This window comes from Leptosomus discolor, chromosome Z (genome assembly GCF_034619465.1).
Source record: "Leptosomus discolor isolate bLepDis1 chromosome Z, bLepDis1.hap2, whole genome shotgun sequence".
NCBI classification, from domain to species: Eukaryota; Metazoa; Chordata; class Aves; order Leptosomiformes; family Leptosomidae; genus Leptosomus; species Leptosomus discolor.
The window spans coordinates 15,376,702-15,520,880 of record NC_141419.1 but is presented as its reverse complement, the minus strand read 5'-3'; the positions used below and the strand labels follow the sequence as shown (position 1 = coordinate 15,520,880).

At 39.4% G+C, this 144,179-nt stretch overlaps 1 protein-coding gene across 1 annotated transcript; it reads left to right on the top strand.

Moving 5' to 3' along the window:
- The first annotated feature begins 57,988 nt into the window (after positions 1 to 57,988).
- On the top strand, positions 57,989 to 137,732 carry ATG10 (autophagy related 10). Its single transcript, XM_086479872.1, has 8 exons — positions 57,989 to 58,017; positions 59,951 to 60,076; positions 65,079 to 65,198; positions 109,526 to 109,649; positions 117,536 to 117,633; positions 136,822 to 136,919; positions 137,199 to 137,318; positions 137,708 to 137,732. The coding sequence occupies exons 2-8, from the start codon at positions 59,951 to 59,953 to the stop codon at positions 137,718 to 137,720; spliced, it is 699 nt and encodes a 232-aa protein (XP_086335998.1). The 5' UTR covers positions 57,989 to 58,017; the 3' UTR covers positions 137,721 to 137,732.
- The last annotated feature ends 6,447 nt before the right edge of the window (positions 137,733 to 144,179 follow it).

Sequence of the window (144,179 nt, the reverse complement as noted above, 5' to 3'; positions counted from 1 at the left end):
GCAAATGTTGACTCAGTCCTTCATCCTCCATTGGCAGGTAAATTGAATCATGGGATTTATAAGGAATAAATCTCGCCAGACAAACTTGATTGCATTGAATTACAAAATTAGCGGATGATGGGAAAGCAGTAGATGTAATATATTTGGATTTCAGGAAAGCATTTGATACTGCCTCATGAAATCTTACTTGAAAAATTAATTCAGATTGGCTGTGAGTAGAACACTGTCATGTGGGACAAGGAGCTCAAACCTCAAGAAAAAGGACAACGACAAGAGGCAGCAGAGACTTGCCTGTGCCCCTGACCTCAACGCTCTGAGGACATCACCTTTGGTCCTCCATGAGGAGATACAGCCGCAAGGCTCCCTGTGGGCTCCCAACGAGTCTGGCTGCGCTGCCACGGTCATACTTGATTAGGGTGGAGGACTGGAACTTAGACTGCTGATGTGATCAGGGAACGTGCGACCTGTCTGACATGTGGGCCAGGGGCTTTGTGTCACGGTGGGAGTCACATGCCACTTTCCTGGAAGCCAGTGATGCTGGCGCCTGTGAGAGAAGAGTGTATTTCTCCTGTTCGGAGTGCTGGGGGACAGGGGGTAATGAAAGCAAAACCCACCTTGTTGGAAAAAGGGTGAGAGCCCCTAAAAGGAATAATCTACCAGGTAAAGAAACCTTTAAAGAACACAAACTGTCCTCAGACTGATTTGTTCCTCTATGTCAAGGAAAAGAGACACTACACTGTTACATAGAATATTCTGCTGCGATTTCACATTTTGTTCTGAAGGCATCTTCCTGAGAAAAAATATTGACAAACAGAGGTAATTTTAAAGAAGGAGCAATGTAAAATGTTCAGATGCTGATGTGATAGAATTTATGTTTTTATACATATATACATTTATATATATATAAATATATATGTATGTAATATAAATAGCTTGGCTAAAAGGCAATCATGGTGGTTTGGCAAGGTACCAGCATTTAGAGGCCGTAAGAATACAAATACAAATGGCCTTTACCGGTCAGTTCAGGGATACTGCAGCTGATTCCAGTGGGAGCTTCCCGAGGAAAAGACGGATCCTTGGGGTTTATGCAGAATAGCTGACTGTGGAGAAAGTGGTGTAACTAGGCAAACTGGGTTGAAATCAATAAAAGAAATAAGTAGTTGAAATAAAGGGAAAACTCCTAACACTGAACATCCTACGATGTTCTCAAAGGAAATGGCAAATAGCTCATCCATCAGAACATTTACATATAATTTGGATAAAAACTGGTTTTTTCCATGTGGATTCCCCTGGCCCCTGCCAATTCCTTGAAAGCTCACAGGAGTCTCAGTGGGGTTTGGTTACACCTCAGAGCAGAAGACAAGCCCTTATCCACCCAGTAGAAAAATATTTCTGCTGGCTATCTGCCATGTAGAAACCGAATCTTAGTGTTCATTTCAGTCCTTTCTTTACATTTCTTGCAATGCCGTCTCTCCTTTCCCACTCGTTCTGCATGCCTTTGCCCTCATTGGTAAGGGCCAGGTCTGCAGCTGCAGAAGAGCTTGGTTCGTGCAATGCTCCACAGAACCCCTTCCCAGCAGCATCAATCCACATCAGTTTCACTTTGCAGGAAGCCCTACTGAAAGTGTTTCTGCATGGGGGCATCCTGCATGTTTTGACTGTGCAAAGGAGGTTAATTCTATCACCTAGTCAGGGCAGATTTGGTCAAGCAAGCTACCAATTTGTTTATCTCTGTGCAACGGTTAATCTTTTTTTAAATACTGGAAGCTTAGATCTAAAAATCCACTGCTTTCCTAAGACCTTTTAAGTCAACTTTCAAAGGCGGTGTTTTATTGCTGGGTTATAAACCCCTTTACAGAAGGAAAGCTTTAAGTCTGAATATTAAAGTAAAGTGTTTAAAGTTCCTTTTTGGATTGTGAACCTATTATTAAAGCAGGATGGAAACTAGTTTGCAGTCTGCCTTTTACACAGAGCATCCATACTGCCAGAGTCCAAAATGAAGTCACTTTTTTGGATTAGGCGCTGACCACAGAAGGCTTAGAAATGCCACTTGTAATTAAAAACATTGTGGATGGATCCTTCTGTCTTTATTGAGGTTAAATGGCCACTGAAAGCGACACAAGTTGAGACTGAAGAACAACAGCAAGCTCATGTCCTCTATTTTCTAATGTATTTAACTGTTTATGGATGCTAGGAAAGCTTTGTACATTTTGTGCGTTTCAACAGTAAAATGGATGCAATTTCCTCTCACTTTGATAGTGATTGTAATAACAGTTAGTGCTCCATGAGGCCAAGCAGAGCCACCTTTCCTTGTCCCCTTCTCCGTGCCATATGAGACTGGCTGTCAACCCTTCAGCATGGACAAATGCATGAGCTGTTGTTGCAGCTTTCTTTGTTTCTTCAGCTTTATCTGTTGTACTTCTACTAATGCTTTGTCTACTTTATGGATCAGAGACTTTTATCTAGCCGTCTGGAAGAGCTTAGCACAGTGCAGCCCTGATCCTGCCTGAGCTATCACAATATCAATACTAATTGCACAGCATTTGAATTCTTCAAAATGTTCTGTAAACTAGATGGGCTAAAGGACATATGCAGGTACCTGAAAAAGGGTGTGGTTGTAACTGAAGCGCTAAGCAGGATGCTGTGGTCTCGGATATCCCCTTCCAGCTGGCAGCTGTGGGCTCATAGGCATCATCCTTTTTGACTCAACCATTTGTCAGGCATCACACAGCCCAGTTTGACATCTCCTGCCTTAACTTCCACTGCACTGTGGAAACTACATGTCTTTCTGTTCAGGTTCCCCCCACCACCCCACCATCTCAGGATATATTGCATGGGATCAGACCCTCCCAATAACACATCTCTAACCATATTATTTCAACGTACCGTGGGGACAGAAGAGACTTGGCTAGCTGGAAGACACACCCACCTGCACGTCTCCCCGGAAACATATGTCAGATTCTAGGAGGGTTACATAGAAAAGGTGACTATGACCCTGCAGACTAGTGATCAGGGCATTTACCTTACTCCCAGAAGACTTTCTGCAGCTTGCCATCTTAGACCATCACCAGGCAAGAAGGAAGAACATTTTGGTGGGCACAGTTCAAAACTCAAGAGTTCCTTGGATTTGTTGACTGCAATCTCAAGGTATCTCCCCAGTCAGCAACTTGGCTGCCATCTGGGTGTTCCATGCTTCGCTCAACAGCCCCTGGGCTTACAACTGGTCCTAGGCTCCCCTCCCAGGGATGGAGTGTAAAAGCCACATAGCTTTTTTTTTCCCACTGGCACAAATAGTCTCAGTATCAGTGAATTCTTTGCAACAATATCTTTTTAGAGGGATCCCCATTTCACCATAAATCTTCTGTGCCCAAGTTTAGGTAAGGACTCCCAAATGTGCTGAATTTGGCATGAAGTTATTTTGTGCACTTAGCAGATCACAAAGCAGAGGACAAATGTCAACACTCATTAACCCTTGTATCCCACTCCTTTTAACCATATTCATTATATCGTTTACCAGTGCAGCAGAAGTATTGCAGCTCACTGTCAGGAAAGACTTGAGGGTCAAGTACAGCATCCAGGCATCCAGGCCCAGAGCTACTCAAGTGAATGGTAATAGGGGAATCACCCACTGGGATGCAGTGTTCTAGCATCACACTAATCCATAATGCTGCTCAGTTGAACAGCAACCTTTAATTTTTATATTATTTTCTCAAATGTGTCTGTAAATCTGGATGTCATACTCCTTATCAAGTTACCCAGATGCCATATTTCTAGGTAGTTTGCAAACTCCCAACCTACAAACAAGAGTAAAGTTATGGGTAAGAAACTACTAGTGATTCCCAATCCAGTGCTGGTCAGAGAGCTTCACAGGTGATCTTCAAGTTTCTGTCACCAATGGCATGTCGTTAGAAATATTACAGCCTGCAACAGGGGTGGAAAGGCTATGAACAGTACTAATATCGTACAATTTAATTCCGGTTTTGTCAATGAATCAGCAGTATTCAGAGAGCTGTAAATCCTTGTAATTCTTGCTCTCTGCCTGCTGACAATGCAGGATGGTGAGCTGAGCTGAGCTGAGCGTCCACGCTGCGCTCTGAAGGGGCGGTTCTGTGGACAGTGTTGAGCCAGTGCTTTGTTGAAAGACCTCTGGATTGCTGCCATCAGAGCCAGGGTCAAGAAATGCTCCTCCGTGAAGTAAAACCTACCGTAAAGTTATGCGGCGCAGTTAAGGACTCTGCATAGCGTGTGGAGGTGTGTGACACTAGGTAACAGCATAGCAAAACGAACGCCCGATTCCCCCGAAGGTACAGCAAGGCTGCCGCTTCTTATTTTTGTTTCGTTTGTGTGGGGATAGCGTGTGTGTCTCGGTCAAAAGTACAGGCTTTTTAGTCTATTTTAACTGAACATGAAAGGTTCTCTCTTCCGTTTTGGGTGCTGGAATGCAGGGATGGAGACAAGGAAAGCACTAAAAGCAGGAGGGTAACTGGGGCCCTGTTTTCTGCAGCTAGGTAGGGCAAAAATCACAAAGGAAATCTGTATGTTATTAGCTGGCTTCCTTAATAAAAACTGAATATATTTTATACATTTAATGGTTTAAATATCTCTTAAAATGGTTTACTGGCAAAATTTTAACGCCATACATGTTTCTGTACTGCACATGGAACTGTGAAGGAGTTGCCTCATGATGTTTTGTGCAGAGAAAATGTCAAGAAAGGCAAAAAGGGTCAGCTTTAGGTGCAGGAAACAGTGGAATAAATCCTGCATATGCCGATACTTCTTTATACGTACACTTAGATCTGCAAACACACACACGTACCCTTTGCGCAAAGCTGTTTTGTGCTGGAGGAGTAGAATAAGATGGAGCTAGGAGCGGAACAGGCTGTGAATGCAGCAGCTATAAGAGGACAATACTGAAAGTCAAGGACACTGTCGGGTATGAAGCTGAGATAGGAGATGATAGACAGTAAACGCACAAACGTGGAAGAAAGATGATCACATGCTTGGATGGGGGAGGTGGCAAGGCTGCTGAGCTCTAAGGCATGTGTCCAACTTTAGTATTAGGTCCCCCACGCTGTTCTTCCCAAGACAGCTACCAAAGGTGACACCAGCAGCCAGCCCATATGGTCAAGGGAAGAACTATCAGATTTCTCTTCCCACAGCTTTTAATGCGCAACCAAATACTTCCCGATGGGACAGAGGTAGTGTGTGTGGCATTGTCACGGGACTAAAGACTAAAGTCACATGGTTATAGATGTTTACCGTCGTCAAGCAGGAACTTCAATGAAACCATGCATCTCTGCACCACGTTACCAGAAAGGTGTTGAAGAACAGATTTAGATTCACTAATAAATTATGGCACATATCCTGCTACAAACACCACCATTTGAAATGCATGATAGAAAACTGTCCTAAATGATCACTGACCTTCAAACAGAAAGGGGAAGAAAGCTAGACCCAACTTGACAATCTCTTCTCTGAAGCAAAAAACCTATATTTAACTGAATTCTCATGAAAGATCATGTGTGCCACAAGAGGATAAATTTGGAGCATTCTCAGTTTCAGAGTGAATATTTTATATAAACACACTAAACAATATAGGAAAAATACAGTGCTCTCCACAACAGTAATGCTCAGTGAGCTAAAAAACCAGACTGGGCCAGATCTTAGTTATAATTCCCAATGCAGCCTATTCTTGAGTATAAAGTCTCCTGAGAGATACCTTACATAACAGGAAATGGTGGATAATCACAGAAAATACATCAAAGCCATTTCAGATAACATAACAGAAGTGTATACTAAATGTTAGGGGAGAAAAAGTGCCTATTAGCATTTAGGTTTTTATTTTGTTTGGGTTGGAATATTTCTTCCATGAGCAGGGTTTATAAATTTGCTAGGGCGTGGAGTTCTGACCAGTCTGCTGTGTGTTGTATTCAGACTGTATGATCTCAACAGGAGAGCACAGAAAGGGAACAGACATAGTGGATCAGAAGCAGTCAGGGAACATTAACTGCATACATGCATAATTATTACTACAGTGACCTGATGGAGATTTTGCAAGGATTTCAAAATACTACTGTGTACTAGAAACATGAGGAGCGAAACCTTTCTCAAGCCCTTTTGTATTTCCATACACATGCTAACAAATAGAGATGATAAATAATATTACAAACAGATATTAATTCATAACAGCCTTTCAAATTTCAGCAGGGATTTTCCGGAGGGAGTAACTGAGTACTTTGAAAATGGTAGAAGACTGCAGTGATACATAAACTCAAATTGGATGTTATATCAATGTAGTCCATACAGGAATGACTGTAAAAATAACAAAATGCAAGAGCAAGGGACTCATACTGCCACGGCCTTCACAGTCTGTGTTGTGGATGCATCAGTCTGTCTCTGTATGTGTGTCTGTTGATTTTCTATGTTATGGAAGTATTATGATAACCTAAAGGTGGAAAAAGAAAAATTAAAATTTATCACGCAGGGGTTTTTTCAGCACAGTACAATGGTGTGGAACAAGGCGCACTAATTTAAGAGTGCTAGGTCAGAGGTGGGGACTGTAGATTACAGAGTTTTAAAATATGCTGGAATTAAAGAAACACAATCCACTGATCCATGGTTTTATACCAGCCTGTCTCAGTCTAAGGTCAAACAAGAAAAGTTTTCTGACAAAAGCTATAGGTCTGACTCTCTTTTTGCTTTGCTGCTGACTTAGCTGGTTAGCTAAGTAAGTATAATATAACCAGTAAAATCCTCAAAAAGAAAAAAAAAATCTACAAATTTAGGTTAAAAACAAAAGTTATGGTAACATAAGTGTCTGTAAGTTTTGCAATAATCCTCCAGTACTTTTGCATCCCAAAAGGCTCCAGATGTGACCAGCCACTGCAAAATGGCAAGTTGTTTATCTGCATTCTACACGGCAAACTGGCACCTGTAATTTCACTCTCGCTTTGCATCAGCAGAATTAAGATATCCAGAAAAACCCTACTAAGACAGCTTTCTGCGTATTAATGCATAAGCATTTACAGTAGCATGCCCTGTCTGTCACCCTCAAGGTGAGGTATACAGCGTCCGATTCTTCCTCCTGCTCAGCTGCGAGTATGCAGCGTGATCCAAGTGTTTCTCTCTGCTGGGTGTTAAGGGTAGATGTATCAAGCAAAAGAGAGGAAATGAATATAAACCAGTTACTGACAGCACTGTTATTAAACACGTGGATTTTTTCCCCATCTTCCCGCAAACTGCCTTTTTAAGCAGTGAGGACCACAGGCAGCTGAGTGATGGGGCTTGCCACTGCCCACCCGTGGGCTTGCTGGGGCAACACTCATACTGTGTCTGCGCTGACCAGATCCTGCAACCTTTACTTGTGCGAATAATCTCTACTGATGCAGTGATCGCTTTGAAGAGATAATGGGGTCCCAAGCACTGGCAATCACTGACAGGATGGGGGGGGGGGGGGGGGGGGGGCGGGCGGGGGGAAGGTATGGGGAGCCTGAACAGTTGTGCAGAATTCAAAAATTGCCTAGTTTTGATTGTGTTCCCTTCCTGATGTGGTCTGTTCAGGTCTTCGTTTTGTTTTGGGGAGGAAAGCTTCCTCCTGATCACTTCTTTCTAAAAATGAGTGCCACCTTCTTCATTTTTACAGGTGATAACTTCTGTTGTTGATAAAACCTGCAAAATAAGCCATGCTATACTCAAGAGGCAGATATATTTTCAGAAAGTCACCTCCTTATTTGTGAGAAGCACCTGCCAATTAATATGCTTAAAAATATCACTAGAGTTATGTAAGTTCTTTAAAAATTCTTCTGCTTCTTGACTCTGCAGCACTTCACCTATTACTAAAAGTAATCAAGCTTCAATGTGCTTTAAAATAAACTCAAAACCAAACAGCCCTTATTTAATACAAGCAAGAAACTCTTAACTTCTTCCTCTTGTGCATAATTATTCAAACCTGTCCATATGACATGCAGCATGGTCTTGCACTAATGATCTTATTGCAATTATGAATCTGTGTCCCTGGTCAAGCACCCCCCGACCGTGGTACCGGTGTTACCAGCCACACCATAATTCTCCATTAGTGATATATAATACACGTGACACTGTTTACAATTCATTGGCATTCGGGTGGCAGTGGCTGAATGAACTCCGGGCTCAGCATATCAAATCAGCTGTCCTGGGTCATTCTGGTCTCCCATCATTCTGCTTTTCTGATTTTTTTTAAGAGAAGACTATTTGGAAACAACTATTCTGGATCAAGTTCTGGCAAGTATCTTCTTTGCCGACAGATGTAGTTTTGAGGGTGAGAGGAGACTGATTCCAGGTTATGTGGGTCTCTCTGTACTGGGAGTTGCACATACATTCACGTTACAAAGGGCATAAAATGGGGCAGAGTCAACGTGCTGCTTATGGCACTTCCCAGTTTGTCCTGTAAAATGCATTTAAACACAATGGGATTTGTGTAATACAAATATTAAGCCCTTCATAGCTCCTGTTTAATATATGGTGTGTTAGAAGCAATAAAGGCTTTCTGGCTTAAATTTATAGAAGATACAGAAAGTGACACATGGTATTTTCTTTTTCAGGAACTGATTCAGGCCACTGAAGTTAATGAGAATTTTTATTTAGTGAGCTTTGGATCAGGCTTTAAGGCTAAGATTTATAAATTAAAAAAAAAACAAACCCAACCAAAAAAACACACCACCACCACTCCTTTCTCACTCACCACACATTTAGAGATTTTTAGGACAGGACCTCTGGTGTGGAAGGACCTATTTTTGTACTACAGGTACTCCAGGGAAGTACCAAGAGTGGGTAAGCGTCTAGTCTTCCTGTAATCTTGCAGCTTCAGTAAAACCAAATATATTTAGACTGATGACTTGATTCTCTCATCAGAAAGATATGTAAGTAAGAATTGTTGTCTATCTTGTAAAAACAGCATTACACTTGTACATGCATGTGTAGAACTGTTAAAGATTTTACAAGATACATGGGAATGTGCGCCTGCTTATCTAAGGAAAGAAGTGAGCTCAACATTAAAAAAAAAATACACCCTCTAGCCGAGTCCTTGCCTGCCAAGTTATAGCTGTGTGTTCTCTGTTTGAGGCACATACTCCCACATCCTGCACTGAGAGGTGAATTCACTCTTTAATTTAGAGTGAAGATTTAGGAGCAAATTCTACTTTCATTTACATCATTAAATGTAATGAGGCTGTAAATCAGGGTAAGAATATGGTTGAGGTCGATAGGGATGGATGGATTTAAATGACTGTAGAATTTTCCATTTTGGGTGGAAATATAAACCAGACTAGCCAAAGTAGATCACTGAAATAAATATAAATACTGAAAGAAAAAGATTCCACATTCTTCTTAAGATCTGAACAGAGTAAGAACAGCCCTCAATTTTGGGTCTGAATGCTTTGCTTCTTCCTGAAAAGAGATAATAGTGAAAATGTTTACTGTCCTAAATCACAATGGCCAATACAAACAGATGAAACTGGCCAAAAAATAATGTACAAAGGTTTGAAATTCAGGTTTTTGCTGAAATATCCTTGATAGGGTAGCAATTAGAATTACATCTGTATACTTCAGTGTTTACAATTTTATTTAAACTATTAAAAATCTTAATATATTTCCCAAAATATACCAACACCGTTGTATTTTCCATGATTTCCTTCTTTTAATTAGGCTTCAATATTTCAAATATTGAAATAATGTAGCAATACCTAGGCGTTATATTCACTGAAAGCTTTGGTTATGCATGGACAGTGAATTTGTTCTGGAATTTGAAATTGAGTTATGTTTAATTATGCCAAAATGCAATATGAATTCACTTTTAATTCTGTATTATTCCTCGAGAAAAAAAAACAAACAACAAAACCACTGCCACCACCAACAAAACCAATCCCAGCAGCTGGTGGCATATTCTACATATGTAGTTATTGCTTAGTAGTTTTGTAGGTAATGCATGTCTAGGATGGTGTAGTGCCGCCAAGCAGCTGCCCTTTCATGAGCTGATGTTGATATGGCGTGTCCCAGATGGGGCTGACAGCATTCCACCTCTTTTTTTCAGTCTTCTTCTCTTTCCCTGGCTCATTTTTATTTTGTGATTAGAAGTTTTCCATTATATTTAAAGTCTTAATTAATGTTTTTCTATAGTGTTTCAGTACAAGAGAGCATAATTTAGAAGCCAAAAAAGGTAGCCCATCCTGTATACCCTGTCCAGACCACTGGTTTAAATGGAAGCCTCCACCAAGCACAGCCTGTGGAATCAGCCTCTCAGCTAGGCTGCAGCCAACTTGGGTTTGTATTCCTTAAAAAGACATCCAGTACTTGCCAGGAAATACAAGAAAATAAAATGAGTCACTAAAACAGTAGTTGTTTTCATTGGAAATTATGAAAACAAATAGTAATGTTTTCATATATAAACTTTAATATTTACATTCTAGAGCAAAATGTTTTCTGATAATGAGTAGAAACCTAATATCAAGGACTATTTTGTCTTATAAACAATATTAATATGAACTGATGCAAGTGGTAAGATGCCTAATATAATTTTGCTGACACAGGACATGTAATGAGAATCTATGGAATACGCCTATAAACGCATTGTCTTGCGAGTGAAACTCACGTCTTCAAACTGCACAGTAGCGAATCTATGATTTAATTGTGAAGCTCTTTCCTTACAGGCAGCATTAATTCCATATACCACCAATGTTAATTATGTTTATATTTGAGAGGCACATGATTATTGGGTTTTTTTAATATGTGAAGAGAGAGATTTAAAAAAAAAAAACAAGACAAAATTCTATATAGGATTTCAAACATGCAAGAGACTTTGTAGGTAAAGAATTACATTTAAAAGGACTTGAAAATTGAAATTATTAGAAATTTTATGTATGTCGTGATCCCAGTTCAAAATTCTCTATTTTCTTTGAAAACTGTGCAATACCTATTTTCTTGCATCCTTTGATCTACCTAACAAAATCACAACACACTCCAACATTTGAAATACAGACTTTAAGACTGGCTTATGCAAAGGGCAGCATCTGATGGAATGAAAAGGTCTGAGGAATTATACTACGTTGTTCAAAGTGCTTAATACCTAGAATTCTTGAGAGTCAAGTAGGTGATCTCTTTGTAGTTCCTATTTAACCCAGGAGTTAGTAGCTCGTAACTAAATGTAAACCCATGTGTGCATAGACATATTTTCTGATTTAATGATTACATAATATAACATATGTTAAAACCAGTAAAGCTTATAATTAGATTTCTAGTGAAAACATTTATGTTTGTCAGTCTAAAATGTATTATCCATTGAATTTTTGAAATATTTGCTCAAAATATGCTGTTTCTATAAACATTTCTAACAGTAAACCTAAACAGTAAAAAACCCCAGTAAACAAAAAACAGTAAAAATGCTAAAGCATTCACAAAAAGTAAACAAAAGGAGCACGAACACAGCCAAATCAAATTCAACTTTCTGTCTTAGTAAACATTGTGGAAGCATTTTTAAAAGCATGTTTCCCGCTCTATCTCAGAGTCTCTCTGTGGTAGGCATTGAATTTTTCACAACTTCTAAATACTGTTCTTTACAGAATGACAAAATATACAAATATACATTTGCTCCCGAAGAACAGCAGAAGGACTTTTATAAAAATAAAGTGATGTAAGGTGGCAAAGCACTCAACAGCCAGGAGGAGCTGGCGTGACTGTTGCCTGTGAAACCTTAGTTACTCCCCATATGCATGCTGACGCCATCTTGCAGGACATGTACTTAGGCTACATTTTTTGAAAGGCCACCTGCTAATTTAGCATAGATTTACAAGCTAATGAATATTTATTCAGCCTCATTTTCCAATATATAACCATAGCCTTATGTATAGTGTAGTACACTTTTTTGACCCCATTGTGAAAACAGAACTATTAACTATTAATCCTAGGTTTGCCTATGATATTCATTGTTTATAACACCTGGAGGCACAAAAGTATTAATCAATCCGTTTTCTGAACAACTGTGAAAATAATAAGGAAGCAAACCAAGGTAAACAGAAATTAAAAATTAAAACATTTTGGGGCCCACTTTGAGTATGTTCTTTTTTCTGACCCATTAGCATTCTTACCACTCTGTATGTTCATTTCCATTAAGAGCTTAAGCTCTACATAGCTGCCCCATTGGTACTAGAATCCAAAATATGCATTTTCAACCCCAACCCTTTTTGGCTGCTTTCTACCCCAGAGATGTCCACAGTAGAGAGAGAGACACACGAATTTCCCCTGTTCAGGTTACCTAAACTGGTCTGCTTCTGGGCGTACCTGGAAACACATATGTCTTGTTAACACAGGCAATTTGGCTGTTGCAGCCCTGTCAAGACCTGCAGTCCAAATATGCTTTCACTTAACCTCACTTATATATTTGATACATTAGAAATTGGAATGACTGGCTAAACCTATGCTCAGAGTCTCAGGATGGTATTCTTAATCACCAGTCTACCATTTTCTAAAAGTGTATGGAAGACACTAAGGAAACTGTAGTAATGCAGGCTGGGATTTGACACACAAAAAACTTCTCATGAACAGTGGCATTTGATGCTGAAATATCAAGATACTCAAAGACTTTGATGTCTGAGGGATGACACCTCTAATAGCAGATTGCCTCCTAGTGCCACGATAAGGTAATGACTCAGAATGCAAAATACCAAGTCACCAACACCAACACAGATATTTTCTTGCGAGTCCCGTCTTTAATTCATGAGTAAATTTCTTATTATGAAATTTAATGCCTGCTTTTATGAGTGGATCATAATTTTCAAATAAAGAGTAAAAATAAGACACTTTAACAAAAATCAAAAAGACCATTTCGTCCATCCCCAAAAAGGTTGTTTCTGGTTTCTTTCATGAGTTAGAGAAACACTTTGTTTTAAGAAGTTTGTACCAGGGACGTTGTACCAGGGACATTGTACATATTTTTTTATACTTCAAACTTTAATTTAGCTCAATCGACCATTTATTTTATCCTTGGTGTAATAAACCGTTACTGTCTCTACATAGCTCATTTACGTGATTAAAAAAAAAAAAAAAAAAAAAAAAAGGAAAATGAATATATTTGTCCTACGTCCTTTTTTTTTTTTCTCTTTCTTTTGAGGATGTCTTTTGGAACCACAACTCCTCCATCTTCTTTCCAGAAATGACATACACAATCTATACTTCTCTGTGCTTGCTTGGCAGAAGTAAAACAATTTTTTTATCTCCCACCCTTCAGATCTTTCAGTAAGAACAGTCAAGTGAATTTCACACCTCACACAATTGCAAAGGAATTACAGGCACATTGAGAACACTTGACTCAGTTTGCTTCCAGGATAATGTATTTTTGGTAAGAAGTAAAATTTACGGTATATAAAACATATCTTTGCAAATGAACTGTAGCAGCATAAGGGAACATTATATATATATATTCCACTCTAAACATACATTCGAGAAAACAGAAGAGAACACCCAATGTAGTATCTAGCAGCCTTAGACAAAGGAGACAGGATTGCTTCATACACGGCTGAATGTGTTGTGCAGGGATCAGAGGCGAATATATGCACAGATCAAAGGGGGCACAATGGGAGTCATGATCTACCCAACACTCACCTCAGTTTACACAAAGATCCCCATGATGTGGTGCAGATAAGTCTGCACCACTCCACTTGCCAGCTGTAGAGAGACAAGCACCATAAGTTACAAACATCAAAGTATGCTTTTGCAGTGCCCCAGATTACACAGCCTACTGTGGGAACTGCACAAGCCTCGAAATGGAGCCTGTTCTGCTCGTGGAGAAGAAGCATGCAGCTCTTGCCTGCAGGAGAGGAGGAAGGAGCCCAGAGGAAAAAAAAAAAAAAAGGCAGGAACATTATACATTGAAAAACTAACTGAACTAACTTGCAGAAATTACTCAGATAGCTTCTTTCATTCTAACTGCTACCTGTATCAAAATTCCTTTAAGATCTCTTAGAACTGGTACAATGCCATTCTTGCACAAAGAGCAGCAAAAATGTCTTAGGATGAACGCCATAAATAAAGTTGCACTTTTACCAGTAGTGAAATTTCACTCTGGTCAGATCCTTAATAAATTAAACGCCTTCATCTCAGAATCCTGATACAACCCAAGAAACAATGGGAATCCAGAGTATCCATGGGAATTAACGTTTATCTTTGGAAGGTCAAAACCTACCACAGTTTCAGTTTTCAACTTAACGTGGGGAAAGAGTTCTTAAGGTTCAGCTCTTTAAAAAGCTTGTTATAAAACTGTCTAGAAAAAACCGTTGACTTGCTCCCACAGGAATCATTATTTCCCAAATAAATGCAACATGGCATTTCAACATATTTATATTGTGACTTCACCAGTTTTTGCTATATATTTGAAATATAATAGTATTCAATAATAGTTCATGGCAGAGTTCTTTTTCAAATGTATAATAGTGACAGCATTCAGACATATTACATACTTCATTTGAATGAGAAAATGTTTATGATCAACTTGCATTACAGAAATTGTGTTTTGCTGTCATTATCAAAATTACATTATTTAAGTACTGCACAATTTTAATACCAAATCATCTTTTCACAGAAAAAATCCATGTGGTCAATTACAGTTTAGTAAAATCCTGAGCACCATTTTCATATTACATTACAAACATTTTTTGTGCATTGTTTCTTCACTGAAGCTTTACTGTTTCATCAGGTATAACCTCATGGTTGAGATTTACAAAACTGGTCTGAACTGGAGAGAATATACAGGAGGTATTGATATTGGGATCCATTATGCTAAATATATGAATAATCTGTGTTCTGTTATGCTTAACTTTCTATGGATTTTTGGCTAATTTTCCAGGTCCAGAATATTAACAGGGTTTTTAGTATGCATGGATTATGTTATTATATTGGGAACAGAATGGCTAAATGGGTGAAACCGAATAAATGCAGTAAAATGCTCTTGTCCATGGAGCTGTGAATGGCTTCCAGCAGACAACGTGTTGCTGCTTACTCTGCTAGGCTCAATGCAGCAAAAAGCACTGGGCCTAGAGAAGTGCATTGTTTTATTTGCTTGAATTCATGTGTGGCTCTTATTGCTTTAGGTCAGTTATTAATGAGGGAAAGAAAGTTAATGGAAATAGGAGATGCTGACAGTCCAACATTTATCTTTCTGTGAAACCCGTGTAATATCAGATAAAAGTAGTACTCGTATCATGCTGAATACAAAATCAGATGCTTTTTGAACATGTCTGAATTTAACCAGACTTTTTTTAGTATATGACACAAAAGAGTGTAGCCTCAATAGATGACAGACATACACACAATGCAGTAATGTGATGGTCTAATTTCACTAGTTATAATTAAACATTAGAAATGGCTCAACATCCAAGCTGATGCTATTTCTGAGCAAACTATATTGCCCTTCTCATACAGGATATCCAAGCTGGAGGGGTGAATTTCATCCCCATTCTCTCTCCTCGTTGTTCTGTAAACAATCTAAGAGAGTGCCTGCACCCTGGTGACAAGCATTCCTCCTCATCTGCTGATTTTTTGTCTCAATTGTTGAAAAAGCTGCACCATCAGTATGCGGTCAAAGAAAGATCAGGTTAAATACCGGGAGATGGGGTGGAAAAGACACAGTGGAAGAGGCACTGCAGGACTGGTCTCTTTGAAATAGGCAACTGAGGGTATGTATGTTCCCATTAGTGCAGTGCAATGAAGATCTACGGAGCAGCAGAGTAGGTGCTGTGGACCTGATATCCACAGTGTATTTTTGTGGGGTTTCGCTTAAAACTAACTCAAGTCTGGTCCTATAGACAGAATGCTGTACTGAAACAAATTGGATGGGCTGTTAGGGTGCATCTTTTGATTCAGTTTTATCTGAAAGGAAACTAATTTGCACACTTCATGATGCAGACAAAAGAATAGTAAGTTAGGGTAATTGGGAGATCCACTTGAAAAGCAAACTGGTTTGAACTAAAAGTGGTAATGGAAACAGGCTCTTCAGGTTATTCTTTAGCATACATTTCTGCGTCTTAGTTGTCTATGCTACCTCATATCTGAAAAGGAGACATGGGCTGGAATAAAGAAGTGAACTTCTTCAGTCGATAAGTAAATGTGTCTTGAATATGCTGAATTTCAGAGCAGCGTTCCTGAACAATTCCATAACTGCACAAACATTAGAGTGCTTTGATTTATCTGATTAAAGAAATAGGTCTGCACAGTCACCTGAGAGCTGGACCTCCATTTGCTGTAAAACAGCATAACATTAGCATGGGTAGGGCAAATAAGGACAATGGCAATGAACACTAAGCATACAATAATGTTTTACATTTTTAATCTTAATGTATATGATTGGCAGTTACTGAAAAATGAATATAACTAACAGCATGTAAATCTACAATGATTAATTACTAGGATATGATAAAAAAATGGGGAAATCTAGCACGTAGAGAAAAAGTGGTTTTCCACAGCTGTTTTGGTACAGCTGATATCCTTAACTGGAAAAATCATGTCCTCACTAGGGAGTCCCATGTATCTATGCTGGAGGAATTCATACCGTTTCTTCAGAACAGTGTAGGGAAGCACACGGTATCAGGGATGGGAACATATTTTGGAGTATTCATTATGTACTGTGTAATGTCCATACACTCTTCCTTTTAGCTGGTATTATTTTATTTACAATAAATAGTATCATTAGTGTTACTATACTAGCATAAGATCCCCATCATTCAGTGCCTGTTGCTGTGCAAACACAGATGAAAAGAGGACTCTTGTTCCAAGAACTTTAAAAACAAGCAAAGGTACAACTACCTGTGACACCTGACCAGGGGATTTCGGGCTCAGTGTTGCTCTAGGCTGATGTGCTGTAGTGTTGTAGCCCATCAGCTGCAGGTACCATCTTAACCATGTCACCTTGGTAGTGTCCACTGTCTTGGTACTCTTTTGACCAGTGATCAGATGGAGGGGAAAGGACTCAGCATACTCTTCTCTGGCAGATCACAGACTGAGAGGAGAAAATAATGAGATTCCACTACCAGAGTTTAACCTTTTAAGGAAACAGAATTGTAAGTGTGTAAAAAATTTATTTGCATGAAGACCATGGGAGAGATATGATGTCTTAATTCTAAATAAAATCCAAGCTTTTAACACAATTTTATAGGAAATTACCATTTTTAGTGCGTATAAGAGGTATTTAACTTCTGGTAATTTAGGATGTGTTCCAATCCAACTATCCAGAAAGGCCAAATTATACATAATAAATGATTGTTGAGAAATACGTATCACGTTATCTGTCTTGTCCACAGCAAATTATAAAACTATTCTAAACCACAAATGTTGAGTTCTTAATCAAAGAAACTATGTACTAATATTACTACAGATTTTTATATAGCTGTGAGAATGTTCGTCTGAGGGGAAGATGATAAAATGTTTTTATAAGATGAAATTTTATTTAAAAATTCATATTGCTGTATGTCTTCAAATTGTACTGGCAAATCTTTTCATTTTTCTCTCTTCTTCAGTGTTGCCATAGGCCCAAAACTGTGGTCTTTACAAGCAAAAATACCATGCATTGTTTGCCTATATGATGACATCATGGGGAGGGGGGGCATTACAGCAGCCTCCGAATAGTAAAGATGACAGTGAGATCCTGCTTCCTTAATAGAAGTCAGCGGGAGTTTTGCATGGGTAAGGAGGTTAGGATCGGGTCCCTGAAAAAATGAAGATAATGAGACATAACTAGGAATAATGGGTTGATATGAAGACATGGAAAATGTAGGTTGAATATCATTAAAATCTTCCTGACAGTGAGCTCTATTATACCAGGAATAATCTCATTGACTTCAATGGGAGAACTGCCAGAGTAAGATCTGAGTAAAGGCTGGAGTCGCCTTGGTCCTGATCCAAAGCCCACTGACATCAGTGAGGATACTTCCATAGACTTCAGCGAGGCCCAGGGTGAACGGTGCAGGTATATTTACCTGAATCTGCACAATTCCCAATGCTTTTTTCGTAATTGTTGTGAATAGTTTTTAGATGCAGCTAAACACGGGCAACACATGGTGTTACCAGTTCATTTAAGCATAGGTAACATTGATCAGGTTAACAGGCATCTTCCATGGGGTACAAATGTAGAGAAGCTGTTAAAATTACCTGATTGCTGTTGTGCAATCAGGTAATTTAAACAATAGAGGCCACTACGAAGAGCACAGGTATGTAGTAAAGCTACACTGTGTTGCCGACTGGAGCTTATGTACTTCTAACACAGGCACCTGTGGAGGCTGGGCATTACCTGGATTAGAAATCTCTAATTTTTGTTTCCATGCTTATGAATTCAATGGGCAAAAAAGCAGTGAAGCTACAGGCAAGGAAGCACCAGGCACAGTATCAGATACTTGCAGAGCAGTGTGAAGAAGTGAAGAAAGAACCTTTTTTTTTTTTTTTCTCATCTTGTGTATACTCGTGGTAAATAAACTGGATCATGTAGCAGTTGCCAGCTCCTGCATCTATTTCTCTCCTCACAGACAAAACTTACAGAATTATAAACGTTAGCTACTACCTGATTCCAGAAAGGCAGCAGAATAAATATTTGTGGCTTATGCCTTTGCACATGTAATTTAAGTCATATGTTGTTTTGTAGACACCAGTGATTAAATGCATTTTGATACTGGCACCCATTGAACCTCAGTAAAGTGTCACAAATACCAAATATTAACAATTAAATTTCTTAACAGCAAACATGCTTTTGTCCTTTAGTGAATTCCCTGCACCTGGGTATTTTTTTCAGCACCTCATGTGGCTCTGCAGCCTGTCCATATGTTTCTGACCTCGGCAACAGACTGGCAGTTACTTATGTGAAGGTTTCTGTTTCTCAGTAAAGTTTCTGTTAGCTCATTGGTTGAGTTGTTCATAGGAGAGGGGAAGGGAGGCAAAGAGGAAGGCCTAAAGCTGATCAATTTTTTTATTCACTAATACATGTACCACAGTCAATGAGAAGGAGCTGTAGAGATCTGCAGCACTCATATGAGACTAATATAACCAGATTAAATAAAATTGCTGCATTTGTTCAGGTAAATTATGAAAACCTCAGAATCTATGTATAGGGAAAAACGAGTATATGACTTCTAAAACTTTAACTTGCAGCACTCATTGGCTGTGACAGATCTGGAGAGGGTTTGCAGTAGCTCCAGTATGTTGATCCGGTTACCATAGTACTTTATGATTATTAGTTTACCCCAAAGCAAAATGACTGAAAAAAAAAAAATAGGCGGTAATAGGAGGCTGAGGAGTTAGACTGCTGTTTCCAAGCACAGTCTGCAATGGACCCACAGCCCACTGCCAGACAGCCAAAAACTCCCCCACCGGCACAGAGAGAAGAGAGGGGAGCTAGTAATGCTGATGAATGGAAGGTTGCAATAGCAAGGACCTGGAGGAGGAAGAGACTTCCCCCAAAGCCTGAGGTACCCCTGCAGAGCCACTGCACCGCTCCGCAGACTGAAGAGGAAAGACCTGTCACATCAGGAGAGACACTGGAGCTAAACAAGCCAGCCTGACCTGCTCCCCCTATAACAACCTGTGCAACTAAGAAAAGGCAATGGGTGATAGTATTAGTCAACTCTCTTCTGAGAGGGACAGAGGAACCCATCTGCCAACCTGACACGCTCTCTAGAGAAGTGTGCTGATTACCAGGACCTTGTATCAGGGATGTTGCCAAGAGACTACCAGCCTCATACAGTCCACTGACCGTTATCTGCTGCTGCCGTTTCATGGGGGCACCAGTGATACAGCCGGGAGCAGTCTGTATCAAGAAGCATTACAGGGCCCTGGGAGTGACGGTAAAGGACTCTGGAGCACAGGTAGTTTTTTCATCAGTCCTCCCGGTCAAAGGGAAGGGGTTTGAAAGGGACAGTTGAATCTGGCAGGTTAACAGTTGTTTACAGGACTGGTGCCACAGCCAGGGGTTTGGATACTTAGACCATGGGACTCGCTTTGAGAAACCTGGTCTGTTGCGGGCTGATGGGGTCCATCTGTCAGAGAAGAGGAAAAGCATCTTTGGTCATGGGCTTGCTAAGCTGGTGAAGAGGGCTTTAAAAAAAGTCACCAAGAGATGGGAACCTCAACCCATCCCGCTCCTACCAGTCTGATGCCAATGGCAGCAAGAGATGCCCAGAGTCTGGAGAGGGATCTCAGGTCAGCAGGAGAGCAACTGAAGGGCAGCACAAAGGTATTCCAGCCCGTAAGTCAGCTTCATCGGGGGCCCAATTTAAATGCCTCTATGTAAACGCACATAGCATGGGAAACAAACAAGAGGAGTTAGAGACGTGCACACGCCTGCATGGCTATGATCTTATTGGCATCACAGAGACATGGTGGGATGGCTCCTACGACTGGAGTGTTGGAATGGAAGGGTACAGGCTCTTTAGGAAGGACAGGGAGGGGAGATGAGGAGGGACTACTGCCTTCTATGTCGATGACCAGCTGGAGTGCATGCAGCTCTGCCTGGGGATGGATGGGGAGCTGACTGAGAGCTTATGGGTCAGGATTAAATGGAGGGCAGGGACACGGGACATTACAGTGCGGGTCTGCTACAGGCTGCCCGACCAGGAAGACTGAGCAGATAAGGCCCTCTACAGACAGATAGGAGCCTCACATTCACAAGCCCTGGTCCTCATGGGGGGCTTCAACTATGCCAGTATCTGTTGCAGGACAACACAGCAGGGCATACAGGAGCTTCCTTGAATGCGTTGATGACCACTTCCTTCTCCAAGTGGTAGAGCAGCCAACAAGGAGGGGCTAGTGGAGAATGTGATGATAAAGGGCAGCCTTGGATGCAGTGACCATGAGATGGTGGAGTTCAAGATCCTTAGGGCAGCGAGGAGGGTTCACAGCAAGTTCACTAGCCTGGACTTCAGGAGAGAAGACTTTGGCCTCTTCAAGGAACTGTTTGGCAGGGTACTGCGGGATACAGCCTTGGAGGGAAGAGGGGCCCAAGACAGCTGATCAGTATTCAAGGATCACCTCCTCCAAGCTCAGAAGCAATGCATCCCAATGAGGAAGTCAGCAAAAATGCCAGGAGGCCTGCGTGGATGAACAAGGAGCTCCTAGACAAACTCAAACAAAAAAAGGAAGTCTACAGAGGGTGGAAGCAAGGACAGGTAGTCTGGAAGGAATACAGAGAAAGTGCCCAGGCAGCCAGGGATCTAGTTAGGAAAGCCAAAGCCCTGATAGAATTAAACCTGGCCAGGGACACCAAGGGCAACAAGAAAAAACTTCTATAGGTATGTCAGTGAGAAAAGGAAGGCTAGAGATAATGTAGGCCCTCTCCAGAAGGAAACAGGGGACCTGGTCACCCAGGATATGGAGAAGGCTGAGGTACTCAACAACTTTTTTGCCTCAGTTTTCACCAGCAAGTGCTCCAGCCACACTGCCCAAGTCTCAGAAGGCAAAGGCAGGGACTGGCAGAAGGAAAAACTGTCCACTGTAGGAGAAGATCAGGTTTGAGACCATCTAAGGAACCCAAAGTTACACAAGACCATGGCAGCTGGTGAGATGCATCTGTGGGACCTGAGGGAACTGGCAGATGAAGTGGCTAAGCCACTATCCATCATATTTGAGAAGCTGTGGCAGTTCAGTGAAGTTCCCGCTGACTGGAATAGGGAAACATAACCCCCAATTTTAAAAAGGGAAAAAAGGAAGACCCAGGGAGTCACAGCCAGTCAATCTTACCTCTGTGCCCAGCAAGATCATGGAGCAGATCCTCCTGGAAACTATGCTGCGGCATACAGAAAATAAAGAGGTGATTGGTGACAGCCAACATGGCTTCAGCAAGGGCAAACTGTGTGTGACAAAGATAGTGGCCTTCTACAAGAGGGTTACAGCATTGGTGGATAAGGAAAGAGCAACCGACATCACCTACCTGGATTTGTGCAAAGTGTGGAGAAATATGGATTTGACGGATGGACCAGTTGGTGGATCAGGAATTGCCTGGATGGTTGCACTCAAAGACCATCAGTCAATGCTCGATGTCCAAGTGGAGACCAGTGACAACTGGTGCTCCTCAAGGGTCAGTATTTGGTCTGGTGCTATTTAACTTTTTTGTCGGCGACATGGACAGTGGGATTGAGGGCACCTTCAGCAAGTGTGACGATGAGACCAAGCTGTGTGGTGTAGTTGACATGCTGGAGGGAAGGAAGGCCATCCAGAGGGACCTTGACAGGCTGGAAAGGTGAGCCTATGCAGACCTCATGAAGTTCGACAAGGCCAAGTGCAAGGTCCTGCACCTGGGTTGGGGCAAATGGCTGGGCAATGAGTGGATCGAAAGCAGGCCTGTGGAGAAGGACTTGGGGGTGTGGTAGACCTTACAGTGGCCTTCCAGTACTTAAAGGGGGCCTACAGGAAAGGTGGGGAGGGACTGTTTGTCAGGGAGTGTAGCGATAGGACGAGGGGTAATGGCTTCAAACTGAGAGAAAGGAGATCTAGATTAGATATTAAAAAGAAGTTCTTCACTGTGAGGGTGGTGAGACACTGGAACAGGCTGCCCAGAGCAGCTGTGGCTGCCCCCTCCCTGGCAATGTTCAAGGCCAGGCTGGATGGGGCTTTGAGCAACTTTATCTAGTGGAAGGTGTCCCTGCCCATGGCAGTGGGGTTGGAACTAGATGACCTTTAAGGTCCCTTCCAACCTAAACCGTCTGTGATTCTGTGATTCTATGGTTAGTAAAACTGCTATATAGTATTGGACTGGAAAAGACCTGCAATATGAAACTCCATCTGATATATGTTTCTACTTTAATAAGAACCTCCGATACCTATGTTTTCAAAATGCATTTTTGGTAAGCCATTTAGTAGTTTCATGTAGTCCTGTTTTTCTACCTTGCATATAAGAATCACATGGCATGGTGACAAAAACCCACTGAAGTCAAAGGTGTAGGATGTCTACTGCTTTTTCTTATTCTTTATGCCCGTTATGCTGTCACGGAAGAAAATTAGATTGATTTTGCATGATTTGCTCTTGACAAATTCATGTTGGCTGCTACTTATCTCTTTGTTGTCTTTTAGAAGCCCATATATAGTTTAATTAATTGGTCCACGATTGAAGTTAAGACGACTGATTGTTTACGAGTTTCTCCTCTCTCACTTGTTTGTCCCTTTTCAGCAGTCTGGAACCTCAACCATCTTCATATGCATTCAGAAAGACCTAGTAATAATGCTGTGACTGCCACAGCTAGATCTTTAGATAATATCCAGGCTGAATTTCACCAGATGCAACCCATTTTAGTACATCTCATGTTTTTTAGATATCCGAGATTTCTTTCTCTTCCAACTGTAGTTCTCACCCCTTTACTTCTGGTGTTAAGTACTTTTGTTGTCTGATCATGGGCTTTGTTGCTGTTAAGATGGAAATTTTTAAAAATGGCTTTTTTAGTATCAGTATCTTTTCTTCCTTTGGAGAAGTAAACCAACTTTCTCCCTTGATTTTCTTCTCCCTGCTACAACACCTTTAGAATACCCTTCTGCTATGCTTCATATTTCTCATTAGTTGTATTTAATTTCTTTTCTTGGCCCTTTTAGTTTATCTCCATGTTTTTATACTTTTTTTTTTTTTTTTTTTTTTTTTTGTAATTTGACCTAGTTTCCAACTTCCTGTGCTCTTCCCTTTGTGTTTTAAGTCATTGAAACACTCCTGATTTAGCTACATTCATTTCTTAAACTGCTTCTGCATTGGAAGAGTTTATGCTTCTGTCTTTAATATAAGTTTTTAAAGGAACTGTCAAATCTATTGAATGTCTCAGACCTGCTTCTCAGAAAATCTTTACAATTTTGTGTATTCATTGAATAATGACTTCTTGATGTCCATTGCTTTTGTTTTGCCTTCCCAGCCTAAGAACTAAGAACTCTGACAATTTATGGTCAGTTTCACCCAAGCTGCTTTACACCTTCACATTCTCAACCAGTCCCCAATGTCTGGCTTGAATAAAATCTAGAAGAGCTTCCTTTTTTTTTTTCCTTTCCCCCACAATTCCATAAAATTGTTTTCAACACATTTCTAGAACTTTCTGGTTTATCTCCTATTTTTCTGGTTTCCTACCAGATGTCCAGAGCCATTAAAGTTCTACATTTCATGAAGTCCAGTGCTTTCACACATTCTATCAGTTTACAAAAGCATCATTCACTTAATCTTCCCGCTTCAGTGGCGTACAAAAGCCTATGCTGCAACAGTGCCCTCATTTTTTCCTGCTACTTTCACCCACAAACTTACAACCCATCTATCTTCCTTCCCACCCTGGACTTTAGAACAATTCTTGTATAATCTTGATATGCAGGAAAACATTACCTCTCTTTTGCCCTCCCCACCCTTCCAGAGCAAGTTATACCCTTCCATATTAATATTCTACTCATGTAAATTACTTGAACAAGTGCCTGCTATGCCAATTAACTTGCAGTTTTGATCATGCACTGAGACTTTCAGCTTCTCCTGTTTATCCCCCTACTTTTTGCTGTACAGAACAGATACCGAGTAGACGGCTTCATCCTCCTCCCTGTCCCTCCTATAACCATATTATGAATATCCCTAGTTATTCTGCTTGTAGGCCTTTGAGCTGAACTTCTTCTTTTCTAGCAAACACATGGATCCTTGTAACAAATTCTCATTTCTAATTTAACATCCTCATAACCAGGGTTGCAAGCCTATGCCATCCCAATTAACAAAGACAAATCAGAACAATTAATTTTAAAGACACTTCCTCCTCTCCAGCTAACTTGCAGGTGGCTGGAAGAAAGAAAGGAAAGGGCTGGCTACAACAGAAGTTCAAGTAAACTTGGCAGGCTTAAAGAGGAGGCTTCACACAGAGGAAGTTACTTGTTCAAGGGAACCGGACTGAGACATGGAGGAATGTCTGGGTTACAATCAGGAAGGACAGAGGTCTAGATAAGATAAATAGGTATGTAAACTACTTTTTGGAGGCCTCTCTTCCCCAAATACTTTATTTCGCTGTTAAGCAAGCAGTTCTTGCCCAATTTCTGCATATTTCTATGGCAAAGGGGAAAATTTTAAGCACACGTTTCATTGAGGTACAAGTACATTGGCCACAACTGAAAGAAGGATAAATGGGATTTGCCCCAGGACAGGCTGCAGCATTAGTCCTGACACTTGGGGTTGCACCGACTGGTTACTGTCCTGCCCTCCATAGTCACGCCTGGCATTGGGTGTCAGTCTCACAGGCATGCAGTTCAGGCCGTGCATCAGTACTCAGTGCTGAGTCAGATTTCAAGCACAAGACATTTTGCACCTACACCTCAGCTCCTTTGCACACAGAAGCCATCTGGCTTTTTCAAGAGCAGCAGCACAGCAGTGAGACGATATATAGGCTTCATAAAGGATGGGGACTTAAGCATATGCTTAAGTCACAGAATGATATAGACCGAGACCAAATCTGGAAAATAATACAGATGTAGACTGAAACCAGTAAAAAGACAGAAATGCACTGAACTGTAGCACAGCTGAAACCTGGGGAGCTCCTGAGTAGCTCATTTAGACCTCTAAAGGCAGCCCACATCATCAACTCAAAATGGCACACCAGTGGCAGCATTCTGACCTGGCCACAGCTATTATCAGGCATGTGAAAAATCATAAATCCTGACATTGCTCTTTCTCTACTTTTTTGAAGGTGAGTCTTGCTTTTTTCCTTTAGTTTTTCTGATATTTGCAAAGGGAGGTAATCACAAGACTCCTTTAAAATAATGTAATGTTACCAGAAGTCATCAAGAACTCTACTGAAAAATAAATAAAATAGTAGCTTGAACTAGGGGCTAAATTGAAAGGTGGTTTTCAAAATGCTTGTTAAAACAAGGCCCAGACTTGAGAAAATAATGAAAAATGTGAAAATTTATGCTATTTAATAATATTAAAATTCCCTGCGTTACTAAAGCTTGATAGATACTTAGAGAAGCTATTAGGAAAAATTTGGGGGGATTTAGGAGAGCCTTTCAGCATCCTGTGAAAGCACATTTTCTACCAGATGTTTGTAAAGAAAGAAAAAAAAGCATATTTTGATTCCATTGAATCATCAGCTGCATGAGAATCTTTGTCTTCTGAAAGCTTCTTAAGCAATTTCTCTGGATCAAATATTAAGAGGAACTTTTATTAATTAATACATACTTTTTTTTTCTGTAGATGACAGAGACTGCATTTGGAAGCTTCTCAGGAAACTTTCTAGTAATTTGGGAGACAGGTTCCTATTTTCTGGGATTTTTCCAGAACATACTAGCTAGAGTATGGTGGTGTTTTTAATATTAGCAGAAGATGTTGTTTACAACGCAGAACCCGCCCTATCACAAAATCATGTGAAAAATACCAAATAATATATTTTAATGCCACTGATAATTGCCATCACTTAGTAAAAGCAAAAGCAAATCATATTCATGTGGAAGAATTTTCTTTCTCTCTACTCAGGCTTTATTGAAGCATGATTTTCAAAATCCCTGTGATGATCACATGCATAATTGCTGCTGTAGCTGTTTTTCAATGCTTCCAGTTTATGTTACGTTTCTAACGAGAACCGATACACACCAGTCACCATGAATAAGCCCACATTTACCAACAATGGCCATACAATGGCATCTGGAATATTACAACTACCGCCCACCGAACGTTCAGGAAAAAATACATGGGCGACTTGGATGTGACCTGAAAACCGGAGGGTCTTGCCTCCTGACCACCTTCTGCAGATCTTCAGCAGCAGAGCTGCTGAAGCCAGTGTAAGCAGCTCACCCACCCCTCCAGCTGCTTCTTCCCACCCCTGGGCCGCCCACAGCCAAAGAAACAGCTGTGCCAGCACAATGCAGTGGGTGGTACGGGAACAAGGGCTGGGAATGAGGAGGGCTGCTTAAAACACTGAAGAAATACATGTGGTGGTGTCATACAGCGCTTAAGTTCCTTAGGTGGTTTTAAAACCATCTCCATTCATTTGTTCAGCACAATTACTCTGCCACTTTTGCCCATCTCTTCTTGCAGACAGCCTCAGGAGAACAGGAGGATAAAACACTCTATGGCCAGCCATGACTGCTTCGCCTTATCAGGGCACGCTGAGGATTAATTAGTGCCCAAGTGCACTGATGAAACTTCAACCACTGGATGAAACTACAGAGCCAAGGCCAGTAGGAGACAAACCTCCTACGGACACTAGAGCAAGCTCTGAGTTGGTGGAAATGTACCAGAGCATGGAGCACACAGCATTAGTTTAGTGAAGTGACAAAAGGTGAGTAGCCCTGTCACCCTTCATAAGCACAGTGAAAATCTCAGTAATGACTAACCGGATTTGATAAGCAACAGCTCTGTGCGCTGTAATAGTGGTCTTCACAGGCTGCATTTTTAAGAGTGCTAAAATACACACTTCTTTTGTCAACATTGGGGTAAACATGAGTAGCACAGCCAGATATACCGGAAAACATCATGTTAGGATGAGTTGGTTTTACTTCTCTGTTGTTGTTTTTCACTAGTGTAAAATGGGTGCAAATTAGACAGACACTCCTGGCTGCTCCCTAACAACACCGTGGTACATCTGTCTGACGTAGGGGTGCAGACACAAGACAAGCCGTAGAGGGCAGGACCGGCTGGACTGATGGACAGCCAAACAACTGCGGGAGGGGGAGGCAGGAAGCTGTATGGGGGCAGAAATACACCTGGCCTTCAGCCAACCGTGTTGACAACCCCACCAACGACAGGCTGCTGACCAGGATAGCTGGTAGAGCTGTGCTGTCATCCTGTGCACGAGGGCAGGCAGGGCATTGGGTACAGTGTTATCTCAGGCTACCATGGCTTTGCTTGCCCGGTTCAACAGGTTGATGTCCTCGGCTATTTCCTCTGTCCTGCAGCAGGAGGAATGAAATCAGGTTGTTCATAGCCTCTGCCAGCAGCCTTAAGTGAGGTGTGGTAGGTAGCCCCTTCAGTGCGGTGAAAAAACCTCATCCTGGCCCTGATCACAGGTGAAAGTGAAACTGCGAATTTAAAATGTGCTACCCACTCTGCGGTAACAGCTTGCGTGCGCATTTCTACTCAGGGACAAAACTCAGGTAATTCAAAGTAGCCTTAACCCTCATTTTATGCATGCACACAGTCAGCTCGACCACAGGAGCTGACTGTTGCAAATTCACATCCTAACTCACTCTGCAGAGACTTGTCTATGTGTTCACATCACAAGGCAAACTGGCCTAACAGTGTCACAGTGGAAGCGAGGCTGTTATTGTCCTGAAAGAGAGATGAATTACTTCCTAGCCATCGAAGTAAGAGCCAAGTTTGTAAAATGAGAATCTGCTACATAAATGTCTTGGTGGATGTAAGTGGGTTAATACTAGTCTCTCAGCCTGAGAAACCCAAGTCATGTGTGCCAACAAATGTAATTGGAAGAGTATGTCTCCATGGTAGGTTATTTTCCAGCAGATGAAAGTGACCGCACAGTTTGAAACAACTCATTAATTTGCAATTTCTTCTTAGTTCAAAACAAACATAGGTGCATCATTTAGGGATTAGATCTCCTATTCTCTTCAGTTCTTTAATCTGTTTCAGTAGTTTCTAGAATCACATGTTTCAACTAAAAGTTCAAGGAACTGTCAGTAAAGATGTGTAGTAATCTGCCTAGTATCTCTCTCTATTTCACTTGTTTATTCTCAGATTGAGTGATGATCTGGATCTGGAGGTTTTGTATCTCCTTCTGTACATGTTTGTTTTAATTTATCTATGATGGTTTTGAATGTTTTTGACACTCATAAAAAACATGGCTTTCTTTTGTAGCTTGGAAACTGCTTGATTTCAGTTATCTGTTGTGGCAATGTGTTCCCTCATCTAAAGTCATGTGGTTTGATAAAATGTTTTCTTTCATTGGTAGTGAATTTGTAAACTTTCATTTTCTGTGACTTGTTCCAGTGTCCTTAAGTATCAAACAGTGGGAACAGAAGCTCTCAATCTTTTTTCTGCAACAAACCATGAAATCAGCATTGGCAGAGCAAGTAAGGACAGAGCGATCCTTATGCAGACATAACTGTCCAAAATGCTGCCTGGCCCCTGCCAGTGCATCAACAAGATCATACATCTTTTGGAAACAGTGTCTTAAAATGCTTGATTTTTAGTTATGAATAACTCCTAGAGGCTCAGAAAAACACCAAAATAAAGACTCTAAAGAGGTCCTGTGTTCCCCCATAACTTTTCAGTTGTGCTGTGGTAGTTTCTAAAGGCATAACATGAAGAATTGGTTGGCTTCAGGTATTAGGACTGCCTACATGCTGTCCAACAATTCCTCATAAATATACCCTTCTTACTCTGCAAATGGAGATGCCTGCTCATGGACTGATCTGCAAGCTCCTGTAGGACATTTGGTTTCTTCAGCATCATGAAAAAGCCACTGCAAAGAGCTCCTCCAAATGTATGACTGAAACGGTACATGTCATAGCTTGTGTCTCCCGAGCCTGAGACTGAAAACACTCTTTTCTTTCCAACTCCTGATTCCCAAACTCAGTTTTTTGATGTGCTAGATCATCGTGCTGTGGCACTAAGCCTTAGAAGTGGATGATTTCTTCTCATAACCTTCAGGATCTTTGGAGATCTTCTTGGAGAGCTTCTTGTAGCTTCTGGACCAAACTATTCCTTGACTGAATCCAAATATTTTTCAAAGTTCCATGTTATTTGTGCATGAGAAAAATTTGGACATGGAGCAGCTAACACTTGGAAGATACTTGCATGAAAAGCAAAGATGGCAGAAAAAGCCAAGGAGCTAATTCTCACGAACTGCAACTTCAGTGGTCAAAGTAAGTCTCCAAACAGCAAGACCAAACATGTTAATTCTTCTGAGGTTGTAGACAAACTTGAAAAAAGAAAGAAATACAGTTCAGTTTTGCATAGGTTGCAGTAGCAAGGGTTTGGCTCAGAAAAGCTCTTGGTTAGTACAAACTAAATATGTATAGATGTTTCATCAGAATTACAGAATTAAACAGAAAGGTTGAATTAGGGTAAGGGTAAATCTGAATTAGGGCAATAGGCGAATCTGAATCCGACAGAGAAAGGCTGAATTAGGGTAATGGGTGCCCATCTGTCTGATGAGTGAATTTTAGAAGTACATAGCTCTGGGTACCACAGGTGAAACCCTGATCTCACTGAACTCAATCGGAATTTTGAACGGATATTTTAGCACCTGGATTTCATGTCACTTTTATTCTTCAGAAAGAGAAGAGTTAATGTTGGTGTACGTGTGTGTGTGTATCTAATAAAAGTGCTATCTTTTTTTAGACAGCAAAAAAATCAGGCATTAGTTAGCAGCAAGTAGTGGAGTTGGGCAAAGAGCTGTGTGGAGAATACAGCTGAAAGAGCAAAGTGGACCAGTCTGGAAAAAGCAGCAGACGGAGCAGAGTTCGCAGAATGATATAAAACGATAGGCTGGAATACTGAACCATCCAGGACAGGGAATTAAGGAAGAAATGAGATAGGCCAGCTTGCCAGGAGGCAGCAGGGCTTACTGGACAGCTCTGATTTTAATGAGTCTCCTGCAAGCCATGTTTGCAGGATGTCAATAGTACTCATGCTGCATTTATTTTATTTATGAATATACATCTCTGTGGCAGTGGTGAATGCATAAATATTCCAAAGATACAAAACCCTAACAGTCAGTGCAACATCTTCTCATGATGAAGCTGTGTCACTACACGGTAAAAACGTGTCATGACGTTAAGTGGTGGCTGATGTGGTGATGAAGTACCAGGATACTGCAGTAAGTGGCAACTGTAACTCTGCTGACAGTGGGGCTGATCTGACATGCATAAAATGTGAGCAGAGGGGCAGCCCCGTCTTTAGTGGGGAAAAATAAGAGCGACACAGTGTTACTGCTCCCCATCATGCAGTTCTGTCCAGCGCCCTTAAAAAGGGGTGCTCAAAGGTAGGTCCTTATGTCCCTGCTTAGGAGCCTGGTCCTTGAAAGGTGCTGATCAGCTGGGCCACTGGGAATCGTTAATAGTGGACATTTTTTAAATTCAAAACGGGCCTCTGAGCGTGTATCCAGAAAACTACTTTTGGAACCCGAAGTGCTTTCCAGGAGGGCCAGCGCAGTAACCCACCTACTGCCAATCACCTCCCAGTCCACCAGGATCAGACAGACCTCACCCACTGCCGGGGGGCAGGAGGCCGGTGGTTGGGTTCCGGTCCCCGAGCAGGACGGGGGACAGGGCTCACGCCAGGGCCAGGCGGTGCCGAAGATGGGGCCTCTAGGCTGTCCGGGGCCCACGCTGAGGCGCCTCGGGGGCCCCACGCCCTCAGCGGGCCTGTGGGGCAGAACAGACCCCGAGGGGCACCCACCGCCCGGCGGGGAGGGCGCTCGGCCGCCACCGCCCGCCGAGGGCCGCGGGGACGGCGGGGGTTGTTGTGTGTCAGCCCGCGGCGGGGGGCACCGGCCACCCCCGGAGCCGCCCCAAACTCGTCGGCGAGGTCGCAACTCGACGGCTGGGGCTCGGCGCCGGAGGGCCGGCTGGGTGCCCGGCGCCGGAGGGCGGGCTGGGTGCCCGGCAGCCCTCTCCGGGCAGCGATCCGCAGCGTGAATCAGCCCTCGCCAGCAGACGCAGTGCCTTCCCTGCGCCTGCCAGGTTCCTGGAGGAGGGGGGAAATAAAAAACCCTCAGGAGGGAAATGCCCACCGCTGCCCCCTGACCCCTTCTGCCTCCCACGGCCCGGCGCGGGCAGCCGCCGCCCGCCGGCAGGGAGGGCATGTCCCACTCTGCCGCCGCCGCCCGCCCGCCCCCCCGCCCTCAGACCCAGGCAGGCAGGAGCCGCGCTCCCGCTCCCACTTCGTCTTGGCAGGGCACCGCCATCAGACGGAGTGGGAGGAAGAAACATTAACTCCAGCAGCTGTTTCTTGACCCCGGCTGTCAGTCTGCCCGAGAACACGTTTGGGTTGGGGTTGTTGTTGTTGTTATTATTATTATTTTAAAGTGTGAGAGTCCTACGGGAGGGACGGGACGGGGACGGGACAGGGTAGGAGTTTTCAGGGGTAAAGTTGGGTGACACCCCCGCCCCACACGCCTTCCCGCCGCCCTCTCCTCAGGCGGGCGCGCGGGGCTGCGGCGCCGCAACTCCGAGCTGCTGCCCGGCGCGCGCGGGTACAGGCGCACGCACACCCTCCCTCCCTCCCTCCCACACACACACACACACACGCAGGCGCGCACACGCAGACACACGCGCGCAGACACACGCACGCACACGCACACACACACACGGAGCCAGCGCTAAGCGCCGTAGCTAGACTACAGTAATTCCCCAGCATGGGCGGCTTGAAACTGCTCGGGCTGAATAGCATTTGCTGTTCCGTCCCTGCGGCCGCCTCCCGCCGGCCCCGCGCGGCGCTGCCTCTCCTCCTCCTGGAAGTTGTGCTGACACAGGCTGGCTGCCGCACCGAGTTTGTCAACAGCCGCGCGCCCCGCGCGCCGCGCGCTCCTCCCGCCGGCGGGAACGGGGCAACCGCCAACCCCACCTCCCCACCCCCCCCGGCCCCAGACAGGACGGGACGCCCCTCAGCTGGGTGTGACCCCCCGGCGGTGGGGGAGGGGGGGGGGGGGCCTGGGGGTGTCGTGGATTGGGCGCGGTGTCCTCTGAGGCGAGCAGGCAGTGCGGGTTTGGCCCCCCCCCGCCTTTTTTTTTAAAAAAAACCTTTTTTTTTTTTTTTTTTTTCTTCATTATGTGGGGAAAGTGACAGCGCGCCTCGGACTTCCAGCTCTGTGTGACCTGGAGAGGGCAGCCCGGCAAAGTCAGGGGTGGGGTTCACATGGAGGCATCTGCTCCTGCGGGGGCCATCCTTCGAACAAAGAGAGGTGCCGAAAATGTCCGTCCTTGCCTCTCGAACCTGAGCAAGAACTGAGGAGCCCTGAATGTGTGAGCATGCACAGACACACGTGGTGTACGAGCAGGTATGCCCACACCTTTATTGCTGAGCAGGCCGAGGACTTCAGTCGATGCCTTCTCACGTTGACGGAGGTTGCTTGAAGTTGCTTCTACATAATCTTAAGGGTTTGGAGGTTTCTAGGGGGGGTGGTTTTCTATTGGTTTAGTGCCCTCTGAGTACTATGAAGGCTTCGTGAAAGGAAGATTAACTCTTTGCAGGGCTCAAAATGCATGTTCCCACATGCACAGCCCTCTGCAGCGCTGGCCTCATGAAACTAAGAGGCCTCTTTAGCAAAGCCATACCTGGCATACCTAAGGGTCGTGGCTAAAGGGAGGGAGGACAGCAGGCAGGCAGTAACACCTGAAACTACTGCCAATGGTTCTTTTTCTCCCCTCTCATTTACTTTATGTTTTACAGCATCGGATTGTCAGTGAGCAGAAAGCACGCAAACGTATCTGCACCAGTGCCCTCATCTGTACCGAGAAAGCCTAAAACCCGGAAATCTTTGTCCTGCAAAGAGCTGACCGTCAGTGTGGCTCATGCTAAGGAAGTGCTCAAGGTACACGTTTACCTTCCACCAAGTGAGCAGTCCCTTGCTCTGGAAGGATATGGGCCTGAAAGAGAGAAATCACAGTACTCTGTAGTAGCCCTCCTGCTCGCAGTGCCCCAAACATGCTGTGTTTTCAGCCTTAACTGAGCATCTGTCCACAGCAATCTTGTGGTATCTAATAAGGATGCAGCAGTGGTTCCCAGCATCCCTAATATGGGGAAAAGAACTAGGAGGAGAAGATGAATATTGACATGAATATGCCTGTGGGTGTTTGCGCGTTGGGGAAGGTGTGAGGAGGAGTGTTGTGAGGGCTGGCTGAGGGCAACTGATTCACAAGGGACCAAGCGAGATGATCAGCTTTGCTTGCTGTGCTATAGAGAACAGGCAATTCATCCTGATGAACCTTTTGAATGAATAAGTAGTTATATATTCTATACTAACTGTAAAACATACTGAACACGTATGTTATAGATTGATTGAGGGATATTTATCTTAAACTAGCAAAGAATGTTTTTCCCATTTCATAGAGAGGCAATATTTGTCTCTGACTCCTCAGATCTATGCAAAGCCTCCTTATTTCAGGGTGATCAAAGAGATACATTTTAAGTTCCTCTAAACTTAATAACTTACTTTGATTAGAACTGGTGCATAGCTGTGTTTTGGGTTTCTTTAATAAAAATTATGATTATACAAATGAAAGATCACTGATATATTTTGGAATGTCTGGAGCTGCCTGAACAAAAAGCAGAGATGCTCTCACTGCTGTTTAAGAAAAATCTTACCATCCTCTTACAAAGTTTCTGGAAAATACTGGGTTAGTGCCCAAGATGATCATGCTGACCTATTTTTCATTATCATTTTTTTTGGTCTTTCTAGTTAGTACAGTTGTGTTTCTGGGGAAAAGGAGCTGGAGTTCCTGTAATAATTTGCCCACCATATGCTCCTGACTTTGCCAGCTGTGGGCCACAGGTGAGACATAAGTAACAGTGTTTCAGGACAAGTTTCCAGATGCACAGCCGTGTCATTTTCACCAGTCCTTATTTCTAACCATAATAAACTATACCAACAGTGAAAACTGTGCCTAGTTTTTAAAAGCTTCAAAAATTGCTGACTGACTCAGGAAAATAATGAATGAGCGTATGGCTGTACACATTTGAAATATGCACAGTTCCATATTTTTGTGATACTTTTACCTTGTTAATTGCATTTTTCTTCAACATTAATTGCCCAGTGTTTAAGTGAAAGGTAGTAGCCTGTGTGAAAGTGTGAACTGTACACATTGGGATTAAATTACTTGTAGGATAAATAATCAACTAATTTGCAAATTAGTTGGTATCAGGTGCCTTCGTGTAGGGCCAAAATAGGACATGCAAGTACAGAAATTATATGGGGCTGGGTGCTGGGGATATTGAAGATGTATTGTTAATTGAATATTTTTGTGGAACATTTTATCACATTTTAAAGTCACATGTTAATTACAGGTTGTAATTACATAATTTTTATTCCAAAAGTTTTATTTCAAAGGAATTTCATTTTAAAGCCTATTTTAAAATAACATCATGTGGATAACAACCCTTGAGTCACAGAACTGATAAGGAATTCATTTGACTTTGCGATCTTAATATGTACCTTGCTGTTGAAACTATATACCCACATGAACCGCAGCTGAGGTATCATCCCTTAGGATCCTTCAGATGTATTTGGTGTTATGTTACTCTGATGGGACTGCTGGTCTATCTAAATACCTAACCCTGTGAGCTGTCCAAACCTCTGGCAAAGCTGGTATTTTCAGCCCTTTTGACTTTTGCTGGAACCAGTGGTGCTCTTTGCCCGTGAGTTGTTTGTCACCTTGATGGATTGGGCCCTGGGCTCTCCTAGAGCGATGGTATGATTCTACCCTCCACGCACCTGGGCCACTTGGTACTTGATGTGACTACTCCTCCCTGGGCTGCATACCAACATAGGTATGGACTGCAAAAGGCATCGGATCACAGTGTGAAGGCTCCCCCTTAACCTACTTGGCCCCTACTTCTCCTATTGTCTGGGAAGCTGCAATGCCTGATGGCCCCATACATCTGTACCCAGGTCGTGCACAGCATACTGGAGCGTTAAGGCTCCCCTTAACGTGTCTGACTCCTGCTTCCCCTGTGGTTTGAAGATCAATAGGGACAGACAGGCCTAGTACATCCATGCCTGGATTGTGGCCCAAAGGGAGAAATACCAGAAGTCCAAGATTTAGCAAGTTCTGTGCCTGTGCAACTGGTGGAAAGTACCAGAACATTACATCATCCAAGTTGGGCTGAAATGGAGAAGTACCTGAAGAAAGTCAGTTATCTTGGACCCTATAAACAGTGACCCTAAGTGAGAGCCTTTGAGCTCTCCTGGATCACAGTAGGCTGTGACCAGCACCTCCCCTGCGCTGGGACACCTCTCAGGTACTGCTGATGACTGGTTGGGGACGAGAAATCACCCTTCTCCAGACTCAGTCATTGCCCATTGAGGAATGCCGATGCGTTGTGAGTATTTACTCCAAAACTCAAAAAGGGAAGGTCTAACTATAGGCTAGCCTGTTATCTTCACCTTTCTACCTATGTGCTTGTCTGTCTGTCTGTATGTGTTATATACATACATATGCTTTAATGTAGGATACCTTGTAATAAGTCAATGTGAATCTTGTCGTTCTCGAATCTGTAACTAGGTCACTGTTTTAATCATAACATATGCTACCAAATTACCTTGTTAATCATTAAATCGGTTAATGATTAAAAGCTGCTAAAATTCAGCTTTTAGATCAGCTTCACACCATTAATAAACTTCGAATTGTACCTAAGTCGTAACTGTGTGAAAACGTTCATCGGCGACACCTAAGTCTGTTGCCTCAGTTGACTGCAGTGGGTCTGCTATTAAGAAATCGATGGATAATACAATGCATTAGCATTGCAGATAAATAGTGACTTTTGTGTGTTTGACTTTTTAAATCTTCTTGGAGAGGCACAAATTATTCGATCAAGCTATTTATCAAAGCTGTTTCTGAATGAGGTCTCACATTCATCATTGTGAAAAATTTCCTTCTGAGATTTTTAAGGGCTTCCTTCTCTAATCTGTACCTATAGAAGCATTTTGGTAACTGAAAATGAGTGACTAAACAGCTTCATGGTTTCATGCATGCTTATATAGTATATAATGTCAGCGATTGCTAAGATGACCCATTCATTCATCTAAATTTGCTGAGGCATATTAAAGGCTGCCTATGGAAATTTCTCCGAAAATGGCAAATGAATGCCTGCACTCTTAACTCCACCCACTTGCCACCATTTTGTTTGCAGGGCACATAAATAGAAGAGCAAAATTTGCTCTTTGTACACACAAGGCAGTATAACTTCTGCCTGCACAGAGGACACTGAACTAGGCAACGTTGAAATTTTCTCGTCATTAGTCACACAGATCTTACGACAAATTTTGGGAGATTTAGTCCATCTTGAGGTAAACAGGAAAAATAAAAGTGAGGGGAATAAAAGGTAACCTCAGTGTGATAGTTTGTCTTCTGTACTCTTAATCTGTATACTCCCATGTCAGCCTAACAAACTGTGTTTTTAAAATGTCTCCATTTATAACAGTGTTAACAGAAGCTGGTTGTCGGCTCCAGTTGAGAGCAAATTCACACAAGATTGATCAGAACACAGTGATCATGATCTTCTTGTTCTTGTCAAGCATTTAAGTGCACACCTTTTCTTTTTTCATTTATTTAGTATATCCGTTAAAAACACTCTTTTAAATGTTGAAATAATGTCTGGAATGATTGGAATATTTTGATATTCAATTCAGTGTTTAGCATTCTCATGCAGAAACTTTTTAACTTACCACAAACACCCAGTTATATATATATATTACCATGTCCTGCAGGGTTTGTTCTTTGCATATTTAATGATGGGTGTAGATTTAATATTTAATATTAAGGCAGGTGTAGAGACTGTATTGCATGAGAGTAAAGATAAATTTGGTGCAGTATTGTTCTCCACAAAAAAAAAAAAGTGGTGAGGCAGTAGATACAGCTGCGATAAACAGAGTTTGTGCACTACAGTCACAGTCCACAGTTAGCTGGTATAATGATTTAATACACAGATGAAATTAAAGTAACTGGAAGAAAATGGTTTAATCTCTTTAGAGTGCAACCACTGTATATTCAGTGAAATCGTAACTCAGTTGCAGCTGAGGAAAAACATCAGAATTGACTGCATTGTAAATAATCGACTAATGTTTTAAAAGAGTCCTCAAAATAGTAGACACAATTTAATTTCCTTGCATGTCACCTGGTGGTAACTAGGCAGTGAAATTAGTTAAAGGGTTTTTCTAAATCTGATCTGAGCTATAATCTGTTACATATTTCACATAAAAAGTAATTTTAACTGCCTTGTAACCATACGTGCATTTTGTACGTGCAATCCAAATGCAGTATTTACCATTCATGAAGAGGGTATTACTATATCTGGGCAGAATAGTAAAAATCAAAGTCCATAAACGTAAGGAATCTTTGCAGGACCCTACAACGACTTTCACTGAAGTCAGTGACAAAACTCCCGGAGATCTCATGGGTACAGGATCAGTTTTCTAAGAATAGTGTGTTAATATAAACAAACAGAAATAATAGTAATGAAAGGGGAGAAGACTAAACAATTGGAAAAGCAAACTGTTCCATCGCCCATGCAGATGAAATTGATGTTTTTCTTAAGTTTTCCTGCTCAGTTTTTGTTCTTCTTTGTTGCTGTTGATAACCATCTCTATGATGTTTTGTGCAAGAGTAATTTTATGTTAGTGTTGATGCCAGTTTTAACCCAAGAATACCTTTCCTGAAGTTGGAATCTGCGGCTGTTTTATAATGTCTGTCATGTTTTTACATGTTTAGCAGCAGAGCTAATGAAGGTATGATACATGGAGGGTGTGCTAATTTAACGTTTAGCTAAAACATGTATAATGCTTAGGTTTGAAAATGGAGGTGGTAAAAACTAGATTAATGAGGTCTGGATAAACAGTTGCTAATAGATTAAATTATAATAAATACTCAATGTATACTTTTTTTTTCTGGAAAAAAAAATGCTTTGTGTTGTCTAACTGTTAGAGAAGTCTCTTAGCCTAGAAGGAACAAATGCTGAAAAAAATAATTTGATAATTTATAGTTATTATCTCTTGAATTACTTTCTATTTGGGCAGCAGTTTATTTATTGGTACAGGGGCTACCATCTTCCAATCATGAATCGTGGCAGAGCATTTCAGTTACCCCAATGGACAAAATCTTAAATCTTTCCTTCTTATGGCAGAACTTACAAAATGTTTTTGCTTACTATGTATTAGAAAATTACTTAAATAATGCACCAAATGCCCAATTAGCGTGTGGCTTTATTCATTAATATATACAATAAAAAACCATAAACATCTGAATTGTGGATTTAAGATTTTTGTGGCGCTCTAAAATGTGAATACGGTCAGCAAAGGAACTCAGTAGAAAACTGGAATCTGTATTTATATCCCACTAATGATACAGATCTGAGCTATGGAGTAAAGGATGCCAATAGTGACCGCACAATCCTGTATCTGACAGTCCTTATGTAAGGTAGACCTTTTTGCTCCCTACCTCATTAATTATTATTGTCTGGGCAGAGGCTTACTACTATATTCATGATGATGCATAAAGCTAACAGACATCCAGCTTGTCCTGTTCTTTCTTTAGGTACTTTATCTGCTTGTGTTTCTTTTAGCTCCATAAGGTAACAGTCGTATTAATCTTAATTTCTGTTTGCAATAAATGTAACAGAAGCCAGAGAGGAGGTAAATACTGGAACTATCAAGATGCAGCCTCTGTCAGGTAAGTTTTCTGACTATTTAAAACATTTCCATATGTAACATATGTCAGAAAAATTTATTCTGAATCCTGGCTTGACTGCTGATGAGTTAGGGTGACACTTCAGGACTGCTTGGTTGCTTTCATCATTGGGGGCCAAATCTTGGTCCAAGTGTCGAGTGATTTCAGAGCCTTTATGCACCTCTGTTGCTCGGATACATGGTATGTCTGAGAACTGTCAGATTGGTCTTGAGAGAGTGTCTTCCCTGCTGAAAAGAAGGGTCACAGTCTATGCATAGTTGGTAGGAGAAAGAGAACATGTTAGTCAAAGGTCTGATGTGGCTGACCTCTGCTGTGACTTTAGGGGGCGCAGAATTACCCTTTGCAGGAGGAAGGGATCGGTGCTGTGGTACGAACAAGGACTGTATTGCCAAGAGTGTGAGTCTCCTGCAGTAGTACCAGCCCATGCTAAGCGACAGCTAGGTAGCATAGTGGGAACCATTCTTCAGTTGAGGAGGAGTGAACGTGGCTCTCCCGTGGAGCAGTCTGGAAAAGGTTATTGAGAGTAGTACGAAATGGGTGTTCCCACAAACTTTAGCTGGAGTTGCACAGTAATACACCAGAGCATGAAGAACACTTGAAAGCACTCTCAGTCTTTTGCCTGTACCATTTTTGAAGGAGTGCTGTGATGTCTCAGATTGCCTATTACATATGTCCGAAAATTAAAGGTCTGATGACTGATGATGAGAAAGATTCAATCTGTTATCTAAGAGCTGAGTTTGATAATACAAGGATAGGGAGCTCAGCTAACGACCAAGTTTAATATTATGTTTTTGTTACAAAAATGTACCAACAGTCTACAATGTCCAGATACTGTTTACAGAGGTCCCGTGAGAGCTGACCTGTTCCCCATAGTCTTGCAAGCATTCATCATTGGCTGCCACCCTTCTCAGCCATAACTTTAATTTACTGTTCTGTGATAGTGAAAAGATGCATCCTGTCTGTTTTGTAGTACCAGTAGTTAGATGTAGCAAAGGTGTAAAAAGAAGAATCTCTCCAAAGTGAATTAGTGCACATCAGCTTGCTTTGTAGGTGCACTCCTGCTGGGATTAGCTAGTGCACTAAAGGATTTTTTTTATGAACAGAATTAAACTGATTGATCTGATTGGTACTAGGAAATGTGTTGATTATATGATTATGTAGCTATTCTATTGCAGACTAGCATGCTTGTATTTACGTGTATTACCATATAATTTACGTGGGCTGTTTTGTGTGTCCATGTTTTCTCTTGGGGGGGGGGGGGGGGGGCGGTTACTGTACTGTTACACTGTTAAGTCTAGATGCAAGTATTTTTGGCTAGGGAGAACAAACGGCTGTAACATCATCAGGCTTGCAAAGATCTACGCAAGTGTGTTCTGAAAATGTACATGTTGTAAACTGGGAGGGAGTAATATTAGCATGGAAGACTGTATCCAGTGTTAAAGAAGCAGATTACTCAGTTGTACAGTGTAAGTTGTATTCCCTCTGAGAAAATTAGCCAGGCAGATAATCACAGAGTTGTTTTGGGGAGTTGAGGAGGAAGACGTGAAACCAAAGCAGAGCTAGTGCTGCTGTTTTTTAAAACAGGGTGTGTGAGGAATGTGGAGAAAAAGAATGTTTGGGCAACTTTTTTTTTTTTTTTTTTTTTTTTTTTTTTGCCTGAAGAGAGGAGAAAAAAAAGAGTAAATCAGTTCCTTTAAGATTTTTTTTAAAAAAAGGGAATAGTTAGAACTTCTGCTCCTTTTCCTAGAAGGAAAAGTCCTCTTGATATGTTAGGCAGTTTTTTCTTGCACATCGAAGAGAACAACAGTAAGAGAGGGATTTCTGAGGGACAGAGGATCCACCTCCCCTGCCCTACCCTCAGCTAGCCCAGACTTTTCTTCGGGGTTTGTGCAAGAGCGATGACAGTACTAGAAAAGTAGTTCCTGATTTTAGATCCTGCAACTAAAGTCTTTGTGTATTTGTTGGTTACAGGAATCATGAGGAGATGACTGGTGAGCGATTCAGAGAGGTTGGGGATGACAAAACAGCTCCCAAAGCGACAATGGGGTTGCCCCCTCCATCTCTAGGGTTCAGCCTACCCACCAGCACCACTCTTCTTCTGGTCTCATTGCAGAGCTCTGGTGCTTGAACTGTGAAGAAGCTGCTGCAATTCAGTCACAGGATGGTTCTCTCTCTAATTTACTTAACATCTTCATCTCTGTTTCCATGGAGGGGGTTTCAGGCCCGCCCCTTCCTGTGATTTCAAAACCCCTCATCTGTGAGAACTGCCTGCTGTGTGCCCCTGCTCCCCTATCCCTGGTCTTTGCCCGTATGCACCTCTTCGAGCCGCTGCTCTCTGAGCTTTGTGTTCTGATGCATTCTGTCCCTTCTGTATTTCACCCTAATCCAGGCCTAATACACTCTGTTCATGTTTTCTGGGAAGCCTGAGTATTAGACCACCTATTTCATCAATATTTGTGTTACTAAAAGCTTACTGTGTGTGGTATGGTATGGGTAGTAACTTCCTGGGACTGAGACTTGCGTTGCCTGTTGACATGAGTGTATTCAGTTGATAATAACTTCTCCAGTCGTCTTTCCAGCTGAAGTTTTCCAGCCGGTTGTCCACATCCAACTTAAAACACATAAACATGCCTATATATGAGAGTTAGGTAATCGTGTAGTGTTTTTCACAGGCACTCTGCTCTTGTCAGTGCCCAGAGTGGATCTGCTTGTAGGTGAACCATGGCTTGTAAGAAGGGAGTGTTTTCTGTAGGACAGAACTAACTCATTTGGTCTTGAAAGGTAGAAGGTATTTGGTTGGTGAGTCAGGATATTGCTAAGACAGAAAGGATGCTTTAATGATTAAAATGGTTGAATGCTATTCCAGTAAATCTTGTGACAGGACTCTGTCTCTGTTGTGGGATTCATACATGACATGAAGCAACTCATTTAACAAAATTTATCACAGGTGGTCGTTGTCTGTGCCTTCCTCTTTTTCTAGCTTCCTGACTGGAGACTCTGTGACCTAATTTGTGGAAGTTGTGAGTGCTCACGGTTGCAAACAAACTTGGAGGGGATGTAAAAGTTCTCTGAAAAAAATGAAGTCCTAGGTATACCAAATGACCAGATACCTCTGGTTTTCTTCTGTGCACCACAGTTCTCTCCTATGAAGCAGTGTATGGTCATTTGGAGTACTGCCCCATCTCACACAGGAACTGTGAAGATTCCTCTGATGAAGTGGAATGCTTTCTTTATGAGATGCCCCCAAAAGCAGTAATTTAGTCTTCTAAACAGGGTTTAAATTCAGTGAAGTAAATAAGACCTGCAACAACAAATTAGAAAATGAGGAAAGGCATAAAAAATGTATAGGTGCTCATTAAACCAACATAATCTATTCTGTGACCTGAAAAGGTGGGCAAGTACTATTAATTCAGTCACTAATTACTATACCAGAATGCTGATGTGTAAGGCAGACAAATTAAAGCTTAATTCTGTTTTTTGTGACTTTCAAGTACTTGACTTTGCAAATGTAATAATATTCTTTTAACATATTCTTTTGTGTATGGTGTGTATAAATGCTGATAGTATTGCTAATACAAATGTTGCTCTTCAGAGGGCCACTTTACTAGTGGAAGGGTCACTTAAAGTCCTGGATAAATCCCCATTTTATAAAACCAAGGAAATAATAAACGTAAAATTACCCAAAGAAGTAAGCCTGTATATATATTTTAATCCCTCAGCAGTCTTCCTAAAATACTAAAGGGCACTCCTCCTTAATGAGACCAGCACAACCAAAATTGAAGCAAAGATACCAAAGTTCAGCCAAAATAAAACCAAAAAGAATTTTCAGCTTTTTTTTCAAAACATTGCAATTCAGGATCTTATTTTATGTATTTTACATAAATCTCCTTTAAAAATATATCTGGAAGTGAGAAAGGATGCAAAATTTTAGGGGGAGTTGCTAAAAAAAGAGCTAAAAATGCCAGAGGGGGAAAAATGCTTAAAAACCATGTTTATATTAAAAAGAAAATTCTTACCTTATCTGGAAAGTGGCTATGGCAACCTTTTAATGCAAGATCAGCACAAATACAAAGACAGAGATAATGCAAAGGTTATGAGGCTGTTTTTGCTTGATATGGCTGGTTTTGGAAAGACAGATGCAGTGATTTCATATTTGATTGGAAACTGCAGTTTTTATCATTAATTATGTTTTAATTGCATAATAAACAACTGTACAGTAAAACTGAGCTCTGTGACAAAAGTCATAAGATGTGTGAATAGACTGGTGGTTGTTCAGGAGTGTAAAACATACCCTACATTGCTCTGACTGCTGACACACACACTGTCAACAGCCATTCAGATAACCAGAGTAACTCATAGGCTTGTAGGACAGTCCATGCTGGAAGGGACCTCAGGAGGTCTCTAGTCCTACATTCTGTCCAAAGCAGGGTGAGTTATGAGATCAGACCAGGTTGCTCAGGGCTTTTCTCAGTAGGGTCTTGGAAACCTCTGAAGACTGTAAAACCTCTCCAGCCAACTTTGACCATCCTCATGATGCAAAGTTTTCTCCTGGTATCTAAGACAGAACTTCTCTTGTTTCAGCCTATGCCCACTGTATGTTTAAAAAGCATGTTTTAATTGGATTGCAGATGTTATAGCTGACTTCTCATTGATAATACTTTAAATAAATATATAATTTCAGCTGTAGCTGAAACTGATATTAGAAGTGATTTTAGTATGGAGTAGTAACTTTGTATGATTAGAATGCTCCAAATGCCAAACAAATTGTAACACTGAAACAGAATAATCACTGGATGATAAAATACGTTTGTTAGCATCGTAAATGTAAATTATGAACCATGCAGGTATTCCCCATTGAGAGTAAAATGAATCTAAATAAAAAACTGTACAAACTTTGTACAAACTTGTCCTGTACACACCTTCAAGAAATATTATATACTGCTGTGATCAAAAAGATCATCTGCAGTTTCCATATGATACCATCACTTTATGACTGGCATTTAGTGTTACAGCTCATGGATACAAACTTTGAAGAATATTAACAATATCCCATCTAATGACCTGGTGTTTTTTATATTCTCTGTCTCAGCATGTCTACTTGGTGAGAGGCTTTCTTCTTTCCAACAAGCTTCTCAGTACCATTCAAAAGGCTCATGACGATATTAGTTCACAGTGACAGAAGATGTACCTGGCACTGAAGAGCTGAGTAAATAAATCAAAAAAAGAGCACAGAATGACTAGGAAGGAGGCATTCCCTCACACTACCAAACTTTCCTTACTCATCCATCACATTAGGCAGCAGGTCGGGGCTGGAGAAAAGCACCTGTATGTCACGTAGGACAGAAAAGTTCCCTTTCGGGAGTATGTGCTTTTTCCAATATGCATTTCTCTGAGTAAAATCTGTCTGAGTCAGAGCATTCCAGTGTTTCAGGCTATTTCTTTATAAAGCTGCAGGGCAAATAATGTCTAAAATATGTAGTAAGATTTGATCACCTATAATCAGCTGGTATAGATGCTATACGCTTGTCTTAAAAAGACTACATACAATTAGTACAGGATGATGCGATCTATTACTTACATAGAACGGATACATGCTTCAGAGTTAAGACCAAGTGCCAACAGAGTCATGAAGTTTATGCTAAGCATTGCACTGTAACCACATGCCCTGGAATGAATTACTGAGCTTCTTAAATGGTCATGCTAATGTTTTTACTTATGAGTTCTTACCTGTAGAGGTATGGTCTCATAATTACTGTAATTACAAGGCTTATGAGTCTCATCACTCAAAACACCTTGCTCCCTCAAGACATTCTCAAAATTGCTATCTGTCTGATTCCCACACACTAAAAATGTAATTTTGGAGTACAGTATCCACGCTGAAAAAACAACCCAAACAGAGGAAAGAAATATGCAGCTATGTCATTCAACCCCCTACACACTCACAGGTCTCCTTTCTAAACCTCTGCCATGTCATCCCCACCATCCGCAGCTGACATACTGAACCCCCCTACCTTGAGCAGGCATACCACAGCATGTACAGTCAGATTTTGATGATAAGGACAGTTAGCGTCGATTGCATACTGAAAACTGCTGTGCATAGTTTTCTTAACTGGTGTTTGAGTTAATGTCAGGCAAGAGATGGTGATGAAGAAATACTTTCCTGTAGTGCCACTCTTGGTATTTCTAATAGCATCATCTACAATACTGAGAGCTGCACTAAGGGCTGCACTGGCACGTGTACTCAGGGTTAAGGTCGTTGAGTATTTCCTGGTTTTGGTTTTTTTTTCCTTTAAAATCGTAGAATCATAGAATCACAGAATGGTTTGGGTTGGAAGGGACCTTTAAAGATCATCTAATTCCAACCCTCCTGCCATGGGCAGGGGCACCTTCCACTAGAGCAGGTTGCTCAAAGCCCCATCCAGCCTGGCCTTGAACACTGCCAGGGAGGGGGAAGCCACAGCTTCCCTGGGCAACTTGTTCCAGTGTCTCACCACCCTCACCGTAAATTATATCTTCCTTATGTCCAATCTAAACCTACCGTCTTTCATTTTAAAGCTGTTGCCCCTTGTCCTGTCGCAACAGGCCCTACTAATTGTCCCTCGTCAGCTTTCCTGCAGGCCTCATTTAAGCACTGGCAGGCCGCTAAAAGATCTCCCTGGAGCCTTCTCTTCTCCAAGCTGAACAACCCCAGCTCTCTCAGCCTGTCCTCACAGGGGAGGTGCTCCAGCCCCCTGATCATCTTTGTGGCCTTCTGCACCCGCTTGAGCAGGTCCGTGTCCTTCTTATGCTGGGACCCCCAGAGCTGGATGCAGCACTGCAGGTGGGGTCTCACCAGAGCGGAGTAGAAAGGGAGAATCACCTCCCTTGACCTGCTGGCCACACTTCTCTTGATGCAACCCAGGATGAGATTGGCTTTCTGGGCTGTGAGCACACACTGACAGCTCATGTCCAGCTCTTCATCCACCAGTTCCCCAAGTCCTTCCCCATGGATCTGCTCTCAATCCCTTCATCCCCCAGCCTGTGTGGATACCAGGGATTGCCCCAACCCACATGCAGGACCGTGCACTTGGCCCTGTTAAACCTCGTGAGGTTCACAGGGGCCTACTCCTCCAGACTGTCAAGATCCCTCTGCATGGCCTCCATTCCCTCCAGTGAATCAACTGCATCACTCAGCCTGGTGCTGTCTGCAGACGTGCTGAGGGTGCACTCGATCCCACTGTCTATGTCATTGATGAAGATACTTAATAGTATTGGTCCCAGTATGGACCCTTGAGGGACACCGCTGGCTACTGGTTTCCACTTGGATGCTGAGCCATTGACTGTAACTATTTGGGTGCAGCCATCCGGCCAGTGTCTTCTCCATCTAACACTCCATCCACCAAACCCATCTCTCTCCAATTTAGCAGCAAAGTCTGAGTCTAGTTAAGCGTCACGTAGAGCTAAGTAGTTCCCCTGGCTATCAAGACAGAAATTATTTAGAATGCAAAAGAAATCTTCTATCCTACAGAGAATAGCTGTATGCTCAGTTTTGAATGTTCAGAATTGCCTTATGGCTAAATATGTGCATGTGTGAAATCTGAAGATTGTGAAGATGGTGGCTGTTTAGCCCCAAAATACATAAAAGAAAAGCAGGAGAAAATGTAAAAGAGGAACATTTAGAAAGGTATCCTCTTTCACAGTCCCAAAGAATTATAAAAAAAAAATTATTGTCTTTTGAAAGAATACTGGGTAAATGTTGTATCTAAATTAAATTAAAGATATCGTAAGTCTGCTTTAAGGGCCTAATTACTGCCTCATTTAAACTAATGCAGAGGGGCATTGAAGGAAGAGAGAGTATGCTATAAATAGAAATCCCAACTAGAGGGCTGCTACTGGAATGTTCATGCTACTGTGTAATCCAAACAAGCAGATAAAGTAAAGAAATTTCAATAAATTAAATGTAGGGTAATAGAACTTCCACTCTTTTAGTGTTATTTCTCATTTATGTCTGACTTTACATCACGCACAGTACAGTTATAGTTAAATCTGATTTGTGGCAACCTGAGCTTTATAAATGTCATCCCTTTAGCCTTTTCTGGATTGAGCTGTAGATGCTCCATCTCATGAAGTACTAAATGTTCTCTGAAAAAGAACATTAGTTACAGAAGTAATGTTTGCTTCATAGGAGCAGCCAGGGGACTTAAGGTCAATGTGGATTAGTTTTGGACATTTCATCTCTAATAAATCCAAATATGGTAAATCTTCAGGTACTTTTTGATTACATAATTCTTTAAAAGCTTCACAATTACAATGAAATAATATTGTTTCCAGTAGACCTTTATCTGGTGATATAACCAATAATAATAAAACAGTAAGGACCTAAATCTGGACTTACCTTGTTAATGTTGTATTCACTGGGACTGTGAATATGGTTACAGGACTGGGCCCATAAAATACTATTTTACAACTTCCTGTTTCCAATCATACTGCAACATCTTACATCTTGTTTCAGATACTAATATGAAGAAAAAAATAATCATGAAGGAAATGAACACTGCTTGCTAGGAAAACCCTCCCTAAGCTCAATGAAGTGTTCTGCTTTTCACTTATTTAATATCATGTCTCAAAATCCTTCAGTTCCAGTGGTCTGATTATCTCATTATCCTGCCTTCGATTCCCTTTTACTCTAAACAATAATGTACATTTTCATAGTAATTATACTTTGATTTTCTATACACGCATGTTTTCACTTGAGTGTCTGAAAGGGCCTTAAGTACTATTGAGTTAATCTTCAAAACACCTATTACATTATCATCCTCATCCTCATCCTGCAGTTAGATGAAAATAACAGCAAGAAGCAAGTAACCTGCCAAAGCTAGTGGAGACAGGTAGTGGCAGAGGTGGAAGCAGATGTGAGCTGAAAAGGGATGACACCACCCTCATCCCCAGTGCCCAGTAACACTTCAGTTGGTAAAACAGGACACGGCAGCTGTTTCTCAGCTTCTGGATACCTGCAAAGAGCCGTCACCTCCCAGGGCACTAACCACCATTTTTAGCCCCTTCTGTATCTAAACATTTTCCTAAAAAATAGAAGATATTTACCATACAGACAGCATTTGTGCTGTTGAAAACATATATGAAAATGTTTTTTACATAAACAAAATACATCCATCCATACAGCCATGTTGTTTGACCGTGAGCAGGTAAGGGGACAGGAAAAGTTACGAAGTGTTGGGATAAAGGGATTAAACAGAAAGTGACCTGGATTTGTGGAAGCTTTCCGGATGGCAGGCAAAAGAAACAGGGCTGGGAAAACGCAGCACTCCACTTCTGCTGGGTGGGTCTCATTTGAATTAGTGCTTGGGGGTACATTCCACTGCCTCTCTGGCCTCTAAATTACAGATCACATACAATATGTACACATGGTACATTAGGGATCCACAATTTAAATTTACATCTTATTTTGGCTTTGCTTCTTAAACTTGGCTGGTTTTGTGAAGATTCCTAGGAAAAGAAATCCATCTCTTAAAACATGATTTAGTTTGAATCATACCCAGTTAACTCCCAGTTGTCTGTGGACAATATGTGCCAGATGTGGTCCATTTTGGGATAGAGCCAAATGCTTATAAGCTATATTTTAGCTATAGATCTGCCAAACCCGCCTATATATCCACATCAGCTCTGTGCAGATCCAGCCACAATGTCTCAGCATTGTCCTCCAGCTGCAGGGAGCACGAGGCTGCGGTTGCTGATTCTGCACGGACCCATCCGGCCGACACTGAAATGGACCTAGTAAATCCGGCCAGAAGGAACCCGATTCCCGCACCTTTGCACCATGCTTCTCTGTGCTCGGGGAGGACGCGCTAGCTCTGCAACGTGTACTCGGCCTGGCAGCATTTTGAAGCACTGTACAAAGACACTCAAGAAGATCAGCAGAAGTTCTGGGCCTGTACTGGCTACGCTGGATCTCAGCTATTGCCAAGCATGGTCAGCGATGCACCACAGTACCTGTATTATCTGGGTTTGTCACTTGTCAGGTGTTGCAGCCCCACCATTACTCCAGAGAATGAAGGGTAATTGCTGGACTAAATTAATTCTGACATACCTCTCTCAATTGCAGAGTTACACTAGAGGTGAATTTGGCCTGTGGATTTCATTGTTATGTTCAGAAGCTGTCAGTGTTGTCTACAGATTAGGGGAGCAGACACTGATAAGCTGGTGAAGGTAAAGTGTGCTATTTCACAGTGTTATTAAATAAATCATTCCAACTTCAGTGACCATTTGCACTTCATCCTCTTGTCTTCCTAACTTTCTTCGACTCTTACTGTATTATTTACCTTGTGAAAATGCTGCATGTGGCTCAGGTACAATGACTGAAGCTCAGGACTCAAAGTGGTTTGGATAACCTCTAAACCTATCTCCCTGTGTGAAATATTCCAGCGAAGTGTAACTGTAAATATAACTTCAGTGAACGAAGTGGAGTTACAGCCTCTTGTGCCAGGATACATTTGGTCAACTGGGTCAGTGCAGAGACTGTGAGATAACTTATTTTGAAATTCTGCTAACAGCAGTTTGGACGAGTGGTCCCCTACAAATCCTTTTTTTTTGCACTGATTTCTACGGTGGCAATTAACAGCAGTTTCAGGGTCAGAAAAGTATTCGAGCATCATTCACAGGCTCATCTTACTTGATATCCACAGTGATTTCATGCAGCCATGCTGCAAGTTAAATTCTGTCTTAATAAATGTACAATTTTTCTGGGGAAAAAAATAATTACAAACTGGGTTTGATAATATCTCAGTAATTTAAGAGCTGAGTTGAATTTTGAAGGTCTGGTAAATTTCTGGACTATATAATTCAAGGAAATGAAAAAAAGCCTTTGGCCTTGTCCAAATAAGGATAAATAAAAAGCAAGAGTGTCATATATTATGTTAGTTAATTTTTAGTTATGTTAGTTAAAGTTAGTTAACAGAGAATTTTGTGAAGTCTAGTGTAGAGATGATATTTTAGCACGTGCTAACCTGTCCATTTTAAACGGACAAGTTAATGTTCAATGTCAGTTGAACAGTCAATTTCTCGCTGCCGACTTCATTTTATCAGGATAGCTTCAGATCTTTTCCAGTCCTGGCAGGTGACACATACATTTTTCAGACAACAAAACTTTTCCTTGTCAGGCCAAACTGATGAAGAAACAAACTCAGCAGACTGACTCCTAAACTCTCCATGAATTGATATGATGTTCTTCCACTGGGCTTCTAAAAATCTCATTTGCATATCCTGATGAAAACCCCATCACTGGCTGAAATGATATTTTTGTCTTGCATTCTGAAGCATTCAGTACATTTACAATTTTGGTAGTAAGTTTGGAAAACAGTACTCACGACAATCAAAGATGGTGTGTTAGGAATCAACCGTATTCTAAATTTCTAACATGTGCTGTATGATAAAAGAAATGTAATTTTAGAAAGGATTATAATGTTGTTATCATGCTGAGTCTCTTCACTTGCTAGATGTCTCACAAATGGGAAAATACTAAAAATGTTAAGTTAGAGGCCATGATCTTATGTTGAGGAATGTGATAAAGCACGGGGCTTTCCTCCAGTGCTTTACATCCAACTGGATAAATACCCTTTCTTCCATTTCTGTGATAGGCACTTCCAAATAAGAACAGATAGCTATGCCACTGGGAAGGCTGAACAAGTGAACAGTCCAGCTGCTCAGAAAATAAGAAGGAATGTTAGACTGCTTGAGAAGCAATACCGTGTGAGGAATACAGGAGATGGATTCGGCAGCTGTGAAAGGGAACTGGCAACGGAAAGTAAAAACCTGAGAGACAGCCTAGTTGGCAAGACCAAGGACCACGTAGCTGACTAGTTTGCCTCTGATAGCAGCAGGAAAGGCCGTTTCAGGAAAACAAGTGAGCCTACCCTGTCTTTGATCCTCTCCTTGGCAGCCACAGTTGTATAAGTGTTGCTAGAGAGTCATAAAACATTAAAAGGCCTTAACTTCAGTTTGGAGAGGCCTGAAGGAGAACTGTGCAGTCGTCGAGTATATCCGCAGTGGATCTCACTGAGTACCAGATCTACAGTTGTTCATGCTAGGTCTGTGCAAGCGTAAACCCCTCCCGTTCCTTGCTGTGGGGCTTGGAAATTCTGTGAACTGGACACCTCCAGCCTTGGTACGGACAGAGGCCAAGACGCTTGACCCTCTGCTTGAACTAATGCAACACTGGTGAGATGAGGTACCAGGAAAGACAGGCAAGGGGCACACCAGACAGCAAACAATTCTCACTCCATCTGGTTGCCATTTTATTTACTGCTTTCTCTGTTGCATATTAACATCAAGTTCCACATTTTGGGTTACTTTGCTTCTGCACCTATTTAGCTTACCTTTTAAAAAGTGGCTTTGAACTAGTAACAGAAAGATTGTCACCAGCCTATGCACCTGAGAGATATTTAATAACATTTTTCCGAAGTAAACTTGTGAATTTCTGACAGAAGTATCTCCAATCTGCTATTCATAAACTGGCTCTGGTGTTAACAGGCATACTTTCTGACAGCACAAATCAGATTAATTTTGTAGGTTCATGTTCATAGCCCAATGGGGTGCAGAAGTCCAGAGTCCTTTCCACAGCTTGTACCTAGCTGACATTAGAAGTTATTTTCACAGCACCAGTGTGTCTTCAGTCAGACAGATGCATGCTCCACTTCTACTGTTTCACTGCTAGGTATGTAACTGATTTTTCTCTTGGGACCTATGCAGTTAGAGAAGGATTTCATGGTCTTTAATAAGAGAAATTAGTTGTTACTGAAATAACAGGGAGCAGTAATACTCCATGGGTAACAACATTACTGGGAAGAGCCTCATTTTGTCTGTGAGCTTAAGCACTAGGGTTCATTACTTTGGTGTCACCAGCCTTGCTGCATTTCCTGTGTTGCTGTTCAAAACACCGTTCTCATGATCCATGAAGCCTTTACTGGGCTAAAGCGCATCGTTCTTTTGTCTAGCATAACTCTTTAAGGACAAACTAGGGGCATCTGCAGTCCCCAAGTATCTCCAGAGCTATCCGGGACCTTGTTCAGCTACAAAAGCATTCATCTCTGAAAGCCATTTACTTCCCCCTTTGGGATCATAAGGGAAAACCCAGCGTTTTTCAAAGCAAAATGAAGCCCAAGAAACAATCTAATTTCTGGAAAGACACCTATGATGACCCTCAGAAATCCTGAGATCAAAGATGTAGATCATATACATCCCTAGTGTGCACGATGTTGTGTGACATGAATAACATACGCTAAGCCAAACCTCCTGGGATACAACATGCACAGAACTATACATAAATACTTTTTAACAGGCATACCTCTTGTGATATTATTGGCTGTATGTTAAATGCTCAGAGGGGGTTCTAAGGCAGGAAAAGGGTGTGCTATGGATTGGAAAACAGCCTTGAAGGGATTATTTCAGCCAGTGTAAATTAGAGCGACCGTAAGAGAAAGTTTGTCTCCTGGACAACCTGAAATGAGGAAAGGTGGCTTCATGCCTCCTCAGCTTTCTTTCACTTAGCTGCCACATCAGTAGAGGTAAGGCTAATGTCCTGATTCATCGTGCAAATTGTGTTTTGGCTTGCATTGCAACAGATCTTGTTGAAGCACAAAAGAGTTATGGCTACACACCTCCCTGGATGATGGTGCACACCAGCAGTCAGGAATTTGCTGTGACAGACAAGATCACCTCTTGATGCCCTTTCCCTACAACAATTCTTCAGTAGCTGCACATTGGTCAGACTGGTCAGAAGGAGGTGCCCAAACAGAGTATCTTAGTAAATATGACTGGGTGTTAGACTTGTGTTAAGACTTCTACCAGATTAATTAAAAAAACAGCATTTGTTTTATGCATTTTTCTGGAATTCTCATCACTATTCATTTGTTCAAAAGTATCTGTCCTGTAATGACAGGAATTCATCTGCAATTTTTGACCAATGATCAGTAACATTATGTTATGTATGCTACTACTCGTATTACTTCTTGCTTGGCTTCTAAATGGAGGATTTCTTCATGTATTTTCCTCTGGAAAAATGGTAGTGGAGGGTGCAAGCTTCTTTTATGATTTTTTCAGGTTTTGATAGTTTCTGTTGTTGAATTAGTTTACAAAAAAACATACAATCTGTCCTTCTTCATTCATGAAGAAATTCCCTCTCATTCTTCAATTCAGTCAGTCTCCTTAAATAACAGAGTTCTTAACTTTCACAGTAAGCCTTCAAGTTATGCTCTACACAAGGCAGACTGGTTTGCTCTTGCCTGTCATTTCCCATCCAGCCAGCTTCTCTCTTGACCTTTCTCTCTGTCATCTGAGGAAAATACTCTCAAAACACAACTTTGCATGCTACATTATATCGTTTCAGGTCCATAATATTTTGTAGGACTCAAGAGCAAAATCCTGTTTTCTGAGCATCTGTATCTGTCTGTCTTGACTCACTTCAGTGTTAATTATGAACTGCTAATTTTATATGTGGGCCTTCAGATCTATACCAGACAAATAATTGGAATAATTTACTCTGGAGCTTAGTGCTAGGCTTTATTTACCTTATATGTGTAAAATGAATCCTAGTTCCGATCTAGCTATCATCCTGAACAAAAATATTTCACACATAGTATTTTGAACTGGTTACTGATTTGCTGATTTTAGCATACTGGACAGTATTAGCATAGGTTTGCTGGCTTAAAAAACCAAGAGAGACAGACAGTAACTTGCTTATTTCTCACAATTATATATATTTACTATAGTTTCTAACAGAAACTTTTATTGTACTATCATATAATCCTGTGTTCTAATGACCTTTGCTCCACCCTATTTGGAGGTGGAGCATAAAATACTGTATTGCAGGTATTTTAATGCTGTTTTGACCATGAACTTGTAAGCCAATTAAAAAAAAATCTATCTTTCTGTATCCATTAGTCCTCCTTATTATTCTCAACATCCCTCAAATCCAATTTCCCTGCTTAGAAGCAACATTTTTAAGGCCTTCAACTGCTGTTATCTTTTATATTAATAACTTGAGTATTTCATGTGTAGCTTGTCTCAAGTTGATTTCAATATGTATTGGTCTAATAGGAAAAAAAAATAAACAAGAATGGAACATGAATAACAGTAACAGAAAGAGAATATAAAACAAATGAAAAAAAATCTGAAGCCTGAAAGAATTACTAAACTTCTAGATAAAATAAAGAAAAAGTAGAAAGGAGTAGGAAAAATTGGCAGAAACAGAAGGTGGCAACAATTGCTGCATTATGCTACTACTTTCTTCAGTGCTGGTTGGTAGCTGCTGGAGTGGAAGAAAAATACTCATGAAAAATGCATGCTGTTTGTATATCTCTCAGCTTGTTTCCTTTTGAACTTTCCCTCAGAACAATCACAGGGCCCAAGAGTAAGTATGTTGAAGGCACAGACCGTGCATCTACAAAATGCAGCTCCATTCGCCAGCCTAACAGTCGCCACAGCCTTCAACAAGTTACTTAATTCCTCTTTTTCTGCCAGCAAAAGGAAAATAATACTCTCTACTTTGTAACAGCACTGTAATATTACAGTGATTATTGGAAAAGAAGGTTTTTAACAATTTTGAAATACTAAGTCTCCACCTACCAACTTCTATCAGGGGAAATTTTAAATATTAAGTCTCCTAAACAAACGAAGCAGAAGAACGCAGAGTACCTTACTTATTATGTATTATTGGTGCAGAATCTCCATAAGCACTATTAATTTAATGCCAGACAATGAAGAAATTTAAATTAAGCAGTTGGCCATGGTGAATGTTTGCTAGTGTTAATTTCAACTGGAACAAAGTCCAGCATTTTGCAGATGTTGCCTGTATATGCAGTCCTTCTTAAATTGTAGATAGGGTAGCTTTGCTCCTGTGTCCATATTCGTACAGTGAATGAAGAAACTGTTATAGTGCAAGTGGTATGTTGGGTTTGAACATGCTGTCCGATGGCCTCACAAGACATTTTCACAAGCCTTTTGCTTTGGCTATACCACTATTTCTTACTTGGGTGACCTGGCAATACTCCTTTATTACAAAACTTTGCAACCCAGGTACTTCCAGGCACTGGCAATAATAGATTATGAGTTCTTTTTGTTTAGCAACATTGCTCAGCATCGGAAATTAAAAGTAGTCAAAAACCAAAGTGGAAGAAATGGCATTAGAATTATTGTGAATTGCTCAGGATCTGAACCATACTGAGGAGGATTTGTGAAATCCAATGTATGTTGTGTTTATTCAATCAGTCTGAGAGCTATAATGTTACTTTTTTTTTCTTTGGAGAGTAGAGTGTTGCCTGAATTGCTCAACTGACCAATGGGTTTTGAATGAAGCTGTTTCTTGGGAACAAACAGCAGGATGAAGAGATGAAAAAGACCTTTTAGAGATCATTCAGTTCACTGCCCGGCTGATGAAGGATTCTCCATGATCTTTGTTCAGTTTAGTTCTAGAAGTTCCAACCGATGAAGTTTCTTCAGCAACTGTATTTTACTCTCAGAAATTATCAATATGTGATAATATATAGTAATATGTATACATTAATATATTTAGAATAAACCAAACTGGTCTGATGGCCTATTATATACCTTCGTTTTAAGCGTATAAATATCCAAAGAGTGACACAAGGAACAGGACTATTAATGCTTTGGTATGGCAGAGACGAGATGGAAACCCGAGGTGTTTCTTCAGAGTACAGCAAGAGAAGGAAGAGAAAGGAGGGAAACTCCCACGTTGGGACTTCTTGTCAAGTAATTTTAGAAGTACAGCAAATGCATTTCCCTTGATAAAGAGGCACTCACTGCAACTGAGTGAAATGCCCTGGCAACAATGCTGGAGATGACCAAGCTGATACCAGATGCTGTAAGAGTATACCATGAATCTGATCTGCTCTGCAGACAGACAAAAAGGGAAACAGACATAGAAAACTGAAAATACTAGCTGAAATTTGTCAACAGCAGAGCCACCTCTAGTAGATACACTATCCTGTCTGCATAGAAATATATAGTATTTGTTTGCAATCATGTTCGGACACTAACAGTTTTTCAAAGTTAAGCATTTTAGTCCTTAGCTTCTGTAACAGGAAGAGTTAGTTATGCTTCTCATGAGGAAGGCAGCAAGTTCTGAAAGGGGTTATTCAGGTCAACCTTTTATTGTTTTTAACAGTATGTAATTACTTTACATTGTATACGTTCAGTTTATGGTCCATAGATAATATTGCCTGTTTGTGACATACCAACAGGATGGCTGAAGCCTGTACTCTTCAAAAATGACCACTAGTGTTGACGTCATAGTTACTGGATGTCCTTGATTTTTACAGGGGGTGTGTACTCAGAATTTTAAATGAAGTAAATAGATCTGAATATATCGCTCAGTTTTCTGGAAACTGCCAGTCATGGCGACTCCTTTGCTAACTTCAATGCAAAATCAGGGGCCTATCAGCCACTCTTTAAATGAGCTATATTATCTTAAACCAAATAATTCTTCCCTAAGAAAATCCATAGAGACAGTAACAAAGCTAAAATTAGTACTCAGGAGATGTAGCTTCCAAGGCAATGCACATTACGTGACATTTTTTCAATACCACAGGCATTTTCTGTTTGCAAAACCAGCTTACAGAATATATTCCACAATGTACAAATCATCCTTAAAAACTCGGTACGAAAACAACATGGTGTTTACCTACCAAATTTCAAAACCTCTATATTTAAAAGAAACAGTGAAGAACAATATAAATAATTAATTCAGATGATTAAGTAATGACTATAGCATCACAACCTGTAGTCGTAATGGCAACACCCAAGCTATGCATCTGCTTTCAAAAATAATATATGCAGTCAAAATAGTAATCTATGGAGGTACCATAATCTGTTCAAAGCACATCACACAACTAATCACCCCAGAACACCTTCATGAAACAAAATTTTGCTTCTATATACCTAATGTTGAAAACTACAGAACATTTCACCGTTCACAAAGAGTAGTGAAAATTATCTTCAAATAGGAATTATAGTACATATTTGAAGTATCATGGAATCATAGAATGGTATCATATTTTCATCCAGTCAACTGTATAGTCATTCTAGATTACTCATCATTTTACCCCTGTGTTATGTTACAAGGCAGTGTGCTCAGGTCACCTGGCCATTTTAGTTTCACGTTCCCTCCTCCTCACCTTCGTTCAGGAAAAGTAATAACGTTATGTGTTTGTATTGCTGGGAGAGAAGGGCGGTTAAGCCTGTGAAACTAATTAGAAGCGTTCAGATAAAACTGTCATTGTTGAGCTCATGGAAGAAGGCCAGCCTGAACTAAATTTATCGGGGGAGGGGCGGGAGGAGGTGGCTAACGAGCTGGGCGAGAGGAGGGCCGTTCCTGAGGCTTGCTGGAAACGCTCACGTCTGATCGCCTCACACACCTCCGCCTCACACAGCGAAAGCGGAGGGTCACAGGGCGGCCGGGACCGGCGACCCCCGCACGGCCCCATCAGGCCCAGCCTCCCGCCCGCCCTCCGCGGCCGCGTACAGTCTCCCGCCGCGCATGCGCAACCGCTTTCTCCGGCCGCGGGCCGCTGCGGGGCGCGCAGGCGCGGTGCGAGGGGCGGGCGCGTGACCCGGAGCTGGCGGGAGCGGGAGGAGGAGGAGGAGGAGGGCGAGGGCGGCACGGTATGTGGAGGGCGGTGCGGTGGGGCTGCTCCCTCCCGGTCTCCCCGTCCTGCGCCCCGCTCTGGGGCCGTTCTCAAGGGTGCTTCCCCGTTTCCTCCGTGCGCGGCCTCGCCTCCCTTCAGGCGGGACGGGGCGGGGCGAGGCGTCCGCCCCTCGCCCCGGGCCCCGCCGCTGCCTTGCCCCCAGCACACAGCGCCCACCTGACCCGGAGGACGTCACCCGGCTGTCCCGGCTGGCAGCTCCCCCGGCGAGGAGGGCGAGGGAATGAGGGCTGCGCCATGGGAGCCGTCTCGGCGGGGCGGGCGGAGAAGGAGTTGGGCTGGCCGGGATCTGGGCTGGCCCTCCTGCTGCTTGCGAGGCCCGTGGCCGGGTGGGAGGGACGGGTTCGGATCTGCTCGTCGCTCTTTTCGGGGTAGTTTTAAGAAAGAAAAGGAGAGCCTGCTGCACAGGTGCCAGCAGCCTGGTGTCTCTTTACAGCTGCTAATTTCCTAAAGCGCGTAGCTCTGCTTAAAACGAATGTGAGAACTGTGCAGTCATTACATGCCGTTACTGCAGTTCTGCAGTCCATCACCTAGACTGGGAAATTTGAGAACTGGAGAAAGAGTTAGCTTCTGTTTTCCACATTTCCTCTTTCTTGACATCCGGGTAGCACAGAGTAATGGGGCTTGTGTTAACTGCTGTTGAAAATAATGTATTTTCAACTGCTAGATAAATATCTTGTGGGCAGACAGGATGATGTGATTTAGGGCCAGATCTGAAAAATAATGAACGTTGTATGAGGTGCTGTGTCCTTTGTACGTGTTAAGAAAAGGTGTGGTCTAGTTGTAATAGTTACTGTTTGTATGTGGTGCTGCAGTGGTGCCTTCTGTCTATAAGCACATTGAAACAGCCGTATTTATGATACATCCTTTTGAAAGGGGAAAAAAGTAAAACTGGCCAGATTCTCTGAGAAAGTTTTTGTGTTATCTGTAAGACCCTGGGAGGGAAGCATTTGAGAGGTTGGGAGAGTGCTCATCTGAAGTATACCATTACTCCCTGAAACTGCATAGTTGGGCCATTGAGAGCTGTACTGCTGGCATGAGCAGCAACAGTTACTTCAGCTGGATTCTGATGGCCATCGTGTAGCCTCTGGGTCCACAAACAGTAGAGTTGTTAAGCTTTTGTGGAGCGATTCAGTTCCCCTGGGAAAAGGTAGTAGGCCCATGGAAGTAGGCCACAAGTGGATAGAGGTTTCTGATCGCCAGTTGGACCTTACTGCTAAGGAAACATATGCCAGAACTGCAGTACTGCATCCAGCTCTGGGCTCCCCAGTACAAGAAAGACAGTGCCATACTGGAGCAAGTCCAGTGAAGGGCCGCAAAGATGACTAAGGGTGTCTGACATACAAGGCAAGGCTGAGACAGCTCGAACTCTTCAGCCTGGAGAAGAGGAAGGTCAGTGGCATCTTATAAATGTGTATAATTACCTGTTGGGAGGAGTAAATAAGATGGAGCTAGACTTTTTTTCAGTACTATGTGTGGTGGAAGCACAAGAAGCAATGAACACAGATTGGTAACTTTTTTCATTTAAACAGAAGAAAATTTGTTTGCCGCTGTGGTAGTTTAACAATGGAACACGTTCCCTGGAGAGGTTTTGGCATCTCCATCCTTGGAGATAATCAAAACCCAACTGGAAATGGTCCTGAGCAGTCTGCTGTAGTTGACTGTGAGCAAGGGGATTGGACTAGGCAGTCTCCAGAAGTCCCCTCTGATCTTGGCTGTTCTGTATATCTGTGATTCTCTAATGTACTTGAAGAAATGTGTCTTTGTTTTACTTAAAGAAAAGCTTTTTTTCCCCCAGTGCTTTGTTATTTTACTCTTCAGTCGCTGTAAATCAGTAAAAGTTTTTAGTGTTCGTTTTGTCTCTCAGTACTAACATCTAGTTTGCTCTGCAGATGTCCTGTAGCATGGCAAATGAAGAAGACTTCTTTTTGGAAGAAAAAAGATTCAAGCAATACTGTGAAGAATTTATTAGACATTCACAGCAGATAGGAGATGGTTGGGAGTGGAGAACTAGCAAGGTAAAATAGTCATAGTGTTAATTTTTAGATACCCTTGCTGGCCTTTTTGAGCTGTTGACAACCACCACAAGCTGGAACATCCTTTAAGGGGTGTTTACAACATATGAAATAAATGGCGTTTTACACAGTGTGTCCAAGAACAAAGTAGCGCGTAGGTGGTTTACACGAGGGTTTAGGCCAGTACGTGTATTGAATAGGGTTCATGAATCCAGAAACCACTGCTGGGATAACCTCATGCAACTTGCGTAACAAAGGTGTAGGATTACCTGAGATGATTTCTGTTTTGATCAGAAAATGTCTTTTAAGACATTATGCAGTCTTCATTTTCAGAATTCCCAGTGATGGGGAAACAGTCACAGCTCTCAACAAGCCTTTTGAATGGTTGGCTGTGCTTAAAATTGAATTTTAAAAGAAAATTTTTTACTTTTAATCTTAACTGCTTAGCTTCGTCTTCCAGCTGTTGGTAGTGGTACCTTGTCTACTAAGCTGAGAACCCTTGTTTTATCAGAATTCTCCCTGTTTTGGTGCTTTAGATTCAGATCAATTCATCCCTTAACCTTGTCAGTCTAAAAGCAAAACGTGTTGAGCTCCCTGACTATTTGACATGTTTTCCAATATTTTAATCAGTCTTGTGGATCTCTGAATCCTTTCCAGTATATAAAAATCCTTTTTCAACTGTGGTCAGAACTTGACAATGAATGTTATATCACTGTGAAATTCAAACCTGTCTGCTCCAGGCAAGTGCTTGTGGTTATATAGCCAAGGATCACTTTAATCCTTTAAGCTGAAATAGCACATAGTCTTTGTTCTGGTTGTGTGAGTTAATGTTTTGTATTAAAGTACATATTAGTTGCATACGGCAATCAGAAGAATCTGTCTATATCAATGATCGATCCTCATTTGCTGCTTCAAACCTCACCAATAATAATTACATATTGTTTCTAGGTCATTAATCAAAATTTTAAATAGCATGGGGCCAAGACTAGTCCCACGGGACCCTATTAGAATCACTTCTTTAATGATGGTTCCCCATTTTTTGAGTTATGTTTGAGATTGTGAATTATTTTTTTCATCCTTTAGTGTGTGTCAGATTATTAGTGTGGTATTATTTTCATTTTTTAATTTCTGCTTGTGGAATCAACAGGTATCTTACGGAAGTCTGAGCATATGTTGTTATGACTTTTAAAAAGATGTATTTGGTTAATAAATGAAGTTACCCTGACAAAATGTTTTTTTCTTAAAAAATAACTACAGTTACTGTGTGTATTTCTTTATTTACTAAATTAATTCTATGTATGACATCTTCTGTTATTTTGCTTCAGATGATATCAAGCCAATATGTGTTTAGTTACACAAATTACCCAGTATATAAAGATACATTGATGTGTGCTGGCTTTCTCCAGAGTTCTCTGAAACCTCACAGTGCGTGAAGACTTAAAGATAACCAGCAGTTCTTACGTACTGGTTTAAAAATACCTAACGATAGCCACTTCGTGCGAATGTTCTCCTTAGCCACTGCTGAAATGAAAACTTTGTAGTAGTTATGGCTTATGGCTATGTAATTTGTATTTATTCTATGATAACAACAGAAACATTTTGAATACTTGCTTTTTCTCCTTGAAGTGCTTCTATTATTTTCTATCTAATAATAAATCCACAGTGTTCTAGGATTCTTTTCTGCCACACTTTTTTTAATGGGTGGGCGGTGCAGGTTTTCATATGTTTTCTTGCTTCTCTGACCGGTTTTCAATGATAGATAATTTGGGATACTCATTATTATATGTGCATTTCTTCCTTCTGCGTAGAAAATGTACTGAATGTACTGCTGTAGCTTTTTTTTTTTTTTTTAGCTTTAATGACTTTAGTGGTTTCCCATGCTTTCATGAATTTTGTGGAGAAGAATCATGCTCGTACCATTTTGAAGTGCAAGAAGGCCAGGAGTAGATGTATGCTATCATTTCTACCTAAGTAATTGTACATTAGCATTTGTAACCCTTTCATCACAGATGAAACAGAATTTCAGTAAGAAGCAGGATCTCGGCCTTGGATACGTTCTGTTTAGAAGTTTTTAAAAGTGCAAATATTAGCCAAGTGTTACAATGCACCCTTTCTTACAATCAACCATTTGAAACTTTAGATTTCAGTCCAAGGCTATATTTGTGAGGATTTATTCATATTTATATTTATAAAGAAAGATGCTCTGTGTTGGGAATTTAATACATGGGTCGAAGTTCGAACTTTCTGTGAAATAAGAAGATTTGCTGGAAATAGCAGAATGAGATAGGTTTTTGTTCTCACATATAAAAACACTGTTAGAGGTTGGGTTTTTTTTTAATGGGCCAGGTTGGTGACTGTGATTTTTGGTGTGTGATAAAAATCTGGCCATTGAGACCACCCATTTATAGTACTTAGTCTGGGCATGAAGCTTTTTGTTAACAAGATGTCTCATTGTCTTTTTACTTTTTTTTTACCTATACATGTATTGTGGGTAGTTTGGGGCACTCTTAATTTTGCTGATGTAATGCACTTGGATCCCATTCCTCATTCCATACTCACGTGAATGGACGCATTGATAGCAATAAGACCGCACAAGTAAACCTGGCTTATAGAACTGTGTTCTTGTGTTCATATGTTCCTATGTTTTCTGTAGAGATTAAATTTAGATGATGAAATACTCATTGTTTTTGTGGAGCTGGATCTTGTGGCATAAGCTTACATGGCCCAAGCAGAACCCTGTATTTATAGCTGTAAGTGAAATGTCCTAAAGTATGTTATTTTTGTAATCTGGTGGGTTGGGTTTTTTTTGGTTGTGTGTTTTTTTGTGGGTTTTGGTGGTTTGTTCCCCCCCCCCCCCCGGCCCTGAAGAAAGATGTTAAAAAAAAAAAAAGGCAAGAGCACCTCTACTGTAGGACCTGATGGAGCTAAACTTGAGTCCTGTTATTAGGGATCAATAGTTAAATCTTGACGGTGAAGGCTGCCCCTGTTTGCTTTCTGCTTTGTGTTTGTTTCATATTTAGGTTAATCTGGGTAATATCAAAGGCTGTATCAGTTAAGTTTTGCTTATGATACTCACAAGACAGCTGGAGTAGAAATGGGCTCCCTTCCTACAGTAACGGAATCAAAGTCTGTGCTAAAGTATTGATTTATTTATAGGGGCAGAAGTGTACAAAATACATAACACTACAGAGAATGCAACAGGAGGGAAGCTTCACTTTCCTGCCACCTCTCCTCTAGCCTCTGACATACAGCTATCAAAACAGAGACTGCTAACTCCACATTTCCAGCTATCCATAGATATTTTCTCGTGGCAATCAAATGCTACAGAATGTAGAGGATATGGAGCTTGACTCTTTTCTGCTGACAGGAAGAACTGGTTCTGGGAGGTGAACGCTATATCCAGCCCTTCTCTGGCAAAGCGTATGGTGCCTTGGGGCATTTTACCTCTGTGGGTGGCTGTAGTACTTTCTTTACCGCTCTTAGTGGGATAAATACCAGTGCAGGTAGCTTTACTCCTGCTGACACTCGCACGGAGCTCCACAGGGAGAGACTTGAGAGTGAAAGAAATGTCTTTTGTATCACCAAGTTAGGCTTAATTTTTCTGTCACTGTTGTCCTCTGCATGCTTATTTCTTCATTGCACAGGATGCAGCCAGGACATCCATAGAAGTTTGGTGGATTCATGCTCTTGATGAGATTTAGTGAGAAAATAAGGCATGCAGCAGAAGTTATGAGCAAGGTAATTGCTCATAGGGTGATTTCATGCTTAAAAATTTGTGGACAAAAGTACATGTAGAGAGCGTTATCATTTTTTATGTGTGAAACTTGATAAGAAGAAAGTAAACAAGTAGCCCATAGCAGATTTTGGAGGTACATATATTCTACAGTGTCCTTGAAAAGAAAGAACTAGTGTGTCAGAATAAAAACCATGTTGATTTAAAGGTCAGAATACATGTTATAAGCTGTCAGCAGTGACAGATTAGCCAGAGTTGAATTATAGTTAAATTTGCAGCCTTGTCAAGCAATTTAATGCTGCATTAATGAATTTTGTAGAGAGGCTGTTTTGAATAGAATCCTTTTTCATCAGATGTTGTGTGTATGCTTTCTGTGTTTGTCTAAAATAAATCATAATGAAACAGCTAATAAAACCCCAATTTATTTGTTTCCTTTAAGAAGTAAGTTCTTAACATGCAACTACTATTCTTTGTATTCTGTATACTCTTTCTCCCTTTCAGAGTGTGTGATTTTCCAGTGATCTGTTATTAAACTTTTTCGCTCCTCTTACTTCTAATTAAAAAAATTTAATGTTTATATATGTGTGAAATAGGCAGGTCAGCAAGGGGGAAAAGCTCCTAAAACCTTCTCCTGCCACTCTAAAATTGCACAAGGGCCTTTTACAACAGTAGGCCGTGTGGGCTGGGAAGCAGAATGATAAAATGGAACTGGGAGAAGGTACAGCTTTGTCTGTTTTTTCTTACATTTGACCCTCAGATGTGATCAGGAGAAGGGAACAAATTGTGAAGACTCTGCACACATAAGTTCTGAAGTGTTTTTTTTGGTTGGTGGTTTTTTTTTTTTTTTTCCGGACTTTAAGAGGGGAGCAGAGCAAAATAAACCAATCTACCAAGAACTAGGAAGTTTATACTGGTGCAAATGTATTGCTTGAAATAGACAGGTCAAAATCGTTAGTAGCTGCTTAGCTCTTCATGACCTTAGCTCACTGTCTTCCAGTTCTTTGGCACTCACCTTGATCCTCACTTGTCTTATTCAATTAATAGCTATATTAAATTTTATTTTTAATGTTCACATCTTTGACTGCCTTTAACACCAAGAACTAGTGTAAACTACCGGTGAGAAGTTGCTGAGAAGTAATGCAGTCATCAGTGCTTATAAAAAGACTTGGAACTTATTGCTAAATAACATGCTCTGTTTATTTTCTAGAACAGTGATGGCATTTAGCATTTTGGTTACAGAAAATTTTTTTCTTTCTTGTTTTCTGAACACAGGACCTCCATGATGGTTATCTTAGTAAAACACACTTCCAAGTAAGAAATAGAAACATCCCACCAGATCTCAAGGAGAAAAACAATGATAACATTGAACAAATATTATTTGCACATGTTGAAGTAAGTACAGATTTTAGACTTTTGTGTTTGTAAAATAAGTCATGAACAGGATTTTTTAAAAATACTATAGTATTAAATTAAGTCTCTCCAGAAAGATTTCAGATTTTAAGTTGCCAGTGTCTTTTAATTATTCTTCCTACGCTTGTTCTCATTCAGGTGTACAGCTATATTGGTGATGAAAATTGGGAGGAAATGGAAAGGCTCCAGGATCTTTTATGTATATATTTTCCTCATGGAAGGATAATATTTCTTTGCACATTGATTCACTAATATTGAGGAAACTCTTCTTTTTTTTTGCTTGAAAAAGATTAAGCATTAAGTTTTAGTTATCTTAGCGGTAAATGTTAATTAAAAATATAAAGAAAGCTTTGAGGTTAATATTAATTTGAAATTACTGAATAAATAAGTTGTGTATAAGACTTTTGTAGTCAGTGTGTACTTTTCTGCTGTGGAACTGAGTTAAAATACTAAGCAATTTTTTGAAGCTGGTGGTGGGAAATAAAATAGATTTGGTGTTCTTGAAGAAGAGTGAACTTCTTTCTTCCAGAAAATGAAAACCGTTCGTTAAACTCAGGGTGAATGGATCTGAATAATTATTTGCTTGTTTGATTCTGTGTTAGACCTCCAGGTTATTGACTAATCAAGATAAAACCAGTAGAAATTCACTCCCTCATTATGTTGTTACCATCAATATGAAAATAAATCTTGGATTATAAATGACTGAAAACGATTTGTTCTATATGTTATAAACTGTTGAATAGATGGACATGGTATATTTTCCAGTTACCTTTTTCTGCAGGAATTCCTTTTCTTTTTTCATCAGCACACTGTTTGTTTTTTTTTTATCCCCCCCCCCCCCCCCCAAGACTCTGGTACAGGGTCTGAAATGAGTATTCTTTTGGCCTGGTTTCTGAAGGAAATGGCACATAAAACAGTCATGCTTTCTGTTAGTGATGGAGTCGTTTCTACTGATAATTTTGAGTTCACTCACAGGTTTCAGCTGTATTTGGTTCTTAAAAATTTTGTGAAAGTAGATGGCTGTCTAGATGAAAATGACTTACTGGCAAGTAGAAGTCTGGCCTTGTTCTGTTTGCCTACTCAGTGCAAGTACAGGATTGTACTAAAGCAGCACCTTGGTCCCTTAGAGTGCCATGAGGAACTACTAGGGCTCACATGACACAAGTAAGCTGGAAACAAAACATGGTTTTGTTACCAGTAAGACAACTTGTTCAAGCCACAAAAAAAAAAAAGGAAAAAAAAAAAAGAGAATGTTTTACAACACCATTGCTGATACACCGGCTTTGATACCAATTAGAATCCATATAATCTTTAGAATAATTACATTGTATTTTTTTTGTTCAGTACCGATTATAAGCATAGTGTGTTAAGTGATCTGAAGGGTAGCTGAAGCATCTTAATTTTTCCTTTCATTTAAATTGTGGTATTTCTTAAGATGAAGGCTAATACAAGTGCTTCAGAGGTTGTTACTTAATTGTCACTATGGCAGTGTTTGTACACTTCAGTCCTGACTTGTAAGAACAGGTTACTGTTTATATTCAAAATTGCTTTTGGCAATTGTGACTTCTTTTTTTTTTTTTTTTTTTTTTTAACAATGAATTGAGTCTTCATTACAGAGTGTATTTTTAAAGAACATCTTGTAAAAAGCTATTGAGTCCTTCTGGAAAGAAGTATCAGCTATAGAAAAAGTGTCACAACACAAAAAAGGCTTTGGAGCCTGTAACATACTGAAACAGAGTCTTTAATATACTGAAATATAGTAATACACAGTCTTTAATGTACTGAAATATGATTCCAGGCCAAACTGTATGGTTTATCAAGATACTAATATTAATAATTATCTGTTGAAATATTGTGAAAGATTTCTATGTTTAGAATCATAGAAATGTCTAGGTTGGAAGGGAGCTTGAACATTAGCTGGTCCATTTTGAGAAGGAGCCTTTGTTCATGGTGCGTGGTAGTAGTAAAGATGAAGAGTGAAGCAAGGGAAAGGTCTTAGAAAGTTATGTAAATTATGAGACATGAGGGTATGCATGAGAAAAAAATCGAGTTTCCTCTGCAAAATATTCACTGCCTAATAGAGATTATGTCAAATTTATGTTCTTCATTGAACTGAAGGGTAACCAGGTTGTTAAAGTTATTTAATCTAGAAAATGGGAGAAGCACACCAATAAGTTGGAAAATTAAATTTGCTATGGATACATAAAGTAAAACTATATATATTTAACACTAAGAAGAAAGGTGGAAACGGTGACTATAGAGGGGATAAATTTGCTCAAGTACTGCAGTGCATGTGTAAGATGCATGTTCTTTTTCACAGCTGTTGAATGCAACAGTCCTGTTGCACCTTTCCAACAGTCTGTTATTTAAATAGGTTTTGGTTTTGTAAAAATACGTGTTGCACCCATAAATCACATAGTGTTACGGGGTTACTGCAATCTCTTTCAGTAAGTTACTGAAATACATTCTGATGAATAGAGTTCAGGAAAAGTTGTGGTCTTGGTAGAACTCGGAAAGGTTATATGCATTCAATATTTGGCATTTTTTTCCTTAGGAAATTTGATTTTATTTTTTTATATATTTGAAGTCTAAAGGAGCTCTAGATAAGAATTTAAATTTATTTTCAAAAAAACGTGGACATTGTCTGGTGGTTGCATATTTCACGATTTTCGGTTTTGGAATTACTGTTATGATCTAGATTTTTCTGTATTATATGTCTATATTGTGTCTTATTGAGATATTTCCATCTGTCAGTAGTCTGATCTTCTCCTTCAAGGCATGGCAGGTGGTGTGATGCATAGTTTTGTGTAAGATAATTAGCTAGGAAGAGTAAGAAAGAAGAAATAAGGAAATGAAGGTCTGAGTAATCAGTATCCATTGTTAGGAACAACCAGTGTTGACAAAAAGACGAGGGAAAAAATATACTGTGTTCTGTGGCAGGGCATAAGAGGTCACAAGATTTTCCTCTCCTATTCTTGTCCCAGGAATCCAGTCCAGAGATTACACATAGGGTGTTAGTTTTGGCAGGCAAGGTGAAAATTAGAAGACAGATTTTTGAAGCTGTGTGGAAATATGGGAAAGTTGTCCACAGTGAGGATGTAACTCCTATTTAAGTGATTGAACCAAAGACATATCAGGGAAGAGATGATGTTGAATAAATTGGTGAATATATCCTGTTGTAGCAAAGAGTATAATTAGGAAGCTGAAACTGTGGAGAAGCAAACATTACTGTTCTGTTAATTTTTAATCCGTGAAGAGATACTAAAGTATAATGATACAGTACAGAAAATACCCAGAATAGCTGAAGTAACTTTGTTAAAATAGAAAATCAATTCTCAGTTATCACAGTATCAAAAATGTGCTAATCTTTTGGGATCTCCAGGGAACCTGATCAGATTATTTGAAAAGTTTATTTCAGCTCATTGGTCATATGGGCAGTTAACATTTACAACTTTTCACCTTATTGTCTGGTTTCTAAATATTTGGAGCCTTCCTAGTGAAGAAGTGATGAATAATTATGTATTCTGGTCTTTTCTACCGAGCAGTCTGCATTATGTGGTATGCTTGGTTCCGTTTATACAAGTTGTGTTTTCATCTAAAAACCAAGAATAAAATTCTGTGTGGGTTTCTTTCTGCTTATTTTAGATATCTGCAATACAGAGCTTGTCACTTAAATCTTTGTTTCAGCCTGAGGAGGTAAAAAAGCATTTTTGTGAATCAATCAGTCAACCTATTTTTAGGTGTCTTCTCTAGGAGAAGATGACTCTAAAAGTGTCTGGTTTTCTTCACTCATGATCAAGGGAAGCTAGGTGGTTAACCTGGATGTAGATGTCTGCATTTTGTCGTGTGAATCTCATACAACGAAATGAATCTGAGCAGTAGTAATTTTTGCTGGTGACTTCACTGAGGTAGAGGTTTCGCTTTGATGGTAAAGCTTAAACTTAGTTGAGGACTGTATTTTGTAAAGTATCAAATAAAAAAAAAAAAGAAAAGGATTTAAGGGTGAACAGTTGGACCAACTGACGCTGGCTTAAGCTCTGATTGAAATCCTTGCATTGAGACTAGCATGCTTGTGCAGGGGAATGCTGAGGCCTTTGTGATACTGGGGTTCAGAACGGGCAGTCACAGTCCATGCATGTAATGGATTTGCACATGCTACTATGTGAAAGCACCACCCTTTTTTGGGGTGGTGGTGGTGGTGTGAGTTGCTGTTTTCTAGCTCCTGTGGGAACTTCTTACAGAGGTTCCTGTATTGCAGGTATTGTGAGATTCTAAGGATCAGTTGATTTTCAGTAGGCAGCCTGCTCTATAGGACCAGCAGCAATACAGCAGAAACAAAGAACAGGTTTGGGAACCACTGTGCTGTACTGCAGCAACTTGGCATGTTACCTAGTATGGAGTGGGTTTTCCATTTTCTGGAACTTGAAGGGTTCTGCCGTGCACATAATAGTTAATTGATGGTTTCTTCAGCTCATTGGCTAGCCTGCAGCATTCAGACTATCTACTTCTTATCCTTTCTCATGTCAGTGAACCTCTGGTATCTGCTAGTTTCCAGACACTCTCTTCCTAATTCCTGAACTGTCCTAGGAATTACCTTGTGAACTCATATGAGGACTGTATGGGATGTTGGGAGCTGTGAGAAGGCTCACAGTTTTAAGTGGGTACAGTATGACCATCATGAGTTGGATTTTACTCTTTATATTAAAATTGCTTTAACACAAGTTTAGATGAAGGTAAATGTAAAAAAGGATTTATGTCCTTGTAGATGCACTGACATTATAAAGGCAAGTTGTCTGGGGACAGGTGTGCTTAAATGCTGATGTCTACTTAGAGTGGTTTAAGAAAGTTTCTCCTGTGGCAGTAACTGAGTTGTCATCTAACCAGGTGTCTGGGGATCTTGTTTTATGCAGACCCTATCTTTCCATTTGCCATCTTTCTAGAAGAGGGTTAAGAATGTTCCTTTGGAATGCCTTTCTCTGATTTCAGTGGATTTAATCAAGATGTTTATTTTAACATCCAGATTGGTAAACAGAAACTGCTAATGACATTGTGTAACCATAAACAAACTTTTGCCCTAGTTTGTGGACGACACCCTTCTAAAGCAGTGGGATCGGGTTCAGTCCCTAGGATATGAGCTGAAGTGTTCCTAAGTTTTTTAGAGTACCTTCCACTACAATAAAAATAGCATGAAATGCAAAAGCAAGGAACTGATACAAACACATGGTGCCATTTGAAAATTTTTAAGTTGCAATTTTGTTCTGGTTAATTTTTTATTGAATCAGTTGTTGTCTTTCTGTGCTGTCCTGACTTTATGCCAGATGAGTGTCATCTATACTTTCCTGCAGACAGCATAAATCTTGTGTAACCACCATACTGTGTTCTGGCTAGTTCAACAACAATCTTCAGTGTATATTCTTTCTTGATCCAAATCAAATCTGTCCTGCCAGGAGATCTGTCAGGGTCTGTACCAGTGAACGTGGAATTGTGTCTTCTTTTGTATAACTTGTTTTATATGTGGAAACATGTTTCAAATATTTCTATATTGATAATCTTGTATTACTTAGGTTTATAAAAGAGATTCATGTAAGTTGTTCCTCACATGCTTCTCACTGAGACTAGATGTGATGATGATCAGCTGTTGGAGGTAGTAAGTTTTATGAACTTTACTTGGGCTTGGTTCTGACAGGCACTGTGGCACTGGTGTCTTGACTGTGAGGTAGTAGCTTCTGCTTCTGCTGAAAAATCTTACCTTTCTGTATTTGTGGGTTTTTCTTTCCTTTTCAGTCATCCTTCTTTTTTCCAGTCTAAGTAGATAACAGTGAACAGAATGGTTTTTCCTCCCTATAATTGGAACTATTCACATGCTACAGAGTCATATTTCACTTACTTTATTATAAGCCCAGGTAGCCCAGGCACTGAAACAGTGCCTTTCATTCTAGACTTCAGTATTTACCATCATCCAGCTCCAGCTTTTGTAAAGTGCTGTGTAGACACGTTTTAGCAAGGACAGAACAATTACATATAATATTACATGAATTGTTCATAAGGTGAAAAATACCATACAAAATTCAAAATGAAGATAGTCCTCCTGCCTCGAAGAGCTTATATTCTAAAACAGTAAAATAGGAAAATCTGGATTCACTTTGTGCATTCTTTTTGTTTGTTACTCAAATAGCTCAAGGGAAGCAATAACTTGGAGTAATAATTCTCTGTGTGTGGTTTGTCTCGGCTCTTCTGGGTATTGCAGAAGAAGTGAGTCAGCGTGGAACCATTTCTGAAGCTAGAGCCATTGCTACTTTATGAAGGAGTGGGCAGGTTGGGAATGTGGAAGGTCTGTTACTACCCTTGGAAATGAAGCACTGAGCTTCACAAACATGTTGATAAAGTTATATATTTACTTTTACGTGGACTCCACCTTTGCTGGCAGATGTATATTAGTGTTAGTGAAGATCTGCCTGATGGAGGGTGTTGGAATGAGCCTGACATCTTTCTTAAATTCAAAATACCATGTGATTTGCTGTTCAGCTGTGCTGTTCAGTTTATAACAACTAGAAAATTACGATTCTTAGTAATTATTAATCATTTTTTCTCTAAACAAATCCAGTATTTTTAGAATTAAGAACAACTCCTTTTTCTGTCCAAAAGTAAATAAGATGAACTCAGTGTAAACATTTGCATAACCACAGTAGTTGTTGGATGGTTAAAACATGTGAAATGAAAACTCAGCAAACAGTACTTAAGGAGAAAAATGTAAATACGTTTAATGGAATCCAGCACTCGCTGCAGAAAATAATGACCTTAGTAAAGAGGGAGAAAAGCAAGTATTAGATACTCACCTAAAACACCAGTTTGTAATGAATGATCTTGGTGTAAGAACAGTGCAGTTGCTCTGAAGCAGGTGAGTTTACCCCTAGTCTTTCAGATAGTTTCCCTGTTGCTCCAAGAAGGCAAGTAAATCATGCTGCACTGTATTCACCCCAAAATGTGTTCCCTTGAAAAACTGATGTGGCAAGCTTTGGTAGGAACGAAGTATCCTAATTTCAGTTTGTCTTGGATCTACTCAGACCCTTTTCATCACACTTGGCTTCCTATTCCAACGCCATTAAGTCTGCCGGCAGCGAGCTCTTCTTTGGTGCTGCTGCCCAACACGTTGCTAGTCAGCTTTAATGGAGCCACAATACATGTTTGTGCCCCATAATTCTGAGTCATCCAGGCCAGTGTTTGGCCCCATCTTCCAAATTCCTTAATGCTTCATTGTCTAGCATATGTACCAGCAACCTTTTCAAATGCCAGGTCACAGAAAGGAAACCCAAATTTTTCATGGAAATCTGTAAAAAATAAATCAAGAAACCACTTATTCTAAGGAGTTCTAAAGTGTGTTGCAAAATGCAGTGAAGATGCTTATGATTTTGCTTAAAAATTTATTAATCTGAAAATGGAATTAGCCTTTATTAAACCACAAGAAAGTATTCTGGTATGAATTTTATTAACTGTGTTCTACATGAAGAGGCTTGGCAAAAGAATGACATTGTTTAGAAATATCAAGACTGGAACAAACTTTGGTGTAGACATTACACCCCTTCCTTGAGCTGGAGAAACCTCAATAAAGGAAGAGTGCTGTGGTGACAGAAGTCTTTTGAATCCCAGATATGTCCTGCTTCTGGACTCCTTCATTGATGGGCTGTCACAGTCTTCATGGAAAAGGCTAAATGCTTCTGCCCCTGTAAAGTTCTGGAGACATGGGAAGTTTTTTGTCTCCCACGCACAGACCTTTGTAGATTATTTTCTGTATGTCACTCTCGTATCCTGGCAAATCTTGTTAACAGTAGTTACATTTAGTTTTCAACAGCTTTGATGACATGCTGTTGGCTTGACTATCATTGTGGGTGGTGGGACTCTGATCTTAATTCTCTATCTTACACATTCTTTGATTGCTGTTCTGTTTTACCCAGTAGGATATGCTTAATAAGTTTTCACAAACCTTAGAAATTCTATCAAAGCAAATATATAAACTAATCATGAAGCTTTTGTGAGAACTGAAGAAGCACATTGTATGACCTCCAAAAGTGATTTCTTTTTTAGTTTAGATGTTAGTGAAGAGTGATTTTAACTTTTTTGTCTGCTATCTTAGTATTCAGAGTTGCTGCTCTGTATTCAGCAAATACAGAGAAAATCAAACAGAGAAAACAATGCACTAATGCAGATTTGGTAACCGAATGTGACAGTTTAGCCAGAGCTAACCATAGTTGAAAGCATGTCGTAATCCCTGCAGAATGTATTGCTTCTGCAATAAATAAACTTCCATTTTCTCTGGAGCACTTGTTGGGACTGTGGTAAGTGAAGATGGTTTTCACGTAGTCTGAACTTTGAGACAGTATTAATACCACTGACAAAATTATTTCTGAGCTTCCTCATTTGGCCCAATGCACCTGTGTTACAGATATTAAAAAGAAATGTTGTTATTTTGTTTCCATTTAGTGCATTTTTTCAGCACATCTAGAAAGTTGTTTGGAAAAATTTCTGTAGGTGATTTTGGTGCATCTAAACAAAAAAAATGCAGACTGAAGTTTTTGAATTTTTTTTAATTCTTCAAGTTAAAATTTAATGAAGTAATTTTTAAGTGTGATTTAATCCCATAAATGTACAGTATGTCTTTTTCATGTGTGCCTTTTAAATAAATGAAGTTGTCATTACGAGGTTGTAAAAAGTAATTTTTAAAAATGGTGCCAGAGTATGGATGTCAACAGCAGTTTTCTTTGCTCTGTGAGTTATTCTGGCTAATTTACCTTAAACCTGTGTGTAATTGCATATACAGCAAAGTATCAGAGGTATGTAGGTCACACATTCAGATAGGTACACACCTGGGTTGTGTGTTTCTCTTCTCAATTTGCTAGGGTAGTGTCTTTTTTTACAAGGCTTGATGACTTTTGCATCAGATGTTTTGATAGCCACATGCTTGATGTGCCCTGCTACCTAGGCAAAACATCCAGAGATTCCAACTTCTCTGATTTTATCAGTGGAAGGGCTTGTGAGAAAAAATCTGCTTTTCTGTTTCCAATCTAAAAATACGGCTGTAGTAGTCTTAATAAGAAAAACTGTTATAAAAATACGCATTTCTTGCTTGTCATGTTACTATTTAAAAAAAAAAAAAAAATCGCAATACAGTTGTTTGTTACAGCATATTGCCCCCCCTTTTTTCCCCTCAAAAAAAAGTTCAATTTGAGCTACCAGGAGTGGAAGAGATACCGAAGTGATGGGCCTATCAACAGTGCTTGTGATGGCACATACGACCACACCATGGCATCATGTTAGATTGTTTGATATATTAAAACCAATGTGTGTTGTAACATAGTACCATTGTGGCATTTCCTAGGCAGTGCTGTACTTGGGGTAGTGGAAGTGAAGAGTTTGGGGCAGTGTGTGAGCAGGATACAATGATTCTTCGTCATGTAGGAGCGAGTAGATACCAAACACCTCCCAGGTGAACCTCTGAAAATAGATTGTGCAGGAGTTGAAAGAGGCTGTACAGTACAGTGTTTTTACTCAGTACAGCTCATAAATGGGCACAGGCATGTGGTTAAAAGCTCACTAGAATGCCTAAAAGACCCACATATGTTACTCTGAATTTTACTCTTGGGGGTTGCTTTATCTCTAAGTTGCGTGTATTTTCATATTAAGACCATACGCTTTAGGATTCAGTAGAACATGGTACGTATTGGTGGTAGTTGTTCAGAATTGGTTGATCACAGAGGTATGCAAAATGTAGAAGGATTACGGTCCAAGTGTGTATGTTGAAACTGACAGTTGTGTTAAATATAATAGAAGATTAGTGTTAAAATTCTTGCCTTCCTAAAACCAGTTCTTCATGTGTGTTTGGAATAATCTGGCCTTAAGAAAGTAAAGGAAAGGGATTTTGGAGCAATAGAAATACTTTTGAAATTAATTGATACAGAATTATATTTTGGGCATTGTAGGGTATGGAGATAGAGAGCTGCCTGAATCATGAGTAGCATTTTGGAAGCCTGGGTTTTAAAGTGTGCTTCTGTTTTATGCCCATGCATATCTAGTAAGTTAGTGATGGTGGCAAATACGGATGGATGGAGTGAAGAATGAGCCTTGCTCTCAGTGCTCTGGGTGGCTGCAGCAGCACGTTGGGCAATACATGCTGTGCCAGGTGTGGATTAGTGTGCTCCCTCCCAAACTGGCGAGGGAGTCCTGAGGGAGATTACAGCACCTTAATCTTAATTTCAGCATTTGGCTGCTCCAGGGGCAGTCTGATGATGCACTGCCCTAACGCCAGACAGAGCATTCTCTTTTTGTCCAGACTGTATTTTCCAGATATTTATGACATCAGCTCACAAAAAAGAAACATGACGCTATAGTATTTGTCAATACTGTTTTACCAGAAAGGAAACAAAATTACAATCTAGTCAGTTGTTAGCATTTTACTTTTTGTGGTGAATGTCAAAATACTTCATGTTGCCAGTGTTGCATATACGCCTTCCTTTGTTTCTTTTAAATTAAATAGTACTGGTACAGTATTATGCTCTGATTTTCTAGGGACAATGCTCATCTGTATTGGAGCAATACTCTTATTTTGGCCAAGTGCCTGTATTTTGTAGCGGCATTATATGATTCATCTTTCAGTGTGTTTGGATTATCGCCTGCAACACACAGGTCATGTTGGCTTGGAGTGAATATTGCAGATTTAGGGCCTTAGAGTGAGTAGTGGCTTCCTGAGAACCGGGCAAAATGGCCAAACTTCCACGTGTTGCTTCTTTGTAGAAAATTTGTTGTAACTCTCCTTTTAGCTGTGAGGTCTAACCGTGAGTTTTGTTTCCTCCCCAACACCATGTCACCATCATAGTGTCTGAACTGTTTGCATCAGTCACTCTCAGGATACACAAACCAATCCTTTTCTCCCCTTTGCTACAAAGAACAGTTACTATTTCCTACTACGGAAAACGATGCAGTCTCATACTTTTTGTCTGCATGCTGAATCTTTCTGTATTGCCAATCTTATTTGTTAGCCATATTAATTGAAAAGCAGCCACTGCTGGTTTTATGTTAATATTGTAAAGATAGCAATTTAGCTTTCTGCTCAAGGTCAGAATGAGGTGTTCCTCCAGGACATTATAGAGTTATACTGTGTAATTGGTGTGTGAATTTAAGGTCTAGTCCTTCCTAGATATAACTACATAGCATTGAAGTTGATTGAGATTTAGGGACTTCTGCTGCAGGAAGATACATTCTAGAGTTACAAAATATTTTGGGGTCAAAAATAATTATAACATCTTTCCTCATACAAAGACACAGTGAGGAGACGATGTTTTCTTACCTTTTAGGAGTCACATCTTTAAAAATGTGGCTATGGAAGTAAGACATTTTTTTCATACTGGACTGGTATTCAACATGATACTACTAAAGCAGAGTGTTAAAATTTGGTACTAATGTAATTATGAATGCCCCAATTTAAAAATTATTATTCTAGTTTACAGCAGAAATGAGTTTGGTTTTGTGAATTTCTATGAGATACAGGTGTTTTCCTGGATGAGCAAGACAGTATATCTTTACTACATAGCACGTATTTTTCACTTGAGTTCAGCTTGTTAATGTTGTGTAATCTTTCTGTCCTGGTTTGCCAGGGACTAGTTCAGACGCTGCTTAGACATGCTTATTGACAATTTAAATGAGACACTCTTACTTCTACTGTATACAAGATACCAAAAGCACGTTCTAAGCAAAGGGAACATTGTTTAAATGTTGCTACATGTTTGGGGACAGGAAAATATACTGCTTAGCAGAAATGGATGTCTGTAACTTGGAGTATTTTGGTTAATGGGTAGCTTTCTCGTGGTGATCTATGGTTGTAGGAATGAAAATAACTAATTTGAATTGACTCAAACGTCTTTTACCATTTTGGTCTGAATTCTGGAGGAAGACAATGTCATATGCTAAATAAGATTTTAGTTTGCTTTCTGAAAAAGAAAAAAAAAAGCAATAAAGTGTAAAAGCTCCTTGGGATCATGAGATAGATGTTTCTTTGGGATAAGTGATAAACTAAAATGCAGAAAGGCAGACAGCTCTAGTATAGAAGAAAGCTGTGGCTTGTAAAAGGTGAAAGACTTGTACCATAGGTAATACGTCATACTTCATAACGTAAGCTTTGTGTCCATCTAGTCATTTTTGTAATATGAGAATTAGTATTTATTTCTGTGTGTATTTTGTTTTTTTCCTTATTTAATAGCTTGCCAATAAAATTTATTTCCCAGACAGCTGAACCTAGCTTGCAGACTGACAGGGCACAAAAAACACCTTCAAAGGAAAGCACATTAAAAAGCTTAGAAATCACCAGAAAGCGTTATCGGCTCTGTTGGCTGTTACACAATGGGATGCAGGAATTGCAATAATGTTCTTCTTCCATCTGGTGCCTGCAAACTTGTTGTTTTCAGAGGCATTCATTGCTGTAGCAAACTGTTCACTTATTGATTCATGTGTAGTTGCCTGTTATTCTTTGGAAAAAGCTTGGGTTGAAATCAGCTCAGTTCTTTGTTACAAAAGTGCTCAGTGTCAAACGTATTACAAGAAGATGTCAGTCCAAATGCAAATATCATCAAATTTCAAAGCATCTCCTCATGTTGCATATATTTGGAATGTACTGTGAAGGTGTAGTCCCAGGAGTGAGGATCTTGACTGACAATACTCAAAGGAAAATCATGCAATATCTGTGCCAAAGTGTCTGTCTTAGGTTGAAATTTCAATTTCCTTTTTAAATTTCCTGGCTTGTGTTAGCTAACATCCCAGCCTTAAATTTCCTTCTTTTCTTAGAATCTCTGTAGTTGTTTTCTTTGTTACATCTGGGTTGGTTAATTTTCAGGACTGAGAGATAGCTACTGGCTGCGAGGTGTCACTCTGAGAGGGAAAAATCATTTTGTGAACTAGAGGATGGGTAAGAGCAGGAGCCAGTACTTTTCAGTCCCAGTAGCAAAAGGAGACAACTTCATTTTGGAATGTGCCTCCTAATTTCCCTGTATTGGTTGCCAGTTGGGGCAATATCTGGTTTGCCAGTTTTGTCATTTTACTGCAGAACAAAGACCATCTTAGGTCCTCATGAGGAATTTTTGGAGCAAACATGGGCCTCTGCCTGCTGGAAAGGTTAGTATTGACATCTTTTATAGGAAAAGCTTCAGAGTTCTTGTTAGGAGAAAAGTGAGTGAAGACTGAGACAGGACACTTATTGCCAGACCAGGAGATGAAGGAGTTGATGTGTAATTTCTGTGTACAAACGAGTTAAAATGTCCAACTCTTGATCCTCCCTGAATATCTGAAATAACCATGTTCCTATGGCAGGAGTCTTTGATGATGTGTTCATAGCAAGACAGAGTTGCTGCGTTAGCCATCACCGATCTTATATTCTGTTCTCCCAGAATATAAATTAATCTCTTCAGTCCCGCAGTAGTGAGCAGGTAAAATGAACTTATTGAGAGTTTTCCTGAAAATGTAGGAATTCCTAGCATTCTGCCCATTTTAGTTAAATGTCATATACTAATACACGTTTGAGTAAATCTTGTCTTGCTTTCAGAAACTGTGAGCAGCAAGGGGGTGAATTGAGACTACACTGGAAATGTTCACTTTTGTATATGGAAACTTAGGTGCTTTACTATGTAACTTCATCTTTTTCACCTTTTTCTTGAAGGATGTTAATTGTTTTCTTGAAGGATGATAGTTGTTTATGGAATTTGTCACTGTCTGTTGTATATCTACGTTGCACAGGTGCAGTGACTGAAATGCTAACCACCAGTTACTGAGCTGGAGAACCCTTGTGAAGATGGAGCAGTGATGTTCATCTACTATTCATGTGTTACTTGTGTGAGGAAAAAAATCAGTGTATCGTGGGAAGAAAAAGGCTCAGTTAAGCAAAGTCCATTTTGTCTTATAGCTAATGAGAGAAGTTTGAATAAGCAAGCTGTAATTGGTAGGATGGCAGTACTGCAGAAAAAAATTGGGAAGGTATCAACGATGTACAGATACATAGCATTGCAATCTGTGCAGTAAATGTGGCTATAAAAGTTTCTTTAAAATTGCACTGTGTGTTCTCCCTACACAGTTTTAAAATGTTCGCATACTGGTCAGTTTTTACAGTTTGTTATTATAATAGGCTGATAACATGCACATTTCTGTTTCAAACAATTGGCTACTATGTTACGAGATTTCAAAATAAATAAATTTGAAACTCTGTATGAAGTGTGGTTTATACTAAGGTCTTCTTTTAAGTGTTTCAATGTCAAGGACATTTAGCATGAAAGCATAGCTCCTATAGGCAGTAGTATGGGAAAGCCAGTGATTGTGAGTAAGTGTTTTTTGACTGATTTCCTTCAGAAATGGTCTTAAGAGATCATACAGTCTGTCTGTCACTCCACCACAATGTGCTTTTGAAGTTACTTCCCAAGATCAGTCATATCTGGCAAAGGTTATTCGTATTCTGAAAATGCTAAGTTCCTAACAAACTTTGCAATACCCGTCAGTGAGATGGAGAAGGGCACTGGTGGTAACTCAAATGACTGATTTCCACACAAGGATGAAGAAGAGGGGAGGGAGGGATGGAAGCCATAGTGAGATCCTGAGATTTGTTTAGCCTGTGTCTACCTTAGCATTGTGGCTGCATACAGTGTAGGTTTTGGGGTCTCTGCACCAACTATTGATGTCCTTGATCCATTACTCCTGCAGGCATAGCCCTTAGTATACCAGCACTTGTGCTGAGTAAAATAAGGACCAAACTTCCTCTAGTCAGTGGAGAGCAATATGTGCTTTCGAGCATCTTTAAAGAAAGATCTTTCCTGCTTGAGTTTAGGCAGCAGTTATGCAGACGTGGTCTACTTTTGGAGACCTTCAAAGCCAGTTATTTCTTCACCAACTAAGCTGAAACTTAAACTCTGAATCTAGATTAATGAATCTGAATTAAGTGTCTAGCTTAAGCAAACTGAATTCCATCTTCCAGCTTCGTTAGCTAGAAGTGTTAGAAGTTAGGTGTCAGAAGAATTAATTAAACACGAGTGAAGATCATCCCATTTTTGGCATCTGGGTCATATGATTTGCAGCAGTCTCTAGAAGCTGTGTGTAGGTTTCTGAACTGACCTGATATTTAGCAGTGGTGAGTCCTTTGGCTAGCTTTAGTGGAATCTTTTGATGCTTTGGAAAATCAGACCACATAGGCACTTAAACAGAAACCTGCTAATCTAAATGGAAGTTTCTGATTTCAAGGGTTTTGTCCAAGATTTAGAAGCAAAGGCAAGGTTAGTTGTCTTGCGTAGTTACGTGGTTTTACAAGAATGAACACAAGAGCAAGAAAAAGCTACCCATATGAAATCTTAAATCCCAGGTACAATGCATGGAATATGTTTAAGTGTCTCCTTTGTAGGATCCTTGTGCTTCAGCAGTGTCACAGCATGTGTTTTAATGTATTTTTATCTAGTCCAGTGATTAAGATGTAGAAATGCAGTTAAAGAACAATTAAAGAGAGTATGCCATCAAAATTTTGATCCCATTGTCTGGTATTAGCTAGAATTATTTAACTTTCAAAAATAAATATTGCAACTGCAGCTATTTAAATATATATGTAAATGGTAGGAACTCTTACAAATTTCTAATTCTTAAAATATTTTTATTTGCTGTCTGTTGTTAGATGCTTATTTTTCTGTTCCCCATGTTTTTCCCCACATTTTGGAAAGGTAGAAATATACTTGCCATTTAATGTCACAGACGTAGTTTTTGTGTAAACCATAACTGCACAAATTTGAATTCTAAGAAAAATGTTAAACATTGGAAAGATGAGAACACAAAAGATCTGCTATACCAAGTGTTAGCAAGGTGCAGTACTCTCATTTGGATTGTATTAGAAAGACTGTTTTGATCTGATTTTCTGTGATGTGTTTCTGTTTCTGTCTCTGCCCTTGCCTCTCCTCAGAAGTTCTTCCCTCAGTGGAATGATGTTAACCAAACTTGAGCAAAGTGGAGGTTTCCAAAGATAATTAAGCTGCTGTAAATTTTATGGAATTAAGTGGCTGAGTGGGGGACAGAGACTATGAATGTTCCCTGCCTGAGGGCAGACTTGCAGCATGTGCTCATAACTTGCTGTGTGCCAGAGAATCCGCATGAGAAAGACCATATGAAGGTCTCAGCTGAAGGAAAAGCCCTGTCCTTCCTTGGACCTAAAACTCAGTTGCCCACAAGATGCAAATCTGAAGGTGAGAAGAATCAATCAGACAAAACTTTCAAAATAATTCAAGGTAATTCTGAGTCTACGATATTTAGCAAGCAACTTGATGAGCAGTTTCAAAATGTTTTGTCATACAGATTTGATGCAGTATGAAAAAACAAACATCAGTTGATTAAAGAACTATGCTTACATAAATAAAAGATTGGGGTTTTGCTGTTTGTTTCTCCCCCTGCGCTTTCTTCAAGTCCCTGTGCTTTGGGAAGACAGAAAGTGCATTTGACTAACTGTGAGTAAAGTCTCCCGATGGGCAGCCTTGTAACCCTGACAACATATGCTGGGTATATGGATATTAAAACATTGCATTCTTTGGTGAAGCTCTGTGTGCCCTTAGTTGATACAACATCTGTCCCTCTGAATGGAAGATTTGAGTGTCTGTGAATAGTGAAACCGCTGAACCTTTCTGGTAGCATTTTTGATCCTACATTGTATAGATACACAGGAATTGCTAAGTCTGTCCTAACTTTGTGGACATATACAGTCCTATCAAAAGCTGCTCTGTACATGTGGTACTAAAGTAAATCCATAATCTATAACCAAGCTCAGTGATTCCACCAAACTTTATTTCCCAGTTCTTTATATATGCAGAAGTTCTTAACACTTCCACAGAAAACCTTTGACTTGCTGTGCAGGCACTGTATAGTGCTAGGAATCTCTCATATTTATGGTAGATGGCCATCTTTGGAAGCAAGATATAATAGAAATACTCTTTTTTTTTTTTTTTTAATTTGGTATGGGGAATACTTACTTTCCCTGTCTTTTTAGAAGATTTTTTTTCCCATTTGATTTCATAATTCTATAACTATAGTATTGCATGGGTGTTAGTTGCTGTAGCAGATTTCAGAGCAAGGATATATTAAAATTCTATCCAGCTTTGACAGAAGTTAAGGTAAGGACTCACTGTACTGTGAACTGTATCTGATTCTGCTTTTACAGGTAACAGAAGCTAGACATGCAAAGCTCTTTAATATCCAAGTTTTTGAATCAAAGTGAATTGTACCTTTCTGGTGAAGTAAATGTATTTCCAAACCATGTTTTCAAACACTGGAGCTACTATAAGCTTCTTTTTTATAGAGCTTCTTGGGCACCTGGAATAATGTGGCCATTGGTGATCTAGACAAGGTATTTTTTGCCACTGCTAATCACATTTGTTGTATTAGACTTTATTTACTGCTCCGTGTAGTTCTCCAGGTTTTTCACCTCTTCTACTAACATTACCTGTTTTGTCTCTACATGAAAAGAGCATTCTGCTGCCACAGTAGAGTCTCATTACAGAATTTTATTTCAAACGCGTCTCTAGAAATACCTCTACAAATAGGTAGACTTCAATGTCCTTTTTTTAAAATCTTCTTTCTGAAAACTGCCCAGGTACTACTGTGACAGAAATGTTGGTAAAAAGGAAGAAACAGAAAAATAACATGAGTGGGGTTGTTGTTGATATCTTTCAGTTAATGCACTTCATTATCTTCAATTGAAATCCTTGTTGTAATCTGATACACTTATTTTTCTGGAAGGTGTCCTCACAGTATTTTATTTAGCTGGTACTTTCAGATTTTGTCTATTACTATTTTAAGCTGTATCTAAGAATTCACTTCCACCTGTTGTTTTTCAAAGACAGCCCTTTATCATAGATGTCCTAACTGTGTAAACCGCGGTTTTATAGGAGTCTGCTGTACTGACAGCTGTTGTAGGTGTTCCAGCGAATGTTATCTTTCTTTTCAGCCAGGTCTAGAAATCTTGCTGTGATGAACTGTTCCTGTATATGTGTGAAGTCCTTCATAAAGAACAGGACTCTTCAAAGATGTAAATAATATGTAATTGAAAAGCATAATCAGTTTTCTTTAGTGATTGAAGGACTTTTAATAACCATACATGAGTAATACAACAAAGTGCTTAAGAAACTCATATCAAAATCAAGTGCTTCAAAATTTTTTAAGTAATAATTGTTAAGAACTGAACACTTACCACTTTGAACTGAACTTATTGATAATATGTAGACATAGGAGAAGTGAATGGACGGATAGAAACGGGTGTTAAGAGTAGGAGAAAAGTGAGCCTGTGCAGTACTCTGCTAAGGATGGGGGTGAGCCCATTGTAATCAGTTACAGACTACTTTTGAAGCAGTTTTAGAATACAGGAAGTTAGATTACAAATAATTTCATTTTCAGGATCAGGAGAGCAGAATGGTGCATTTTCCCTTCCTTTTTTTTTTTTTTTTTTTTTTTTCCTTTACATCTTTAGATCTGTCTCTTATATTTTCCTCTACCAGTATGAAAGAACAGGTGTTTAAAAATACCTTATCTCTGACTGTAGAGTAAATACAGTTGTATTGTATGGTTCTGAAATAAAATGTTTGTTCTTAAATAATAATTTAGTAAAATGCTAAAAATTCAAAACACTGATTAAATTTTATGAAATGTATTGAATTAGCCAATATCAGATGCCACTTAGCGTGGGGAGACCCCTTCCAAATGGATTCTCCCACTACACTCACACAGTTTGCAGTTGTATATTGTATGTTGTAAGTAACAGAGAAGAGATAAAAAGAGAAAACATTTTTCAGATGTTTCAAACATAGCTCTAACAAGGAAATAGGTTGTAAGCTGTTTTTCAGGGACCTTCTATTTATTCTTCTTTTAAAGGAGTTTTAAGTGCTTTCTTCTGGAGGCAGAGTGGCTATTATTCATGCATTGCTCGTAGAGAAGGAGGATATTATGTTAACCCAAGCAGAGTATCATACTAATGTGGCTATGTTCTTTCTGCTACCTGAGCCATCTCTCTAGAGGTTGTGAACATGCCTTTGCTGAAACAGATTATTCATTCTGATAATGTCAGGAAACCAAACAATGTAATAAAATGAGTGCATACTGAATAGCTTCTATCTGTCCATACCTTCCATGTTTGTGTTCAAGTAGTGTGTTATTCCCTGAATCTTACTGTAAAATAAAATTAGGAATACATGTAATCCTTTCCCCTTATTTTCCATCCTCCCTTTTGCTGCACTTTATAGTGTTTTTCTTCAGTATTTTTAGGAATGGTAGATAAATAGCTATCATATCCGTAGTATTTGGAAGAAAGCTTCCTCAACACATCTCTCCAAAATAGGTTTGGAAAAATATTTCTTGTGGAACTAGCAGTTCTGGAGGATTTACAATTTTTTAGGTTAAAAGAACAGTTGAAACAAGAAGTTTTTACTGTGTTTATAATAGCATTTGAAGGCAAACTTGCAGAATTATTTTTCACCACTAGTGTATTGCAGGTGGTTTTATTAAGGCATTTTTAAATTTAATTACTATTCTGGTATTATTTCTAAAAATGGTAAGATACTTCTGTGTGTAACAGCTGATGGGTTTTTTTTTTTCAGCAGTTGGGCTTCTTAATGAGCAAAACCTGAAATAATCAGATTTCCTTTTAATATATAGTAAGAATTACAGAATAGCTGACCTTAGAAAGCAAGCTTGAATGGTTGTATCATGAATTGATTCTGTTTAAAATAAATAGACGGACAACTTAAGTATTTAAGTTTCTTAATTTCAAAAGGACAGATTGTAATTTCTTAAAGATATTTAATGATTTTGGTTGAAGCATTCTTTGACTTCCTTTCAATTGAAAGTGCAGAAACAGAACCATTGTAGCAAGATCATTAGGAAAATAAAGCAACCTTAGGGGATGGAGCAAAGGTAAAGCTTAGACATTTTAGGTATAAAATAAGAATTCCCAAAAAGAGAGCCTGCATTCTATCTTGAAAATAGATCTGAAAAGATGCTAAGACAAATGCCGAAAGGTTCGTTAACCCTGCATATAGAAAGATTAAAGGAAGAGAAGCAAGCCTAGGGAAGAGATTGCAGACAAAATTATGTTTTACTCTCTTCACCAGGTAAATAGAAGTAAATTCCCATTTTCAGTAAAGACTATTTCAGAGGAGGCAGAATAGCTAATGAGAATGGGGGTGTATGTAGACAGAAATTACTTCGATCAAGGAGGAAGCAAAATTTGAGAGGAGATCATGAAGTAGAAGATAGGAGATAACTTCTAGGATTCTTGTCAAATATCTGTCTTGTTGCGTGATAGTGTTGGAATGCGAATAAAGAAATCTTGGTTTTAAAAAGGCAAAAAGCTGTAGGTATATTAGCCTAATATTAGTGGTATTCAAGGTTTTTGAATAAATTCTTAAAGAAGAAATAAGTAAAGGTTGAAAATGGAAATAGGATGGAATGCAAGGGGGTTACAGAAGATAGTGGATATATTGAACGATTACCTGTTATCTGGCAAAATAACTGATTTGTTTGAGAAACAAAATTAAGTGCTTCTAATGCATTTAGAGTTTAGTACAACTGTTTTACTAATAGCACACAGGAAAACAAAGCTGAGTGATAATACCACAAAAATTCGCCCTCGGACAAATCTTATATTTTAGCTAGTAATTATAGTACAGGAAGTAGGAGAGGGTTAATTAAATTTGCTGAGGGCAAAATATCTGGAGGCATTGTCAATACAGCAGAAGATAAGAAATTCCTACGGAGAGAACCAGAGGACCTTAAGGACTGGCGTAACAGAAACAGGATGAAATTTAGTGGTGCAAAGTATAAGGTCATGGACTTGGGGAGTAAGGGTAAGATAATTTTGTTTCAGAAGCTCATGCTCATTAGTTGGAAATGACTGAAGAGAAGAAATAAATGCATGTTTTAGTTGATTGTAGGATTACTGTGAGCTGCTAATGGGCATGAATGAAATAAAGACAGTTTTAGGTTCTGTCGGAGTGTTGCTGTAAGCTGAAATTGGTATTGTACAACAAGGATGTTGAGGACTCATCTGACGTGCTCTATGTTTAATTTTAATTACTCCCACTCAAAAAAAAAAAAAAGGAAATAAAAGAAATAGCAGAATTATTATGGTGATTGGCAGGATCAGATTGGGAAAAACCTATCAGAGATGAGAAAAGACCAGAAGAATTCATCTTACTTAGCCTAGAAAAAAAACAAAGCCTGAAAGGAAATACGGTTTATCTCTGTTAATACAGATGTACAAAAAATTGGGGAAAAAAGATTTGACATGCCAGAAAAAGCCATTTAAACTAAACTAAAATGTTGGCACTGGGATTAAGTTATAAACTGAACCTGGATAAACTTGCACTAGAACCAGAGAAGTGAGATGCTGAAATGGCTTTCCAAAAGAAACAATAGTATCCTGAAGCCAGCTAATTTTCAGATAAAACTACATAAATTTGGTAAAAGGCATTTAATAATGTTTAATACCTGTGATAATGAGATACTGAACTTAGTGACCCAGGAGGTCCCTTGCCCACCTATTTCAGGTATCATTGTTATTAATTTTGTGTAATCCATTACTGTGGTGAAAGAAGGGTATTAGAGTTAATACCTTTGTTGATATATCTATATATATATATTTATATCTCTATATGTATCTGTATCTCAGATTTTGTAAGGCTGCTTGGAGGGTCAGGAAGTTAGAATGCAAGAACGCATATTTTCCCTTGTAAAACAGGACCCTCATCTTAACATTATGTGTTTGAGAGAGATTTTCACTTTTGCCATAGATAAAGAATCCTAAAAGCCTTGGATCTGATTTTGAGAAAATGTGATCCTTGAAATCCATCAGATTTTATTCTTTCAAAACCTGGCTCCAAAGTTCTGTTTTCATGTGAAGTTTAGCTAGGAGTTTCTCCTTCTTTTATGTACTTCCCAAAACAAATCAGAGAGATACTTTACCTTCACAGCAGAGGAAACAGAAGAAAATGCAGGAAGTTTATCAAAAATTTTGCTAACAATTCACAGTCCTGGGACTCCAGTGTGCCATGGGGAATGCCTGTCTTAGAATAAGCTTTCAAAATAAATGAGGAAATAATTTGGTTTAGTGTCACCCTTCATATATGTGAGAAAGAGGGCAGGAGTGTTTGCTACTGTTGGACTGTGAAGAGGAACATGTAGAGAAAGTCTGGGATAAGCAGACAGCCTTTGGTATGGACTAAGACTGTTCCCTGCTAAAACTTGCTTAATGGTGCTACATACTGCATTTTTTTATTTTTTTTTTTTCCCAAGGCTGAATGGAGGACTTTTGTGCTTCCATGGTTCAGACCTGCTACTCAGAAGTATTCTTATTTGTAGTGCTAAGCAGTGCCTGTAGGCCTCAGGTAACTTGTGTCCACTTTGTAATTAACATTAGACATTTAGGAATTGTGGTCAGATGAGACCAACAAATTATTAAATACCCTTGGTTGCTCTTGGTTTTTTTTTCCTGCTGGGATTGTAAATGTGAGTTGTCATAACCCTTTGTAGTGTATCAGTCTAAAAACTGCATTCTTACCCAATAAAAAGAACCAGGAAGTAATTATTAAGCCAGGGAGCTGAGGGGATGAGAGGTTCTGTCCTGAACGCAAAGCAGAGAAAGGTGGAGAGAGCACTGTTCTGAGCAGCCTCCGTGGTTGAAAACTTAGTCCCTCCTCTTGCAACTTGGCTTTAGAACTACCCTCTGATGGATTAAAGAGGGAGGATGCTGCAAGGTTAGTCATTTATTTCACCTTTGTAGCCAGGCATTGCCTTGAAGCAGAGAAACACTCTGGTGGTTAAAAATGCTATTTTAAAGGGAACAGTTTTAGATTATCCATAGCTTTAGATTTTTACCTTTTTCTTGGTAATCTTTCTTCCCAGCTTTGTTACCAAGAATATAATCTTTTGCTTTCCTAGGCAAAATTTGTTTTCACTTGTAAGTCATCTGGTGTTAAAGATGAACAGAACTGACAGACAGGCTTCTCTAGAGAAGATGTATTCTAGGAAAGCAGCATGTAAAGTCACCAAGCAGCAGGGTTCTACAACCTGAGAAAAGGCTGGGATTTTCTGGACCTGTGTGTTAGTCCTGCCAGTGGAGGTGTTTATGTGCACCTGGTGTCAGCTGCTGACTGGTAGGGAAACATCCTGGCAGGCAAGGTACAGGTGGAGTGAAGCAGTGCCCTGGGCTATTCCCCAGATCGTTATGTGCTTCTGCACACTTCCAGCTTCAGAAAGGCACTTTTTACCCAGTCTTTACAAATGGCTGGTATTCAGGAACCATGCTATGAGTTGAAGCATACGTGCTGTTAAATGGTCCATATTACTTACCTTCTAGTGGCTGGAAGTGCAGTCATTTGGAAAAAAGAACAAATGTTTTTGTAAGTGCCATTTTATATGTCTGTGCTGAAAGCTTGCCCTAGTGAAATAGATGGGTTTTGAATTTTAACACTGTTCTTAACTTCCTTTGCCCTTGTTCTTGACCCTATGCATCTTCATGAACTTGGTTTAAGCTTATTATCTTACTTTCATGTTAAAAAATTGAGCCAATACATAGTCAAGAGTTTGAGGTGAATACTTATTTGATGATGATTGAATGAAGTCTGTGTAGACGTCATCTACAGATGTGTTGAATTTTCATTTCCTTTTTCCTAAACCAGAAGGCCATTCTACTTTTTTTCAGAAATACTATCTTCACTTCTGTGGTTTTTTTTTTATATCCAACTGCTCAGCAGCCTTTATCTCTGTATTAGGACTGAGACCAGTAGTTCTGGGTTTGTGTAGGCACTGATCTCTTGGCCCATACTGTTTTTGTCCCCATAACATGCCTTGAAGCCTCAGGAGAATCCCTAGGAGACAAAGGTGTAGCACATGTAAGGTTTATATATGCTCCATACAGGCTTGTGGAAGCCTATCGTTTGGTCAAGTGTGCCTGTTAAAGTGTGTCCATGCAGTCGCAAGTGGGGAAGAGGATAGACCGTCAGTGTAGTCAGTTGAGGTTTGTATGGGGGAAAAAAAGAGAAGCTAACTTTGATTATAGAATTGTAGTTTTATATGAGAAAATTTAATATTAATGTGCTCTTTTTAGGTTAATTTTGTCTGAGTGACTCAGACAGTTCCCAATTGTGATTGGCAATAAATAGCAATAATATGAGCACTAAGTCATGTTTCTTCATCAAAATGACAAGCCTCAGAGCAGACAGTATAATTGTTTGCTTTTTTGCACAGATAGAGACATGATTGCTCTGCTTTTTTCTAAAGAATGAGTTCACAGGGGCTGAAGAAATTAATGTGTAAAGTACAAAGACTTATGTAAGAATAGGGAAGTGTAAATATAAAACAATGAGCATTTAAAAAGTCATACTAAACATTTGCAGCAATGGCTAATGCCAGGTATTTTATAAATACCCTTTAGAAATTTGAAACAGTAGAGCTTCAATGTGGCATCTCAGAGAGGCTTGAAAGTAGAACAGTGTTAGGTACATTCACACATACATGGTCTTTTAGGAAGAGAAACAAGGATTTTGGTGTTTATGCAAGTAATATAATTTATGTAACTGCCGTTTCTCAACAGTGTCTAACCTTAAACCTTAAAACTGAAATAAAATCTCTAATAATTTTTTTGAACTTCCCAACATGGCATATGTTTTTTCCTGTTTTCTTGAGACTTACCTCTATAACAAAGAATTAAATATTACTACTTTCCTTCTATTTTTAGTTAGCAAAGTTATGTATTTCTAGCTAGCATCTGATATTTTTTTTGGTGTGCATTCCAAATGGTGTGTATCTTTGGGCTCAGTTGTTTATGTGTTACTTAATATCTGCAGTATCAATGGTTCCTTCAGTAACAGTGTGATTAAGAGATAAGCCAGGAAAAGTTATTTTGAGAACACCTGGTATCAAAGGGATGAAAACTACAGAAATCCTATTGAAAGTTAGATTGCTTCTCACTGTGAAATTTCAAGACTGTCAGGAGGAGTAGTGGGGCAAGGAGACTTAGTGGTTTTGATACGGAGCTAGCAACTCTAAGAGAATATGTGGTGTATGATTGCAGTGCAAAACTGGTACTAGGCCTGATGCTGCATCCTGTTACTTGTTCATGATCATCTTACTGACATTTCAAGTGTTTCAGTTGATGTGTGGGCAGGTGTTTTATCTAACATTTATCCATTTTGGAAAACCTGGACCTCAGGTTTTCTGCAATCTGCCAGGCTAACATGATTAAGGTATTCTGCATTTATTTGTACGTTTTTTCCTTTTTATTCCAAATTAAATGGAATTGTGTAAAACAGTGTCATGTATCAAGAAGGTTGCTCATGCACAGCCACTGTGAACCAGAGCAAAATGAAACAAAGCAAATGCACTGTAGCTGGTCAGTCTGTTTTGGAAAGCCTGTTTACACACCTATCATTTTTCATCATTTTAAGGAGATACATGTATGTTTAGTTGTTATAAAATTCGTGTTTCTTTTTTCTTACCCATTTTCATCTTTCCTTCAAAGATTAAGTTAAGAATTGAGATTTTCTACTACTGTTTTATGTAAAAAAAATTAAGATTCTTTACTGTGAGGAAAAACTGTATGATTCAAGAGCTAACAGGAGTGCTAACAGCAGAAAATGTGGGACAAGCTTTTCTAGTCAGATATTAAACTGTGTTTTAAGTATGCTTTCAGCATCTACTTCTGTGGTTAGTCCTTATTTGAATAGAAGACAAATTTGTGAAAGAGTTAACTGCCTCAGTGTTTAAATTATACTTCTAAGGTAAAGATACAAACACATCTTGCATTTACCGTAGCTTCTCTGGCATGAAGTTCTGTGCCTGGGGTACACTTGAAGTTACTTACTAGCATGATAGTATTAGTTTTACAGGCGGTCATATGGTTTTCCATGGTTATATCTAGTAATAGTCTTGCAGCAGCTGAAGAAATTCACAAATCTTGGTGTTACCAGGTTCAATTGTACTGCATTTTGTCTTTCAAGGTTGCTGAAAACTAAATTTTATTTTTGCTGAGGTAGGGGCATCCAGCTTTCGAAAACATGTTGTCTAATAGTTCACAGAACAATTAGGCAGTATTTTTTTTTTCATAAACTTAGATATTTAGTACAGAGAGTTATTATTCATCTTTAAGTCATTTATTAGATTGTTTCAAAGCACAGTTTTGATATGACTGGAGCTGTGAAGGTCCCAGGATGTATTATAAAGTCGTCTGAGACATGGTTTTGTTAATATTGTCCTGTGATTAAAGGTGGTGCCAACCTTTGATAAACCATTAAGCATGGCTTGTACTGATTTCAATTTTAAAATTAAACAATTATGAAAAGGACTTCCTAAACACGTTGATATTTTACCACTGAATGATTACAGCTTGATAATATTTGATCTTCATTTTGGAATGTTTGGTTTCGAAAACAAAAACATCTTTAATAGGTCTTGTGTATTTCACTGGCATCCCTTGTTTTAAGGGATGCTAATGTTCATGAATCGTTTACATACTGAAGCTTCAGAACTGGTTTTGAAGTTATTTTGCTACAACAGTGAGTTGTAAGGTAGGTAATTATTGGAGTGTTTGGAAATTCACAGCGTTTTGGCAGTAGGAATCAGAATAAATAAATTACACTCTCAGTTCTGTTGTGAATTTACCATGTAAGCTCGATCAAAGCACTTCACCTTTCTGTCTCAGTTTTCACAGAGTAGCTTGTGTTTGTAGGAGGTAGAAGCTAACAAAACAACTTTGTAAAAGAGTAATCTTGATACAGAATACGCAGTGAACTTCGTAATGCCACTTTCTATGGGAAAATCTCCTTACAATATTCAATAAAACTACTAAGGCAAGGACCTCACCTTGAATTAATCCATCATTGTGTTGTAATGTTTACTTTCCTTTCAGCTATTTCCATCTTAAACAAGGAATAGATATATTTAGGACCTTGCCTTTTCCTGGTATATCTTAGTCCTCCCAAGTATTGAAAATTTTGAGTTTAATTTTTTTTTTAAAGCTGGAACTGTAGAAATAGCAAACATGGTGCAACTTAAAAAAAAAAATCATATGAGTAAAGACAGTTTGTGAGGTTAAAATTTTCAGGACTGAGTTGTTTGGTACTTGTTACACATGATCAACCTATCTAACCTACAGTTAGAACAAACTGTATTTCACAATAGAACTGTATATAACCAGTGTTGGTGCAGTGGTCTACATTCTTCTTCCATGTGACACATTAAAACATGTAGAATTAAGCAAGGGACAAATTTGACCCCATTTTTCCTAGTTTTATTGTCATCCAATTTTAATTTTACAGTTTTCCCTGGGCAGAGGAGGGGGAGAAACATTATGTTGCCCAAATGAAACACAGTGTATGATGTGAGGAATTCCTACTGCATGTTGTGTAGTAATGAGAGCATGTTTATCATTATGTATTCCCCTGCTGCAGGTTGTTTATTTGGCTTGAGCAGCAACTATGTTTTCTATTTGAGTACTAACATACTGTATTGTTAGTTGTGCATTTCTCTGGTGACCCATATCTCTGAGCAATCGGAGGACAATTCAAAATGAAGAAAAAGTGGCATTAGAGAAGGACTAGGGGGCTAGCTTAACCCACTCTACCCTCAAATTTAGTTTGAAATACAACTTCCTGTTGGAGGTCTGTGTCTCTAGTGAGAGTGGGAGGAAAATAGGTTTTTTTTCTTACTGAATGTGTTCTAAGTGCTGGGAAAGGTGGAATGGGTTCGTGTGAACGTTTATACTCAAGGGAAAAACTGGAACATTGTTTCTAATTCTGTTGAAATACAGAGACTTTAAAAAGCTCTTTTAGAAAAGCCTAGGAAACTACTTGGAAGTACCTCAGTAATACAGCAAGTCTGCACTAAGCTCTACCAGCAGGCCATACCAGCAAAGTGCTGCTGGTGTGGGTGTAGCTTAAGAGCAACTTTACTGATTTCTACTGCGGTAGTAGGTAGAGCCATCCCTGGCCCCAAATAAGACAATCTTGGCTGGTAAAACAACAGACTTTTCCATGTGACTGTATTAGAGGCTGCTGCTATCTCACTTCTTCACGTTACTGAGCAGCTTAGATGTTTTAGGTGATACGTGAGGCAGATCTGTAGAGGTGGTAGATGCTTTGACTTTAGACCTTGGGAACTGAGCAGTTTTGAAGTTAGTAGACCTTGGATTTTATTTTAATTCAGATTTGTGTATTGTCAGTTGTTTTCAGAGACAAAGAACAAAACTGATGTAGCTATAGCCTTCTACATGTTGAGCTGCAATAAATTGATTTAGGTTTCACATTCTATCATGTAAATGCATACTTTGGCTCTTAAAGTACTTTTTCAATATACTCAGTATGTTCATATAGTAAAGGCCTTATAAAAGAATTTGAAATGTCCCTGGCAACAATATGAAATAAATGGATTTTCTTTGACTAGTAAGTTATAATTATAGTCAGGTTTATAAACACGGAGTTCTCTTTTGCTTAGTGCTGTATGGATGCTGTGGCAGGGGTGAAGGTGTTAGAGAACTTTTTAATGGAAAATTTTTCTACAGTCTTGAATTTTCTTCAGGAATTTATTTTTCTGATTAGACAAATGAAAATGAAGTCGTTTACCTAGGATCAGTTTAATGCTACTGAACATGTGACAGTGTATTAAACTTTGCTGAAAGTTTTTCTAGCAACAGTTCAACAATATGTGGCATCGCCCTGCAAAGCTATTTTTTTTTAGATCTTTCCCCACCAATGCTCTGTTGGGGAAAATGGCATTATACTTCTGCTGGTATAGTATTTCCTTTGACTATATGGACATTAGAGTAGTGAAGTGCCTTTGAATGCCTCCAGGTGGAGATAGACTGGCTAGAAACCCTGTTTGTGGATGAGAATCAGACATGCATTAGGTTATGTACACTACTAGGATTATCAAACGGAATGTCCAGCTGATTCTAAGTGAATGGGTTCAACTGATTTATATGGCACACTTTAATTTGGAAATACTGACATTTTCTTTTTTAATATTTAATATCTCTAACCAAAATGTTTTTCCTGAGTGAAAAATGTTAATATTTAACTTTTTATGTTGATTAAAGAAAAAGACAAACGTTAAAATACCAGAATTTAACATAACAAATGGTTAAAATACCATTGTGGAATGGAAATTGCAATATTTGGTCAGATCTCAGCATTTCAAGTTCTGTTTTCTTCATGCAAAACATGGTTGAGCAAATGAGATCTGTGAAGTGTGGGGGAGATCCTTAGTTGCAGTAGGAGAATGGGGGGCATTTGTCTTTTGATTTGTTGATGCTGTCAATACTTCTGTGACAAAGAGTGAGAATAGAGCTGAGATCAGCTTGTGGGTAATCTTGATGTGGTAACACTTGTGTTATAAATGCTATCTCCTGTAACATTTTCTATCTCCTGCTCTGTTGACCATGCTTCCCAGATTGGTATCATAAACAAAACTTGTCAATAGTCTCTTGCTTTTGTGTTCAGGTTATTAAGGAGTATTTTAACTAAGATTACATTACAGACTAGTTTTAGAGGTGCTTAGTTAGTTGATTGTCTCCTGGTCAATAGTTCTCCTTTTAGCATATCCCATTATTATCTCCCCTTTTTCCAGTTTCTTATGTATTACATTTTAAACATAATCCCATCTTCTCTAGTTTAAATAGTAATTTCCCATTTGGCGCAGTGTCAAATGTTTTACTGAATCCAGACAGACTGAATCTCCTGCATTTCCTTGTCCACTAATTTAGTTATCTTATCAGCAGAAGGTATCAGGTTAGTTTGGCATGCTCTTTCTTTGGTAAACCAATGTTGTGTTTTATCCTATTTCTATATAGCTCTGTATGTTTAATTTTTCTTTCCTTCAAAAATAGTTCTAACCCCTGTGTACACTGAGGTCAGACAATGGTTACCCAAGTAGCTTTTTTCCCCCTTTCTTAAATGCAGGTACTTAATTTGTTATTTTTCATTTGGGTATTATCATTCTAGCATGATTCAGTTTTAAAAAAAAAATCTTCTTTCTGGATCCGTACTTTCATGTGTCTGTTCCTTTAGACTTGTAGACTGTAGCTTCTTCCTGTTCCTTTCCTTGGCTCTCTTATTTGTGACCAAGATATGTCTTGGTCATCTGTCATAGGATGAATGTACCTTCATCTTTATTAACCATTATATCATGCTCCCATCTTCTACTGTAGTGCTTTGAATGCACAGAGTGGGCACTGAGACAAAATCTGAAACTAGGCTTGGGGCTGTTCCTTTGTTATTTTTAATTTAAACCGCATTCTTACTATATTTTTGCACCACTTTTTTCCATATTTTTTTTTCTGCTTATGTCTGGTGAGCCTTTTGCCATTTGTAAGTGTAAATCCAGGCTGAATTTTGACAGTTCATACTTTCTCCTTCTAACTTAGACTTCAAGATGTAGCTTTTTCTGCTTGCTATTCCTTTTTTCTATTCTCTGTAGGGTTTTTTTGCATACTCTTGGTGTCCTCTCTGAGCTGATTATTCACTCAGTTAAGGCTGCAGCTTTATCCTACAGTGAGGTTTTTTTCAGTGGTTCGGGGTGTAAATTTTAGGTTTTGTATCTCTAATTAAACATAAGCCTATTCAAAATTCTGGTCCTTCATTTCTCTAATTTGGCTGCTTTAACTCATTATCTCCCTTAATTTCTCAAAAATTTAAAAAAATCATAACATCGACTTCGGCTTATCATGGGCAGTTTCTTTCAAGAGAAGCTCAGTACAGGAGGATCCATAAAATAGCTGTGATCATCTGCATATTGCAGGCCAAAATACATTTCCCAGTTCATCATATAAAGTGAAGATGTGTTGTAAAATACCAACAGCCACTTCTCTAATTTGTAAAATTCCTAACTGATCGTAGAAAGCAGAGCATACTCTGATCTTCTGTCCAAGGTATTAAAATTTCAGTGATCTCCGCCAGTCTGATGGTGGAGAGATTCCCACCCGATTTGCAGTCTTGCAGTTGATTGTTTTCGAGAATTTAAGCAAGATGCACCAGTCAAATAAGCTTAATATCATGTATACACTTATCTTTCTGTATTTGTTTGTAGTTATATGTAATTGAAATCCTTGAGTCAGATTTATTTTACATAAGCAGCTACCCCATAATCATCTTGAAACTTCATTAATCCACGTAAAAATATTTTTTTATTAATTCAATGACATTTGGTGAAGAAACAGTTCGAGTATCGCACTAACCAAAAGTGAGTCTTGCCTATTAAAAACATCGTCTCCTGCAGTTCCTGGCAGTACTAATCTCTCTAACAGTATTTGAGAGATTTCTATCCAAATAAAATCCTATTGGTCCTATTTGTACTCTTTTAGACCCTGTTTTAATAATTCTTCTCCCAGGTGGTTTTTCAACCAAGCTGGGTTATCTTCATCTGTGTTACTTGTATTTCTCTGCAGCATTCACAGCTGGAATATAGACACTGAAAGCATTTTCTCTCAAAGGTAGAATCTACTGTAATATCTTTCTCCAGGTCTTGCACCAGCCATCCACCAGAAGTCTCTGGTTCTTCCCATGTTGCCAGAGTTCTTGAATCAGTGTACCAGTGCTGTGACCTCTCCTTGTCTCCTGCATAACTCAAATACAGCTCTTTCACTGACTGTGAACACTAGTTTCAAGGTTCATACTTCCTCCCTGCTGCTCGTGTTTCCATCACTTTTCCTTTTTTTTTTTTTTTTTTTCTTTAAGTTTTTATTTATATTTTACTAATTCTTCACTTAGGGTTTTATTCTCTGTTTGGATAACATACGAATCTTTCACAACAGTTTTCTCCCGATTTCCTGTTTAAAAACACTAACTACGCTAGACGTGACTGTAAACATGAGTGACCCGTGCTCGAATGATATCTTCTTGTTGAGAGAAGTGAGTTTTGTGTGAATGCCTACCAAAAATGAAACATCCCCAAACCTTCCAAAGTTAATTGCTAAGTTGTCTGCTGGTCAACACTATGATGTCATGCCTCCAGTTTCCTTCCCTTGAAAAGGCAAATCCCAAAGAATCACAAAATTTCCGCTGAAAGTTCCATGAAACCTTTGTTTCTTTGAGCATTTTCCTCTGCCTGGTTCACTGGTGTAGTGAATCATTCCTGCAGAAATGCGGCTTTATGGTTTGTGTCAGTATGATGGACACACAGTGGAGTTTCCCACGCTTCGTCTTCATCCAGGGCTTGGAAATCACATATTGAGTCACAAGAATAAAAAGTACGGTACTACTGACTCTCTGTCCTGTGTGCTGGACGAGGTGAAGAGTCCTTTGGGAAGAAATTACTGTCTGCTTTGATTAAAAAATTCCACGTATTTACACTCATGCTGTGCATAGGCATGCAAATGTTTGTGAAACATACGTGTTGATATAAAAAAACAACATTTGCCTTTACTCTATAAACTGGATACAGTCCTGTAGAATTCAATACATGAAAGATCCTGGTACTTGGAAACTGATTCCTACAGCCGTAAATTCTTGTTTTGCTCACATTACTTCCAGACTCAGCAAAGCAAAAGAGGAGGATGTTCTCTTTTACCTTCACCATTATGGAACAGGGACCTCAGCAGTACTGTTTGAAATATCATATGGTCACCAGGCCTTTATTCTAAAATTACTCCTTCAGGGATTGCAGAAACCTATAAACAGAAGTTAAGAAAAAAAAACAATTAAAATGTGTCTTTGATTTTGGTGCAGCGCTACCATTCATAGCCTCTGCCTTGTGAATAAAGTTATCATATAGGATGTTAAAAATGTATTTCATGTATTTTTAGTTGCTTTTACTTCCCTTGCTTCCTTTGTTTTGCGTGTGACTGAAGTTCAATATTTAGGAAAGCATGCTCTTAGTCAATTCTAGGTTGATTCCTTTACGTAACCAGTAATAATTTAAGTAGTAAATATCTTGCTGTTTCTATGGGACAGTATTTGGGGTACATGCAGCAGCATGCAGTACAATAAAAGGTTCTTTCAGCAAATGTTTAGGAAAATATTTTCCAAGAGATCTGCGTGCGATTAGAATTACTGAGAGCTCTCCTCTTCGGCTTCCTGTTTTGGAATTAAGTGCCTTCGGGACACTTGGAATATCTCAGTTTTGAAAAGCAAGAGCAATTTAACCAATTAAATACTTCATCGTCTTAGCTATGACTTCAGTTAGTTGTAAATAGGGAAAATGAATATAAGAAATAGTCCCTGAGATACCTTAATCAAATTGAAGGGATAAATTAACTCCAGTAGCCATAGAGCAGCTTTTGAGGGAAATGAGAGCAGATAAAACATAGCACCAGTCGCAGTGATGTTCTGGCTCTTTCTCTGCACATGTATACAATTACTAGCTCCTTGCTTACTTCTTATATCCTGTGTTTCTGATCCCATGGGATACTGAGCAAATCACTTTCTGATGCGGTCAGGGAGGTTCGGGCCGTGAACCCTCTCATGCTTTGTGCCCTCTGAATGCAAAAATTGCCTGTGGAGGCTGGTACAGCATAGTGTTGTTCAGCAGGGCCCTAGAATACCCAGCCTGTGCTCCCTGCACCAGAGAATGTTCGGTGACTCATACACAGTGGAACAGGAGAGACGTGCTTTGTGGCTCAGTCTGAAGTGCTCTTCTGAGGGAGGAGAAACATGCCTGTGAGTTTCCCCACACAGGAGGAGGAACTGTGCAAAATGGGTGAACGCAGGATTGAGAGGGAGAAGGCAAACATACCAGCTCTCCTTTTCCATCTCAAGTTTTCTGCAGCTCCCAAAAAAGAAAAATTTGAACTTTTATTGGAACAATTTGGTAATCACTTAAAGTATTTTACATAGCTTAATTTAGATATGATTGTTGAACAGTTGTATACAGAACAATCTCTTCGGGTCCCTCCACCTAGTACTGAGCAATTCAACTACAAGAAGAGTTCCCTAAAATGAGATAAATTAATGTATTTAACAGCTTACCCATTGTGTGGATTTTGCATCTCTGTAAAATTTCTATAGTAACACTATACATAAGCTTGGCCAAGTGTATATACATGCATACACAAGTGTATGCAAGTATATACACTTATATACATGTATATACATGAGCTTGGTACAGTGTGCACTATTTCTTGATTTTTGTAAACCTTCTCCTACAGTGGTGTTGCCTGGTCGTTGTATTTATGTGGTATTGTTGACCATTACAGGTGTTTTCCACCACATACTGTAGTGGAAATATTTGGGTATTCCTAATTCTGTACAGGGTTTTCTTGTCAAATAAATCAGATTTTGCGTGAAGATGGAGGCTGTTAGAAGATACAGACCTGACAGAAATGTGAATAATTATTCATTTCATGCACATTTTCTACTTGGCTTTAAAGAATGGTAAAGCAAATTCCAAATTCTTATTTTTGGAGTATAGCTGACTTCAGGGTGTATTCGGTTTTATTAAGTTGTGCAAAACTCTTGGTTGTGCATTACTACAGCTGAGATCCTTTTCTACTTCTGTATTTTCTTTATTTTTCCACAGAAGACTCCTAACCATATTATTCAGCCTTAGGAATATAGTATGGCTATCTTTATTATTAGGTAATGCCTTAACAAGCAATTTCTATTGCAAGAATGTATTGCAGTGTGTCTTCTCATTTGACTTTTGTGAATTTTAGCTGCATTTTGTCAAACTACAATTACATCTTTGTAAAGCTTGCTAGCAGTTAAATTTGCATTGAGATCTATTATGTACCGCGTTCCTGGAAATTATTAATATCGTGTGATACAGCATGGCGGTTTTCATTTGAGATCACATTAATAAAAGAAGTCATTTAGTACTTTCTTTCCAGCCACTGTGAGTGTCTCCAATATACATTTGGGCCGGTTGTGATCAATGACATTTGATAACATTATATTTATTAATACTTAGAATATTCTTACAGAGTTTTTTGTTTGAAAATGAACTGAAGGACTTTTGACTTGCTCAAATCTGAATTCAGAGCTTTGCATTTCCTGTATAACAGTGATTAGAGACTTAGAAAGTAAATACATCTGTATTACAAAATATATTAATAAAATATTTTTTCACAGCAAGCAAAGGCTGAACTTATTTGACTTGGTAGGGTCTGGCCCTATTCCATAAAAAACATATTTATTGTATCTGTATGTTTCCTAAAAGAAAATGTCAGTGGATCCTAATATGCAACTAGTTTTATGTAAGTGTAGCAACAAATTCAGCTTTTGTTTTTGAGAATTTAAAAGGAAATTAATAATTATTTTGAGTGGTAATTAACATTTTTGAATTAAGATTATTCTGAATTTGAAATATATTATATTTTAATATTCTCTTCCTGTTACCTTAAGAGAGTAATATAAATCCTTTAGCTTTAACCTATGGTTAATTTAATTGGATCTCTCATATTCAAATAAACTAGTTGTAATTAAGCTACATTGTTTATGATTATTGTTTCTAATTGTTGTGCTTATATAATAAAGGCTATGGCCAAGCTTAGAACAGCATCTCAGGTAACTTTTAAGTTGTATTATTTTTCCAGATATTAACTTAATTTGATACTATTTCCTTTTTCAACTAGGCAGCATGCAACTACTGTACTCAGTGCAGTGAGTTGCTGTCCCAGTGATGCTGCCTTTCTCTTACGTGGTCCTGGGTGGGTGTTGGTGCAAGTAAGCCTCCCTGAAGCACTTGCCCAGCCCTGCTGTGATGGCCAAGCCTCTTGCACAGCAAATGACTCCAGAAATGCACCGTCCCTGCTTCCCCTTCAGTCGCTTCTAATGATAACCTTTAACTCCACATTTCTTGTGTTTATAATGCCAGATTTTGTGACAATTTGAGCATTACTGTCTGTAACTTTTTCACTTGAATTACTGCTAAACACTGTCTGTCAGTCTTGGCACCATTTTCATACAGTTTCCCATCCGAGAAATTAATGATGATTTGAGTTTGTCTTCTATAAAGTAAAGGTTTGTAGGCATTTGCTGTCAGCCTCCCCATTGAATTAAGCGTGGCCAAAACTGGGTTGCTGCTGAGATTCTCAAAGCAGAAATAATAATCCTTGTTCTAAAAAAATAAAACTGACCTAAAATACAGCTGAACTGCTACCTTTGTCTTCTAGTGTAGCATTTTTTTTTTTTTCTTTTTGCCTATTATGAAGCATGGAGCCCAATCCTGGAAGCACTTTGGTTCAAAAAAGCAATAATCTTGTGAAATAGTGCTTAACCTTGAAGTAGTAACTTTTCCCAATTTGTACAGATGCAAGATAATGACAAAAATAGTGGGAAAATACTGCAATTTGTTTTATGTTTGTCTGGATAAAATTCCACTATATAAACTTCGCTTGTGTGTGAGTTTTTGTTTTTTTTTTTTTTACTCTAATAATTACTGCAAACTAACTGCAACAGTGTGTATTTATACCTACTTGATCTGTTTTTCATGAGCCTTGAAAACTCTGTGCCCCCTTGTCTATACTCATAGCTTGTTCTCATACGGTAGCACTGTTGAGGGCTGGTGTGTTTTGCAAGTATTATTTGTGACAGCTTGTGAATGACATTCCAAAACTTTCTATTGAATGTAGGTTTTCTGTTGTAGTCCTAGAGTAGGAAAATTCACACATCTAAATCCCTGGAAGTTATAGCACCAGAGGATGTGGATGCACTTGGCAGCACTGGCCAAAATTTCTCACCTGCCCCTTAGACTGGAATGTGCCTGGGGGCCCTGGGTATCAATCCCAGGTTGGTCATGCCATGAACTTCCACAGTCCTCCTCGCCTTCAGGACCAGATCTAGCAAGGTTTCTGAGAACACAAGTGCCAAAGTGTGCCCTGCAGAAGATGGCTAGAGGACATGCTGGTTGTCGGGTATTGCCATGTAGTATGAGGGAAGTTAACGGGTGATCCTGGTTTCAGTTCTCTCTTTTGGCAGAGGGGCTGGAAACTGCTATGATAACGCCTGACTCATTGGGTGTTAAGGTATTCTGGAAGTTGTTCTGCTTCATACGGAATAATTACGTATACGTTAGATGAGACAGAGGAAAGGACTTTGGGTTGATGTTTACAGTACTCAGAAGAAGAGGCTGGAATTTCTGTCCTTGCAGAGGGACATAGGCAAAGTGGTCTCCATACCTCATCTATCCTACACGACTTTTCTTACAGAAAGGCTAGAGGCAAAAAAGAGGAGGTATAGGCACCACCATGTCTAATTGCTTCTTAACTCACCATACTTACGAAGGACTGCTCTAAATGCCTGATTCCAAGGAGTTATACTAACAAAGAATATTGGTTGGAGGTAGCAGAAGTAAATGCGTCCCTACAGCATACAGATAAGGTTGCTCTGTTCTTCTGCAAGGTGTGTGTCCATAGTTTTGCATGTACCCTTCTTTTAAGAATTCCAAATAGTCTGGATTAGTCCATCGTCCTCAGCAGGTGGGCTGTGCGTCTCCTGCCCCTTTGATTACCTTGCTGGGTTTACTAGCTTCGCTGCATGTTAGCTGTAGTTTCCACCAGAAGAGGTTTCCTAATGTACTGTGTCTTAGTGGTTCAGAATTCCTGTTTAGAATGAAGTCTTGTGCTTCCTACAGAAAAAAAAGGAGAAAACGTTTCTTCTGGGGAAGAGAGAAGCCACCAAATCCTGCATTTTGTGTGACAACCCAGCAAGAGTGAAGAGTGATTTTGAAAGAATTCCCCACCTTTAGGTGAAGAAAAATTTCACAACTGTTCTGTTTTTCATGGTCCATTGCTTCTTTTGCTTGAATAGATTTTACATTCACTTGTGATAGTGGTTTTAAAGCAATCAAAATACAAATTAATTTCCAACCATTAGAAGCAATTGTTAATGCATGAGAGACTACTGCAATTTTGTGTGCTGTGTCTTTTTGGGGTGGAAGTCTTGGTTTTGGTCTTTCGGTATGCCTTGAATGACAAAAGGTTGTGGATTTTTTTTGTTAGTAACCTGTATTTTTTTGAGGAAAATAGTCATTCTAGTAATGACTTGATGCTTTAACACTGTCACAGTCAGGGTGCTGACTTGCAGTCACAAGATTTTCCTTTAGGAAATGAAGTATTTCAGGGATCTGTGTGCCCGTAAGAATCCATTTCCTGTTTACATTAACTCATCTCTGAGTTTTTCCGTTGGTAATGTGGTGGCTTTTCAGGAAGGCTTTTTGGAGACGATGTTTAGTAACATCACTGACTAATTTAAGGGCCACTTTCTTTCTCTGTTATTGAGGGGCAGTGTTTAACCAGGTTCTTCATTTGGCTAGTGAATTTGAAGAAATCCGAGATAGTAGTGAGGATTTGTGGCTGCATATAGAAAATAAATCTGTAGGGTGACTTTGTTATTCTCCAGAGCTCTTTTGTTATCCTCATGTTGCCTTATCTCTCAGTAATGATGGTGGCACCAGAAAAACACATGGAGATTGTTGGTATACTTCACACAAAAGAGCAGTTTATTAATGTGTATAGAAATGCCGCAACTGGTGGCAAAGACATTTGTACACCATTCATGTTACACTTAAATTATTCAGGAAGATGTCCACATTTTTATGCATTTTTACAGGCCATGATATAGTGGGGTAAGTTTGATTAGAGCTTATAAATTTTAGCATATTATGAATATTTCAGAGTGAACAGAAAATAGGACAATCACTTAGTGCAAACTGAAATTTTCCTACTGGATTACAATAAAAAAACCCCGTGTGCTAGGATGGTTTTTGAGGTTCCTGCAAGTCTTGGTTTGTTGGGGTTTTTTGCCTCAGCATGTTAAGTTTTGAAAGGAGAGTTTTTTCTTTTTCTAGGCCTCCTTGCAATTTTCAAGTAATACTTCATTTTGAGACTTGAACCCAGGCATACTGGCAGTTCAGCCTTCACTCAGTCAGCCAAGATCCCATCTCCTGCCATCCTCCATCTTACAGGGACAATCCAAGCTGGTCGTGAGGGTGTGAGGTAGGCTGCTGCCCAGCGGTCCGACTGTTGTCCTCTCCGACCAGGGTTACCTCGCTGACCACTGCGTCTCCATGCTGTGTTTTCGGCTTGGAAAAGAACGCGAGGATCAGAGCCAGAGATTCAAGGTCTGTGTAGGGGCAGGGAATGACTTGAAACTGCACAGGAGGGACAAAAACTGGCAGCAAAATGACCTGCAGAGACTAGACCTGTGGGGGTTGCAGGCAAAAAAGTGAGACATGGTCCAAATAAGTGTGGAGAACACCCAGGAGGAAGAATAAAGAGGGCAGATACAATCTCACCATGCTGCCACACCCTCCACATTAAGCTCTGTTTTAATTCTATCTGATGAACACTGGCCTGCCATTTAGTTTTCACGTTCAGATCTCCCTGTTTGCCAAAGGGAAAGTGTTGAATGGGGAGGGGAGCTGCTCCCTGAAAGCTCTTGTGTTTCACACGGTAGCTTACAGTCGTCTCTGAAGAAAGAGAAATGCCACACTGGAGAAACAGTGATACATTTGTTTTCAACTTTAGGGGCTGAAGTTAAATTAAGTGTAAATGTATTGCAAGCAATGAAATAGATTTGCTTACTAATCTGGATTGCGTTTCCTTTTTCTCCCTCCTCATCATGAAACTAGCAGTACCAGTAACTGCGCCTGTGTCGCCTCTTCCTCCCTTTCCTGCTTGCAGCGCAATCCTGCCATGCTCCTGCAGGAGAATTTCCCAGGGGGCTGGCCTGCAGCAGGAGGAAACAGAGGTCAAGACAGCAAGGAAAGAGATGAGGAACATGGGAACTGGGAGAAAGACAGCAGTGACTTGAGATCCAGGAGAAATGTGCTTGCTGTTCTTTAAACGACTTCTCTCAGCCTTTCCCCAAAAAAGGGCATTAGGGCCTGCTTCTGCATTGCAAAGGGAATTTGAGCTGAGCAAGGAAGGCTGGCTCAGCCGGTCTCTGTGGGTGAGGTGGAGGGAGGGAAATGTTTGGTGTCAGCAGAGAAAGATCCCTTTTTTATTAGGTAATTCTGTCGCCTTCCCAGTTTACCCTGTCTGTCACTTCCCTGACCCTTCCGTTTCCTTTGGAGCCTTCCCTCCAAAGGTAACCTGCCTTAACCTATATGCTCCTGCTTCTCTTCAGTCTGTGCAGCACAGTTACTGCTAAAGAGTATTAAACCATGCTGTTAACTCTCTCCTGCTATCAAATTAACTTGTTACCAGGGGTTTTAAACATGCCTTTTTCATCAGGAGAAATAAAAATAGTACAAATACGTTATTTTGCCTTCAGAATGACATGTGGCATCATTTCTTATCTATTGATTTAAATAATTTAGCAATTTAAGAGGAACTAATCAACTTAATTTATTTAGGGGATACTTAAAGGTTGAGAACAATTTTATATCAATTAAAATTAGCAATAATTGATTTATGATGGAACTAATATAATTAATTAGGTGGTTGCTGCTTATCTTTTTTCTAATACATAGATAGCTTTTAAACTTCTGCTCAATAGTCCATTGTGATAGCATGAGAATTATTTTATGTGAGAGCAATAGAGAAGTGGATGCTTCCTGATGACAACTTCCCAGTTTGTTTAGGGAACATTCAGTTGAGTCTTGGATTCACAGTGTTAGCTTGAAACATGGCAAGTGTGCAAGTAAATTTGCAAAGCAGAAACAAGAAATTGAGAAATCAAATTACTTCATGGAATTGTTAGTGATTGCAATTTGGTGAAACCCTCTTTTTTGTTAATGTTTTAATTTATTTTTTTAACACAGGTATGTTTGTTTTGTCTTTACAAGATTTAAGCAAAATTATGAAATTGTTTTGTGATATGTGTGTGTGTATATGTATGAATGTTTTGCAGCAGTTATGAAATCTTCTGAAGTTAAAATTGATTTCATTATTGTCTATTGCAATAACTAAAATTCAGCATTAGCTCAAAACGAGTTAGAACAACAGTATACATAAAAAAGAAACTAGAACGATTACTTGAAGAAAAAATTTAAATAGGTTATCATAGGATATATAAAAATAAAATTGTGTGTTTTTTCTAAATAAGTTTTTAATAAGTTACACCTGCTTTATCACGTATTTATGGCTTTATCAGTAGTTGTTAAAGAGTGAAAAATAAATCTCTTCTTTTGGGCTGATATAAAACTCTCTGAGGCTCCATGGCTTTATTCAGGCATGCATAGATTTTTAGATGTTCCAAAGATTGCCCGAAATGACTGTACTCATTTTATTCATCTCATCAGCAAAGTTCATCTCATCAGCTAGAGCAATAACATCAAAACTTTTAGGCCAAAATGTACTTTCCCTGTATAAATACTGTGCATCGTACTTACAGAAACTGAAGTACAGGATTACACATCAGTGCTGTATCTTTTGATGTAACAAATAGAAACTGCTGTTTACTGAAAGAAAAGGGAATTATAGGTAGCCCTAAGAAGGATTCATCTGTCTGCCTTTATATGCAGATCACAAATACAATGCGCCCACTCGTCACTAGAAACAGCAGAAAAAGAGATCCGAGTATCAGAAACTTATTTTGAATAAGCATAGAAACTGTAGTAGACTGAATCGAAGTCCATCTTGTTACAGAGCAGAATGCCAGTTTCAAAGCTTCCTTGAGCTTTGCGTTCAGTTGAATGCTTGATTTCAGAAACTGCCTAAACTATCAGCCAGAAAAATCCAGGATAATGCGAAATAAATGTGTCCAAACATATTCTGCCTCTCCAAAAGAGTAGAGCAGTAAAGCTGCCTTCTTCCCTTCTCTGCAGCCTCTTCTGCTATCAGACTATATAAATCTTCTGGGAAGGCTGCTTGTGGATAAAATCGCCTATCTCTGGAAGTAATGAAATGTTTTGTGAAGTACCTCAGCATCTAATGTATGTCTGGTAATGGCAGAAATTCTTAAGAATCCTCAGTGGCTGTCTCAGGGAACAATGAAATTAGAAAGTCTGTCCTTTGCTTTCCTTTTCTTGATCCAGCAAATGAAGATGTAAGTTGCTTACCAGCTGAAATTTGTGCTAACCCAGTAAGTTGAGTTCTTAATGATTAAGTTGTTCCTAGCTTAATTTATGACTTTCTGAGATAGTAAGTAGGGTTTCTATAATGTATTTTTTCCCTAGGGGAGTACAGGTTTGAGTATTTCATTTTTGAGTGAGTATTAACTTCTTTTCCTAAGTATTTGGAAGTAATAAAGAATATGACTTCTTTATCGTTCAGTCTAAAACAGTTGTATATTATATACCAGTATTTATGCGAGAGGTGTGCAGTCATTTTACCCTTATATACAGAAAGCAGGAAAGAGAAGTATGTGTATACATACAACTTTTTTTCTAGAACAGTAGTATTTAATACATGAACAAGTAGTCTTGCCATTTCCAGTAGAAGTACTGTTTAGGGCCAGGTAAGATAGTGACTAAGCAATAGACAAGGCCATAATATCTGATGAAACATTAACGTGTGTAAAGCAGTACGATTTTGATTCCAAGAGGTTGATCTGAAAGGGTTCTGTAAATTTTAATGTAGATTCAGTTCTGAATATGGACTCTTTCACACCTCTAAAATTTGAAAGCCAATCTGCAGTTGTTTTTTGTTTTCTTTTCTTATAGGCTGCTGCCATTCTTTCTTTTACTGTTCTCACTAAAGCATTGAAAATGGATCCATTTTAAAGAAAGTTCAGCTTACTATAAAGAAGAAATTTCTATTTTCCTTGGGAGATTTTTTTTAATTTGAATTTCGTATCTGATTAGAGGGTATGACACGTGTGAGGAGGAAAAGAACTTGCTTTCTTAGTTCGTTACACTTTTACATGGACATAGCATGCCTAACTTTACCAAGCTTATGCAGATACAGCAATCATTTTTATCCTTTCTGGCATATTGTCTTTACTATCCCTTCATAGACAGTTTTTAAAACTAGGTTAACACAGAGAGCACTTTCTTTAATATTCCCTTTCAGTGCTTTAGATGTCTGTTTAGATACCTGTTTCCTGATAAGCTGAAATCAACCATTCCTACAACTGCCCTGAATTTCCCAGAAGCCTTCTGTTCGGTGAGCGTCTGTGATCTGCTCATTTAATGTCCAAAAATGTATTTACAGTACCTTGGTCTGTAGCTTCCCAAGGTCTGGGATTTCCATCTGTGTTCTATCCATGTGCCTTAACAGCATCTAGTTGTCTAATACACTGAATTTGGGGGAAATCACTTTTATGTGGGCTATCAAAAAAATTGAAAGTATTTTGTGTGTCATTACTGTTACAGTTTATCAGTTCTTATATCTCTTCATAGATCAATTTATTGCTGAGTTAAGAATGTGAGATAAAAATGCAAAAGAGTTTTAAATTTTTTGTGTGTTAAACCAGCATAATGTTCAAAGGATGCTGGTTCTTCTTTTCTGTTCAGTCTTTTTTATTTTGCTTGGACAGAGACAGTAAGCCAGTATTCATAGTTGCTTGGCAATAGTCAAGTTGTGAAATGCACACCCAACCTGTGGGGCATTATGGTTGCTTAGTTCATGCATGTAAATTTGATGGTTTGAAAACTGAACAAGTCCACACCCATAGTGTCTTCTTGGAAAGTTTGTTCTAACATTTAATCTTCCTGGCATTATTAATTTAATGGTTCCATTTTCAGAGATGTGAGTATCAACAGTTTTTAGAAAAATGAAAACAACTGGGTGCTTAATTTGAATTGTTAGGAAATTTATGCTGCAATTGGGGTATATCTCAATGCAATAAGTTCAATTTTTTCTGATTTATTTCAAATCTACAATAAACTTTACTTACTTTACATCTGAAGTATACATTAATAGCAAAAAAATGTCTGAGTTTTGGAAGTATTGTAGCAAAAACAACCTCTGGCAAAAAGTGTTTAAAGAAAGTAGAACAGAGAATTTCTGGTGGATACATTTGGTTTGTCTTTTGGCAAGCGAAAGCAGATTGTTTAAGGATACACTTTTAAAATGATCTATTCTAAAGGTAATGAGGAGAAATGCAGCTGTAGTCACCTTACTGTACCAGTTATCATGTCATAAAAATTTTAGAGAGCTTTTGTCTTTTGCTTACAAAAGCAGCCTGCACTTAGAAAGGCCTCAATTCTGCAACTGCTTACACACAATTCACAGTTTGTGGAAATAAGTCTTTAAGATGCCATTGTAAGTTTTGGACTTTTGTGATTTTCTTGATAATATTGAAAAATTCCTTTTGGAATTTAAATTAGTGCTGTGAAAGGGGTGATTGCCATTATTTCTGTTCTGTATATTTATTGAGTTTATTACAATAGTAGTAATTACTTTTCCCTTGATAAATACAAAAGTTGATTTATTACTGTGTTCGTGTTTGTTGTTTTAGGAGTCTTTGGATGATTCTCAAATAGCTGAAGTTTGTGCAACAGAAGTGATCCGCTATGAGTATCATGTCTTGTACTCCAGCAGCTACCAAGTACCTGTGCTTTATTTTAGGGCATGCTTTTTAGGTAAGACCAATCTTCTATTAGACAAAGGGAAGAATAAAAATATGCTGGATGCAATAGAGTTAAAACCACAGATTTAGTATTAAACTGAGGAATAGAGTAATGATCCTATGTAATAAGAAAGTAAGATGTGAGGCAGTTCCCCGGTAAATTTTATCATACGCCTGACACATAGCTGCAGGACCCTGGAGTAGATGATACCATCTCAGCCTGAAGGAGGCTGATATTTGGCTCCTGGCATCTTGCCTGTGGTTGACTAGAACTGCTGGTCATTTTTCTTGTTCTTTTCTTTAAATGAACACAAAAACTTAAAGCTGCAAGTTTGAATTTGGCTACAAAATAAGTGGACATAATTACAGTGCTTTAGCAGAACTGTGTCTGTTTCTTTGGAGCCTGAATTTGAGCCACAAGGCTGAGGTCTAAATGTATGTTTAAAAGTGTATGCTGTCTCTTATTTAAATTTGCTGCTTTAAAAAACAAAACAAAACAAAAGAACAAACAATAAGGTACTGCGTTTTTCTATTAAAACTGGCTCTTGAAACACTACTTGATCTTCATTGCTCCCTGGTACGTACATGTTGTTAACCTATTACTCTACTGCTATAGTCACTGTGATTTTGCTCACCATCCTGTCAGGAAGGAAGGAGGAATACAGAGCCTCCCTTCAAGGCTGCTGTTAGTGTCACTTATTTAATCAGCAACCATAGAGTGATCACACTGCAGCACTGGCTGTGCTCTATTCCTTTCTGCCTGAAGACTGTGTACCTAGGGCAGAGGGATTGAAATCTTCAAATCATTTTATTCAGTCTCCTGCATGGTAGCATCAACATCTTTTGTGTTTTGAATAATCTCCTAACTTTATCTAGATAAAGATGTCTGAATGTTGCCAGTGATATCTTTTCCTTTTTAATTAAAAAGTAGCTTAAGCTGATTTGAATGTGTTTGGTAGATTTAATCACTCTCTGCCTTATATTGTTTAATGGTTTCTAATTTTGCAGTGTTAGCGTTTTAAAAGGCACTTTAGATTTAAAATTGAAGAACAAATTCTCATAGTCTCCCTGGTGGAAAGATCTTAGTCTGAGGTGCAGTTTCAGGAATGGATAATTTGGGGTAAATTTTCAGACTGGGACGTGGGGAATTGGGGACATTGCTCTGCCTTTACCACCAACTGAACTCATTTGCACACATCCTGCTGCAAATTTATTTCTAGAATTATTAAGGGCGTTTACAAATGTGCAATGTTTTGCCTTTAAACTTACTGTGCAGACAGGAAGGTAAAGAAAGTTCTGCTGTAAGACACAGATTAACCTATTTGTGGTCTTGAAAAATGTCAACTTCTTGGTTTTAACTGAATTAATAGTGCACTGTCTCTACAGAAGAGGATGGAGATGCTGCAGGTAGAGGAAATAGGACACTATTTCTACTGTACTGTACTTTCATATAATTAGTATTCACCATAAGCAGTTAATCACCAGAGAAGAGCTCCCAGAGACAAAACAAGTTGTTTAGCTTGTCAGCATCAGGGAATCGGAGGTGTTGAAACATAACTCCTTATATCTGGAAGTGGATATTACAGAAGCTAGTGGATGATCTAATGCACAATCATAGTATTATGTGCCAACAGCTCCCCTTGCAGTACAAAACTGTAATTGTTCCTACAAGTACAATTATGTTTTGAAACACTTCTTGGAAACCTTTGACAGTGGAAAATGGACTTTTTTTAGATAATTCCTAAAGTCATCTGGGTTCTCTTCAGCATTTAACATTCTCTTTTAACATTTAACATTCTCTGACTCTTGAAGAGAGGCGGGTACCAAATGCTGGCCATAGGTAATTATCCAATAATGTTTTCAGCTAGTATTCTCTGATTTTCTTTATGGATGGCTTACTTTTGAAAATGAAGAATTCTGTCATCCCTGCCTGTGCCACGCTGTCTGAAAGTCCCAGCATGAGGCTTTCAGGAATGTGCAGATAACAGTCACACAATCACTTGAGATACCTGAGCAAAGTATCTGTTGTCTTGTCCCGAACCTGGTACGAGGAAAACTCTAGAATGCCCTGAGATTTTTTTTCCTTTGAGGTAATAGTCTTTGTGTGATAGGCTCCTCACCTTCTCAGACAACTAGTGATACTCACTGCATTCCTCATCAGAAATCAGGGAAGAATCTTGTGAGACCTACCTCAATTTCCCAGTCTAAATTCCTACCATTATTTGTAGATTAAGTAACAGAATCAGTTCCTTACAAGTCTCTTGTGAGCTGTTCATGGTTTCCCTTGAATCCTGTCCATACTGATCCTTGTGTTAATTACAGCGCATTGCAGGAGGTGAAGGTGAGCTATAATCCTTCCAGTGTTTCCACAGCCTTGCCCTGTCTTGCCTTCCCCAGCAGCAGGGCACAGAGTTTGAATTCAAAACTCTGCTTCCTCTCTGGCAGTATGTTAAGTGGCCATTATACCTTGAGGCCTGCCTAGGAAATGATAATTCTTCTGTTCGACCTGACTAAGTAGTTTTGCTTATTCACTTCCTCACCTAGTATAATAGTATTTGGTGCCAGCCTGTCCAAATCTGCGCTCTTCCAAATAGACTCTTTAAAACCTTTTATAGAACAAATAAATCCTGCCTTTCTCCCATTGTATGTGAGTCCACTTTTCATTGACTTGGTCTCTCGCATTCCCTCCTAGGAAAAAGGCTTCCAATAGAGCTGCTGGGGAGGTTTTCCTGTCATCTTCAGCATGGTTGGCATCTTCAGGAGCTTGTGTCACTGAGGATGTCTGGTTTTCAGTCCTCTCTGCTAGCTGAAACATTACGGATCAGTTCTTCCTGCAGAGGGGCAAAAATTGCATTGTATCCTTATCTTTGCTGCTATCTAAATTGGATGAGTAACTAATTTTCTGAAATTCATCTTTAGACCTCTGTTTTTTTTGTGAGATGAAGTTTGATTTGTAAGGTAGTGCAAGGTAAGGGTTTGAAATTTTAATTGTAACAGCTAAAACATTTTGAGAGACAGCTAAACTTTTTGGTAGTCTTGGGATAGATTTACAGGGAAGATCTCATTCTATAGAAGGACAAATACTTCAGCTGAAAGTAGTGATTAATTGTCATGACTGTCTGGAAAGATGTTTGGGAGCATTATAGGATGTAAGAAGATGTTTTTAGGCTACATATATATACATAAGAAACATTTTTCAGTACCTTATAATGCGTCTCACATGGCACATATTCCTAAATTCAGACCTACTGAGTCCCCTTTGTATTAGGAGCTCAAGGCAATGGTACCTCAGAGTCTCAGAGAACTAGGTGTCAGTTCTCCAAAATCAGTCTTAGCGCATGCTATAACTTTCAGAAATGGGAGCCCTTCTTTCTTTCTCTGGCTTCTGAGATTACCAAATAGGTAGTTAAAGAAATGCATGAACCCCTGCTGATATCTGATGTCAGCAATTAGCCCTCTTAGAGACAGATGGTATAGGCAATTAGCCTTCCCCTTCAATGCTGGCATTAGCCAGATGGGCTGGGCTAGGTCCAGTAAGCTTTCTTTAATCAGCAGAGTATTTTTCCCTTTTCTTACTCTTTAAGATGTCAAGGAACCTTGGTCTTTCCCTGAACTGCCATCTTCTGAAGCTATACATTCAAAAACCTTTTGCAGTGACAGTGAGGTAGCAGCAGCACAATCACAGGTGGGCGCAGGCATCATTCAGGAATCACCCTGCATGTTAAGAAAATTATGGCTTATCTCACACTTCTTTTCTTATTTTTCCCACAAATGTAGAGGAAAAATTATGAATGCTGGCTAAGCACTGAAAAGAGCAGAACTAGTGGGAGCCAATAAGGACTGCAGCCTAACTCCTGTGGAAAAGAGAGAAGGAACTGGATTTTCAAATATGTCTAGCTCTCTGACATGGAGATAGATAGAGCCCTGCCAACAAAAAAAACGTGATACTCAGTGGTTAGAGAGAGCAAGCTTGTAAGATAACGTGACTTCCTCTAACCCTGAAGGCATGACTTTCTGTATTCATAACCACACTGGACCTGACTGATCCACTTTCCAGAATAACGGAATGTTACGTACAGACTTACTTCCTGAGCTCAGAAGCATGTAACCATTATTTTCTTTCTCAGAAAGATAGCTCCTCTTAAGACCATGTCCCATATGAACTGGTTTTATTGTGGCTTTGGACATAAATGAAATTGAACAATTTGTATAATCAGATATTATCCTCGGCTGTAAGGCTGTTTTTTTCTTTTGTGGCAATAGTTTCTAAGAGTGTTTCTTTGGAAAGTATGCCAGAATGAAGCCTCAAAATAATTTGTTCACCACTTCACCAAAAGTGTCAAATAACCTTTAATTGGAAATCTAAGAAATTGCTAAAATTGCTCAGTAAACATAAGAAAACAGAATACAGCAACTTGGGAAGCCTGAAAATTTTCTCTGAAAATGTGTATGAAATCTGTATGCCTAAAGAATTTCTGCTTTTTGCAGAAACCAAGGTGTCAAAATCAGCTGGGAGCTGCAATTTGTGTGTAGTCTTAATGCCACACCTTGCTGCTGTGACGGGGCACTCAACCGCATGCTTTTTACCTATTTTTTGTTTGTGGTGACATAAAATCCTAGAATCATAGAATCATCAGATTGGAAGAAACCTCTAAGATTATCGAGTCCAACTGTCGACCTAACACCACCATGCCCTCTAAACCATGTCTAGAAGCGCTACATCAACATGATTTTTGAACACCTCCAGGGATGGTGACTCCCATCATTATAAATGAGTTAACCCCAACTGGACCATCAATAAACTTTTCTCATGAAAGTTTGTTATGGTGTAGAGAGTTTAAATAATAAAAATCTGATTTTGTGTTAGAAAGGCTGTAGTTGTTTTTGCCTGACAGTTAAGGCAGATGAACTGGTTGATCTGAGCTCATAGTTAATTAGTGGCAGAGACAGAACCCATACTTAAGAGTTTTTGATGCTATCCTTTATCTCCTTTCTTTTAACAAAATCTTAGTTGGTTACTTCCCAGGCTCTTTTGGCCTTTCTTGCTAGGTAGATACCAAGTTTCTTGTATAAGAGACTGCATTTCACAGAGCCTGGGTTAGTACTGATGAGCTGGTGATATGTCACGTGCCGGATTTGTAACATTACGGGCATGGAGCGTCAGACAAAGGTACAGTAAATCTGGCATGACCTACAAGCAGCTATTCCTTTCACTCTCTGTAATTGTTTAATGAGCTGAGTTATACAAAATGTACATGTAACCACAAACTTCCACTTCTTCTGCACAGCAGCTCCCAGCCGTAGACTTGGGACAATCTGAAAGCATCTCAGCATCTGTGTCATCGTGGGTGGATGATGAGTAAATGTATTGCTGGATGAATCTGAAGCCTCTACCTCCTCTCCTGCCACTTCTCTTGGCTTAGTGCTGCTGTTGCCTTCTTTTTCTGGTTGAACTTTTTGAGTTCAGTTCCATCACAGAATGAGACAAGAAGCTGGGGCTGCTTGGCTCAGCAGGTGCTGCAGTGGCCCCTTGTTGCTAACAGCAACAATTACAGAATGTTCTGTCAGCCCAGCTGGATATTTGAGGTCTTGGTGGGTTGCAAGAATTTATAGCGGGGCTGCTAAACATGTGGATGCTAGCAGCCCTGGAAAAAGGGGTCTGAAAGTGCCCAAAGAATACAGATGTGTGTTTTGTGCAGATCTGGGAGCTTGCGAATGAAATGGTTTCACTTATATTATCCTGAGCAGATGACCAATTTCACACAAACTGAGGAGTTCTAAAATATAAAACACACCTCCAGTGAGATTCGCTGAAATGAGTTGTATCATCCACACTTACCTTCTGACAATGAAACGAGAACAGAACAAAAGGGACTGCAAAACTCTAAACTCTTCTTCTTCCTCGGGTACTTTCTAACAAACAGTCCTTCCATCAGTCATTGTAAGATCTTGTGTAGCTGGGTTTTTTTTTTGTTTGTTTATTTTTTTAATTGAGAGAGAAAACACCAGACTTTCAGGCTTTCATCCCACAGAAGAGGATGTTGCAATTCCCAGCTGACGCTCACCATTTTAAGTATTGATAACTTATTCTTTCCTGCTGCATCTGGCCTCCCATCTTCTAGAAAACTAAGCTAGTCAGTTAAGTAAGAATTTACAGGAACACAATACTTGGGAATGTGTATGAAAGCTTACACAGTTTAACAACCATACAATTCAAAGTCATTTAAAGTTAGTTAAATGTATTAAAATAGTGCAGAAAATTAAAAATATAGGGAAAATTAAAAATGTAGGGAAATGTAAATCCAAGCATATTTCAATATATAAATACAGAATCAGAATGCCCAGATCAATTTTTTGTTCTTATGTGAAACGTTACAATTACTCTGTATTAACTATTGAAGTATTTTACTGTCTGTGATCTTGCTCCACTGTGAAGTGGAACTTTTAGTTTGGATGTATTTGTATTTTTCTCTGAAGTAAAAATAATTCTATACTGAAATATGGAAGATATACTGCTTCTCATACATGAGGTAATAAAATCCATGAGGTAAAGACAAAACTCAGTTTTGACTGTAATGTGATGAATGCTTCAATAACATTTGACCATTTCTGTGATGAGATGAACGGTTAGAGTCAGAGTAATCCATTCCATCTGAATTTGCTCAAGTGTTACTATAAAAATTCAGAGATACAAAGAAAGGTATACTGAACAATATCTAAAGTGGCAAATCAAATTTTGCATTAGAACGTGTGTTGTTCTAGATTTTACATTCAGACTTTCTCTGGATTCTGTCTGCGGGTTGAATAGAAAACAGAAAATTGCAATTGTGCATGGCATCTCCTATTAACTGCACAGAGATGATCTGAGCATAAATACATACTTCTAAAGTTCACTTACGCTCTTGTAACAAATTTCTTAGTAAATGTTAGACCATCTTCAGCACAGCTCTGTTATCTGCCATCATAAGACAGAGGGCATGATGGTCTAACAAGTCTCACATTCATGAGGATGGCATAGTATAGCTAGTTAATATGCTGTTACCCCTCAGACACTTTATTTGCCACATGCTTCTGCTATACTGTGGTTATGTATGTTCAGAACTTGGTGCTTTTTTTATAAATAAGAAATAAGATAAAACAGAGGCTGTAGGCATGGCATGGCATTCAAATGTTAATTGGGTGAATAAATCTCATTCATTTTACAGACATGAAAATGTCAGTAGAATAAAACTATTTATTACAGGATAATTGTTTCTGACACATAATAAATGCCAAGATGAAGCTCCTCATTGAAAGTATATCAAAATGTTCTGTTGCTGTTTGACAAAAACAAATATCCAGGAAAAATCGACATGCTTATTTTGTAAGCAGTTGACACTAATATCTTGGCATAGTTCTAACATCACAACTAAAAGCCTGATGCAACAATGCTATATAAATGCAGCTCAAGAAAAAATTATGGGCATGTAGGTTACCAAAACGCAATAAACTTTTGTCCGCAGAATTTTGTTCCTTAGATTTTTTCCACTCTTTCACTATGAATTGCACGTATTTATGTGAGATAACTTATTTGGTGGTTTTATCTTACCCAAGCATTGCTTTACAAAATTAGTTTAACTTCACGTCTTACAACCAGAACAGTAAGTTGTTAGTCTGAGGTGACAGAGAAGAAAGCTGAACAGGGAATTTAGGGTAGTTTTATATGCACCTTCAGTCATACATCACTTGTTTTGGAGGTATGGGGCCAAAAGGGGCTCAGTCACATTTTGCTATTATTTTTTCCATCTGCTTCCAGATAGTCAGTATTTTCAGATTTACTTTTGCTATTCTGTATTAAAGACATAGAATGATTAAGAGCTTTGACTGTCGATGGTTGTTTCCTCCTGCCCACCACCATAGATGGAAGACCTTTAACTCTGGATGAAATATGGAAAAGTGTTCATGGATGCTACCAGGCTCGTCTGCTGGAGGGGCCCTGGGACACTATTACCCAGCAGGTGAGAAACCACTGATCCTTTACAAAAATTGATAAATGCAATATATTACTGAGTCCTCAATGGCCTCACTGCCCTCCTGGACACAAGGAAAATATATAAAAGTCTTACTGAGGTGTCTCAATCAAATAATAAGTTTTTGCTGACTAACGTCCTAAAGATTCAGTAGTTAATGAATGCTGTGTAGTAAAAGAAGCCAATTAGTAAACTGATATCACTGTCTTCTTCTAGAGCTTTTTAAAATCACCAGATCATTTCAGCAACCGTTCCCAGACTTGTGATGATGCTCTCTTGAAAAGTCACACTTATTCAAGGAAGAGTGAGATATGTTTCAGAGCTCTGGTTTCTTCCCTTGGCTCCAGGCTTCCAGTGCAAGTTTGGACAAAGAATAGAGACTCTCCGGGTGTGAATTTATCATCAGACAAAGACACCAATGTGTCCTTTCTTCCTTCCCTTTCCTTCCTTGACTTTTTGATTTTAGCTGTTTCCAGGTACACAGGTCTCTTACCACAGCAGCTGGCACAACAGGGATGTAAACTCCATTGAGTTCTACAGGTGTTTCCTTAATTCAACTAACACAATTTAATTACAGGATGCCTATTTGTAGATAGTACTCAATCATGGGAACACAATCAGCATTCATGTTTTTGCAGCCGTGGACTATTATTTATATTATAATAGTTCCCTGAGAACCTAACAAGCATTGGTTTTCTGGTGTTTGCTGTGCATGTCTGAATTCCAGTTGTGAGTCTGCAGATTCTCGTTAATACATGGTATTACATAAAGTGTTAATTACCTGACTTGTCTACTGCAGAATGAAGATGAGAAGATGAGGTTTTAATAAAATAATGCGTGTGGTAGTAGTTAACTGATTTTCTGCTTAAGAAAGTACTGCAGATTTTTTAGTAAAGTTTTATGATTTATAGCTGAAGTTTGAGATTTGTGGCTAAATCATGACTGTTTCTGCATAGGAGGCAGAGGATTCATTTAACTTGGCCTTTACTGCATCCACCTTCTTGCATTCTTAGTAAACAGAGACCGTTAACTCTGCGGTCAGATGCTGGGTATCCTGTAGGGCTCACATATCTGGTATTTCCCAGCTGAGCTGTTCTGGCTTGTGGATAGTTTATATTCCCACCTGCAAAAATGTACAGGAGAATCTGCTACGTGCACTCCAGGGGTGGTGTGCCTTCCTTATGCTCACATTATACTGTGGCCTGAAGCCACGTTCAAGCTTCTGTGTAGAAAGCACAGTCTGTTTCTATTTGTCTGCAATGCACTGCAAGAACCTACAGCTCTGTTTGGGTAATAAATCATAATGCAACACTACTGCAAATAAAGCATAAATGATATGTTTGGAATGTGTAAAGTCAGAGTGGTGGGAGCCAAAAGGAGAACCAGATCACTCCCACTCAGAGACTTGTCTTTGCTTCTTAAGGTACAGTAAAGTAAAACTGTCCTGCATCTAACAACTAGAGATGTTAGATACATACACACAAAGGCTTGCAGAAACAGGTTTTATGGGTGGTAAAACGTGTGGAGTGCTGAACCTGTTGTCTCTGTGACAGCTCCCCAGAGATGGTTCAGCGAATGTGAGTCCAGTGACAAACACAAACTAAGATCTAAGCAAAAACACTTGGGAGAAATTAGCGAAGTTACTTAATAGTACTGAACATAACGTGAAGGTGACCTTTCCTTTCATAAGGAGATTGGTTACAAACTAAGTTAAACTGTTTATCCTGGAGTAATGTAAACTGTACCTCAGGCTGATAGCACAATACTGGAGCTGCTGGCAGGTAGCAGAAGCCAGAGAAGTTAGGATCATCCAACAATCCCACTACGTAATTTGGAATTAATTTACTTTTTTTTCTATGCCACTTGTATTTACACCCTCTCCCTGAAGACTGTGTACCTGTGGCTCAAGGCCATTGAATTCCGCTGCCTTCAATGAGGTTAGCTTGCTTTACATCAGTATTGACTTTGGTCCAAAGGCCCCAGCTGCATTCCTGGATTGGAAATATACTTTCCCTCATGGCTGTGAGAGAGAGCCTCTGGGAAAGCAGCTTTAAGAGGCCTAGAGTTTTAATTTTAGATGAAAGCAGAAAGGCACCAGGCAGTGAGGATGCATTTGCTTATGGTCGTTCAGTCAAGTGATAAGAAGACAAAGGAATGCATGGTTTGTGGAAGTGTACATATCTGGAGCTGGATCAGAGCAGAGGAAAGCACTAGTACAATTAGCAGTGTCAACACTATCGTATTTTTAGTGCCAGCAACCACTGGTGCAACAAACACTTCCCCTTGTAAACTGAGAGATGCATATGCCAGTCCAAATATAAAACATCAGTAAAAATCAGAATATTCTCAAAGGACTTATGAAAAGTAATGAAAACATACTGTAAGCACTAGCCTGCAAGCCTCAGATCAAAGCAAGAGTTAGGTCTACCAGAAAAAAAGAGTATTTCCCCCCTCAAATGAATCAGGGTTCTGAATTGAAATAGAGAGTTTTCTCTTTCTGCATTTCTGCTGACCCATTTTGTTATGTGGGTTAGGCTTTGCCTGCAGGGACACACCGTATAATGCAAGTCACTGGGCAAACTCGCCAAATCAGGCTTGAACTCTCAGAACATGAACAGCAGAGAGAAAAGGTTTAGGATTTTGCTCCAAAACAGATACAAATTTTTAAATTCTACAAGCAATCCACCATTGGAAAGAAAAATTGAGCTTACCACTGTCTACGCATGTTACTTAACTTACAACTAGGACCGATTTTGGTGTTTGATTCAGTAGTTGGCAGATTAGGAAAAGAAAGTCATACCGCCTTTTTTTTCTCCCAGACCCAGGATCTTACACTAATCATTTGGGACTTACATGCCACATATTTTACAAAATGTGGGTGCTATGCCTGGGCACATTTTTGATACAACTATATTTTGGCTTACACCCTCTATACTAAAATATATCTGACATCAGGAACAGAGATGTTGCCTAAGCTCCAAAGAATTTATCTTTTTGGCAATTACATTGCTAAAAACAATTTTTAGGTAAAATTTGAGTGTTTTTAGTTACTTTTGATTATTGTGGAAAGTCACACTCATTTTCAGAGAAAGCGTCTTCGAATATTTTACTGACTAGATTATTTTTATTGCAAAAAGCACAACTCAACTAGTTACCTTTTTATAAATAAATGCATATGATAAGGTTGCATGGTATTTTATAATGATAATTGATAAATGGTGATGATTTAATTGCACTTCCTCTAGTAATAATCTTAAAATGCTCAAATGATGTTGCTATGATTGGCTTTCTTCTGAGTTAAATCTCCCTGGAGTCTTCAGTCATCCGTTTTCTACATCCAGTGATCACTTGCTTTAGCTGTTTTAAATAATACAAATCAATTATAACACACAGCTGTTTAACAGAACTTCTAAATGTTGCCATAGGTCTCTGTGGGTATTTCCTGATGGCTTATAATGACATCAATTTAGCACACCTGGTAAGTTCAGTGTGAGCTGGAAGTAGCTTAATTCTGCAATGACAGGAAAATTAAGGAGTATTTATGGATTACTGTTGCATTTCAGAACCATTGCCAGTCGTGATTTTAGCTTCTTTTTATGAAAAGTCAGAATTGGAATTGCAGACATTGCATGTCAGTCTTCTGAATAGTTTACTTGTAACTTGGTGAGTGCTTTTGAGGATATCCTGTATTTGTTATTTCTCTCTATGCATTCTACACAAAAGAATGTCTTTTCACCTTTTTGAATTAATGGATGCTAGAAGTCTGCTCTTTTCAAGAAGCTCCCTTCCAAGCGTTTCCTGAATTGCGGACAAAGAAAGCTTTTCTCAGTTGTCCCTCAGTTGGATTTTCACATTAGGCTTGATATAGGGTGGAATCTCAGCCCTGCATCCCCTGTACCACTATGCTGAGTAGCCTTCCAGGCTCCTCAGGCTGCCAGCCCTGGTGTTTTTCCTCACTGCATTGCTTTTTAAAAGTACTTATTAAGCCAGTTATAAGTCAGCCTTAAGAACAAATAAGAGATGTAGATGTTTGTAAAAGAGAGGGGGGAGAAAAAGACTGATATGTCAGACTGAGAGAAGTAGCAATTAGGATGAATGTAAAAATAACACTAAGGGTCCTGGAGAGATTTCAGTTAGTAGTGGAAAACAAAAACAAGGCACATTCTCCAAAAACTCAGTCAAATGTATCCAGCTAAAAGGAAGTTATGGTAAAAGGGAAGAAAAATCTAGACAGAAGAATGATGAAGTAAGTCATCGCGATAATGGATGGCAGCAAGAGACACACATTTTTCTCTCACCTGTACTCTGATATTCAGCAGAGAAGTCTGGTACAGTTTTAGGTAAATACATAATGGCATTGTATAAAACAGCTCAAACATAATGCTCCTTCTTTGTGTAATTGAAGAACAGATCCACCACGTTAATATCCAGGTATAATATACCAGAGGCACAGTTAAGTTGGCAGCAGCCCAAAAGTGCCATGGTCAAATGCTAAATGATTAGACAATTTGAAAGGAAGAAATGACGAGAATAGAAAAAAGGTTCAAAAACATAGAGAGTAGAGAACAGAAATGAAACAAAGGCGGAGAAATCTTCCTGATTATAAAGGTGAACATATTTTACCACATGTTAGTATGATTTAACAATGAGGAATTTAAAAAACAAGGATGACTAAAGTTTAGTTAAACTGTAAAGGCCACATTTTGCCTTTTATCATTTTGGAAATCTCTCCCAAGATGAATGGGAGATGTGAAGCAGCAGAAGATGACTATATAGTTATAGCCAGAACTTCTGTCTTCAGACTACATGATATTAGGTCCTTGCTGCAGAAGTTGGAAATACAGAGGCCATAAGTACCTGAGAATATCAGATTTTGTCCTCTAATTTTTAGAAACCTGCTTTTCAAAATTATGGCCTGGTAATCATGAAGATTTAAGAGCATAATAACTTCGCCAGATACTATGTACACACTTCCATATAAGTTGTATGCATTATTGCATACAGCAGTAAAGCTGCTTTGAAAGTTTTAATATATGTCTAATGGCTAAACTTTCAAATAATAATTGAACTATTTATGAATAAAAAAACTGAACAGCGATGCTCAGCTGTTTTAGTAATCTGTGTTTACATTTTTTCCAGCTATAGGATAACTGATTGTCTGTGAAAAGTTGCTGAGGTGACAGTCTTCAAGACTGAAGCCCTTTTTTGTTAGAATGGGTATGGGATAGGTGTTGGCAGTGCATACATTTTCATCCTGGTGTGGCTAGGTGCTCCAAACCTGTTTTGAAGTACCAGCGTCAAGGACCAAGGCAATAGCGTAAGTCTCCACATCCAGTTGAGTCATTGGTTTCTCCAGAGAGTGTGAACTGGTACTGGGTTGGTGATGTATACAGTCACCTATTACAAGGTAAACTGAGACACATTTATTTCCCAGGCTTCTTCTGAAAGTTGTTTAAAAATAGTAGAATATTTACTGGATTGGCAGATGGGTGAAGGCTCTAGTCTTCATCCTTTCTTTGCCTCGATGAGTATTTATAAAAATGTATACAAAGTAGAACAGCTTCACCAGGGGAAAGCGGAGCATTCCTACCTCAGAACAACATGTAGGTCAATGGTGAACTGTTCTCCTAGGAAGTTAAGATACTTGCTCTAAATCAAGCAGAAAAGAAATTTGAATCTAGGACTCTTGCGTCTCAGGTGAGTTCTCTACTTGCTTGTAGAGTAAAGGGGGGTGTAACTGCCTACTCGTCTGTCTTTCTGATGTGTTTTTTGTAAGACCTGCTTTGTAGGTGTGCTGCTTGAATGCCTACGGGCTATGTGCATTGCTGTCATAGACATACTCTGGGACTCATGTCGGGGCATAGACCATAACCTGATCACCTTTTCAAGATGCAGTTGTTAATGCGCATGCCTAGTGGCAGAAATGTGATGGGTTTTTTTTCCTGTGGGGAGAGACAACACTCCAAGAAACGTATGTTTCTAAGGCTATGATGAAGCTGAGCAATAATTTAATGAATTTTATATACAAGGCATTGAACATGTTTGCCCGAGTCCGTTTTTTATTCTCATCACTTCTGCAAGTCCATGCCTTAGTTATTTTTTTCCTGTGTGGAAGCGAACTAGCAAGAGAATTTTAAAAGCTGGTGAATGAACCTGATCACAGTCAGTACCAGGTATCACCAGAAATTTTATTTTTAACAATGTGATGTTGTCATAAAGCCTGACCTTCCTCTGAGAAAACAAAGTCATAAACACAGTCAAGTGTATATGCTAATCAATGCTTAGTGAGGTTGGAATGTAAAATCAAACATCCAAGGATAGAAATCGAATTGCATTATTACAGGAGGCTCAACAGCTGAAAAACGGCCCAATAAAACAAGAATGAAAGCTTGGTAACTTGAAGGTCCTGCAGAAATAGTCTAAAAAACTAGTATATGAGTTAGGACTCTGAAGGTGTATGGACATATGTCCATACACCCCTCCCCCTCCCAACCTTTTTAACCCAAACTGTTCAGATGCAGTTACTTCTAGTACCAAAATTTGCAGGGCACTCCCCTGAGCCACGGGAGCAAACATGGTATCATGTGTGATACCTTGGTTCTGTATTTGCCAACAATAACTCCGCATTTTGCTTGTTCAGCGCTTTGCTGTCACTCAAGAAAAAGACATTCAGAGCATTGTGATAATGACTGTAAAAGCAGCAGTTTGTGAGGACAGTGCAAATCTAAGCGTCAGGATTATATTAACTCAGATCTTGTGCCAGTCTGGAATTCTGCTTCCAGAAGGGTGCAAAAACCTTCTGGATTCTTAAGAATGAGAAGTTTCCTCTGGTTGCATTGATTGTATTATTCTGCCACTCTGTCTTCTCATAAAACTTCTTTTTCATGAGCCTCTCTTTCATGGCACTACAGAAAAGATAAACCTAATGGTCTAACTTATGAATAGCGATCTCTGCAAATACATTTTCCTTCAAAGTTTATTTCTCCTTTGATGTGTTCCTGCTGTTCGATAACCTTGAATAAATTCTTAAATATGGGAGATCATTGTTGTCTATCTGGAGGTCTATTAAAAGATCCTCCGTAGTGCCTAAACGCTCACCTTAAAATAAAAATGTCTGGACTGTTGATATCAATGCTAGTCAAGTGAGGACTGAAGGTCGTTCTGCTGGCTTCCTTCTGCGTTATTCATGCATTTTCAGATGCAGACTATTCAACCCTTTTTAAAGTCCTCTTCTACAATGAGTAAAGCTGTTTCCATTTACTAATAGCTCTTCTACTACGAAAAGGGATGAGTTAGCAACTCTGATATTTGGAACTAGGATCTAGTACTGATCCGAAGTTTCAGAATAGTAAATGATAAAGAATTCTATGTCTGTTTTCTTCTTAACATTTTTTTCTCATTTTTATCTGAACGCGGTGCTTTGCTTCTGTCATTTGATACTTAGCAGGAAGTTGTAATATCATCTCTGTTGTATGTCGATTCTGTCATATAAAAAGTAGTCAACCAAACCTAAACTACCCAAATAACAGCACAGAACTGCACTATTTCTATATTAATCCAGAGCCTGCTCTTTTTTCAATATATAGTTAAGAATCTGGAAGATGTATGCTTTATAGTACTTCAATAATCCTGTCCATTACATCACTTAATTTATAGCAGTGTTAACAGAAAAATCAATAAACATTATTTCTAAAATGTCAGGGATGTTAATGGTGTGATTTAAAAAAGGAGAAGGATTCAAAACTCTGAACAGAACACATTGATATACTGTTGTAGAGGCACATCTTGCTGAAGCTGTGGTAGGGAGGATTTAAATCATTATGGCTCAGTCATCTTGAAAAATGTGTGTAGGTAGTTATTCTTAGACATACGAATCTTTCTTGCCATATTGTGGGATTTTGCTAAGTGGGGGAGGCTGTATACAGTATATCTTAACAGAAGGTTGCTAAGATCGCTCTTAAATCACTTTGAGTCATATCAACAGTTGCTATGGATCCCCTGCTAATATTTTTGGAAAATTATTAGTACAACTTCCTGAGGAAAGGGAGTCTTACCAGTATAGATTGGAAAGCTGTTTCACAGGGGAAAAAAAAAGTAAGAATGGGAAAGCTTGGTGAATATTTATGTCCAACTAAAATTTTCTGTGATGGATTGAACTTCTGTCGTTTAAACCAAGCGGTGGTATTGTACAAGCTAGCGGGTAGGTTTTATTTTAAAACTAAGCATTAATTAATAATGTATAGCTGCCCTACAGTTTATTCATGCTTTTTCCAGTAAGACTTTATGGACATAAACATAGTCCAACTAACTTCATAGGATGAAAAGACCAAAGAGTGGACTAATACTAAATTATGTAGAATAAATACAGTCTTAATGGATAATTTACAGTAGAGATAAAAAGCAATAGGAAGATCACTGCCAATTTCTGGGGCACAATTCAGGAGATAGACTTCCAAGTCCTAGTACTGTTGTTACTTGGGTTGATCAGGTGTTTTGAAATGAAGATTCAATAATAATTTCCAGACAGATATGTAATTAGTTGAATGAATTGTATACAGTGTACTACTATTGATTCTCTTGATTCTTTTCTACTTCTGTAGAGTAAGTGTTTCCATGCTACACATTGCATTTAAAGATAATTTATCCAGCAGTGGCTTTACTTCCACAGAACTTCCCAAGCAGAGATTTTGTCCAAGAAGTTGTAATAGTGTGTCCCCTCCCTGGTCTGGCATTTCTCTTTGTATGCTGAGGTGGGTTACTCCTCTGTCATCCCTCTGCCATGACCTCTAACAATTCACCACTGGAACGAAGCTGGTTACTCAACATACCCCTTTAATGGATGTTTTTGTAAAAAAATTCTAAAATAAACAACATTGCACAATATGAAGGAAGTGGATATATGACACATTCAGCTCCGTTTGAAGGGCAACTGGTATGGTCACAAGGTGTTTATAACAATTTCCTTTTTTGTTTTCTGCAGCAAGGGCTTTTGGTCAAGCCCTTTGGCAGATCATTATTTTTTTTAATAAAAAAAGCATTGTAAACGCCATTTAAATGGAAGTTAGGTATCCATGTTAACAGAAAGCAATTTATACCTAAGCACTGGTGCCCTCAAGCTGTGGAAGCAGATGGTATCAGCAGTTCAAAATTATTTAGACAAATTCATGAGACCATTTGTCCATAAATGGATGCAAAATTACCAGGCAGGTGTGTGTCCTCCATCATCCTTAATACAGCAGACCTGGTGGAGCAGTACAAGGGGAGTGAACCACAGAAAAAGGCGAGACTCGTGTTCTCCCAAAATAGCCTTTCCAACTGCTGCTGTTGGAGACAGGATGCATTGCTAGATGGACTATTGGTCCAATCCAGACAGGCACTTCTTACATTTCTAAGGCAATCTGAGGTCCAAAAAGAAAGTGAACTCATCCAAGGAGGTGAATTTAGTCCATATAGTCAGACTTGTATATGAAGCTACATACAATTTCAAAGGCCCACAAAAACAGCTGAGAGCCCTTGAAGTTGAAAGTCAGCCAGAGTCCCTTTTTGGCCCCTCTTACTGTATATTGTATTTCTGACTGCAGAGCAGCCCGATTCAAGAATACGGAGAGAGACCATTCAAAATCCCACTGCAGAGTGGGAAGTGGGAGCTATGGCTGCTATAGAAAGGGTGGGTTCAAACTTCCATAAACTGTAGCTCTTCTGTGCTCTCAGAAGAGAGCTTGCTTTTTCAGTCCTGTGCTTTTCTAAACTCCAAATACCAGTTTTATCAAAGCATTTAGTTGCAGTCCTGAGGTGGCACTTTAGCCTTGCAGGAGACAGTTTCGCTGTCCTTTTGGCGTTTTCTGTTGCCCCGCTTTGTGATGCTAGCATTCGCTGTTCTGGTGGTTGCTAATCCCTGTTCAAGCCTCTGACTCTACCATGCTGTTTATAGAGATCTGCGAGTACCTTGGGCAAACATGTGACAGAACTGACTTTTAGGTAGTACAAAGTTCGTAGCCTTATATTGAGTCTGTTGTTAGGAGAATTACCATGAATATTGAGAGTCCAACAATGTCTATGTAAGAATGTTGGATATTCAGTTTCAATAGTGATTCAGAGTACTTGATCCAACAAATGTTATTTCAGATGATAGGTAATATAAGATGCTTTGACTGGAGGAGGGGAGCACAGATACCTGCCACTGTAGGGAGAGATGAGGAAAGTCTTCCCTTGCCTGAACTCAAAATGAGGGTTGAGTCACAGTTCTATGGACATGTCATTGCCTCCTTATATTTGATACAGTTAAATTAGTGTTCAACTGGTCTGCTGCAGCAGAAATTTGCTTTCCATTCATTACCTTGTGGTAATTGTCTGTTGTCTGGCTGTTACAGGTATCAGTCATGCTACCTTCTTGATAAACTATGAAGGAAGAGGAGGCAGGAATATAGTCCTATTTGCTGGTTACAGTATTTCAAACTCAAAAGTCTTATGAAATCTCTCTTCCCAATATCTTTTTGTCCAGGAATTCCTAGGATTATAAAATGAACCCTTTCAGGGCACATTTGTCAAATGCCAGTATGGATTTTTTCCCTTAACTTACCATTTTTTAATCAGGGTAGGAAATCTGTCTCCAGTATCTTTTCCATACTTCCACAGCTTGTTGGATCGTTCAGTTTTGCACCTTAGATGAATCTCTTAACTTAAGAACAGATTTTAAATAGTAATTAATTAAGACTATATGCTACATAGCTAAAATGGTGACAACTGAATTAATCTTATTTTGGCAAGCATGGAAGAAGAATCATCTGTTTATTTTCTCAGGAAAATGGCTGAGATGCTGTTTCTTGACAACGTAACTATGGACCTGCCAATTTTTAACTATGAAGTTTTCTTAAAGAATCCTAAATGCAAGTTACATGCTTGTGAGAAGTTTACGTTTTAAAAGCATAGTTTTGTCTGAGCGTCACGTAGTGCTTTGAGTCCTCTTGTTCTTAAAATCAATAATTGAAACCTTATTTTATATCTATATAAATGTATAAATTTATAAATATATATCAGCAGTGTTGGCTGTTCTTGATTAATGTTGTGCTTGTCCTGCATTACCTCTTAGGTATGCCTTTCAAGGATCCTCAGTTAGCTATTCAATAGCTTTTCAAAAAACAATGAAATTATAAATTGTAAAAAAAGATCACCACCCCCTCAAAACTGTGAATGTTCTAGAACCAGGCTGATTTTTGGGATGAAATAGGAAATAGGTCTTGGTCATTTAGTTACTGTATTTTTGTATTCCGTAATACAATAATAAGTTAGCTCTGTACAAAAAGTGCATCTGCGTATCAGGTCTTACGGCAGTCTTCTCTATTATCATCCTCCTAGTTATAGAAATCACTATATGGAGAATATATTTATCATTTGAATACACCTAAAATAGGAATGGCTTAAAGATGTAGAGTAAATTAAAGTAAAACTTCCGATTTAAATCCATTTTCATCTGCAACCCTTAAAAACACTTCTGGCAAAACAGTTTTGTCTGTGACTTTCTAACTTGCACTGTGCATTATACAGGAGAAGTAAAGCTGTCTTCAAAGACTGTGGGTAGAGGTATTGTTCCTGTCTTGGATGCACCCTGATAGCTTTAAAAATGGAAAAGCAAGTTTGATGTTCTTGTAGCATCAAACTGTAGGCATATTCAGCTGTCACATTCAGCAGAACACAGCTGTCAGTGTAAGTAGCAGTAAGTTAGCAACACAGAAGTGATGTGTGGATGGAGCATGGGGGCCAGGGCTCTGTCTGAAGGAAAAGACGCTTTTGTTGCAAGCTGTAGTCAAGAGGTGGCATTCAGGCTGTGATCACCAGGCTTAATTACATTAGCAGGGTTTTAAGATGTCCTTTACAAAAAGAGCAGTTTGCGCCACGAAATGTTTATTTCTTCAGAACCTGCATTTCCACCTTCATGGCCATGATGAATTTGAAACAGCAGGTACAACGCGGTAGGCATGGTTCACCTTAAATTCTGGCTGCATTAAGTGTCCTCATATGTTTGTGTTGTAGGATCTGCCAAAGCAGCTCCATTTTCCTGAGAAAAACTTAGCCATTTGATTGTCTCTTCAGCTTGGATTTCATATTTGATGAAGGAAGGATAGGGTCCAGCTTAGTTGGCTTTGTGGGGTTAGTAGTAGTAAAAGCATTAGTAAAACCTTGTCACTGAAGTTAGTTGGTATACACAGGGAACAGATACATTAAACCATAAGGGCAATTGCAACTGCTCGTCTGCAAAGAACTTCAGCATAAATCAAAATCCCTTTGCAACCTTCTCCTCCGACAAGGGGTTCAGTAATGACACAACTTTGCTTTTTTTTGGTCTAGTTTGCACTTCTTTGTCTCATCAGGGTCCCTTCAAGTTTTCCCTTGCTCAGTACCATTGCAGATTTATTTTGATTGTGTAAGAAAATGCAGGAGAACAGCGGTAGTTGCACTTTCATAGTCATTCTTCAGCACCCGTTACAGACGGAAGTAGGTTGTTTCATCTTCATCAGGTTTAGCAGTGGGAGTGCTTTTCGGAGTTTTATGGCAAAGTTATAGAAACTTTCCTCAGTTATATCAGTAGGATGACTTGGCTTCTGCTTGTAAATTGAAATCAAGGTGACTATAAATATGTTGTCTGTCCCAGATAATAAATTGTATCCCATGTCCACTAGGATAAATGGCTTTTTTGGAATTGATGGCTATTACAGCAAGCATATTTCTTTCAATGTCTGTTTTGCCCTCTTTGAAATTTTTTTAAATTATAATTTCTCTGTAACCAATACCAATCCTATTACTAAACCATTATTTTTATGGAATGGCTGCATTAATAGAAATGTTGCGACCTATGTCAGTGGGATGGAGAAGCCCTATACAATTACTATCCTAACAACAGTGTTATTACCATGATTTATACCTTCTATCAGGATTATAAGAATTGCCTGTGTAGTTATAGTTCCTTAACGTTCGTCTGCAACACAGTGATTCCGTAGTAATACAGTTTCTGCTGTAGTAATTCCATTATTAGAGGAAAAATCTGTGAGGAGAGGGGGAGAGAGAGAAGTTTGGAACATTTTTCTTGTGACAGCTGTTGCTGTCCTGTTGCCTTTGCATGCACCGTTACTGGTCCTTGTAAACACAACGTGCAAATACCCATCTGGCTTCAGAGCTCAGGCTTAAAGTCTCCCTAGCCCTCATTCATAAAAATGCTACTTGCTTTTTACGCCCAAACCTGAGAACATGTGTAATTTAAGCATAAAGTAGTCCCTCTGACCTCAAGTTCAACATGATTTAAGTTCCACATGTGCACAGTTGCCGTTCTGGTTGTGGGAGACACAGTCAGTCTGAACAGCAAAATTTTATTACTTTTTTTTTTTTTAATTAGTAGATTTAGATTTTTTAAATAAGTTAGTTATTTTTATATATATATAAAAATAAGGAATGAAAAAGAAGATAGACTGAATTCAAGAACATCAAATACTTCTAGTATCATAATCTCAAGTGAAGGACTTAAGAACAGGCATTTGTTTCAGTAAGTATGGTGAAAAATTGGTGAAAAGGGAAGAGCACGCAACTTCTTTATTCATTGCATCACTGCTTCCATTTCCCTAAATAGAAGAGATTATGTGGAACATGTTTTATTAATCCTGCCTTCTTTTTCTGCCCTGATAACTGGGATTGTGAACACTGCTTGGAAAATGTCTGAATAGAATTGGTCCTGGTTATGGTATTTGGTGGTAGTATCCTGCATGAAAGTTTTGATGCCCCTCCATTAATTTATTTTTGCAAAGCAATGTCATGCAAACTGGATCGAGGAAAAGGCAGTTTTGGGCACGAAATCCCTTGCACTATCATAAATGGAGAGACCATAAGTGTTATGATGAATGTTCAAAGGCAGTTTAATGTAGCGCTGGAGAAAATAGAAGCCATTACTACTGGAAGAGCTCCAGTTATGACAGGGAAAATAAATGGTGCTGTTAGAAGAGGTGTACTATCAACAGAATACCTGCTGGCTGGGGAAGAGAAGAGCAGAGCACAGTACAGATACCTACAGGCAGTTACCTGTTACCTGAAGTAATGTTTATTTTTAATTTAAATCCAACACAGATAGTATTTCCTGTACCCACTGCTTGATAACATAACATAATCCGATCTGACGGAAGTTTTAGACTTAATACTTGTACTTAGGAACTACTCAATCTTTGCCACTGTTCAGATTCATGTCTTAGCATTTCACTGTGCTATAGGCGCTGAACAGGAAAGGGGATTAATTTAATTTTTTAGTTCTTACCTCTTGTTGACCCTGTGAGGGACAGTCCTGTTTCATTAGTGAATGATGGCAGGACAGGTGAAGGACAGTTGATCAAGCCTTCACATCCCTGATGGACTTTATGGGAAGGGGCTGCCTTATACCACACAGAAAAAGCTGCTGCTCAACTGAAATGTTTTCAGCCCTCTAGAAGCCTGTAGCATTCTTTTGTTGTTGTTGCCAAGACCTCAGGCACACTGTCTAAGATACATCTCAGTGAAAGGTTTAAGCTCAGCAGTTTAACCTCACAACCGAGGCAGCTCAGCGCCTGGTCACAATATTGTGTAGCATTCCTAAACAAAACTACATTAATTTTCAGACTACCCAATGAAACATTTTGCATCTTTCCTCCATCTCTCTCTTGCATGGTTTTGTATGGGAGGAGTTGAGGTAATGGCTGCAGAAATGGGTACAAAACATTCTTAGAAATCTTCCTTGAAGTCACCTAGTAAAGAGGTCCTTCTACAGAAAATAAATGAAGCAACATTTTGAGCTTTCAAATTCACTGGGGCTAGTTGCAGCCTGTAAAAAGTTTGTTTTCCATGAAAGCTGGGTCAGACTCAGAGGGATATGCAGAAGCTTGATGGACTCTGGTGTACGGTACTGAACAGACAGTGCTGAGTCAGCCTCATAGATAGATAGATAGATCATAGGTAGATAGAAGAAAATAATGCTGTTGATTTCAAATAAACTGTGTGTCAGTGTATTACTGTCCAGAAGAGTTGTGGGCAACCCACAGATGGGTTCTTGCTGTACAATGACAGTGAATAATTGTGAGAATTGATTTCAAACTCTCTAAAATGCATTGCTACATGACCAACTGGAAAAGGATTATTTGTAAACTAAAAGTGGGAAGACTTTTTTATACTATTTAAAGTTCGGTTTGGTTGTTTTTTGCATGAAGTCCCAGTAGGACTTTACATTTTTATGTAACTGGCTCATGGATCAGGCTAGCTGAAGGCTAGTATTGCTGCCTTAATATTTTGCTCAGGATACATTTCACTGCATATCATCATTCAACTAGGTGACTGCAGCAGGTAGTAAATATGCTCAGAAAGCTAATGCAGCACAAGCTCTCATTCATTCTCACACTTTTGATGGAGTTTGAGGACTTGGGATTCATCATGCTGCCCTCTCTCAGGGCATGCCACGAGCAGCAGAAGTGCAAGTTTCTGGCTTTTCCTTACTTCAGAGCTGACCTACAGTGACAAGATGAACCACCATCTTCAGTTCTGGACTCACCTTCAGTGGCTACCAGCAAGGGCACTAATTAATGGCACTTTGATTGTGCGAAACCTGACAACTGCATATACAGCCATTGTACAGTAATGAGTGCTCGCGAGCACCAGCCCTGGCCAAATCTGAGCTGGTGACCTGGCAATGAAAAGGCTCTGTAGCCCATTATGGATTCTGAAATAATTCAGGGCTTTGATAACTATTGCATTGTTATTGGCAGCTGTCCTGTACTTCCTCTTCAGAGCTACTGTGTCAATGATTTAACCTTGAGTATACATTAAGGCCTCGTGGGGATGCCATTATGTACAGGATTTGGAATTCAGGATTTGATTGAATCAGATCTGATACTCTCAGAGTGTTTTGCCTGATGCTCAACAGCTCTTCTTCCCTGTCTCATCCTTTTCACTTTTTAGAGGTTCCTGCTAAACAGGTCTTGGCTCAGGATTTCTTTTAATTTCTTGAGCTTTTGTGTTTTTCCTATCAGTGTGTGATATATTCCTATCTTTCAGGTTTTGAATAAACAGCGTGGCATTCTTGCAGTTTCATGCCTTTTGTTTAGGGTAAGAAAGATACACGCAGCAAGCTTGTTGAAAATTTCCAACTTTGGACACAGCTGCTTTGCATGACATCATTCCTATGGACTTTCAGTGCTGAAGGATCTATGTAATAATGAACTTCAGTTTCCTGGATTAGAGGTAAACAAATAAGTAACAGTGCTCAGTTTTCAAAAATACCCTGCTAAATGGAAACCAGAGCAACTCTCCCCGAATGTGCAGACATGCAGCTTTAATGCACATGCCATTCTCAGAGCCTGGCCAAGGAGCTGCATGCGTTTAACTAAACCCCTGGATCATTTCATTGTTGCCATTCAACTAACCTGGCACAGCTGTTGATTCAGGATGCGTATGAAGCAACCCTTGATAATTCAAAGAACAATGAGACAAGCTAGGAAGAGTGACTAACCAAGACCAAGTGTCCTCAGAGCCTTCGTATCAACCTAGAAGCTGATGGCTGGGTCCTGTAGGAGAAATCTCTCCCTTTACATCTGCTGGATCCAGAGAGGAAGAAAGAGCCCTTCTACCTCTTCAAGAAGAATGGAGGAGAGACTGCAGGGAATTCAGAGTGTGAACAGATGTCACCTCTATCACATGCTCCTAAGTCACAGATTGATGCCAAAGATGGTGGGACCAAGGATGTTACCCTTTTGAAGAACTTAAGTAGCAATGCACTCTGCTTTTTCATACAAACATATAATTGTTAGGGTTCAGGTATTTTTTCAATGTCACTCATGTTGTAAGACGAGGGAGGACTGAAAGAAGAAAGATGTAGAATGTAAAGTTAATAAGCTATTTTAAAAAAATAAATTCTGGCCTCCATTTGCCTCTCACTGGTGGTTTGCTGAAGTAAGAAGTGCAGGATAGAATCAAATACCAGGTGACAGGATGGCTGGGAATGACTTCAGGCTGAATATTCAGCTTTGGGAATTATCTTTATGCCTTTTTCAGAGTGCTAAATCACTTAAAGCCCAGATTATTTTCTCTCTTCTTTTTGGGAGTGTGTGCTACCTTTTACACTCTTTCTTTGTGTAAGGGAGTTGGCTGAAATTGCTGCTTAATCTACTTTTTTTTTTTTTTTCCTTTGCGTAGTAGTTTTGTAAATATTATTAACTATCTTTTTTTTGCTGTCTTTGAGGTGTACTATTGGCGCAATTGACGTATTTTCTGGAATTATTTGGAGACCTAACCTCATTTAAGCTGGCAGATAATTAGAAAGGATTTTTAATTCAAACTACCACTTTTTCTTAGTGGAAGCCAGCATCAGTTCACTTTTATCAACAGCAGATGGTAGCATTCTTGCGGAAGTTATCTCTTTGCACTGCAATGTAAAACAAAGCTTTCTGAACATCAGTTTTTGTGTGTTCTGAGTCTTCTGGAAGTTTTTTTAAGTTCTCTAGTACATAAAATGATTGATCCTCATGACTACATCCTCAGCATAAGAGCCAAGTGTCCTTCAGCTGTAAGAGACCCTGTGTAATAATAATAAAGAATGTGTCCTATTTGCTGAACATGACAGGGTAGGATTTGGGTTTTGTTTCTAGGCAAGGGGTTGGAGAAAGTTTTTACTGTGTTATGGGAAGGCATCTCTTCAATGCAGGCAATTTACTACATGCTGAGATAAAATGCCATCACAAAACTAGGGGAGTTTGACTACAGCTGTATCAGGTTGGACAAGGGAAGTCTGTGTTGGAGCATAAATGTAATATTTCTTCTTCTTTGCCATCAAGAAACAGAGCCACCACAAGAAGCATATCTAAGGAAAAGGGTCTTTACCCACGATAAACCATCTGTCCTGTTAACCTTTGTAGTCAGTCTCTGCTGTGGCTCTGGTGAGTAGCATAGCACAGTGGACCAGGCTTACACAGCTGAATGGGGAACGCCGTGCAGAGGTGGTGATCCTGCTGTTTTCTCTGTTGTGGTCCATGCCTGCTTCTCCCCACCCTGCTGCCTTGTGTGGAGTGCTTCTCTGCTCCAGCAGAGTCCTGGGCTTAGTGACATCTAGCTTGGCTGTAAACTGGCTATCATGGTGTTTCATATTTGACATCTTTCTTTTCTGAAATCCCTTTCTAGCCATTCCCTGCTCTGCTGTTATCCCCCTTCTTGTGTGTGTGGATGAGGTAGGATTTGTTTATTTTGGTGCAGAAGTACTAGCAGTGACCTCAGGAGCATTAAAGGAAAATCACTTCCCTAGGGCATGGTGTGTGAGACAGTCAGGTATGCTGATCTTGTGGTATCACCCATGTAAGTGCTGATGAGATCACTGTTATGGTTTTGCATTGAGCGCAAGCTTGATTAAGTCAGAACACGTATTCTGTTCAAGTGCCGGCTGGAGATGAAAGTGAAAGCTTTATGGACCCATGGATTGAGTTTTCGGCAGCACTGTGTGCAGTGTGAAGGTGGAGAGGAACAGACAGAGTCTTACCATGTTGTAGGGAGTGTGTCTGACTGCGAACTTAACTAAATTACTTTCTTTTTTTTTTTTTTTTTTTTTCCTCAGGACTGTTTTTTACTGTGCTTCTTGAAGAACAGCCGATTTAGGACGTATTTCTGTAAATAGCCTAAAATTAGGATACGCCACCTAGTGGAAGTTAAAGCCACCTTGAGGGCTTTTCCTCCTTGCTCCCCCACACAGGCTCCAAATTAAACCATGTTTACGTCCCAGCAGCAGTTTGAGAAGATGCAAGGATAAGGCGTCAAGGTTGTTACAGAGCTTTTCCATGGGGCGGATTTGTTCACATTTGATCAGATACTTGCTTATGCGGTAGCTTTGTTTACTTGCATTCAGGTGGTGCTGATATATTAACTCATGTTATTTTTGCAGACCATTACATTTTAACTAAAACAGTGGCACAGCCTGGTTGGTGATCAAATAAGATCCCTTTTAAGATAAGAGAATATTCCTCATATATTAATTTGTCAATGACTATCAGTAGAAGAGCAATATGGGTTAGATTCTGAAATGAGAAAATTTGCATCAAGGACTAATTGGACCCTGCTTTGTCTTTTCCAAATGCATATGATGACTTTTCTGTTTTCTCCTTGCATAATAAAACAACTGGTATTCCCTTTTAGGAGCACCCCTTACTTGGGCAGCCATTTTTCATTCTGCACCCCTGCCGAACTAATGAATTCATGTCTTCTATACTGGCTGGTTCACGAAAACGCAACAGGTGAGAAACACTACTGTGCATTGCAAGTCTCTATGCAATGCAGATAAAGTAAATCAGCCAGGAAGTGGAAATGGTCAAAACAACTTCCTTGGTCCAAATAGAATAAAATTGTGTGTCGTCACCTAAGGGCTGAAAGTTAAAATACATTTGCTATAGATAATGTGAAGGAATAGCCCCGTCTGAAGTTATTTTATGACTGTCAAGTGTGTCTGCAATTCAGAAAAGGTTGGGATAATATATTTATGGTGCTTTTTTGTGTTTCTTTTTTTTTTTCCCTAGACACACAAATTACATTATATTGTGGCTCAGTACTGTAGGCCCAGTTGTGGGTCTAAATCTGCCCCTGAGTTATGCAAAGCTAGAACCTGAGCAGAGTACAAATGCTGATTCAGTTGAAAGGTAAGAGAAAATGAAATCACGTTTTTTTCTCTCCTGGCCTTCTGTGATATTAAAAAGATCAGATGGGTAACTGGCAAACCCATTATCTTCTCCTTTGGAGCTCTTGGTTCAGTTGATTTAGGACTTGCCTTTTGATATTTTTGTTATATGGCTGCCTTATTGTCTTGCTTTGCAATGAAAGTTTGCACTGAGAGATGTGCTTGGCACATTGCTGACACCCTTCATGACTGTCAGAAGGTCCCTGATGTCTTGGAGTTTTTCTCAGGTGTGTAAAAATACTTTATGGCAGTCCCTCCAGCACATGGTTGGTGGGTTGGTGATGTGATCTAGCATAACTCTACATGCTTTTAATCTCTCCTCTTTTTTTCTGTTTGATGTCGCCACTTCAGACCTCTGAGCTGAAGACAGATGATGATTAGCTGTAGTAAAGCTACTGCAGTTTCCTAGGGATGAAATCAAACAAAGGAATCCTTCACAACTGGTAAGCAATGCAGCGTGGAAAGATCACTGTTCATGGCTCTTTCTCTGTCAAGATCTTCCCTGGTTATAGTGGAAGACCTAAGACTTGGCTGCAGTTGTGACAACAATTCTCAAGCACCACAAAGACCTGAACTCCCTTGTTATTTCAGTTGCTTATATCCTACCTCTGTTTTGCTGTGGTTATGGCCTTAGTGAGACTGCACACAAATGCACAAGCCTGTGGTTCCTTGATACAGAGTTGAGATGCTGGGTTTGGATCTACTAAACTTATCTACTAAAAATCACCAGAAAATCTGCACCATCTGTGAGGATATGTACAGCAAAATCTTGTAGGATGTGGTTTAAGCTTGTGGCAATCAGTGTATGTGCTGACACTACTTTGCCTAGGGACCACCTTCTCCACCACAGCCTGATGCATGGACCACCCTCGTGTTCGATACCACACACAGAATATCCTAATCCCAGAACTGAATAATATTTTTCTGAGAATATTTGGTGTATGTCATGCCTCGGGGAACAAACAGGATCAGGATTGTAGACAGAGTACTTACGGTCTACGTCTGACTAAGCATGTACAGTTCTAGAGTTCAAGGTGCCTAATGCTATCGTATGAGAACATCTGGCTTTTTGGTGCTTCACTGCCTCCAAAGGAAGCTTTGCCATACCCTTTGGGAGTTACTGTTGTAGTCAATTAGTATTTCTCATTGTACCAATAGTTGTTTGCAGGTTTAGTCCCTATCCTGCAGTCTTTATGCAAGCCTCCCCTGACAGCTGTTGATTTTTGAGCAAGTAGGAATTGCATGGTAGTGTAGTCAGTGAAAACCAGATTAGCAGTAACTTCCATACAAGTCATCTTGGATTCTTTCCCGGTGATATTTTATTTGTAGTATAAAACATACCACAAGCAGCTGAGATGAGATTACAGATTTTACTTTAGATGTTCAGCAATATGTTACTTGCATACAGAGTCCAATGTATGCCACATCAGAGCTAGAAATGTGAAATGCATCGTGTTTCAGATTCTGGGTTTTCAGGTATTTTGATTGGTTGCATATTTTTAATTTACATCATATGTTATTGGTGGATTGAAATACAGTGCAGTCTTTAAAATTCTATTGGTGCATAATTTGTTTGCCAGCTATTTGGAATTGATAATAAAAACACAGCATTTATCTCATTTTGGATCATAACAACCTGAAAAGCCATTTTTTCCATGTAAGATTTATAAAACAGGGCCTTCCTTTCATGTACCATGCCAGCAGCTACCTTGCCCTTTTTTAACACTTTTGGTAATATATGCTTGATAATTGTGTCCATAGCCCATTTTCAAATTTAAGGGAGACTTACACAGGAGGAAAACCAAAAAAAATAGGTAACAGCAGTCATAAGAACTGTTAAATGTTCATCCCTGCTCTGTGATCTTCATCTGTGATACACTGGAACAGAGGATTAAAAGCAATCAGCCCTTCTCAGCTGCCCAGCATTGCTAAGCAGCTCTGTGTAAGCTTCCCCTGCCTCTATCCAGCATATTGACAGACTCACACTGTGCTAGCTAGCCCCTGGGACCTTTATTCCTAGTATAACTTAGAACTGGCCTCAGGTAGCTTTATTTAAAACAAGGTCCAAATAAGCTCCTTGTGACCTTAGGATCAGGGAAGTGGAAAGGATTGATGGAGTTGTTCCCTATAAAGCGTGAGCAGTGAATGCTGCATCAGCATATCTGAGCATCAGTGATGCTCATTTTTCCAAAGCGCCACAGATGTTACTTGGTACTGCACTGAGGGGTGAATATAGAAAAGAAATTCCACTTTTAAACAATAGAAGTTATAGAATGCAATCCTGAATACAGAGTGGCTTTGGAATAACTGATAGCTGAAGTGCTGCTTTTAGTGTTCTTATGTAGTGGACAAGAGCTGCTCCTTGATAGAGGAGAAGAGAAGAGCCTGGAACAACTTCGAGCATTATTTTCAGTATTAGTTCTTAGACCTTGGGAAGATTCAACTGCTAAGCTGCTGCTGTGCAAAATTTGTAAGCATAGTTTCATAGGCATTTCTTGGAGTCCAGCTCTTCCTCTTTCTGTCTTGGAAGCAGAAACTGTGGTACAACAGTATTCTTCATAATACGATTTGGCCACCTGCACATCTGTGAAGTGTCATTGCTCGGCTCCAAATGTCAGCATCTTATCCGTGTGACACCATACATCGGACGTTGTAACTTACAGATTGTAGTTACAGACAAGAGAAAACTGGTATGAAATAAGTCTGGAAGAGTGTACTCCAGGCACTTGCTCCTCACCGTCAGCCCTCCATTGCACCTTAATCTTCTCTTAATTTTTTCAAGAATTAGAACAGAAGAGGAATTTGTATGTAGATAGAAATAAATATTGTTCTTTTACATGGAGGAAGTCTCAACACCTATTACTTTCTACCTTAATTTTATCATTTGTAAACAAAATTGAGGATTATTTGGACAGGGCGTTGCACATTGTACTAGACTTAAGATTTCCCCTGTCGAAGACAACCCTAGGCACTTGTCTAATGGATGGCTGCACACAGTGGGAGACTGCTCTGTCAGTGTCCTGACTGTCACGTTCTTAACTCCCAGACATCCTCTCCCAGCAATCACTCTACCTCCTGGGTATCTTATAACCATACATTCACTTGGCTGGACACTCAGGTTGTTCGCAGTTTCTGAAGCTGTCTCTGTCTTGCTTCCTTCCTGCTGATAACGCCCCTCCAAATTCCTCTTCAGTGCCTTGATCCTGTTCCTGCAGTTACTAAGACACAGTGGTGATAATGGGGAGCATGAAATGGATAAGTAAACTGACAGTTCCCCTGCCCTGGTATAATTCTTAACCGTTTAACACCATAAACAATGAAGTCACAGAGCAGTGCCATCATCAGTGTCAGTGTTACCCTGAAATTTGTCTAGAATACCACTAGACAAAAATTCAGCTTAGTTAGTACAAATACACTAAGCTTAGATTGAGAAACAAATACAGGATAACATCAATGTTTGGGATCAAGGAGAGATGAGATACAATCCTATTTAAATATCTACTGTCTAATGGCTTAAATGGGAGGTAGACATGTAATTTCCCGTTTGCATCTGTGCCTTAATGACTTACAGGATATTTTATACACAATGTACAAAAATCTGGGAAGCCGTATTGAGGACCATTGCTTCTGGGGTCTTCTTTTTAAGGTAGCTGGCTCATACCTGCCCTTGGTTACAAGAATCTGCAAGAAGAATGAATTTTATGTGTTCAGCTAAGCCAAAAATATGCTTTTCTTTGGAATGAGATTGCTACCTACATAATCCCTCATTTGTGTCAGCATCATCAGGTTACAATTTAACCCCCATCTGGTCTGACAGAAGGTTTGTAGTTGGTTGGGTTTGGGTACTAAAAGAAACATTCCTTCGGTCAAATGGCGTACTTGTTTTCACAACAGTAAATGTTGAGCTAGTTAATTAGAGCAGAATATAGTGAAGTAATCAATATCAATTCTTGTCGCAACTCTGAACTTCAGCAAAACTTTTTCAATAACTTTTTTTTTCTTTTTTTGCCACTTACTATGTTGATGGTTTAATGAGTTTGTTTAGACATCTATATTTATATTGGGTAGCATTTCAGTTCCAGCACAAAGGAAAAACAATTGCTTTTTCTGCTGAACTGCGAAGTTATTATGGTTTCCTCCAAAATACTGTCTTCTGGAGAACAATGTATGTATGTATGTATGAATATCTGTGCATATTTTTAGTAACATGTGGGCTTTTAAAAGTGTTTCGAAGAGTTTAGAGTATTTCTTAGCAATACGTTCTCACCATCTAGAATAAAAAAAATGTATACCTGAAGTTCATAGCTGCAAAACTAACCACATATTGACTGCTCAGTAAGAATAAAGAAGGTGTCACTCTGGTTATCTTTATGTCCTAGATTTCATTAGACTCTTAAAAAACCTGCACCACAAGGAAGCTTTCACTTCACCACTTGAGAGCTTGTTGTAACTGTCACCTACTGAAGATGAATGTCAACTTAAGGCAAGAGGAGTTTACTGCTGTGTTTGAAAAGACAATGGATCTACAGAGCCTTGCCTTGAACACCACCTTTTTTTTCTCAAGCCTGTTAGAAAACAACATGTAGTATTATTTTTCAGTAATGTTGTCAGTACAGCATGCTGGAAGGTTAATACAGCATGTCTAAAGAGGTAAGGCGGCACGGTTCTTTGTGCACGGTGGCTGTGCACTATTAGCCTCATCAGCAGAGGCCAGATGGAGGGAGTAGATACTATTCAGGTGCTTCCTCTTCCCACCTTTGTTGCTGCCCAGGATTAGGCTTTAGATAGAGAAGAATCCCAGTAAGCAGATTTTTGCCAGCAGTCATCTGCATCACCAGAAACAATCGCTGATGTTGGGTCTGTCTCTTTTGGAATACATCACCTTAAAATGCAGAGGCCTGTCTTTCTTAATGATTTTTACTTCTGGTGAGCAAGTGCCGCAGTTAAAGCCGCTCCACTTTCAGGGGGCAGGTAGAGCCCATGGCTGGGGAGAACATGGTCTGACCATAGGTTGAAAAAGATTTAGCAAACTGTGGAAATGAACTAATCCTTCTTTCCTTTGCACCTGATCCAAATCAAAATCCTGTACTGAATTTTGGTGGATTCCAACCAGGCCTCACTCCACCAAGCACTGATTGCCTCTCCAGGGTTTGTAAGGTTCGTTCTCCTGCATCCAACAGTCAGGTATTGTGACCTTCATATTAACTGAGTGCTTTTGTATTTACTAATATGCTTGGCTAATGAAGTAGAAACATGGACTGCCATATCTATTGCACAAGTTCACCTCTTCTCTGATCTCTGTAGATTCCCCTCCGTTATGGAAGATTTGGGTTCTGTAACACATAGTTTCAGTGCTGCTTTATTAGGCTTAAAACCCTCTAGTAGTGACTTGGTGATGAGGTTTGGCTTGGCTCATGTTCCTTTGACTTCTTCCTACTGTGTCCAGGTAACACAAGTTATTCCTGGGCACTGACAGAGTCCACGGACACATTTGCTAGAAGAATCCTGGTGCCCAAGTGTTGACTAGATGTCATGTGCTAAACAAGCTTGTAAAACAATAAAACGCAACTCAAAACGTGCAACTAGCTTGAACAACTTCGTGCATTACTTGTCCTGCTCCCAGTTCCATGCTTTCTCCTACTCCTGGTAACTATTGTGGTCCCTTCACCTTAATAGCAGTCTCACTTTGGCTACGTTGCAAGAAGTTTAAAACAAAAACTGAGCTTCTAATTCAACCAAACACATAAAATGTACACATGCCTGATGGAGTAATAAGCACCTGTGTTCTTCTTGTCCATGTTTTTGATCTAACAAGATTTCCAGTGAGTTTACTCCTTAAGCTCTTATGCTTCTATGTAGCATCTAAGTACGCAAAGGCAACAAGGCAGTAAGTGTCTTGTTTTCCCAACAGGAACTCCCTGAATCAGTTAAAAGCTAAATTTCCAGTTTTGAAGATTTCCTTTGTTAAAGCCCAGATAAACAACTTTCCGTCTTACAGCTTTTATGTCTCAGCTTTTCCCCTGATTGTACTGATAGCAACATCTAGTGGCAAGATTACCTCATGACTATGCCCTACTTTTGGAAACTAGCTCCATTTACCTCCGGGTAAATCTGTACTGCCAGACTGACTTTAGAATTTGAAAACAATTTGAACCACAAGGACTTCGATAGTCCTCTGCTGGCTGCAGTAAAATCTTTTTTTTTCAAAGGAGTATTACTGGCAGCCATACTAATAATTTTTGCTGGGCAAGAAAAGCAAGTGAAAATAACAAAACCAAGTAGACCCTGATGGCTGGAATAACAAAACCAAAGCTGATGATTTTCATAGGTCAAGTAATGTATCTCCTGTAGAAACTGAGCTGGAAGCCTAACACCAGCAGCTCTGTAGGACAACATTTGCATTCGTAAGACCATGATTTCTTGATTAAACTAGCTGACTGGGATCTGTTGCTTCCACAAGGAACTGCTGTCAGATCTGCAAGCTGTCAGTTAGTTCAGTGTTCGGGTTTGCTCATCCAGTAGCTTCCAGCCTTACTGTAATCGAGGATCACCTGAAAAAAATTGGTGACTTTCTAGTTGTTTTGAATGTAATTTTGTACCTGATTCCTCTCACATGTGTCCCTGGAGTTGGTTTGATGCATATTATTAATAAGTACGGCTGTACTGATGGTGGCCAATGCTTTCAGACCTGGATATCTACTTGCATTGTTGTGCTCTTAGATGAAGGCTGGATTTCATACTTCGCAGTAGAATGTGCTACCTACCTCGATTACTGCATGATCTGCTCCAAGTTTCACAGAAGCATTAGACACAGCCACAGCAA

Coding starts and splice junctions, on each gene's coding strand:
- ATG10 (XM_086479872.1), top strand. CDS start 59,951: ATGTCCTGTAGCATGGCAAATGAAGAAGACTTCTTTTTGGAAGAAAAA. Junction 60,077..65,078: donor GGGAGTGGAGAACTAGCAAG/GTAAAATAGTCA, acceptor TTCTGAACACAG/GACCTCCATGATGGTTATCT. Junction 65,199..109,525: donor TATTATTTGCACATGTTGAA/GTAAGTACAGAT, acceptor TTGTTGTTTTAG/GAGTCTTTGGATGATTCTCA.